This window comes from Phyllostomus hastatus, unplaced genomic scaffold, assembly GCF_019186645.2.
Source record: "Phyllostomus hastatus isolate PE091 unplaced genomic scaffold, TTU_PhHast_1.1 phas_scaffold_501, whole genome shotgun sequence".
Classification (NCBI taxonomy): domain Eukaryota; kingdom Metazoa; phylum Chordata; class Mammalia; order Chiroptera; family Phyllostomidae; genus Phyllostomus; species Phyllostomus hastatus.
The window spans coordinates 34578858-34707043 of NW_025334033.1; the positions used below are offsets into that span (position 1 = coordinate 34578858).

Sequence of the window (128186 nt, forward strand, 5' to 3'; positions counted from 1 at the left end):
GAATGGCCAGAATAACAGCACCCTGCTTTACCCAGCCCCACCAGCGGGGGGCAGTGTGGTGGGAGGCTTTCTTTTGCGCACGTCGACGCCCTACGTGAAAGAAGACGCAGTAGTGAGAGAGGTGGAGTAGAGAGGCGGAGCCAACCGGAAAGGGCGGGATCATCTTCAAACCCGCCTTTTCCAAGGAGGCCCTTCTCCCTTTCCCCGCCCCTTCCCCCGCCCGGGCGGCCATGGCCATTCCCGGCATCCCCTATGAGCGACGGCTTCTCATCATGGCGGACCCAAGAGATAAGGCGCTTCAGGACTACCGCAAGAAGCTGCTGGAGCACAAGGAGATCGACGGCCGCCTTAAGGAGTGTGAGTGCATCTTTCTTTCCACATAATCTCGTGCCCGAACACTCTTCTGTCTCTGACAAAGCGGAGGCCTTTGGCGGAGCCCGGCAACCTCGCTCTGGCGATGGGAAGGCCTCGGTCCAGGGACAAGGCGCTTTGTCATCGGGCCCTGAGATTGGGAAGCAGAGCCCCTTCGGCGTGAAGATGGCCCAGTCTGGGCCAGATGACAGAAAGAACATTCCGGAGATGGAATTGAAAGAGGACTAGAGGAGGCTTGGGGAAGAAGCGGGCCAGGGATGCTTCCCAGGTTGGGGTGCAAAGAGGGCAGTGCTGCTGGAGTCCCGGCACTGGAAGAAGGGAAGATACTTAGGTCAAGAAAGTTCAAGCAAGAGATGAGACTCGGGCAGTTGGTGTGTTAGTGGAGTGGAAAGCCGCCCACGGAGCTTGAGGAGTCCATCCGTCATAATAACACTCCTCGTCTCCTCTTGTGCTTTGAGTTGTACTGCATCAGGCACACAGGTTTCCTTTAACTGCTCAGCTAAAGGGGCACTTATATTTTTTGATAGTGCACCTTTTTTGAAAAGCCTGAGTGGTTGAATTAAAAGAAGACCATAATCATGTAACTCTGCGGAGCACTCCACCTGTTGCCCTCATTAGGATAGAAAGTCAGAGAGTAGTAATCCGTGTGGGTAGGTGAAGTGGCGAGAAAGAGGCAGATTTATCACTGACTAGTGTGGCTCAGTGGATTGAATGCCAGATTGGGAACCAAAGGATACCAGGTTCTATTCCCAGTCAGGGTACATGACGGTTGCAAGCCAGGTCACCAGTAGGGGGCCCTGGAGAGGCAACCACCCATTGATGTTTCTGTCTTTCCCCCTCTCTCCCCTTTCTAAAAGTAAATAAATAAAATCCTGGAAAGAAAAGGTCAGACTTTTATCATTTGAATTTGTAGTCACAAATCCGGAAGTGTCAGTGTCTTATCTGTTAAGAATGTAATCTAAAATGTACTCAAACAATAAGTATTGTCAATTAAAAAAATAAAAATATGATGCTTTCTCTTACAGCATTTCGTTTTTATCTGGTACCTACAAACCTCATAATTTCTTTTGTGTTTTGATAGTAGCTATAAAAATTATGTAAAGTGAAATAGACAAACTTAAGTGAGACTTAGTAACAAACTCACTAAGATTATTGTTTAATTAAAAATGTTCACATTATATTATTTCAGTAAGGGAACAATTAAAAGAACTTACCAAGCAGTATGAAAAGTCTGAAAATGATCTGAAGGCCCTACAAAGTGTTGGGCAGGTAGGTAATGGAGTTTGTGGGATATAAGGGGTGATGGTAATTGCTTTTTAGCTCTTGGCAAAAGGTGATCCTTTTTTTCTTCTTCTTAGATTGTGGGTGAAGTACTTAAGCAGCTAACTGAAGAAAAATGTAAGTGTATTAATTGTTAATTAGTAAAGAAAAAAGAGTGGACTCTCTCCCTCCCACCACCACTTTTGAAATGCTTATTATTCTAATGACAATAGTGAAGGTAGATGCTATTCTTGCATAGACTTAATTTTCTTTCAATTACGTATTTTCTTGGAGGACAGAAATAAAACTCAGCCTGCCATCAATGTGGGTATATTTAATTTTTACTTGCTATTTTAAGTTTTTCTTTTTCTTTCTCTAGTCATTGTCAAAGCTACAAATGGACCAAGATATGTTGTGGGTTGTCGTCGACAGGTAACACTTAACATTTGTAATAATTGCTTTATAATTGGCAAAAGTACTTTCATATAAGTTATTTAATTCTTGAGGTAATCAGGCCAGGTATTATGCTCATAACTCACAAAGGTGATTTGCTAAGATATAACTAATTATTAGCAAAGTCTGAACTCAACCCATGGGGTTTGCCTCAGTATTCTCTACTTTCTAGTGTACTGAGTTGTCTCAGTCGGTTCTACAAAACTAGAAATCAAAGACTTTTAGAACTAGAAAATGTCTCAGATCATTTTATTTTAATGTCTTTTTTTGGAAGGGGATTTAAAAGGATTAGACCCTATCAATTACCTATGTTTTAAATTTAAATATTCAGAAATGTTACTTACATACAGTACTATAGCTTAAATTGATTTTGTATGAATTCATTTAAATTAAAAAAACAATTAGAATAGGCAAATTGAAATAACTACACATTTTATTTTTCAGTCATCAAAAATGCCACCGAATGGTTTTAAATTATTAGTAGCCTCTGAATCCAATTTATGTATTACCCTATTTATTCTCTAGGAAGTATCCTTAGGGCATACTTATAAGTTCATTGGGAAGAGCTTTCTCTGAGTATTTGTTATATCACGTTTAGGTTTTAAAACATTGATATAACATGAGTGTAGAATGGAACTTAACCCAGGGGCTAATTCTAAGTTTAGGATTTTGCCTAGCATATAAGTAGGATGACATTTTCTAAACCAAAGTATTAGATGCCTAGTCTGACACAGGATTTTTATGTCCTTTATAGGGCCCTCTGGATGCCAAAAGTTGGCTTTTCCAAGATATTTCATGGTTGTGTGAAGGCAAGGGAGTATCTGAAACCTGGAAAATTTGGCCCTGGCCATGTAGTCCAGTTGATTAGAGAATCATCCCAATATGCCACAGGTTTGATTCATCTGTCAGGGCACATATAAGAATCAACCAGTGAATGCATAAATAAGTGGAATAACAAATTGATGTTTCTCTCTCTCTCTCTCCCCTTGCTCTCTCTTATCCATCCCCCATGCCTCTCTGCCTCACTTCCTGTCTCTCTCAAATCAATAAATAAAAACAAAATAAACAAAAAACTGGGAAATACTGAAAAATCCAGAGTATAGCCTTGGCTGGTGTGGCTCAGTAAATTGAGTGCCAGCCTATGAACCAAAGGGTTGCTGGTTCTACTTCCAGTCAGAGTACATGCCTGGGTTATGGGCCAGGTCCCCAGTTGGGGGCATGTGACGGGCAACCAATGAATGTATCACACACCTTGATGTTTCTCTCCCTCTCTTTCTCCTTCCCTTCCCCTGTCTCTAAAATTAAATAAATTAAATCTACAATAAAAAAGAAAAAAGCCAGAGTATGTATTTCCTGTAGATGTAAATGACCTCCCTCAGGGATCCTGACCAGTACCAAGCCCACAGCCCAGGCATGTGCCCTGACTGGGAATGGAACCAGTTACCTTTCATTCTGCACAACAATGCCCTGGCAACTGAGCCACACTGGTCACGACTTTTTATTTTTCATGTTTTTTTTAATTTATTGATTTTAGAGAAAAAAGAAGAGAGATGGAGGGAAAAATACAACTCGTTGTTATGATTTTTAATGCATTCATTGGTTGATTTTTTTTTTTTTTAAGATTTTATTTACTTATTTTTAGAGAGGGAAGGGAGGTAGATAGAGAGAGAGAGAGAGAAACATCAATGTGCGGTTGCTGGGGTCATGGCCTGCAACCCAGGCACGTACTCTGACTGGGAATCAAACCTGCGACACTGGTTTGCAGCCTGCGCTTCATTGGTTGATTCTTATATGTTCTCTGACCTGATTGAACTTGGAACCTTTGATTATTGGGACGATGCTCTAACCAACTGAGATACCTGGCCAGAGCTCACCTAAAAGATTTCTGTATAACTGCTTTGGCACCAGTTGCCAAAGTTGCTGTATTACAGTGCCTGAATCGAAATAATGAGCAGAACCATATTAAATATGAAGGTAAAATACTAAAGGCCATTGCTTCCTCAAAAACAAGGTCATTGCCACCTCAAACTTTGTGTATTAGTGATTTCATATTTCATGCTGCAGTTGTGCAAAACGGGCAGATGGAAATAACATTGAATTACAACATTTATACCCTCTGTTGTCATGGTGTTTATAACCTAATATTAGTGTTCTCTCTGAAGGGTAAAAATGATTACTTGTCTTCTAAATGTTTGGCTCTTGTTAGAGTGTTAGTCCCCTTTTTAAGTGTTTATGTAACTTCTTTTGTTGTACAAAATTAGCTTGACAAAAGTAAGCTGAAGCCAGGAACAAGAGTTGCTTTGGATATGACTACACTAACCATTATGAGGTAAGTTTTTTATTCTGTATAGTTCATTTTTTGAGAGGGAAGATATGTTTTTTCAGATCATTTGATATTTTGTCATTCTTTTTCTTTTACTAATTCCTAATTAATTTAAACATGTATTTTTATAAAAATCACCAACAGGTGTTTGCTCAAGAGGTCATTTATACTCTATCTGTAGACTGAGCAAAAATACATTTTTAAAAGACAAATACTTGTCATCACAGATATTTGCCAAGAGAGGTGGATCCACTGGTTTACAACATGTCTCATGAAGACCCTGGAAATGTTTCCTATTCTGAGATTGGAGGGCTGTCAGAACAGATTCGGGAATTAAGAGAGGTTGGTGATGTATGCTTTGTTTTCTGAACTTAACAATAAGTAGTATTTCTTTTAAGACTCCTGAAGGGGCCCTGGCTAGTGTAGCTCAGTGGATTGAGTGCAGGCATATAAACCAATGGGTCACTCACTGGTTGATTCCCAGTCAGGGCACATGCCTGGGTTGCAGGCCAGGTCCCCAGTAGGGGGCATGCCAGAGGCAACCACACATTGATGTTTCTTCCCCTCTCTCTCCCCCTCCCTTCCCCTCTCTCTAAAAATAAAATAAATAAATAAAATCTTTTTTAAAAGACTGCTGAAGGGAGAAAGATGATGAGAAATTACTTTGTCCCAATAGTGGTTACTGAATAGTACACATTTAATATTCTTGCTGAGAAAAGAATAGCACTAAATATCTAGCTGTGAAAATTAATAGGTGTTTGTTAATGTGGAGATAATTTGGTGTGAGAAAAATCCTGCTCTTTTTGACAAAGAAGAAAATAGCTAAGAATAATTGATATAATACAATGCCCATGACATTTGTGTTTTTGATTATCGCAATAGGTTACTTGGGTCAGAGCACGCTTGGATAACATGTGTGATGTAGTTTTTCCTATAACCTTATTAGTGTTAGCTTCCCACTCATAGTAAAGTAAGTTACCTGTGTCCTAAGTATATTTTATTTCAGTAGAGCTGTTTACCGCCGTTTAAGAAAATGACTGGCTTTAGGGTGGCTTAAACCTTTTAAGCTCTTAGGTGAAGAATTTAATCAGGGTTGCCTTGCTTGATAGCACAGGTGTCTTCTTAACAATTCTCCTTAAAGCACATTTATTGTCCTATTGACTTCACCCTAATTTAGGATGAAAATACTTAGGAATAAATGAAGACTGTTGGAATGGTTTACATCATCTGATTTAAGTCCTAAGCTAGTAGTTTTCAGACCTCAGTATATTAAATTTTCTGGAACTCTTACTAAAGATATGGATTGCTAGGCCCTCTGCATGGTTTTAATGTAGTAGACTGGGGGTGGGACAAAGGAATTAACATTTAAACAAGCATTCCAGGAATTTATGTAACCAAATTATTTTTTGACCAAGATTGAGGAAGCACTGGCCTAAGTATAAATTAAAGCCTATTCTCACTCTGTAGTTAATGAAGGGTCAACAGGGGAAGAAAAGTGCTTCGTGGAACAGTAAAACCTTGTCTTTTACAGTGATTTGCCACATCAGGCACAGGAGCAGAAAGAATCCCTCCCTCTTCCTCTCACACGCTGACCACATGTGCACATGGTACCCTTTTCCATCTGCATACACTTCAGAACATTGATCTCTCACACTTTTAGCTTGTCTTAATCACACCTCCTGCACTCAACTATGCAATAGAAGTTGATCTCCAAGTTTTTGGCATTATAAAGAGTTTAAATTGGGCAGTTAAACCCTCACTTTTTCTATTCTCATTTTTTTTCCTTGAATCAGTCTTAGGACCTTGAAAGCAGAATATGTGGTTCTTGTAAGGCTGCTGTGATAAACTGCCAATGTGTGAAAATTTTATATACTTTCTTTTCATAGTGGCAGTTATAACACCATATTTCCCCATTTTATAATTTGTGTTGTGTTCCCAAATGCAAAAGAGTATATATCTTTTGATTTTTATTTTTTGAATAAGTGATTTTTTTGTAGTGTAATTTTTTCATTGAGGCACAATTTATATTCATTAAAATGCATAGTTTTAAGTGTACAATTCAAATGTGTTTTGACAGATTATATGCCTGTGTAACCATCACTCTAGTCAAGTGTATAGTTTGTTAAAATAACCACACAGTTTTTAATTAATTAATCTAAAAACATATAACTATTTTTAGATGTAAGAAATATCTGAAGAAAACCCTCTAATATGGTTTTACATAACATAGAATTTTAGACTATTACAAATTATGATGTATATAACTAACTATACTAATACTTAAAATATTTGAAAGTACATCAGAATCTTTACCATCTGTTTAAGAAGCGTACAACTTCTTTTCTAGGTGATAGAATTGCCTCTTACAAATCCAGAATTATTCCAGCGTGTAGGGATAATACCTCCAAAAGGCTGTTTGCTATATGGACCACCAGGTTGGTATTGAATTATGTCCACCTCATTAATGAATGAATTAAGGAATAAAAAAATATAAGTTAGAAATTTAACTTGGGCATTTCCTACCTCCACATTGTTCGGAGTAAGAAAAGATAAGAGGTGTGTGTCTGCTGTTCTCTCAGCATGCCTAGTCCTCTAGTGCCTTATGGGATATATAGTTGATCCTTGAGCAACATGGGATGGGGTTGGGGGCATTGGCCACCCCCCACACAGTCAAAAATCTACATGTGACTTATGACTCCCCCAGAACTTAACTATCCTTAGTATTGTCAGGGATTGGTTCTAGGACCCACAGGGATATCAAAATCTGTGGATGCTCAAGTCCCCTACATAAAATGGCATAGACCAATGCATACAGTTGGCCCTCTGCCTGCACAAACCCCCAACTGTGGACTGAAAACAGTACAGATATTTATTGGAAAAAATCCACATATTAGTGGGTTCGCACATTTCAAACCCATGTTGTTCAAGGGACAACTATATATTTTAACATGCTAAATGTTAAACGTGATTCTAATGTAATGGTCCTACATGGTCCACAGACCTTTGGGTGTCCCTGACACACTTTCAGGGAATCTGCAATGTCAAAACTTATTTTCATAATGCTAGGATGTTAGGTGCTTTTTCACTGTGTTGGTGTCTGTGCCGATCTTGCAAACCCAATGTGGTAGGACTGCTCATGCCATAGCATGAATCAGTTAAGCCAGTGGCACGAAGTGGTGCTCGTAGTCCATGTGTTTTTGACCACTTACTTGGAGTATTTTTTTTAAAGCCAGTTTCACTTAAAATGCCTTTGGTAAAGTAGTAAAAATTATCTTTTAAATTATTTTTTTAAATGTTATTTACATATTTATAGAGAGATAGGAAGGGAAGGAGAGAGAGAAGGAGAGAAACATCAGTGTGTGATTGCCTCTCACACGTTCTCTACTGGGGACCTGGCCTGCAACCCAGGCATGTGCCCTGACTGGGAATAGAATCGGCGACCCTTTGGTTCGCAGGCTGGCACTCAGTCCACTGAGACACACCAGCCAGGGCAAAATTATTAGTGTTATTAAATCTTGATACTTGAATACCATCTTTATTCTGTGTGATGGAATGGAAGATACATATAAAGTACTTTTGTTGCCTATTGAATAGGATAATTAATCTCTTGTGCAACTATTTTCGTTGCTAGCCAATTTAGCTGAAAGAATAATTTATAGATAATCTGTGGTTATCAGACTGGTTATTGGTTATTCATACTGATTATTGGTTACCTGGCACAGTTTTTCACAAATGAATAAAGTTAGCCTGTCATGATAAAGAAAACAACTGACATCATTTGTAGCCAGTGATAAAATTGGACCTTTCAAGGAGAAATTAGAGTTTTTGAAAATTTAATCCAGCACTGTGAGCTTGATAGCTTTCTACTATGTTAACATTTAAAAAGATGAGATTGGTGGTAATACTAACAAGTGTGATTTTTAAATACTGTATAATGAAAAATAACCAACATTTCGAAGATTTCCATAACTTACTAAGTTAATAGTTTCCAAATAATCAATACTTGATATACAGTGTCATGCATGGGTAAAAGATCCATTTAGTGTACAGGACAGATTAATGTATTTTAATGTAACAAGTTTCTATTGTAGTCTATTTATACATAGTGTTTGATATATTTCCAAAGTTATATTCAGTATGCTTAAAATAAGATTACAAGGACCATTTTGAATAAAATTTAAAATTGAATGTAGAAGTACAGTGGAATTTTCACTGGAAATTCTGTTTAGGATTTAGCTTCCATTTTGCAGAATTTACTAGTCAAAGGATTATATTTTCAAAAGGCTTTCGAAAGTTTTACTTTCTGTCTAATTAGAACTTCTTTTGTTATTCCTAGGTACAGGAAAAACACTCTTGGCACGAGCTGTTGCTAGCCAGCTAGACTGCAATTTCTTAAAGGTAAAGGGAAGACTCTTTTTGTAGATGTTGAGATTAAATTTTATTTGAATTATCTTATGTTTACTTTAATGTTTTTTCTTTAATCAGGTTGTATCTAGTTCTATTGTAGACAAGTACATTGGTGAAAGTGCTCGGTTGATCAGAGAAATGTTTAATTATGCTAGGGATCATCAGCCATGCATCATTTTTATGGATGAAATAGATGCTATCGGTAAGAATAACATCTTAAACTTTTGTCTTAAACTTTTCTTGGTAGTGTTAGGAAACTTTTTTAAATCTAAAGGAACTTTTTTCCTTTTTTTCTAATTGCTACTTTTATGAAGTAGCAAAATAAATTGGGTGTTATTTTTTAAAAATTCTTAAAATTTAACCAGTTTTAATGTATAACCTTTGACATTGACAAAATAAGAAATGTTATACCAAAATCATTAATTTTGTCAGTATAATTCTTAATACCTAATTTTTATCTTAATGTTTTTAACCCTAGACACTATCATATCCTATCTTTTAAATGATAGTTATTGAGGAAAAGAATAATGCATATGAGCTTCCATGTAATTATTTTTAGGTGGTCGTCGGTTTTCTGAGGGCACTTCAGCTGATAGAGAGATTCAGAGAACTTTAATGGAGGTAATATGTGGTAAAGGGGGCTTATGGAGAAATCAATGTTTATTGAATAAAGAAGTAAACTCAGATATTTGAAGGTTAAATATGTATCGTAGTTCAAATGAAGAATATACTTGACTGTGAAATTTGAAAATACTGACAGGAATGAACACATTTCTCCACCACACTCTCTAGTAAGAAAATGACTATTAGAAAATAATAGGGGCATCTACAAAATTCCCATTTTGCAGTCAATCAGATATTTAAATTGTATATGGTACTACTTATAGTGTGGGTATGATCTCATGATAGTTTTATTAGACATTTTATGAGTAATGGACATAGTAAAACTAGTGGCAATAAACGAGTTATGTATGAGGCTGCTCTAAAAATCACTAACACTTTCCTTTCTTACTATATTGCTGAGAATGAGAGGAAACTGAATAGTGTTGATAATTGAAGAAGATGGATGCTGGGATAAATGTACATAACACCTTTCCCCATCCCAAAATCTGTGAAAGTAATGGCAAGAGCCCAAATATGTTTTCAACTTCTACAAATAGAAGCTAGGTAGCATAGGTAATGCAATGTCAAATTCTGCCTGGGTATGGGTATTTGAAACTTACTTTTCATAAGTTATACTATTTGCTCAGAAGATATGCAGTATTTTTTTGTTTTGTTTTGTTTTGTTTTTGTTTGTTTTTTTTAATTCATCATAATTCTTTACTTCTTTAAGATTTTTTATTTATTTAATTTAATTAATTAATTTATTTATTTAGAGAGGGAAGGGAGGGAGGGAGGGAGGGAGAGAGACAGACAGACAGACAGACATCAATGTGCGGTTGCTGGGGGTTATGGCCTGCAACCCAGGAATGTACCCTGGCTGGGAATCGAACCTGGGACATTTTAGTTCCCAGCCCGCGCAGATATGCAGTATTTTAAAATTAGTTATAGAGTCTCTTAGAGACCTTAAGTTGAGGTATTTTAAAACAACACTGATATTAGTTTTATTCATGTAACTGGTATGTTAGCTAATGCATTTGGGGAAAGAAATAGACATGTGAGGCCAGGTATATTTTAAAGAGTTTGTTGAATGTGGTTAGGTTTTTCAAAATTCAAGAAAACTTTAAGAAGCAAAGGAAATATGGTTAGTGTCTCACTATTTCTATGTATAGTAGAATTATTTGAAAAGATATTTAATGGAGTTATTATTAAATTTGTAGAAAAATCATTGTGTCTGGTTATCCTAATGTAAATTTTATGTCATGCATGCCATAAGCACTTTATGTGTTAGATTGTATTATTAGCTTTTATTTTTAAAAGTAATGAAAAGAACATTGGAAATCAGATCCACATAGTTTAGTTTTATAATATTTGACAAGATGGAAACCTTCAGACTTACTAAAACTACCTGATAGCTATAAAAAGTATGGATAGTACATTCCTTAACATAAGAGAAAAAACAGGATTCCACAAAATGATCATTTTGAATGTTACATAGCTGTCTGTAGGCAAACATTTCATGGTATTAGGCGTATAAAAGTTGTACCTATGTATTTTTTTAATGGCTAGGATGCTTTGTAAAATCTGTTTATGATTTTTATTTATAAATACTTAGTTACTGAATCAAATGGATGGATTTGATACTCTTCATAGAGTTAAAATGATCATGGCTACAAACCGACCAGATACACTGGATCCTGCTTTGCTCCGTCCAGGAAGATTAGATAGAAAAATACGTGAGTTAAGGCCTTCCACCTGCTGTACATTTCCTTTGTCCTTATTCAGTTCTCTTTCCATACCTTTTCCTTACCCCCTACTTTATTACACAATTAAAGCAAAAAAAATAACTACAAAAGAATTTTTTATAATTTCTTATTTTCAGATATTGATTTACCAAATGAACAAGCAAGATTAGATATATTGAAAATCCATGCAGGTCCCATTACAAAGCATGGTGAAATAGGTAAGGAAATACCCTATTTTTATGTGTATTTACATTTGGTAAATGAAGCCAAAGGCTATCTTACATCATAGTCTATTCAGTCTGGTTTTACTTTCATTTTTAATTGTTGTATTTTATTGATTATGCTGTTACAATTGTCCCACTTTTTTTTCCCTTTTCTCCACTCCACCTGGTACCCCCATTCCCTCCAGCAGTCCCCCCCTTAGTTCATGTCCATGGGTCATACATACGAGTTCTTTGGCTTCTCCATTTCCTGTAATATTCTTAACCTCTTCCTGTCTATTTTGTACCTACCAATTATGCTTCTTATTTCCGGTAGCTTTTCCCCCATCCTCCGCCTCCCCTCTCTGTGCTGATAAGCTTCCACATGATCTTCATTTCTATGACGCTATTCTTGTTCTGGTTGTTTGCCTAGTATTTGTTTTCATTGTTATTTTTTTAGGTTCCGTTGCTGATAGTTGTTTTATTTGTTGTCATTTTACTGTTCATAGTTTTGATCTTCTTATTCTTAGGTAAGTCCCTTTAACTTTTCATATAAAAAGGTGTTGATGATGAAGTTTTTCAGCTTAACCTTGTTTGGGAAGCATTTATCTGTCCTTCAATTCTAAATGATAGCTTTGCTGGATAGAGTAATCTTGGGTATAGGTCCTTCCTTTCCATGTCTTTGAATATTTCTTGCCAGTCCCCTCTTGCCTGTAAGGCTTCTTTTGAGAAATCAGCTGATAATTCTTATGGGAACTCCTTTGTAGATAACTCTCTCCTTTTCTCTTGCTGCTTTTAAGATTCTATCTTTAACTTTTGGCAGTTTAATTATGATGTGTCTTGGTGTGGCCCTCTTTGGGTCCAATTTGTTTGGAACTCTCTAAGCTTCCTAGACTTACATGTCTATTTCCTTCACCAAATTAGGGAAGTTTTCTTTCATTATTTTTCAAGTAAGTTTTCAATTCTTGCTCTTCCTCTTCTTTTGGCACTTCTATGATTCGGATATTCGTACATTTAAATTTGTTCCAGAAGTTCTAAGCCTCTCCTCGTTTTTTTGAATTCATGTTTCTTCTTTGTATTCCAGTGGAATGTTTATTCCTTTTGTTCCAAATCATTGATTTGAGTCCCGGCTTCCTTCCTTTCATTGTTGGTTCTGTGCATATTTTCTGTATTTTACTTTGTATAGCTTTCACTTCTTTATTTTGTGGCCATACTTGATCATTTCTCTAAGCATCCTGATCACCAGTGTTTTGAACGCTGCATCTGATAGGTTAGCTATCTCCATGTTGCTTAGTTTTTTTTCTGGGGTTTTGATCTCATCTTTCATTTGGGCCATATTTCTTTGTCTTCTCAATTTGGCAGCCTCCCTGTGTTTCTGTGTATTGGTAGAGCTGCTTTGACTCTCTGTGTCAGGCCTGTTACATTGTAAGGAGTGGAAACTTAGGTATTTGCCAGGGTAGTGTAACCTGCTTGGTGGCTTTGTGTCTCTGTATGTGGGGGAGGGATCAGAGAGGAAACAATGCTGCTTGGTGGGCTCTCACCCCATTTCCAGTCACATCCCCCACTTCCTGTAAGCAACTAGTGCTCTTTTAGCTGCTGCCCTGGTGCTAATTCCCAGAGTGGGTGGGTTTGCATGCATTCTAGGACCCTGTGGGCCCTTTAAATGGACTCTCCTGAGAGACTGGCAGTTTCTTCCGCCACCCTAACCCCCACCGGTTTTTAAAGCCAGAGGTTATGAGGCTTTATTTTCTGGTGCTGGAACTCTGGGCTACATGGTCTGGCCCGGGGCTGGGATCGCTCACTCCCTAGTTGTCCTTCTTGGGTTTTCCCTGCTGCATGTGAATGTGGGACTGCCCATTTTGCCAGCTAACGCTGCACCACACTGTGTCCTCTCCGCCCCTCCTACCCGTCTGGATGAATGTTTCTTCTTTAAATCCTTGGTTCGGACTTCCATACAGTTTAATTTTCTGGCAGTTCTGGTTGGTTTTTGTTTTTAGTTGGTTATTATCCTTCTTATGGTTGTGTGAGAAGGTGAAGCAAGTTTACCTATGTTCTATCTTGGCTGGAAGTTGTGCTTTATGCCTCAAATCTGATTTTCAATTTAGAAATATTTATTTACCCTCAACGGCATGTTAGGAATTTTTCTAAGTGCTGGGAATATAGCAGTGAAGGAAACTGACAAATTTCTGCCTTTATAGAATATATATTATCAGGGAAAGACAAATAAAGTGAGTAAAATATATAGTATAATGGATGGTAGTAAGTGCTATGGAGAAAAATAAATCAAGAAAAGGGGACTAGGTAATGCCAGGGACGGGTATGCATATGTGCATGTGTGCCTGTGTGTTTATATAAACGTAAATGGAGGTGCGAAGGGGGCGGCCTTACAAAGAGGGTAATGTTTAAGCAATGGCCTGCAAAGGTGAAGGAACTAAATATGGATATTTGAAGGGAAATTATGCAGAGGAAGCAGCAAGTAAGAAGGCATTGAAGAAAGTATTTGTCTGGAACATTCTAGAGCAGCAAAGAGGCCACGGTGTTAGTGGCAGAGTAAATGGGACAGTAGTAGCAGTAAGTGAAATCATAGAAGTAATGAGGACCAGATTGTGTAGAGCCTTACTGAGTCCACCATGTAGGAACTTTAATTTTAATTTTAGAGATATGGATGCCATTGGAGGATTGTGAGCAAAGGAATGATCTTTCTCTTATTTTGAACTTTTTATTGTAGAAAACTAGAAATAATAAAAGTAGAATTAAGCGTATAATGAACTTCTGACCCCAGGTACTCATTCATCACTTAGCCTCAGTAATTATTAACTCTACGGATGAAACTTCTCATCTATAATGTCACCTACCCCTTATCGTCTCTCTATTTTTAAAAAGCAAATCTCAGCGTTATATCTGTAAATGTTTCATTTTATCTGTAAATATTTTAAAATTCACTTAGGCTAAAAGATTATTATAGATACATGAAAAAGGAAAAGAAGCCAGAGGATTAGATAGGTTATTTCAGTGATCCAGGCAAAGCTGGTGACTTGGTCCACAGTGGTTTTAAAGTAATGAGATTTTTGGATATATTTTGAAAATAGAGGTGACAAAATTTGCTGATAAATTGGATGTGGCGTGGGAGCTAAAGAGAACCAGGGAAGACCTAGGTTTTTGACTTGCATAACTGAAATGATGAAGTTACTATCGATAAAAAATAAATAAGGGAAGACTGGAAAGATTTGGTTTTAAAGGGAGAATAAGGAATTTGATTCTGGATATATTAAATTTGAGGTGCCAATTAGATATCCACATGTAGATATTGATTAGTAATCCTTTATGCATCAATAGTTTGTTGGGATGGTCTATGCTTGATGTATAAACGTGGGTAATAGCATAAAAATGGTTTTAAAGTATTGAGATTATATGAGATTTCTGAGGAAGTGAATGTGGATAGAGAAAAGATTCAAAAATTGAGCTAATTCTGACATTAAGAAGTTGAGATGAAGAACCATAAAAGGAGATTAAGAGGGTATAGTCACAGAGTTAGGAGTAGAACCAGGAGCTGGTGGTATCCTAGAAGACAAATGAAGAAGTTGTTATAAGGAGGGATTAATTCCCTGTGAAATGCTGACAATGGGTCAGATAAGAGTTCTGAGAATGGGTTTTGGGATATACTGTATAGAGATCATCAGTGACTTACCAGAAACAATTTCTTTGGAGAGGTGGGAAAGCAAGCCTACTTCAAATGGGTTTCACAAAGATTGGAGAGACATTGAGTTTAGACATTTCTTTCAATGAATTTTTTAAAGTATATTTTATTGATTATGCTATTACAGTTTTCCCAGTTTTTCTCCCTTTATCCCCCCTCTGCCCTGTACCCCTCAACCCTCCAGCATTCACCCCGCCTTAATTCACATGCTTGAGTTGTACATATAAGTTCTTTGACTTCTCTGTTTTCTATACCATTCTTAACCTTTCCCTGTCTATTTTATGTCTACCAACTACGCTTCTTATTCCCTGTACCTTTACCCCCTACCTTTTCCCTCCCCTTCCCCTCTTCCCCACTGAAACCCCTCTATGTGATGCCCATTTCTCTGATTCTGTTCCTGTTCTAGTTGTTTGCTTAGTATTTGTTTTTGTTGTTATTGCTTTAGGTTCAGTTGTTGATAGTTATGATTTTGTTGTCATTTTACTATTCATAGTTTTTGATCTTCAATTTCTTAGATAAGTCCCTTTAACATTTCATATAATAAGGGCTTGATGATGATGAACTCTTTGAACTTGGCCTTATCTGAGAAGCACTTTCTCTTTCTAAATGAGAAGCTCTTCCATTCTAAATGAAAGCTTTGCTGGGTAGAGTTATCTTGGATGTAGGTCCTTGACTTTCATGACTTGGAATACTTCATTCCAGCCCCATCTTGCTTAGAAGATTTCTTTTGAGAAATCAGCTGATAGCCTTATGGGAACTCCTTTGTAGGTAACTCTCACCTTTCCTCTTGCTGCTTTTAGGATTCTTTGTCTTTAATCTTGGGTAACTTGATGATGTGACTTGGTGTGTTCCTGTTTGGGTCCAACTTCTTTGGGTCTCTCTGGCTTCCTGGACTTCCTGGAATTCTATTTCCTTGGCCAGATTGGGGAAGCTTTCCTTCATTATTTGTTCCAGTAAGTTTTCAACTTCTTGCTCTTGTTTTTCTCCTTCCGGTACCCCTATAAGTTGGATATTGGAATGTTTAAAGTTGTCCCAGAGGTTCCTAAGCTTCTCTTCATTTTTTTGAATTCTTGTTTCTTCATTCTGTTCTGGTAGGGTGTTTATTTCTTCCTTTTCTTCCAAATCATTGATTTGAGCCCCAGTTTCTTTCCCTTCAATGTTGGTTCCCTGTATATTTTCCTTTATTTCACTTTGTGTAGCCTTCCTTCGTTCTTTCATTTTGTGACAAAGCTCAATCAGTTCTGTGAGCATCTTGAATACCAGGGCTTTGCACTCTCCATCAGATAGGTTGGCTATTTCCTCATCGCTTAGCTCATTTTCTGGAGTTTTGCTCTGTTCTTTCATTTGGGCCCTATTTCTTTGTCTTGGCGCACCTGTTAAGTTGTAAGGGGGAGGGGCCTTAGGTATTCACCAGGGTAGGGCAACCCTCTTTGCCACACTGTGGTGCTATCTGTGGTAGAGGGGCCAGAGGAGGAACAATGCAGCTTGTTTGCTGGGTTCTAGCCCCACTTTCCAACAAACTCGTGTGAGACTGGGAGTTTCTGCCATGGTGGCAATCCCTACTGTAGTCCACAGTGAGCTCTGAGTCTTGGTTTCCCATTCAGCCAGCCCTGCCTGTGCTGTCTGCTGCCTCACTACAGGTCCTTTCAGCCAGCTCTACTGGAGAGGTCTGCCACCTTGCCCCTGGTTCTGTCGGCCAGCCCCTGCCTAGCTATGCGGTCTGGTCAGCTGCCTCACTGAGGGCCCTTTCAGCCATCCCTGCCCACACAGTCCACCACCTTGCCACAGGTTCTCTCTGTCTGCCCCATCTCCCTCCTACTGGTCTGGTTGGTCTGGTTGACTGTTTCTTTTCATTCCTTGGTTGTTGGATTTCCATGGAGTTTGATTTTCTGGCACTTCTAGTTGTTCGTTGTTTTTAGATTGGTTGTTATCCTCATTTTAGTTGTGCAAGGAAGCGAAGGGTTTCTACCTATGCCTCCATCTTGGCCTGAACTCTTCTTTAAAGGAGTTCTATAGCAAAGAGGAGAAGAAAAAGAGCTGTAGCAGAAATGGAGATAAGGATTTGGGGAAGTACTCATTAAGATAGAACTTAATTTTTATGCTGATGGTATAATCTAGGAGAGGGAGAAATTGAAAATGCACTTTTCTTGAAGAGGAGTTGGCCCTGTCTATGAGCATATCTTACCGAACAGACCCATGGAGAGGGGACGATATACTGTTACCAAGTGGACCCCCCCTTTTTCCCAGGTCCCCCTGTACTGCTTTTGGCTTGCCCACTGCCAGGGAATTATAGCTCTCAATGCCAGGGATTGGTGAAAAGGAATGGAATTATTTATTCAAAAAGTTATACAGACTTAGACTCTTAATTAAAATCTCAAAGTCCCTTAAAACACCCACAAACACACACAATCTTTCATTCCCCTCTTTGCCCAGTCTGGGGTACCATATCTCAGGAAAAGAAATAGAAGTCTGTAGCTCAGGTAGTCCCTGGCTCTTCCCAGTAATCCGTGATCAGCTCAGCTGGCAGGCCTCCCTCAGTTCCCAGCACCGTCAGCTGTGTTGCTGGGATCTCTAGTTCTTAATCTAAAACCATGTGACACCTTCTCCTGGTCCACCAGCAAGAAAGAGTCCTTTCACCTGATTCCTTCCTGCACAGTCTCTTCTGCATTCTTCCAAACTGCTGAGAGTGTGCTCCATGCTGCTACATCCTGTCTTCCGGCTTCCTAAGCTTCATGGCAAAGGGAGACCGAAAACTGTGCTGATCTCCCTTTCTATCCCTTTCTCCCCAAAAGCTGAGTGGTCTCCCTTTTTCATGACTGCTGCACCTGGGTTCCTCAGCAGCCCCATTTTGGACTCCTCCCACAATCAGCTACACCTGCCCGCATTCCTATATTTTTTCCAGCACTGGGGTGCCATAGTAAGTCTGGGCAGGCATGGCCCCATGGTGTGGAGCCAGTCAACTCTAAGCTCTCATGCAGGTGCTGTAACCAGGGAGAGTTGCCTCCCAGTTATGTCATGGGTTGGAGTCACTCCCATCTCCCTGGCTCAAAGCTTGGCCAAAGCTACTTAACATATCCATGAAACCAGTTAAAAGTTATAGATATGTTAAATGACTATGCTTGAGGTTAAGTTGGAAAACTGTTGGTATGCAAAACAACTCTCAATTGCCCTGCTTGCTCCATGTGTCCTATCCCCCAGTTCAGACTTGTGGGGATGAGGACATCTTATATCTTTTTAATGTTTCCTAGACCCCATTACAAATCCTTGTTTGGGGGCCCACCTGGCTGCACTCTGTTACACACAGACTTCATTTACAAGAAGAAGAGGGAAGGCAGAATATATAGATGCTGATGATGATAGGTTCTCAATAATGGCAGGAACTTCTAGAATTTTTCTTCTGAATACTTTTATTTTCTAATTGAAATAGGAAGCAAGCTCAGAGTCAAGATGGGAAAGGATTGTTAAAGATTTAAGGACAGAGGAGAGGTTATAAAATATTTATTTATAGGTTTGAGAGATTGGACTAGGGTAGAGGCCAACAAACCATGGGTTGGGGGCAAAATGCTATCTGCCTTCTGTTTTTGTAAATACAGCTCTGTTATAACACAACCCTTTATTTGTAGTTTGTCTATGACTGCTTTCACACTCTAACCGCAGAAATGAGTACTTTTGACAGAGACCTTATGCCTACAAAGCCTAAAAAATATTTACTATCTGGCTCATTACAGAAAGTTGGCTGACCCCTGGATTAAAAGAATCTAGTATAATTACTAAGCAACTCTTAAAAACCCTTTAGAAGTTAATGGTCCAAAACAATTATAATTAGTTTATTATTGCCCCTCACTAATTTTTTCATTACTCATGTGAAAGAGTTTTGAGCTGGAAGGCCTGGGCTGAACTAAAAATGTCAATTTATAGATTTCTTTCAATACTGAGCTCTTGCTAGGTGCCATATACTGTGTTAACCTTGGGAATCCCTAATCTCAGGAAGTTTACTATTAATTTAGATCTGAATGAAGACTAATTAATGAATATTTGTATGATTTCTAATAGAAATTGACACGCTCTGGATTGTCTGATAAAGGGTGTCTCAAAAGTTACTTACATTGTAGAGGTTTATTCTGTCTCTTATTTTTCTCCCCATTCTGTATCAAGTCCATAACTGCTATCCCACACCAGCAGTTCTTTAAGTCTGTCATGTGACTAGAAAGGTCACTTAATAATTATTGTTATCATTAGATCTGATACCACTCGGAGCCTACACAAAAACCAGGAAAGCTACCCAATGCTTGATCTAGCATGTGAAAATTCCATGATAAAATTATTTCTGATGACTATTTTGGTATATTTATATTTGTCTTATGTGATTAAATTCCACTGTTGTTACAGTTTGTTTTGGATGCCTTGGTTTATTCAAATTAAATATTTGTTTACAGTTTTAATGAGTTATACTTGACTGATAATCTGAAGTTCACATGGGCATAACTGTTTCACTGCATAGAAAATTAACATGTTTTCAGATATTGAGCATATTTCTTGGTTTTAAAGTTTCAGAAGTATGTTTATTTCTGAATAAATACTTGGTGCTGGTTTACTTAACAGAAGTATAGCTTGTGGTTTTTAATATTGTAGAACATTAACAGAGATGAGGCCTAGCTGATCAAATTCAAAGCAAGCTCTTCAGTTTAAATTTTTCACGTGAGCATAAATCAGAAAGAGGTCTCTTTTTAAAAACTAATTTCCACTATTTTTTTCCTAAACAGATTATGAAGCAATTGTGAAGCTTTCAGATGGCTTTAATGGAGCAGACCTAAGAAATGTTTGTACTGAAGCAGGTATGTTTTTAAAGTAGTTTTTGTTGTTGATTTTTATTTACATTGCTAAAAATGTGTTGAGTTTGTCTAAAAGTAGAGCCTGGGCTTTGTAAGGAATTGGGTACTTGTTTTGGGGGACAGATTTGAAGAAGCAGGAAAGAACAGGGCAAGTGAGATGGGAAAAGGGAAAGTTATAAGGGTATACCATGGCGGGGGGTTGATTTTTGAAGAGACCCTCAGAAAAACATACAGAATGCCATTTATGATTACCCTGTTACAAGACGTAAGACTGGCATTTATTTTCCAGCTCTCATCCCCCATTTGATGAGACTTACTCTTTGGAATGTTAACTCTTTTGCACTTCTGGATGCCTTAGAGTAGAATGTGGAAAGATAGACATGTGATAGGATACTGGTTCCCTGAAGTAAGTATGAGGCTGTACAGAATTGTTTGCCCACACCCATGGCTGAACTGAGACTGGGACAGCACCAGAGGAATCTGCTACAAAGTGGATGACATTCTTTTTGATGCTAGCCTATCAGTACTAAGCTTTGAAAATTGATTTATGAATTTTGTGTTCATTCAACTTGTAAAATATAATAGTTTTTAAGTATTATTTTCTCTATGGATTGTGTCTTATTTTTATTTTTGGTACTAAGTGGCTTTAAAACCCTACATAGAGTCAATTAGTCTTTGTCCTCCACACAGAATCTTAAAATGGAAAAAATGTCTATGATAAAGTGTTACAATATGTGGTTACCTCTTTTTCATATCACCTTACGCCTATTTTAGCATTTCTTGTAAATTCAACACAGCATTTAAAGAGGCTGGCTCCTCAGGCATAGCTTTTCCATAGGAGTATCTTTGTGGGTATATTGTGACTCAGTATCTGAATCAAAGATCTACAGGTCTAGAAACCCTCAGTATGAATCAGAGTAAATCATGCTCACAAAGACTTATTAATGAATAAAAATATATTAAGAGGTAAATTGTCATGTGACTTGAAGTACCTGAAATAGTTTATGACATTTTCTTTCCAAAATCTATATCAACCAACTTAATTATTAAAAAGCTTGCTTTAGTGAAAATGGAATCCAAACAAAAGCAGTGTCAAAATCTCAAAGGCTGATAACATAAAATTATGATGATCTCTTTTTTTCCACATATATAAAAAATTATTTTTAGGTATTTCCAAAAAGGAACTATAACTTCTGTGTAGATTAGCATTATAGCTTTTTAGTTGGGATATTCACATCTGGAGACATACTGAAAAATTTTTTTTTTTTTAATTAGACTTCAAACTTTTTTTGTTAATTCTGTAAGTTAAAACACTATATTCAGTTATGGTTGCATTTTCCTTTCAAATGTAGAGATTTTCATGCTTTCTTGTTGGGGAGTTCTGCCCACAGGACACCGGCCCCCGCCCCCCGGCCGCAATGGATGAGATTAGGTCTACCAAGACATGATCTGCTTGGGGAGGAAAGGTGGTTGATCTCTCCAAGGAGAAGGACCAGGAGCCTGTTCCTCAATGGGCTTTTATTGGGTTCATTTGCACAGGATAAAGCTCATTAATCATTGTCAGGTAGTAAGGATCAAACAATAGATAACAAAGAACTCTGAGGGCCTATTTTGAGTCAGGGTCACATAGCCAAAGAGCTGTAAAACTTTGAGGAACAAACTTACTTCTTCCTTGGACCCTTATCATTTAATTGAGCATTCTAAACAAAGCAGGTTTCATAGGATTTTACATATTCTTTCTTAGGCCTGATCGCCTGGGGAACCCGCCCTTTCCAACACAGAGCTGCACCACCTTCTGTCATTGTTTCAGACTTGGGTGGAGCAAGGGAAGTAAGGCAGCCAAGAGATTAGGAGACTTCTTGCAGACAGAATGAGGACTCAGGCTTTGTCAAAGCCAAGGGGTGAGGGTCCATCACCCGCTTTTGCTGTACCCCCCAAAGTCCTTCCTTGGGGGCCTCCCACATGATCGTGCCTGTCTTAGGTCATTCCCCCCTTGGGGAATCTTACCTGTCATTAGCTAACTGACCAAGCTTTGGGGGCCAGTTATGGATGAAGTAAAAGGAGCAGAAGCGCTGCTCCTGCCAGGGAGATAAGCTTTTGTCTCCTCAGTGGCTTATGGTCCAAGGTTGCTCCCTCAGCCTTAGCCTTGGCGGGGTTACAGCTTCTGAAACTAGGCAGGGTGATACCCAACACTTTCTGGATTAGTATGTATCTCAGCTTCATTCATTTACTAAATCTGGAAACACAGGTTTGGAAAAATAACTTTCCTAATTTAGTTGTAGCCTTCTAAACAAATTTTAAAACTACAGTATTAAAAAATCATTAAAAATTTTCTATTCATCTCTTTTCTCAGGACAACATAGAGTAGCTATTTTCAAGGCTCCTGGTAATTAGAAATCTTTAAAGGGAAGATAGGAAGTAACCCTCGAAATCTATTCAAACCCATTCATTTTATATAAGTGAAAATTCAATATAAGCAGATCCTCAATGAAAATATTAGTAGGATGCATTTAATTAGTAGATAGTGATACCTTATTGGCTGTAGGTTGTCATCAAATTGGGAGTCTCTGAAGACCTGGGATCTATATCTGTGATACAACTACATAAAGTTAAAAAGGAAAAACACAAACAAAAACTTTTATCCCTTTGTCAATCAGCATTTGAAAAGTCACATCAGAAACTTAAAGGAAAAAAATTGAATTGTGATACTTGAATAGGAAAGTCATTAAAATGTCAATTTGCATATAAATAGCATAATTGTAATATGTGAATAATGGCACTGGGTTTTGTTAAAGCCCACTTTTGGCTTTTTTAAATGTCTTATTCTCTGTACTTTGATTATTAACAAGTAAGGGCTGTCAGAATTACTGAAGGTGTTTTGTGTTTTCCCAAACCATATATGCACTGCTTCCTTTCAAGGAACTGCTGCTTGTAGAGTTAGGAAACCACTGCTTAGCCCTGGCTGGTGTGGCTCAGTGGATTGAGCACTTGCGGCCTGCAAGGTGCTGTTTCAATTCTGGGTCAGGGCACATGCATGGGTTGCAGGTCAGGCCCCCAGTTGAGGCCTGCAATCAAAGTTCCTCTCCCTTTTTCTCCTTCCCCTTTCTCTAAAAATAAATAAAATCTTTATTTAAAACAAAGATACGGTTGCTTAAAGTGTGTATATTTTGTTTATAGTTGGATTTTGTTTTCAAGTTGCCATTGAATACAGAGATTGTGTGATTCGGATTTTAAATATTCAGATAATTGTCTCATTGTTTTCTAGCTTTTGGTTTAGAAAATAATGCTCATGATTGCTATGGAAATTTACTGAACAATGAAAGTAATTTTTAACAAATCAGAACTACTGATTCAGAAGTAGTAAATGTAGGCTTCTTCATTTATTCCAAAGAATTACATTATTTAGTTTTCTTATAATACATAACTCACATATTATATAAAGCAGTTATGTTGTTTTATTCTCCACAGGTATGTTTGCAATTCGTGCTGATCATGATTTTGTAGTACAGGAAGACTTCATGAAAGCAGTCAGAAAAGTGGCTGATTCTAAGAAGCTAGAGTCAAAATTAGACTACAAACCTGTGTAATATACTGTAAGGATTTTGATGGATGTGCATAAACAGACATTGGCTTAATGTAAAAATGAAGTTAAGGAAAATAATGTACGTATTGGCAATGATCTCATTAAAAGTGTATGAATAAAGAGATGAATAACAAAACTTAGTAATTCAGTAATTTTACATTGAAGATTGGTACAGAAGAAATATGTATATTTGTTAATGCTGCATTTATTGCAGCAGAAGTTATAAAAGAGTATGTTGTGGCTTTTCGTATTTGCTGTGTGGGCATTTTGTAAAACACTGAAAATGATTTGAGATAGTAGTACAAAGAGCATTTCTTATGACATATGTCATTTGTTTTCCTCATCCTAAAAAGTTGAATAAAATCTGTTTGACTCAGCTCTACACATACTGTCTTTTATAAAACTACATTTACTATATAGTCCTTTAGGGTTTTTAGTAAGTAAACTATTTAATAACCAAGGTAAAGTTGCATTTAGATTGTTGGCATTTGAACTTTAATTTAAAACAGTACCCACCCTGTTTTCATAACAGTATCTTGTTATGTGTTTTTATGTCTACGTCTATGTCTGTTCCTCCTTCCATAAAGTCTTTATTCAATTTCCACCTACTATGATTTAGGCTGTGTAATAGTTCATTGAAATAGTACAGGCACATCCATAACTTTTAAGATTATGATTGAAAGTAATATTCTGTAATAAATGTGACTTAGTTTTCTTAAGTTATATGAGATGAAAGTTCCCTTTTTAGAATGTTAAGGTATGGACCTTCTTCCCAGAAAAATTCACACATAACTATATGCAATTTTGCAAATACTAAAAGTTAAGGAGATTTATTATTTTACAAGCTCACCCATGAACTCTGTAGGTGTCTATGGATACCAGACTAAGAGTGTCTGATGTAGGTAGATGTTGATGTCAGAAATGTTCACAAAAAAAGTCCTGTTAGCTGTACACAGTTCTTGTTTATATCATGTGGCAATTAAAGCTTTAACAAATTACAATAGGAAATCACCATTGGGTATCAAGTAAAATTACCTTATTAAAGGTGTTAAAAAAACTAGACTTCAGATTCATAAACACTAAAAAAAAAAAACAACTATAAATGACCTGGGTAATTACAATCATTCAAATTAAAATAATTAAATCAAATTAAAATCTTACTATCAGAGTATTGTATACCTTTTCATAACCTTAAAAGATACAGAACAGATTACATAGTGGTAGAGAAAATGGACCACTCAAGCCAACCACCTATTACTCAAATTATTGAACAGTTCCATTTCTATAATATGTTGACAGTGCATTTCATAAATACAACAATATAAAAAGTAATAGGATATTTGTGGGGGAAGGTCTAGGTCAAATATCCATGTAATTCTTTTTACTTTATCCACTGTAATTTGCAATTTAATTAATAAATGACTTTTGCTTTGTTTTTTTACTTTGGTGCTGGTTTTTTTTCAAGAATCAGTTTGGTGTACAAACCTTAAATGTTTATGTGTGGGTTCCAAGTTTGATTTTCCTCACCCGTTTAAACAAAAAGGGTAATAGTATCTCCCTAGGCCCAGAGAAAAACATCACATACCTGATCTTTATTAACAATATAGTATTAACTCTTGAGCCCCTTCTAAAAGATACTGAAAGCCCTGTGGTTTATCACAATGTTGAAATATTAATAAACTTCGTTAAAGGGAGAATTCTTTCTTAAATATTATGTACAATTTACTGAGTGAGCTATCAATTCCATTTCTGTTTCTTAGGATTTTTTCCTATTAGCCATTTCTTGAGATTTTCTAGTTGTCATATACTCCACCATTTAAGTTTGCATAAAAGTGATGGGTGTTTCATTTTCTGTGTAGCCTAACAATTTTAAGATGAACGCTTCACTCATTACTCTTTTGGTTAGAACCTCACTTCAGATTGCCCAGCATTCTGAAAAGGGAGAAACTATAGGTTTCCTTGCAGATGCCAGCTACTGGTGACTAGGGTGTTTTGACCGTTCTTAGTACCAAAGAGACCCGGATCTGCCTGGAAACAGTGGAGCTGCATTGCCCCACTGCCTTTCCCAAGACCTTCAAACATTCTCTCCCTCTTCCTGCAGCCCCGCCTCCCCTACGTCGCGCGCGGGCTCGAGCTAGGGAGCCTCAGGCCCCACCCCGCGCGTCTGCGCTCTCGCGAAGGGGCGGGGCGTCGACGCGCTGACACCTGGCGGCGGCGGGGCGGGCCGAAGACACGCGTGGGCTGGGATTGGCTAGCGCGGTGCAGGGAGGGCGGGGGGCAAGGAGGGGAGACGGTTGTAAGGCTCGAGCTGGTGCCCGAACCTGGGTGGCCTGAGGGGTGCGGAGACTAGGGGTTAGGGATACCGCAGCATAATGGCGGCCCGGTATGAGCCGCCTAACCCTCCTCTTCCCCTCTGTGGTCGCCGCCGCCGCCGGAGTCGCCGGGACCCTTTGGTCTGCCTGTGTTAGTAGTAAGGCCGCTGCCCGTCCGTCAGCCCTCCGGTTTACCGGCGCTCCCTCTTACTGCCAGCCCGAGGGTCGGGCTGGCGAATAACTCCTACTCCCATCTCACCCACCAATCAGCCGGCCGGGATCATGGAGGACTTGAAGCTGGAGTTCCCCTCTCTCCCACAGTGCAAAGAAGACGCCGAGGTGAGTCGGCCACGCAGAGGCCGAGAGGCAACCGCAGGCCCCAACCGTCGAAGTGCCCAGTGGTACAGGAGCCTTGAGTGCGTCCCGGGATCTCGGGGTGGAGCCTCCGGCTCAGGGGAGGTCGGCTCTTTCCCTGATTCATTTATTTCATTACTGAGACGCAGCCGGTGCGCTTGGGTGTGGGTCTGGTATAGTTTAATGAAATGAGCAAAAGTAGTCCCTTTACCGCCTTAGGTCAGCATCGAGGACTTACTTGGAGTAAAGTTCCCCTTTTATTGCCAAAGCAACACGAAAGTAGTGTTGCTTTTAATCTCATTTTGAGGGATATCTTTGGTGTCACAGAGTTCACTTGTAGGACACATGCCCCCGCTCCCCACCCACATGTGGAATAGACCTGGGGCCTGACTTTCAAATGGGCCTTCTAAAAGTTTGCCAAAGTTGTTGTTTCCATTTTTTTTTTAGGCAAAGTTACAAAGTTGGCTCATTTGAGTCTGAAAACTTATCAGAAATCTTGCCCTTCGAAGGAAAGTTAATAATGAGAATAAAATTTTTCATAACTTGGTCTTCTGAAGATTTCTAATTTGGGGTTTTCTGTATAACCCACTTTACTTCTTCCCTGTGTAATGTTTGTATTGAGTTGAGTTTCTTTTCCCCCTCATCGTTAGAATATTCTGAAATCTAAATTAGTAACAGGACAAGGTATGCTTTAACATAATCAAGAAAAAAATCTACAATTTTCTAGGTTTTTTTTTAAAGATTTTATTTATTTATTTTTACAGAGGGAAGGGAGGAGATAGAGAGAGAGAAACATCAATGTGCGGTTGTTGGGGGTTATAACCTGCAACCCAGGCATGTACCCTGGCTGGGAATCGAACCTGGGACACTTTGGTTCTCGGCCCGCGCTCAATCCACTGAGCTACGCCAGCCAGGGCTTTTTTTTTTTTTTTTTAAGATTTTATTCAATTTTCTAGTTTTAGAGATCTTAAAAGTAATTGGAAGAAGAAAGCTCTAATTCTAAGAGACCATTTAATTTACACCAAATATTCATTCTATTGAATATCTTCATTTGGGATTCACATTTTTTGTTTGGCAGGATCTTTTGCTTGTGATAATGATCCTTGAGAATTGTATGTTTTTAGAGTAGACTCACATAGGTGGGAAAAGTTGAATTTATATTTAAAAATGAATTTAACTCTTTTCTTCATTTAATATGAATATGAATAATGTGAATGGGAAATATGTTTCTATATCTTGGAAATTATTCAATCATTTCAGCACTGGAAGCAATCTTAGGAATAAAGTAGACAGTTGAAGAAATTGTAGCTTACTGAGAATAAGTGATTTGCCATGGTAACATAGTAGCACAAAGACAGTGAAAACTTTGATCTCATGAATCTTATTAATTCATTGTTCTTTTTAGTACATCTCAATTCTTCCCTGCTTTCACCTTAAAATGTCTAGTTTAAAATGTTTAAAGACTTGCCCTTACTAGTGTGGCTTGGTTGGTTGTCCCCCAAAGCAAAAGGTCAGGTCCCTGGTTTGATTCCTGGTCAGGGCACATGCTTGGGTTGCCAGCTGGCCCCAGTTGGGGCGTGTGTGAGGGGCAATGGATTGTCTCTCCCTTCCCTTTTCTCTAAAAATAATTAAGTAAAATCTTTTAAAAAGTTTAAAGACTTTACATTTAATCTTTTTAAAAAAATTCTACTTATTTATTTTTAAACAGAGGGGAAGGGAGGGAGAAAGAGAGGGAGAAAAGCATTATTGTGTGGTTGCCTTTCATGCATCCCCCACCAGGGACCTGGCCCCCAACCCAGGCATGTGTCCTGAGGTAATGGAACCTGCGGCCCTCTGCTTCGCAGTCTGGGACTCAATCCACTGAGCCACATCAGCTAGGACTACATTTAATCTTTTATTGTGTATATTATATGCAAAAATTAGAAAATCTTACTGGGAATATACCTTCTTTTTTGTGTGGGACAGAAGTAAATGTTTAAAGCCTAATAGATAATGATGCAAATATTACCTACTGAAAGCCATTTCTTTATCTTATAGCATTAGACGTTTCTTCTCTATTTGTTGCAAAACTGAGACTGGCTTAAGGAAAAGGAAGTAACTAAATCCAGAAAGCTAGAGGTATAGCTAATGTCAGAGTCTTGACTAGACATTATAATACATCAGGACTGCTGCCACCTCTCATCACGCTTGTCTCTACTTTCTCTCTGGGTCTGTGCTTTTCCTTGGGTTTTTTCACAGAGAGTTTGGCCAACATCTGCTCCAGGCTCATACCGTGATGGAGCCTACATATTGAGGAATAAAAGCACTTTTCTCCAAGCCTTAGTGTTTAAAATCTAGAGGACTGCCCCAGCTTAGGTCATGTGCCTATCCTTTGGATCAGTCACTATAGCCAGGAAGTGGTAAATATAATGAAAGGCCCAGGCTAGGTCATATACCTACTTCCTTGGTTAGGGTAGTGAAGTTTGTCATTGGTAGACATTTCCACAGAAGATGGAGAGTGCTTTGGGGGCAGACAGAATGATAAATAACCATTAAATAGGGCATGTAATTATTCGTGATGAACTAATAAAACAAGGTTAATTTTCTACTTTCCAATGAGATATGTGAAGTGTCAAATTGTCTTAAACCTAATTAGCATGACCAGCCAGCACTGTGTCTTCTACATGGGAAGCACTACATGGAAAGCTAAATTACAACCCAAATTTTGCTTAATAAAAATGGAATTCAAATAATGAATGCTCTTAATGATTGATGTGATCAACCTGTGATCTTATCATCTCTGTAAGAATGTTACTTCCAAGTTTCTTGAAATACTGGTCAGGGCATTCTTTATAGGACAGTGCTAGTGTTACCAGTACAAAGTGCCCAAAGTTTTGAAAGGCCTAAACCCAATACATAAGAGTTTGGCATAGGAAAAGTTTACTTACTGAAAGGCACCAGCCAAAAAGGTGAGGAGCCTTAGTAGTTAGTTAGTCAAATCCATCTTAAGAAATGGGAGGAGGTGTTTTTGTAATACTCAACCCCACACAGAATTCCTGAAATGATTAGTTCATCTATGCAAGACTAAGCAGGAGCTATTAACCCAAAGGCCATGGAACAATGCAGGCTTGAACAAGATAAAGTCAAACCAAGCATTTCATTCTTACACTAGCAAAAATTTAGTTGTTTCCAGATCACTTTGCAAAAAGATTGACACTCCTTTGTTTAAAACTATACTGTGATTTCCTGTCTTGAGGATGAAGTTCAAACCTGCAACATCATCTGGGAGGTCTTGTGATCTTGCATCTATCTACCTCTAACCTTATTATGAGCTACCGTTCCTGTTGCTCTCTTCTCTGCATACTCTAGTTATATTCACCTTCTCTCAGTTTCTGGAATGCTTTCATTTTTCCCCCTACTTCATGAACTTTGCTGTTTTCCTCTGACATGGCTACCACCACTCCACTTACCCTCAACTAATTAACTACAAGCATGTATAGCACCACATTTCCATCAATGAAGCATCATGTATACAAACAGTGGTCCCATGGATGGAGCTGAAAACATTTCTATTGCATAGTGACATTGTAATTGTCTAATGCAACAAATTACATAAATAAATACCAAATATATCTCTTTGGCATAGAATTATTTTAGGCTGGTAAATTTTAAGAAATGGTAGAATTGGCAGCTTTGGAAACCAAGTACACATAGAAGTTACCCTTTGTAAAACACATTTACCTTTGTAAGGAAAATCTTCATTTGTAACAATGCCTTCCCACCCCAACCAAGAGGGTGGTGACCTTATCTCTAGAAACTCTTATCAGCTTGTAGAAGACGACTATAACTTAAATGTTCATGGCAGCCTTACTCTTGTTATTGTGCTTTTCCTGATAACCTCCCATAACTGATTCCCCTACTCCCAATTTCTTTTGTTGTCAGCTGAAGGTGTTACTAAGATGGTGGCCTCAGCCATTTTGGTAAGTTACTCAGTTTTGGGTCTCTCCTTCTTAAATAGAAAACCACAGGCCCAAAATGGTGTCACTTGAGCTGAAAGCCCATGATGAACCTAAATACCTGATCCAATTGCAGTTCAGCCTCTACCAGAAACATAATCAGCTTGGGATTTTCTGATCAATACTCGTGAGGTAATCTGCCTGATAAGACCCCTAACCTACCTCTAAGGGAAAGTGTCCTTGCCTGAAGTAATCCATTGTTTTAGTTTCTTAGTCTTACCTTGTTTCTGCCTACAAAAGCTTTCCATTTTGTACAGCTCATTAGAGTACCTTTCTAGTTGCTAGACAGATGCTGCCCAATCATGAATTGCTTGACTAAGCCCATTAGATCTTCAAATTTACTAGGTTGAATTTTTTTTAACACTCCCATGTATACAGGAGTTATAAATCTTATTAAACTTTTGTTTTTCTTTTGTTAATCTGCCTTTTATTACCAGGATGTCTTGGCCAAGAACCCAGAAAAATAAAGGCAAAATAATTTTTCCTCTCTATTTTTCATGATAGGCTAAAAGTTTCATAAGGAAGCTTAGTCACTATTAGGTTTCTATCTTATTTGCCATTGTTTCTTTCATTTAACACAGTGTCTGGTATATATCATAAGCTTAACTAATGTTTGTTGAATTAATTAAAGAATCTTGATTGGTTTTGTTAAAAAACAAAATTCGAAAAACAAAAATTGATGATCTAATTGGCTTTAATTGACTCATGAATAGGAGCAACATCCCATCTAGCAACTGGAAACAAAATTTATGTAGAGTATAATGTACTGATATTAAATGTGCAATTCAGTGTTTGATAAATATACGTGTTAGGGTAGCTGTTGACACAGGCTGTGAAAGAATTCACAAAAAGAGGAAAATGCAGAACGCAAATTTTTACTCACTTTCCAAGGGAGGAAAGAGGCTAGGCGTGGAGAAATGCACCAGCACTGAAAGATTGGGACTGTGAGCTTTTATTGGATTACAAAGGGTGGCAGGTGCTGTTGTGTGCCTGCTGGGGTGTTGCAGCACAGGACATTTCTGTTTGTGTAAGCTGCAGTTTTCTCTAATGTTATTTTTTGCTTGGGGCTGTGGGGAACAGTTAGTCACATTCTGTTCTAGCTTTTCCAGTAATTTTGCGGTAGTGGGGACATAAGCTCAAAAGAGTAAAAATGGCAGTCCTATTTAACAAGGTCATAGGACTGCTCAGCAAATGGTGCCACAATAGCAGGTGGTACCACTTCTGTCCTTTCAATACAGGGTGGGCAAAAGTAGGTTTATAGTTGTTCCTATGGAAAATAATACAATAATTAATAATAATAGAAGAAGAAACTGTGTTTTGTGTACTCACAACTGTAACCTACTGTTGCCCACCCTTGTGCACATCAGTGGAACTATTCCTATCAAGATATAGACTATTTCTACTAACATGGAAAGTTACATCCATTTCCATGGAATCCCTACCTCATCCCATAATGGGCAACAAACATGATTTCTTAATCATAGTTTAGTTTTATCTGTTGTTGAACTTCAATGAAATCATATAAGTGAAATCATACAGAAGGGACTCTTTGTGGCTTCTTTCACTGAGTATAATTATGAAATTCATCTATATTGTTGTGTTTATGAGTAGTTGATTCTTTTCTGTTGCTGAGTACTATAGTACTGTGTGAGTACCATGAATAGACATTTGAGTTATTTGGGGTTATGTGAATAAAGTTGTTTTAAATATTCTTATTGTACAAATCTTTTTGTGGACATATGTTTTCACTTCTCTTTGGTAAAATCTGAGGCGTGAAATCACTAAAGAACAAGATGGGTATATTTTTAACATTTTATTTAACACTCCCATTAGCAACTTTTGAGAGTCCCAGTTGCTCCACAATATTACTAGCATTTGGTGGTGTTCATCTTTTTAACTTTAGCGTTAGTGGGTATGGAGTGGTATCTTTTGCTTTTAGTTTGAATTTCCCTAATGACTAATGATGTTGAGCACCTTTTCTTGTGCTGTTAGTCATTTTTATATTTTCAGTGGTGAGATATCTTTGCCCATTTTAAAAATTGGGTTGCCACTTTATTGGTGTATATTTAGATATTTTGAATACAAGTCTTTTATTGGATATATGTATTAAAATTTTTTTTCCAGTTTTTGACTTGCTCTTTTATTTTCTTAGCAGTTCATTTCATTGAGCTAAAGTTTTTAATTTCATGAAATCTAATTTACCATTTTTTTCTTTATGCTTAATACCTTTTGCATTCTCTTAAGACAGCTTTCCTTTTTCCAAGGTTGCAAACATATTCTCCTGTTTTCTTCTAGAAGTTTTACCATTTTTGCATTTATGTTTATACACAGTCTTTTATTTGTTCAGTGAGTACTTATTGAGTGCCTACTATGTGCCAAGCACTGTTATCAAGCATTGGAAATAGATACAGCAGTGAAGCTAGACAGATGTTTCTGTGCATGTGTATCTGAGGGCAGGATCAAGATTCATTTAATTTTCTAGATAGTTAACCAGTTTTTCCAACACCATTTGCTTAAAAGACTTTTCATTCTTCATTGCACTGTCTTGGTATGTGTCAGGAAAATTGACTGCAGATGTGTATGTCTTTTGGAATATATTCATTTCCATTTTTCTATTTGCATTTAATCTGGAAAAAAATAATTATCTTTTTTTGGTGTGCTGTTGGTAACCATTTCATTGTTTACCTGTGCATTTCATTCCCTTATCTTGCTTGGGGTTTATTGGGCTGCCAATTTCTGAGGCATGGTATCTTTGACCAGTTTTCATTAATTAATATCTTTTAAAATTTTATTTAATTTTGGGGGTGACTATTAATAAATTTGTATAGCTTTGAAGTGTGTAATTAATAATACATCATCTATTACATTGTGTGTTTACCACCAAAAGTCATATCTCCTTTTGTCACCATATATTTGACTCCCTTCAAAACCCTTTTCTATTAGTATTTCTACCCATTCCCCTTTCCCTCTATTGTTTGTGTCTGAGTTTTGTCCTGTTTGTTTGTTTGTTTTCAGTTTTATATCCCACATGTGAGCGAAATCATACGGTTCTTGACTTTTTCTGTCTAACTTATTTTGCTTCTTCTTAAGATAGGCCTGTAATGATATAAACTTCCCTCTCATTACTGCTTTTTCTGTATCCCAAAAGTTTTGATATGTCGTATTCATTTGTCTTTATGTATCTTTTGATCTCTCCTTTTATTTCTTCTTTGATCCAATTTTTCTTAGTAGCATGTTTTTTAATCTCCACATATTTGTGGGTTTTTTCCTGCTTTTTACAGTCAACTTCCAATTTCAAAGCGTTGTGGTCAGACAATATGCTTGGTATGATCTAGCCTTGAGAATATTCCATGTGCACTAGAGAAGAATGTATCATTTGATGTTCTGGGGTGAAAGGCTCTCTGTACATGTTGTTTTTGTCCATCCGATCTAACCTGTCACTTAAGATGGATATTTATTTATTGATTGTTCTGTTTGTACAATCTATCCATAGCTGTCAGCAGGGTATTTAGGTCCCTTATTCTGATCATTTTTGTCAGTTTCTCTCTTTAGTTCTGTTAGTAGTTACTTTATATATTTTGGTGCTCTGTGATTGTGTACATATATACCGATAAGTGTTTTGTCTTCTTAGAGTATTATCCCCTTTATCATCATAAATGTCCATGTTTGCCTTGGCTGGTGTAGCTCAGTGGACTGAGTGCTGCCGGCAAACCAAAAGTTCGCTGGTTCACAGGCCAGGTCCCCAGCTGGGGGCATGTGAGAGGCCTCCTAATCGATGTCTCTCTCACACACTTATGTTTCGCTCCCTCTCTTTTACCCTCCCTTCCCCCTCTCTAAAAATAAGTAATAAATAAAACCTAAAAATAAATAAGTAAATAAATGTCCATCTTTGTCTCTTGTTACTTTTTTTAGTCTTGAAGTATTTAGTCTTTAGTCTATTTTGTCGGATATAAGCATATCTACTTTTCTCAGTATGCCATTGCTTAGAGTATCATCTTCTGCCTTTTCACTTTGAGTCTCTATTTGTCCTTGCAACTGAGATGTGTCTCCTGAAGGCAGCATATGGCTGGGTTTTGTTTTTTGTTCCAGCTTGAGACTCTGTGCCTTTTTATTGCTGAGTTGAGTCCACTTACATTTAGGGTGATTGTTGATATCTGAGGATTTCCTATAGCCGTTATGTCTTGTTTTCTGGCAACTCTGTGTTTCCTTTGTTTGTTTGATTTTTTTCCTTGTGTTTCTCTTACTTTAGTTTGGTGGTATTCTATGATTTTGTTTTACTCAGTTTCCTCTTTTTTTTATGTTATGTGTCTCGGTTTCCAAATTTTTGTTTGTGGTTACAATTAGATTTTGGAAAATAAATTTTCATATATACAGCAGTCCTTTTTCTTTTGAACGCATCTTCTTCCCTTTGCAAAAACAGACCCTTACCACCTCCCCTTTTGTTTTTGTTGTCACACATTTTCTCTCTCTATGCTGTGTTTTCATTTCTAAATTGCAGTAGATATTGTCTTCTCTTTTTCTAATGGTTTTTTATCCTTGAATCTTTGTTATATTTAAGTACATAATACTCTGTTCTGAATAAGGGTTGCAGTTTCCTGCTTCTGTCTGTCTGTTAGTCATCTTACTCATAGTTATGTATCCTTTAGTCTTTTTGTTTTAGATAGAATACCCCTTCAGTATTTCCTGTAAGAAAAGTCTTGTGGTGATAAATTCCCTCAGCTTCTGTATTTCTGGAAAAGTATTTCTCCTTCACATCTGAAGGATAACTTTGCTGGATATATTATTCTTGACTGGTAATTTATCTCTTTCAATAATTGGAATATTAGATTTTACTTTCTCCTGGCTTGTGGAGTTTCTGCTGAAAAATCCAATAATTGAATGGGGTTTCCTTTATAGGTTACTGTCTTTGTTTCCCTGGCTGCCTTAAGAATTCTTTTTTTTTTTTTTTGTCATTAATTTTTGACACTTAATATAATGTGCCTTGGAGAAGGCCTTTTGGGGTTAATATTATTAGGTGTTCTGTTTGTTTCTAGGATTTATAGGATCCAGATTTTTCCACTGATTTGTGTAGTCCCCTTGATTATTTCTTTGAATTGGCTCTCTGTTCCCTTTCCCTCTCTTCTCTTCCTCCCATACCCATTATTCTTTTCTTAAAAAAAAAAAAGACTTTATTTACTTATTTTTAGAGAGGGAAAGGGAGGGAGAAAGAAAGGGAAAGAAACGTTGATGTTTGAGAGAAACATTGATCAGCTAGCTGCCTATCACACATGCCCTGACGAGGGGACTGAACCTGCAACCCAGGCGTGTGCCCCAACCTGGAAGCAAACTGGTGACCATTCGTTTTGTGGTATGACGCCCAACCAACTGAGCCACCCAAGGTCAGAGCTGGTATACCCATTATTCTTACATTATTCTTTCTGCTCTTTCTCATGGAGTCAGATAGTTCTCATAGAGCCCTCCTTCCCTCCCTCCCTCCCTTCCTTCCTGCCTCTCATTTGTCTTTTCTTTCACCTACATCATTTCTAGATTTCTATCTTCAATAGCACTCATTCTTTCCTCCATTTGCTCAGTGCTGTTTCAAAGCTGACTAGTTTATTCTTTATCTGTTACTGAGTTCCTCAGCTCCAGATTTTCTATTTGGTTATTTTATTTTATTTTTTTTTTTCCAAATATAAGAGAAAGGGTTCAGGGCCTTAACCTTTCACTCCACCTCCGGTAGGTCCCAAGAAAGGAGATTGGAAGCATACGGAGGCGTCTCGAGCCTACCCGGAGGGCGATAAGGTGATCCGAGTCATGGCACCGTATGTTGCAGGCAATGTTGGCAGCAAAATGGCACAAGTTTTTACTACAAAGTTGGACCTCAGTTTTGGATTTAGGCAAAGAAAAAATTTAGAGCCAAGAATTCAAATTTTAAGAGGAAGCTTATTTAGAAAATTTAACAGGCTACTAATTTTTTACTAAAGTGAGTGATAGAAGAAATGGTTTAAGGAAACAAGTTAGAGAGGTAAAAGAGGGGCCTTTGGAATTTAGGAAAGTACACTTGAAGAGAAGATTAAAGCAGGCATACCCTAGGGTGGGGGAAAGAGTGCCTGTTTGGTTATTTTATTTTATTTATTTTTAGAGGGGAGGGGAAGGGAAGGAGAGAGGGAGAGAAACATCAACGTGTGGTTGTCTGTCATGTGCCCCCTGCTGGGGATCTGGACTGCAGCCCAGACATGTGGCCTGACTGGGAATTGAACCATGACCCCTTGGTTTGCAGGCCTGGGCTCAATCCACTGAGCTATACCCGCCAGGACTGTTTGGTTCTTTTTTTAAAGTTTAAACCTCTTTGGTGAAGTGTTCATGTTGTTGATTTTATTTCTGAGTTCATTAAACTGCCTGAGTTTTCTTGTATTTCATTGAGTTTTTCAAAACTGCAGTCTTGAATTCTCTGTCATTTATTTATTTTTCAAATTTTTTAAATTTCAATTTTTTTTGCTTTTTTCCACCACCATTTACCCCCCTCTGTCATTGAAATTACATATTTCCATGTCTTTAAGTTTATTTTCTGGATATTTTTCATTTTTTTCCCAAAATGCTTTGTTACCTTGGTTAGTCATGGTATTGATGGATTTTTTTCTCTGCTTATGCATTTATGGGAATGAAATCTGATTTAAGAGTAATATTTCTCTATTTAGTAAGTTGTATTCAAGTGCAAGTTTTTGTTACTCTTACACTGCTTCATATTCTTGGATCTCTGGAATGGTTAAAAATGCCCTGTACTCTCTGGGAAAGTAGGTGTCTTCTCTGTGACTGGGTCCTCTCAGTCTCAGAGCACCATCCCCATGGAGAAAAGTGGTGGGCAATGGGGTTCGAAACTTGTGAAATCCCAGAGCTGCCCCTGCAACCAGCTGTTGCACTGCCGTAGATGTCCCAGGTGTTCCCATTGGGTTCAGCTGCAGTAGGTGGGAGCAGGTGAACTGGGAGAAGCTGGCTTCTGTGTTTGTGGCTTTGTTCTCCCCCCAGCAGCTGCAGCTGTCACAACCCCATCAATGGAACCAGCTCCAGCTTGTGCCCATCACTCAGGAAGGAATGCCTCTGCTTCTCCAGTTCTCAAGACTGCAGACAGATAGTGTGCTCTGCAACTTCATACTCACTGTCACAGCTTCTTCTGGGGCCTGCTGCTAGCTCTAGGAGGGTGAGAGGAGTCCAGCTCTGAGCTCTGGGAGATTGAAGGAGGGTGAATAAGAGTAAGGGAGGGTGAGGGGGAGTGGTCAGGCTCCAGTGGCTTTGTTTTCTGCCTGGTAATGGTGGCTGCCAGACCACTGCTGCCATAACTCTGTGCCATAAATCTCTAACCCCATTACTAGATTTGCCTACAATATGTCCTGACCGCTCAGGCAAGGATGTTTCTACCTCTCTCTTCTAAGTGCTGCAGAGAGTGTACGCCGCAATCCGATTCCTCCCCTCTCCTGAGACCCACAGTGAGTTCCATCCAGGCTGTATTAGTGTCACCCTCTCCATACTTCCTCTTTCTTACCTGTTTGCCTCCCAGTTCACCCACTTTCAGATGTTTCAATGTGTGCATCTCTCAGATGTGTTTAATGTATTGAATAGGGAGTCCTTTGTTGAATTATAGCTGTTCAACCTGTAACTTTAAGGAGAGAGACCAGGGGAACCTCTCATGCCACCATGCTTCTGACATCAAGAACAGTATCTTGTGTAATATTACCTTTACTTTATTTTTTTCTCCTTTCTGGAACTTAGATTCTATGGTCTTAGAATCTATGGGTGACTTTTCCAATTCTGAATTTAGGTCATTGGAAAGGTCACTTCTGTTTTCCAGTTCACAGATTCTCTCATTATCTGTGTCCTTTCTTCTGTTTAGCCTATCCACTGTTTCTTATTTTCAATTTCAGTTGCAGTTTCTCATTTCTACATTTTCATTTGCTTCCTTTAAAAATCAGTTTTGTTAGTCATATTTTATATTATTATTATATATCATTAAATATGTTAAGTGTTTTGTATTTTTCATCATTGTCATATCTGCAGTCTGTAGGTGTCATTCAGTTATATCTGCTTTTCATGGTAGCTCATTTCCAACCCCTACCCCCTTTTTTTAAGTCAGTTTTTTATTGTGAGCTCATTGAACTTACTGTGTGAATTATTTCTGAATAGGTTTAGGGTATGTACCTTGGAGAGAAAATGCATTTTGCTTCTCCCAGGAACCCTTGGACACTATTTACCCAGGTCCCCTTGACATTAAATTTTCACTTGGCCTCACAAAGATCATTGAATTCTAATGCCACACTTGAGTGAAGGCCAGATTCTGTGGTTAGGAAAACCCCACCCCACCATTCCCACCACATTCTACTAAGATCCAAAGCTAAGAAATAAGAAAGGCAAGAATACTCATTTCTATGAGAATGGGGTGAGGTTTCTTTTTCCCCCTTCCTAGTTTATCTTTCACTGAGGGTGTTGCCTTTTGGGGTGCTAGCTTTTTGTTCTTGATCTGACTTCTCACTTTGAGCAGGTCCTAGGCTTTGTCTTATGTCTCTCATATATCGTGCAGTTTAAAATATGGCCATGATGAGGATGTGGAACAACTAGAACCTCCATACCTTGCTGGTGGGAGTGTAAATTGGTTTTGGAAAACTTTTAATCAATTTCTAGTAATGCCAAATATAGGCTTACCTTGTGATGTAGCAATTCCATTGCTATTTACATGTCCAGGAGAAACGAATGCATATATCCATCAAAGGACACATGAGATTTTCATAGCACCTTTATTCATACTTGCCAAAACCTGGAAGCTACTTAAATCTCCACAGAAAACCGGGTAAGTTGTAGAATATTCATGTAGTAGAATACTGCACAGCAATAACAAAGGAACAAACTACTGACATATTCAACAACATGGATGAATCCCGTAGGCATTACATGGAATGAGAGAAGCCAGATATAAAATAATACTGCTGTATGGTTCCACTTATATGAGGTTCAAAAATAGACAAAACTAATCTGTAGTGATAGAACTTGCTTGTTAGTTTAGCTATGCATTTAAAGAATTTTTAAAAGTATATTTTAACTCATTACTTAGACTGTTTCTCAGGATTTATAGTCTACTACTACATTACTGAGACCAGTTTTCAAGATTAAAAATAAAATGCATTTTCTGTTTCTTTTCTCTTTTTAAAATGCTCTTTTTAAAAAATATTTTATTTTTAGGAAGAGAGGAAAACGGAGAGAGGGAGAGAAACATCTGTGTGCAAGAGAAGCATTGATCCGTTGCCTCTCGTACACCCTCAGCTGGGGACCTGGCCCATAACTCAGGCATGTGCCCTGACTGGGAGTCTAACAAGCGACCTTTTGGTCTTCAGGCTACTGAGCCATACCAGCCAGGGCTGTTTTTTGTTTGTTTGTTTGTTTGTTTGTTTGTTTTGTTTTGTTTTTTGTTTTTGTTTTTAAAGCCTGCTGTCATTGTAAGAGTATCCTTCCTTTCTATTATGTGTGTACAACGGTTCTACATTATATATAAAAGTACTTCTCTGATGCCCTGACTGCTTGGTTCAGTTGGTTAGAGCATCTACTAAAAGGTTGTGGGTTTGATTCCTGATCAGGGTATGTACCTATGTTGTGGGTTTGATCCCTGGTTGGGGTCTGTATGGGAGGCAGTTGATCTGTGTTTCTCTCTCTCTGCCTCACCTCCTGAAAAAAAAATCAATGAACACATCCTCTGGTGAGGATTAAAGAAAAAAGCTTTTCTGATTTGGGAAATCTGGATAAAGGGAATTTCTTATATGTTCTTTTGCAACTTTTCTGTAATCCTAAAATTATTTCAAAATAAAAGTATTTAAAAAAACTTCCAGTTTTAACTTTAGAAACCTAATTACTATTTATAACTCTGAATTTTATACAGCCAAGTTAGAAATTTGGAGTGCAGTCTATTTACAAATTAGGCCTATTTATATTTTTAAAAGATTTTTATTTGTTTATTTACTTTCAGAGAAAAGGGAAGGGAAGGAGAAAGAGCAAGAGAAATACCAATGTATGGTTGTCTCTCACAGGCCCCCACTGGGGACCTGGCCCACAACCCAGGCATGTGCTCTGACTGGAAATCAAACCAGCAATCCTTGGTTTCATAGGCCGGCACTAAATCCACTGGGACTCATGAGCAAGGGCAAGGACTATTTGTATTATATTTGATTTTTCCATGTCAATTTGCTGTAACTTTTTTTTCTTTTTCTAACTTTTAAAATGTTTTACCTTTTGCCATTGGCATTTAGTATTATTTTTAATCTTCTTTATCTTGGTCTACATCCAAAGACAGAATGAAATCTATGCTTTGTTGAAATGTGTCTTTCGAGGGAATTAACTAGACAGAATCTTAAGCCAAAGTAAGATATGGAAAAGGCTGTTTGATATGCATCTGGCAGTTAATATCAGGGATGACGAATACCTGTCACATACCATTCTTCTTCCATCCATTGCAGATACTGCTTATTGATCACAGCATTCTTTTCTTCCATACTGTTTCTCCACACATTGTTTCAGCTGTCTGGTGCCAGTTGATTTGAATTGGTATGAATGACAAGTCTCTTTAACATCTCTGATTTAGAGGATTATCTGGGGGAGAAACTTCTAGAATATCTTTTCTTATAATTAATGAACTATCCTACCCCTTGTATGAAGTAACATAATCATAATTTTGGAAGCCCAATTATTTAAAGAATATCTTAATCATTTTTTGGCACTTAAATTTCAGGTGTTTGTGAAGCCAATTGAATCTGCTATTTTTATAGAATATTCTTAAAGTATAACCTGTTCATAAAAATATCCACACACTTGAATGTCACATCTTTAATTTTTAATTGGGTGGCATTTTTTATAATGTTATTTACTTTTGTAATTTTTTTTTTTCTTTTTAAGGAGTGGACCTACCCTATGAGACGAGAGATGCAGGTATGACAACCTTTTTGTTTATTAAGGCAACCCAACCTCACAAAGGTTTTGACTCCTTTGTGGCTCATCTGTTGAATCATTATCTGTCGGTTCATCACTAATTCTTTTAAATAATATATTTAAAGTTAATTGTGGATCTTAAAAGATGGGAAATGAATTGTTGCCTTTTTTATTATTATTAACCATGGACATAGTAATATGTGTACATGTTTAGTGAGTCACTTTGTTTTTCTGCATCTGCAAAATTGGATCCAATATTTATATTCCTTTTGAAAGCAGTTTGCTCTGTGTTTGTCTAGTTTAGATAAATTCAGGAGAGTTGATTCTATATACAAAGCTGTTAATTGGGCTGCATCATACCTTAAATACTGTATAATGTATTATATTCCTGAGTTCCAATCAACTTTCATAAGTAACTCCTCCAGAAGACTGAGTTGAATTACTCCCAGTGTGGAATGAATTAAGTTATAGCTAATTCTCATAACAGTTCATTCTTCTTTTGCATTTCTCAACATTTGTAGTCAACTCTGCTGGACCTAGGGTCAAGCAGTGTCTTCTGCTCCTGGGGATCCTTTGACTTCTAAAAATCTGTTTCTTTTATTTCTTAGTGAAAATTCATTTTTAAAAACTATGTGATTACCTATGAGGCATTTTACTTGGTGCTGTGGGGAATGCGAAGATGAGTAAAATGTTATTTCTGCCCATAAGAAGCTGGTAGGAGAAACCAGACCTATACACAAATATGATATTCTATACTCTATCCTATGATAGCACCTTGGGTATGATAGAGCCCAGCTGAAAGCTTACTGTGTTGAATTCACATGGAATAAATTTCAGTTTAACATGAAGAAGGTACTTATTTAAATTGTTGAAACTGTCAATAAGCAAACATTCGATATTGGTCTTTATTTTTAACTTGCTATACTTATCTTGTATTATTAACTATTGATAACAGTTTAATCTTGTTGTATCTTGTGCTGCTTTTGACTTGGCTGAATTAGGTTTTGTGTCATTCCAAAAGGAAGATTTTCTTTATGCCTATATCTAGATTATAGCAGAGAATAGAAGTAAAATTAGAGATGTTTTATTAATGTAAAAGATAACAATACAATGTACTAATTCTACCCAAACTGCTTATAAAAGCATTGTTGTCAGTAAAACTGGAAGGGAAAAGCCCTATAGAAGTTCAAATATCTGGAATATATTATTTAGAACCACAACTGAACTTTGAATGTCTCATTTGATATATATAAAGCATATCTGCATTTCTCTTCCCAATCTCAAGGTAGTTAGGAAATGCTCCCTAAACAACAAGCTTTTTTAGAAAATTACTATAACAACTATGTAAATACCCCCACAAACCCACTTTTATGGTACATATTTTATATATATTTAAACTGCTGATGGTAAATATCTCAATTTTTTTTTCTAGGAAATTTTACCTGGATTGTTTTTAGGTCCATATTCTTCTGCTATGAAAAGCAAGGTATGAACTTTAGGTTAGGTTTATCAAGAGACTTGTTTACCAACTTTTTTGGAGTAATTAATTTTTTTAATAAGAATTTTATTTGAGGGAGGGTTCACAAATAATTTCATGTTAACAGTAATTTTCACTCTGGAGTACCTATCTCTTTCTAAATTTTACTGGACCAGTGATTCTCAAGTGTTTCACCACAAATCACAGCTGAGTATTTATATTTTATTTTTCTCATGAAATCCATGTATTCGAAAGATTTACCAAAGAATGGACCTTCTATCGTTTATTTTTTCTTCTAAAAATATAAAGCCCCAAATAAGGATTTTTAATTAAGGAAACTTTCCTTATCAAGGGTGAGTGTGTATGTTGCTGTGTTTATTGCACATAGACACACTCATTTGGATCGAAGTGAGATCCAATCTTATTTTTGTTTTTCTGGAATTTAGATAGAGGTCTGGATACTCCAAGTTATAAAGTATTGCACCATCTCAAAATATCTTATATAGTCAAACTGGAATTGATTTCTTCAGTTACACAGTTAAGAGGACAAATCTCATATTAATATATGTAGCAGTGTTGTTGCTACTACCTAGAGGATTCAGCCCTATGAATTATAATAATCCTACTAATTCTCTTTGAATTAGAAGGTGAAACATTGTGTCACAAATATCATCCCCCAATCTCTGTCTATTTAGAAGTCAGTATTATGTATATCTACCTACAGTACATTTTGTTAAAATGGTAGGATTTTAAACTTTCCTGATACTGTGTGATGTATTTGTGAGTTTGGCGTGACTTGGAGCTTTTTAGAGTCATTCATTTTGACAGGAGAGGCATCCTAGTCATTTTGATGGCTTGGAAAGGATAGGGTAGGTACCCATAGGACTTACATGTGACTGACTTTGTAAAAGACAAACATAAAGTTATTGCCCAAATAATGCAGTATTCATAAAATACTGGCCTTCAAGATGGTTTTAGATTATATTATTTGCTTTTTGTATTCCCATTATACCATCTGTCATATTAAATAATATGTATTTATTTACAGATCTTCTCAAAACCTTTTCCTCTAATGTTACCAGAATTTTATTATACAAAGGAAAAGCTTATGTGACAAAATTTGAGTATTTCCTACCCTGAGTCATCCATATTTCTTTTCATGCCATCATTCCAAAAATATGTGACAACAACAAAACAAAAATTTATAATGGATCCTGGCTGGGTGGCTCAGCTGGTTGGAGCATCATCCTGTACAACAAAAGGTTGCGAGTTTGATCCCTGGTCAGGGCACATACCTAGGTTGAGGGTTTAGTATCTGGTGGGATTTAATTCCCAGTATGGGATGCAACCAATTGATGCCTGTCTCTGTGTCTGTCTGTCTCTCTCTCTCTCTCTCTCCCTTCCTCTCTCTCTCAAATCACAAAACATACCCTCGGATGAGGATTAAAAAATAAAACTATAATGGAGACGAAGAAATGTTAGGGAATAAACTCCTTTTCTAAGACTCACTTAAGCCTACCCTTTATTACATTTGAATACAGTGTCAATAAAAAGGACAAATTAAGACTCTTTGTGATAACTAGTAAAATCTTTTGTAAAACTTTTCTATTGCTTTAGGTATGGTAAGGTCATAATTTGTTCTATATAATCAAATCTCTTGAATAGTAAAAAATATTCTTTGCTATATTGCATGTGGGTTCTACTTTGAAAAGGTTTGCTTTTACTTATTAATAAGGGGCTTTCAAATTGTTGTCCATAATTATGTATGTCGTCTTATAGTTCCTCATATTAATTGATATTAAAATTTCTTCATATATCATAGATCAAATATAAATAAAGGAATGAACGTTGAATTCATTTTGGAGTTGGATAAATGTGAATATGGAACATTAATTATTAATCCTATCAAATGCTTACCTCCCTTTCCCTACTCAGGATATACTTAGGAAATACAAAGGTAATTTAACCCTGATCTCTGCTAGACTCAGAAGTTTGCTGCAAAAATTAATATTTAAAACTTTTTAATTAGTTCAGGCTGCTATAACAAAATAATAGATACCTATAATAAAAGACTGGATTGCTTAAACAATAGACATTTATTTCTCACAATCCTGGAGGCTGGGAAGCCTGAGATCAGGGTGCCAACAAGATTAGGTCTCGGGGAGTTCCCTCTTCCTGACTTGCCAAAGGCTGCCTTCTTGCTGTGTATCTTCACATGACAGAGAGGAAACTCGGTCTCTTCCTCTTATAAGATCACGAATTCCAACATGGGGACTTCACCCTCATGACCTCATTTAAGCCGACTACCTTGAGAGGTGTCTAAGTACCTTCCAAAAGATCCACACTTCCTAAAATCATCACCATGGAAGGTAGGGTTTCAACGTATGAATTTTAGGGGAAACAAACATTCAGTCCATAACAAATATAAATTATCCTTTGACTTTTCTGATGAATTACTAGTATTACTGTTCAGGACTATTTAATGTAGAAAGGGGGAATTAAATATATAGGATTATAAAATGGAAGTATAGAAAACTCAAAATTATTAATTCTGATTCATTATGCAAGCGTAAATTGTTCAGTCATTTATTGAACAACTATTAAATTCCAGGCACTGTTACACATACTTAATATGAATCAGTGAACAAAGTCCTTGTTCTAATGGAGTTTACATTTTGATCTTAAAATAACGTCATCTATAGATTCACTGAAACCTATAATAATTTGCAAATAAAGATTTGATATTTTGTAGAGTTGTCATGTTAAATTGCTCTATAATTCAAGCCAAAAAAGCACCACAGTATATAATAAGATATCATTTGGAGTTGCCTTTTTTAACTACAGTAGAATTTTGAAACCCTGAGAGGTTAAGTTAGGTTCTATGAATTGTATAAATTAATTCTGTCTTATACTAGAAAAAGTGTAACCTAGAGATTTGGGCTCTGGTATGGCTATTATTAACTAGGTCAGTAGTGTTGAACCACTGTTTGTCTTAGTCCCCTCTAAAGAAAAGAAGATGGTAGTCAATATATGTAATTACTAAACACTTGACAGGTGCTAAAGGAACTATACCAAACACTTTATATATTATCATATATAATTCTTAACCACTCAGTGAATACGTAGTGTTTTCCCCACTTCACATGAGGAAACTGAGCCACAGAGCTCAGGTCATTAGCAGAGCTGGGATATAAAGCTTGGGCTCTCCTAACTCCATGCTTTTATCTCCTATATAGTATTGTTTTTCCAAATAAATTATCTTTAAACTCCCATCAGTCTCTAAAATTATAGCTGCAACCTCTTGAGGACACTTAATATATTAATCTTGAATCATTGAAATTTCTTGTTGATTACTTCAGGTATATTATTTTAAAATTAGCTTTAATCTTCTTTATTTAAAGCTCAGATATGGCTGTATTCTAATGCTGAATCATGCATTTTCAAATATCTGTGTTACAGTAAGAAGATGTTTTGTATTTTAAACTGTTTCTCTCCCCTGCCTCTTTTTTTTATAGCTACCTATACTACAGAAACATGGAATAACCCATATAATATGCATAAGACAAAATATTGAAGCAAACTTTATTAAACCAAACTTTCAACAATTATTTAGGTAAGAATTATTGCTATGACTTATTAAAATATTATGTGCAGCAAAAATAAATTTTCTTTAAAATATTTAAAATAAGTAATTCATGCACATAATGAAGAATTCTAAAGGTTCAAAAGAATGTATACCGAAAAGTAGGTTTCCCTATTCCTATCCCATAGATACTCAAGTCTCCTCCTAAAGGCATCCGATTGTTGCTTATTTTTGAGTATCCATCCATAGTAATGTTACATATATAAGCATATTCCCTACAGATAAACATTTGCTTTTTACACTTGTTTTTATTTTTTTGGAGGTAGCTTTATGTTGTTACTGAAAGATGCATTATTCTTTTTTTAAGTTGCACAGTAATCCATTGTATGACTACAATAAAATTTATTCAACCCTTCCCCTATCACTGGATATGTAGATTGTTTCCAGACTGGCAAATATTGCATATAGTGAGCATCCCTGTACATGTCATTTAATTCATATGTGAAAATATCAATAGAATAAATTTGTAGAAGTGGAATTGCTGGATATGAATATTTAAAATTTTAATAGACGTTGTAAATTGCCCTCCAGTGAGTTGGATTAATCTACATTTCTACTACGAAGTGTATGAGAATGACTCTTTTTTTGGTATCTCTCCAAGGCAGAATTATAAAACATTAAAGATTTTTCCAAATCTCCTAGACTAAAAAAGGCATTTAATGTAATTTTAATTTGCCTTTCTCATTTATCTTGCAATGAATGCTGTTGAACATGTAATGATTTTTAATGTTCTCTATTTTAACTTTACATTTAAAATTAAGAGTATGGTACAAAAAGCTACATAATGAAAATAAGTCTCTTTACTCCTGTAAACCTGGACACTCAGTTTCTCTCCTGAGAAGTGGCTGCTATTAAAATTCTTCCTTGAATATCATGCTAGAGATATTTTTTCTGTATAAAAGCATGTATGTTAAAAATAGTTTAATGTTCTGCTTTGTTTGTAAAAATGAAAGCAGCTTGAATGTCCATCAGTTCAAGACACTGTAAAATACAGGGTACGGCAGAAATAATGCCTGCTTGATTGTGGTTGGTAGGGTAATAATATGGTTATAATAATTTATTATAGTTTTAATTTGAATATTTCACCTAAAATATCATATGGTATGCTTGAATATGATATTGTTATGTTACAGAATTACATGCTTAGGATTTTGCAATAGATTTCGAATCAAAAAAGGGTATTATTTGTGCTGGACCCTGTATATTGTGTGAACATACAATAGAACACTATAACCATGAAAAAGAATGAAATATTTCTGTCTATATTGATATGGAATAACTTTTAAGATTTTTTTATTTTATTTTTTAATATATTTTCTTGATTATGCTATTACAGTTGTCCCATTAACCCCCCTTCATTCCCCTCTACCTGTACACCCTCTCCCACCCACATTCCCCTCCTTTAGTTCATGTCCATGTGTTGTAAGTTCTTTAGCTTCTACATTTCCCATACTATTCTTGCCCTCCCCCTGTCTTCTACCTACCATTTTTGCTACTTATTCTCTGTACCTTTTTCCCCCTCTCTCCTCCTCCCACTCCCCTGTTGCTAACCCTCCATGTAATCTCCATTTCTGTGGTTCTGTTCCTATTCTAGCTGTTTGCTTAGCTTTTTGTTTTTGTTTTAGGTGTGGTTGTTAATAATTGTGAGTTTGCTGTCATTTTACTAGACATGTTTTTTATCTTTTTCTTAGATAAGTCTCTTTAACGTTTCATATAATAAGGGCTTGGTGATGATGAACTCCTTTAACTTGACCTTATCTGAGAAGCACTTTCTTTATCTGCCCTTCCATTCTAAATGAAAGCTTTGCTGGATAGAGCAGTCTTGGATGTAGGTCCTTGCCTTTCATGACTTGGAATACTTCTTTCCAGCCCCTTCTTGCCTGTAAGTTCTCTTTTGAGAAATCAGCTGACAGTCTGATGGGAACTCTTTTGTAGGTAACTGTCCCCTTATCTCTTGCTGCTTCTAGGATTCTCTCCTTCATGTTTACCTTGGCTAATGTAATTATGATGTGCCTTGGTGTGTTCCTTCTTGGGTCCAACTTCTTTGGGACTCTCTGAGCTTCCTGGACTTCCTGGAAGTCTATTTCCTTTGCCAGAATGGGGAAGTTCTCCTTTATTATTTGTTCAAATAAGTTTTCCAATTGTTGCTCTTCCTCTTTCTCCTTCTGGTCCCCTATAATTTAGATGTTGGAACGTTTAAAGATGTCCTGGAGGTTCCTAAGCCTCTCCTCATTTTTTTGAATTCTTATTCATTTTTTTCTGATTGTATGTTTTTTTCTTCCTTCTGGTCCATTCCATTGATGTGAGACCCAGCTTTGTTTCTATTACTATTGGTTCCTTGTGCATTTTTCTTCATTTCACTTATTGTAGCCTTCATTTTTTTTTTTCATCTAATTTGCAACCAAAATCAACCAATTCTGTGAGCATCCTGATCACCAGTGCTTTGAACTGTGCATCTGATAGGTTGGCTATCTCTCGGTCACTTAAAAGGATTGGTTCTGCGGCTTTCATTTGTTCCTCTGTTTGAACCATCTCTTTCTCTCTTTGTTTTGGGGGGGTCTGGTCATGCCTGTTGTATATGAGGGGCAGAGCCTTAGGTGTTCACCAGGGCGGGGCAACCCAGTAGCTGGGTTGTGATGCTGTATGTGGGGACAGGGTCTGAGAGAGAACAATGGCACTTGCTCCACTCTGTCGGATTTCAGTCCCTTCCACTGCTTCCCCCAAGGAAACTGGACCTTTCTGGTGCTGATTCCCATGTGGGTGGGCTTGTGCACCCCATGGGTCTTTCTAATGACCTCTCCTGTGAGGCTGGGAGTGTCTCCCTGTGCCTGAACTCCCACAGGTGTTTTCAATCAGTGCCCCAAGGCTCTATTTCCCAGCACTGGGATCCTGGGTTGGACGCAGTGCCTTGCTTCACAATCACCACCTCGCTGGGTCTGCTGGTTGCCACCCCTCAGCCGGGGGTCTGCCAGCCACCTCTTGCGAGCCCTGGGTCCGCCCTCTATGGTCTTACGTGCCAGGTCCCAATGCTCTTTGTGCCTTGATCCCTTTGCCTAGCTGCCCAACTCCACCCCTCCTTCCGGTCTGGATGAACATGTCTATTTTAACTCATTGGTTGTCCAACTTCCATACAGTTCAATTTTCTGTCAGTTCTGGTGGTTATTCTGTTTCTAAATTGTTGTTGTCCTTATCTTGGTTGTGCGAGGAGGCACAGTGTGTCTACATATGCCTCAGTCTTGGCCAGAAGTCCAGAAGTCCCAACTTCTTTCTAACATTTATTAAAAGAAAAATCAGTCTTAGCTGGGTGACTCAGTGATGGGAGTATTGTCCTGTGTACCAAAAGGTTGCACGTTTGATTTCCAGTCAGGTTTGATACCTAGGTTGCTGGTTCGATCCTTGCTCGGGGCGTGATCAATGTTTTCACATTGATGTTTCTCTGTCACTCACCCTCTCTCAAATCAATAAGCATATCCTTGGGTGAGTATTGAAAGAAAGAAAAATCAAGGTGCAGAACCATGTATATTCTCACTGTATTTAAAAATATATACAAAGCATTAGGCATATATATTCTTGTATATGTATAGAAAATTTCTGGATTAACAGACTAGAAATTTGACATTCACTGCTTCTGAGAAGGAAAATTCAGGGTCTAGGATAGTATAGGGACCTATTTTTCATTGCAGATATTTTTTATAGTTTAGGACTTTTGGCTACATGTACATATTTCTCAGTTAATAAAAACTAGTTTTAAAAGATAAATGTCTATATTTTAAAATAAAATAAATTGCTTCTTTTCTAATTGTAAAAGAAATGCTTGTCCTTTATACATACTTTGGAAAGACTGGAATGATACAAAGAAAAATATTTAAGAAGTCATTCATAATTCCACAACCCAGAAGATATTCTTTAGCTAACATTTTGGTATATGTCCTTCTAATTATTTCTCTATTGTATATGCGCATTAGGTATACATGCATGTAGACCGACGTATATTACATTTTAAAATGGCATACTAGACATTCGTTTTTAGGACCCTGAGTAGATTCTTTATCCTAATGGAGAACCCTTTCTCCTTAGATTTAGAGTACTTAGACTTAAAGCTTGATAGGTCTACCAGTAGTTTCTGACATTCAAAATGACAATGCAGTAAAATATTTTAGTTTGACTCTGAATTAACTTTTCCCCCCACAAAGCAATGTTTTATATAACCAGTCTACCCAATCACATACTATCATTGTTAGAATCTTTATGGTTTTTACATTGGACTATCCTTGGATCCTGAGCTTCAGCTTCTCTCTGTTAAGGCCAGAATGATCATTAAAGAATTGTAATTTTTTAAACAATATTGACTTTAAAAATTAATTTCATAGCTTATTTATAGTTGTGTTAATAAATAGGTTGTCATGAATGAGCTAGAATATGGAACTTTTTCACAAAAAAGCCTAGCATATTAATAATGTCTTATGTCTAATGTTTTCCAAAGTGTAAAATTCTAGGACAGGTGGTCTCGACTTTTTTACCCTGCTGTAGGTTGTTAGTTCAATCAGTGAATGTTTGACTTACAACTCCATCAGACTACTTTCTATTTTTATTAGCTCCTTTTCTTTCAGACTTCAGGCTTCTTCCAAATTGTTCTCTATAGGGTTATAAGGAGGGTGGATCACCGGACCATCAGAGAAGCGTCTTCTATTGTAGTCCTAGAGAAGTGGTAGAAATAGAAGAATAACAATAATGAACACAGACACTTTTTGTCTTTATTTTCTAGGTCCACTCTGATTTGGATGAAGGTCTCTTCCTACTTGTGATTTTTCTATTTTAACCAGATAGATTTGTTGTACAAAATATGAGAGAATGTTAGTGTTATTTAAGGCTTTAAATCCTATGTTTTGAGCAATACAAAATCTGTGGTTCAGTTCTTGGGAATATAATACTTTGAAAGTTGTTTTGCATTTTTATTATGGTTCTCTTAAGTTTTTAAAGTTTTTTAATGCACAAAGAATTTTACCTGAAAGTGTGCTTATCACAAAATTTTCTATTTTCAGATACTTAGTTTTGGATATTGCAGATAATCCAGTTGAAAATATAATACGTTTTTTCCCCATGGTAAGTATCAGTATTTTAATGTCATTTAAAATTTATTTATGGCTTGACTGCTTAATTGTGGTCCTAAAACTTTTACTTTGTTATGACTGAAAATTGTGGGATTATGTAGTTTTAAAAAATTTATTATTTTTAAGCCCTGGCTGGCGTAGCTCAATGGATTGAGCGCGGGCTGTGAACCAAAGTATCGCAGGTGTGATTCCCAGTCAGGGTACATGCCTGGGTTGCAGGCCACGGCCCCCAGCAACCGCACATTGATGTCTCTCTCTCTCTCTCTCTCTCCCCCCCTCCCTCTCTAAAAATAAATTAATTAATTTTAAAAAAAGCACTAAAAAAGTATTATTTTTAAAACCTTTTTATCTCCAAAAATTTGAGAAATCACACTTTGAATGTATTCAATTCAAATTAAATTTTAGTTCCTATATAATGTTTAGAACCTGAAATAGTTGTATTTGTAGCATTTTGAAAATTCTTGAATGTAATTTTTATTCATGTATATTAACAGGAAATTATTTTCAGTATACTTTGTTTCATTCTCTATATGTATTTTATGTTTATTACTCCATATGTTTTATTATAATGCATTGTCTCTGCCTTCAGACTAAAGAATTTATTGATGGGAGCTTACAAGCTGGAGGTAAATAATATTACTTAGCTCATGTTTACTTTTAGGAGATTATTTGTTTATTTAATTTATTACTTAATACTCATTTTAAATTCAGAATATGGAAGTTGTAATTATATATATAATAGACTATTCCCAAGTTTGTGTTTTCTTATTGTTTAGTTTGATTATCCTTTCTTTTTTTATGTTCTTTTTTTAAAAATATATTTTATTGATTATGCTATCACAGTTGTCCCATTTTCCCCCTTCACTCCCCTCCACCCTGTACACCCTGTCCCACCCACTTCCCCCCTTTAGTTCATGTCCATGTGTCATACTTATAAGTTCTTTAGCTTCTACATTTCTCATACTTACCCTCCCCCGTCTATTTTCTACCTACAATCTATGCTACTTATTCTCTGTACCTTTTCCCCCTCTCTCCTCCTCCCACTTCCCTGTTGCTAACCCTCCATGTGATCTCCCTTTCTGTGGTTCTGTTCCTGTTCTAGTTGTTTGCTTAGTTTCTTTTGGTTTTGCTTTAGGTGTGGTTGTTAATAATTGTGAGTTTGCTGTCATTTTACTGTCCATGTTTTTTTTTTTTTTAATCTTTTTTTCTTAGATAGGTCTCTTTAACATTTCATAAAATAAGGGCTTGGTGATGATGAACTCCTTTAACTTGACCTTATCTGAGAAGCACTGTATCTGCCCTTCCATTCTAAATGAAAGCTTTGCTGGATAGAGTGATCTGGGATATAGGTCCTTGTCTTTCATGACTTGGAATACTTCTTTCCAGCCTCTTCTTGCCTGTAAAGGTCTCTTTTGAGAAGCCAGCTGACAGTCTGATGGGAACTCCTTTGTAGGTTACTGTCCCCTTATGTCTTGCTGCTTCTAGGATTCTCTCCTCATTTTTACCTTGGCTAATGTAATGATGATGTGCCTTGGTGCATTTCTTCTTGGGTCCAACTTCTTTGGGGCTCTCTGAGCTTCCTGGACTTCTTGGAAGTCTATTTCCTTTGCCAGAATGGGGAAATTCTCCTTTATTATTTCTTCAAATACGTTTTCAGTCTGTTACTCTTCCTCTTCCCCTTCTGGTACCCCTGTAATTCAGATGTTGGAACGTTTAAAGATGTCCTGGAGGTTCCTAAGCTTCTCTTTGCTTTTTTGAATTCTTTTTCTCCATTCTTTCCTGTTTGGTTGTTTCTTTCTTCCTTCTGGTCCACTCTGTTGTTTTGAGCCCCAGTTTCCTTCCCATCACTGTTGGTTCCCTGTGCATTTTCCTTCATTTCTTTTATGGTAACCTGCATTTTTTCATCTAATTGGTGCCCAAAATCAACCAATTCTGTGAGCTTCCTGATCACTGGTGTTTTGAACTGTGCATCTTATAGGTTAGCTATTTCTTGGTCGCTCAAAAGGATGAGTTCTGGGGCACTGATTTGTTTTTCTGTTTGAGCCATCTCTCTCTCTCTCTCTCTCTCTCTCTCTCTCTCTCTCTCTTCTCTCTCTCTCTCTCTTAGTCTGGTTGCTTCTGTTATGGTGAGGGACAGAGCCTTAGGTGTTCACCAGGGCTGGGCACCCCAGTTGCTAGATTATGACGTTGTATGTGAGGGCGGGGTCGAGGGGAACAATGGCGGTAGCTCCGTTCTCTGTGGGACATCAGTCCCTTCCCTGGGATCCTGGGTTGCGCGCTCTGCCCTGCTCCACAATCGTCACCTCACTTAGTCTGCCAGCTGCTGCTTGCGTACTCAGGGTCCACCTGCTGCGATCTTGCGCGCCCCAGATGCCTTACGCTCTCCAGGTTGCCTTATGTGCCCAATTCTCCCTGTTCTCCACGCCGCGACCCGTGCCCGCCATGCACAGCTGCTCGTCTCCGTCCCTCCTACCAGTCTGGGTGAACAGGTCTATTTCAACTTCTTGGCTGTCCGACTTCCATTCAGATAAATTCTCTCAGTTCTGGGTGTTATTCTGCCTCTAAATTGTTGTTGTTCCAATCTTGGTTATGCATGGACGTGCAGTGTGTCCACCTATGTGCCTCCATCTTGGCTGGAAATTCCTGATTATCCTTTCTTAAATATCCCTATGGAACGATTTTCAAATTCTGGCTCAACTTTAAATCCCTTTAGCCTAAAAGCCTTTTGTATTCTTTACACAGTTAGTGTAAATAAATTGTAATGATTTGAATATTAATAAATATCCAAGTGTTATATATAAAATGTTCAAGAAAAGATTTATTTTAATGTAGTATGGTACATGGTTTGAATATATTTTAGCTGTTGAATCAGGTCTTTTTCTATCAGAAAAACTATTTCTTATTTTTCAGGAAAAGTTCTAGTCCATGGAAATGCAGGGATCTCCAGGAGGTATGAAGTTTAAGATAATCTTTTTTTTTCTAGCATTTAATTAATAAGTTGTGTTTTCTGTTTTTTTTTTGTTTTTTTTCTAAAATTATTTTCCCCCTTTTCAGCGCTGCCTTTGTTATTGCATATATTATGGAAACATTTGGAATGAAGTACAGGTAAGAAGGTACTCTGAAACCTAGTTACAATTTAAATTCTTACTAAAATGGAGCTTAATGGAGATGTTGGGAGCTTGAAGTTAATATTCTTTTGCTTTTGTTATCTAGTTATGTTTGAATAGGTAGGCCATTATACCCCATGCTTAGTCTCTTAACCTTTGTAGCATATGTACCTTATCTCCCTAGGCTCAATTTTTGATTTTATGGAGCTGGTGCTGTTATTATTATAAGAAGCCAAGGTAGTTATAGTTAAATAATCTATGGAAAACTGCTTACTGCTAGGGAATTGGTTAATCTGAGTTTAAAAACTCCTAGACACAGATGTTATTATTTTCCTTGTTTAAGAGACTAATACATTATATTTTCCTTTAATAGTAGTTGGATGAAAAATTACTTAGGAACTGTTTTAGCTTCTATTCATAATTTAGTATAGTCTTTCTTATCCAAAATTATCTTTTCTAAGTATATACAAAGATAAAAAAGAGAGGGGAGGGGTCATGAGCTTCTCACCCCAAAACCAAACCAAACCCTGGCCTTGGAGCATTTTTTTTTCTTAGTGTGTCTTGTTGTATAAGTTAGAACTCTTGTAATCATTGACACCTCCCTTTTTTACTCCCCATCTCCCAAACTGATCTATTACCCAAATCCTCTCCGTTTTATGTCCAAAAATATATTGGATTGGCAAAAAAAGTTCATTTGTTTTTTTCCATAAGATGGCTTTGTTAGTGTCTATTTGTCTTTATCCTCATTCGAAACAGTTTTGTTAGATTGCATTGTGACAACTGTCAGGTCAGCATGAATTTTTTAAAGAACTTATCAAAATTGGTGAATTTTTGTGTTGCCATTTTAATACTAAAGATGAAAAATACACGATATTTTCAGCATATTATGCTTTATTTTTTGAAGAAAGGTAAAAACACACACAAAGATCTGTGCAGTGTATGGAGAAGGTGCTGCGACTGATCAAACATGTCAAAGTGGTTTGTGAAGTTTCTTGGTACTTTTGACATTTTGGCTAAATATTGACATTTTGGCTAAATAATTCTTTGCTATGGGCCTATCTTACACATTGAAAGATGTTTAGCAGCACCCTTGATCTCTATCCACTAGAAGCCAATAGTGGGAGATAGCTGACATGCTGAAAACATCCAAATCAGTAAAGTTATTGGTGAAAATAAAAAATGTGTCTTTTATTTTACAAAAAAAGCCATATGGACTTTCTGGCCAACCCAATACCTGGAGTATCAGTACTATATCTTCTTCATTATTTAATCATCATTAATCCCCCTAATCCAAGCTCCAGTGTGTCTCCCTTAGATTCTTCCATCAGGAACCTTCTTAGTGGTCTCCTGTATTCTTTGCTCCAGTCTGTTCTGTTCTCCACACTGCAGTGGGAATGGTCTTCTCAAGATAAATCTGGTCTGATTGTATAATCACCTTACCCAAAAAAGCTCTCAAAGGTTTCTGATCCTTAATAATTCTTAACATGGCCAATGAAACTTAAATGGCATGCACTTATCAACCTCTCCGCCTTATACCAAGTTCTCCATTACTCTTCATTTGAGCTATGTTCAGCATTGGATCCACATGTCCACCACATAGTAAACATTCAAATGTGTTTTTTTTTGTATCCTTTGTGTTTAAATTATAACAGAAAAGTTTGCTTAAAATTGTTAGTTCTTAAAGGAATATTATTTGAATACAAATGCTTTGTTTACTTGATTGAAAAAGATTAACAAGCATTGGGAGACTTTGTTTTATATATTCTCTTTCTTACTTGGTATCTTGTCAGTATAATATTAATAATGAAAGTAACTCCCATTTATTGGTTCTCAGCTATGTTCCAGGTATTATTATAGACATTTTTATCTCATTTAAACTTCATAACAACACAAAGAAGTAGATACATTTCTCATTTGACCAATGGTAATATTTTGAACATGTATAATACTAGGTGACAGATGCTATACAAAGTGTTTTACACTTACCATCTCCCATCTTCACAGTAGCCCTCCAAGATAGGAATTATAATTCCATTTTATTGTAATTTGTCTGGTCATACCATCAGGTTTTCCACTACAACTCACTACCACTCTGGAGTATAAGCTGTATGAGTATGATTTCCTACTTTAGGTAAATTTTTAGATAGGTTTCTATTTTAGATGAATTCTGGAAAAATTGATTCATGAGCAAATAACAATTTTTTTTTTCTGTTTTCAGAGATGCATTTGCTTATGTTCAAGAAAGAAGATTTTGTATTAATCCTAATGCTGGATTTGTCCATCAACTTCAGGTAACTTTTCTTCCTCTGTAAGGCAGAAAGTAGGATAATTAAAATCTTATGTTTGTGTAATTTAGGTACAGAATTTAATTCATAAATACTTAAAAATTGCTGTAATCTGCTTTTATTCTTTTTTCAAGTTCACATTTCTATTTAAAAGAATTTTCTTTTTTTAAAATTAAATTTATTGAGGTGATATTTAGGACCGACCATACAGGTTTCGAGTGTACATTTCTGTGGTACATGATCTGCATATTGCATTGCGTGCCCACTACCCACACATTCAGACCATGCTCTGTCACCACATACGTGGCCCTCTTTATCCCCCCACCTCTGGTGACCCCCATACTGATATTGTTGTCTGTGTCTATGAGTTTCAGTTTTATATCCCACATGTGAAATGATATGGCTTTTGTTTTTTTCTGATTTTTTTTTCATTTAGCATAATATTCTCAAGGTTCATCCATGTTGATACAAATAGCAATATTTCATCTTCTTTTAGAGCTAGGTAGTATTCCATTGTATACATGTACCACATCTTCTTTATCCAGTCTTCTATGAAGCACCCTTTGGTTGTTTTCATGTCTTGGCCACCGTGAATAATGCTGCAGTGAACATAGGGATGCGTATTCTTTGCAAATAAATATTTTCAGGTTTTTTGGGTAAGTACCCAGGATAGGGTTGCTGTGTTACATCGTAACTCTATACTTAATTTTTTGAGGAACTGCCAGAGTGTTCCAGCAGCTGTACCAGTCTACATTCCCAGTAGCAGTCAGTGGGGGTTCCCATTTCTCCACAACCACCCCAACACTTGCCATTACTTCTCTTGTTGATAATAGCCATTTTAACAAGTGTTAGGTGGTATCTCATTTTGATTTACATTTCCCTCATAGCTAATGAAGTTGAACATCTTTTTATATATCTCTTGGCCATTTTATATTTCCTTGGGAGAAGTGTCTGTTCAGGTCCTCTGCTCATTTTTTAATTGGATTACTTGCTCATTTTTTAATTGGATTACTTGTTTGGTGTTGTATTGTTTGCAAATATCTCCCATTCAATTGGTTGCCTTTTTGTTTTCTTGTTGGCTTTTTTTGCTATACAGAAGCTTTTTAGTTTGATACAGTCCCATTCATTTATTTTTGCCTTTACTTCCCTTGCCTTTGGGGTCAAATTCATAAAATGTTCTCTGCAACCAGGGTCCATAAGTTTATTACCTATGGTTTCTTCTGTGTAATTTATTATTTCAGATGTTATATTTAGGTCTTTGATACATTTTGAATTCATTTTTGTACATGGGGACAAACTGTAATCTAGTTTCATTCTTTTGCATGTGGTTTTCCAATTTTCCCAGCACCATTTATTAAAGAGGCTTTCTTTTCTCCATTGTGTGTTTTTTGGCTTCTTCATGAAAAACTTGCCCATATACATGCGGTTTTATTTCTGGATTCTCAATTCTGTTCCTTTGGTCTGTGTGTCTGTTTTTCTGCCAATACCATCCTGTTTTGATTATGTTAGCTATGTAGTATAATTTGAAGTCTGATAGTGTAATACTTCCAGCTTTGTTCTCTTTTCTCAGGATCACTTTGACTATTAGGGGTCTTCTGTGGTGTCATACAAACCTGATGGTGTTTTTTCTTTTAGAAAAAATGACATTCAGATTTTGATGCGGATTGCATTAAATCTCTATATTGCTTTGGATATTATGGCCAAAAGGATTTTCTGAAAATCTGCCATTACCAGAAAAAAGAATTAAAGACAAATTATTAAATAAAAGATAAAATAATTCATGTTAGAAATTTCTTCCATTTTTTTTTTCTCCAGTTTGGTCACAGAGTTTTGATTTTATACTACATAGAACTATTTTTTAAATTTTATATGCTTTATCTTTCCCATGATTTTTCAGATTTTGTTGGTGCTTGGACGATGCACTAAAAAAGATAATTATCTAATTAGACAAGTTTAAGTTTTTTCTAAGAAGGAAAATCATAAGTTGAGAAATATGCTCAGGCTGATTCCATCCAGTTATGTAGGAATACATCTCAAATTTAGACATCAAATGCGTTACAATATGTGTTGTCTCAGTTACCATACTTTAAATTTTACCTCATTTTTGCTTTCAATTTACTTTAAAATTTTACTTCATTTAAAAGAGAAATGGTGGTATCTCTATCTTTACCTTGTTTGTGTAAAATGTTTTTTATTCCATCTTTATATTATAGAACACAAAGCTAACTGTAATTTATAAGTTTCATTGCCTTTTAATCCTATTGGGAAAAAACATCTTTTTTAAGACTGATTTCTATACTTGTAAAAGTAATATATACTCATTAAAAAATTTAAAATTCAACAATGCCTATGGAGAATACAATGAAAAATCTTAATAGAGTATCTTAAAGATCATTCTAAAACAACATATACAACATTACTGTACCTGTAAAATACTTATTAAGTATATTTTATTGATTATACTATTACAGTTGTCCCATTTTTCTTTTCCTTTATCCCCCTCCACACTGCACCCAGCCTCCCTCTAGCATTCCCCTCATTTAGTTCATGTACAAGGGTCTTACATATAAGTTTATGTTTAGCTTCTCCATTTCCTATACTATCCTTAACCTCCCCTGTCTATTTCGTACCTACCAATTATGCTTCTTATTCCCCGTACCTTTTCTCCCATTTGCCCCCTTCTCTCTCCCCACTCATAACCCTCCATGTGATCTCCACTTCTGTGATTCTGTTCCGTTTCTAGTTGTTTGCTTAGTTTGTTTTTGTTCCTTTAGGTTCAGTTGTAGATAATTGTGAGTTTGTTCTCTTTTTACTGTTCATAGTTTTTGATCTTCTGTTTCTTAGATAAGTCCCTTTAACATTTCATATAATAAAGGCTTGGTGATGATGAACTCCTTAAACTTGACCTTATCTGGGAAGCACTGTATCTGCCCTTCCATTCTAAATGAAAGCTTTGCTGAATAGAGCAATCTTTGGTGTAGGTCTTGCCTTTCATGACTTGGAATACTTCTTTCCAGCCCCTTCTTGCCTGTAGGTTCTCTTTTGAGAAATCAGCTGACAGTCTGATGGGAACTCCTTTGTAGGTAACTGTCTCCTTATCTCTTGCTGCTTCTAGGATTCTCTCCTTCATGTTTACCTTGGCTAATGTAATTATGATGTGCCTTGGTGTGTGCCTCCTTGGGTCCAACTTCTTTGGGACTCTCTGAGCTTCCTGGACTTCCTGGAAGTCTATTTCCTTTGCCAGATTGGGGAAGTTCTCCATTATTACTTGTTCAAATAAGTTTTTCACTTGTTGCTCTTCTTCTTTCTCCTTCTGGTACCCCTATAATTTAGATGTTGGAACGTTTAAAGATGTCCTGGAGGTTCCTAAGCCTCTCCTCATTTTTTTGAATTTTTGTTTCTTCCTTCTTTTCTGTTTGGTTGTTTCTTTCTTTCTTCTGGTCCACTCCATTGATTTGAGTCCCAGTTTCCTTCCCATCACTATTGGTTCCCTATATATTTTCCTTTATTTCACTTAGAGTAGCCTTCATTTTTTTTCATCCTATTTGAGACCAAATTCAACTAGTTTTGTGAGCATCCTGATCATGAGTGCTTTGAACTGTGTATCTAATAGGTTGGCTGTCTCTTTGTCACTTAGTTGTATTATTTCTGGAGCTTTGATCTGTTCTTTCATTTGGGCCATTTTTTTTTGTCTTGACGTACCTGTTACATAGTAAGGGGCAGAGCCTTAGGTTTTCCTCAGAGCGTGACAACCCACATCACTGGGTCATGACATTGTATGTCGGGGAGGGGTCCAAGAGGGAACAGTGGTGCTTGCTCTGTTCTCTGCCGGATTTTAGTCACTTCCACTGCTTATTCCAAGCAAACCAGGCCCTTCTGGTGCTGATTCCCGGGTAGGTGGGCTTGTGTACGTTCTAGGACCCTGTGGGTCTCTCCAACAAACTCTCCTGTGAGGCTGGGAGTCTCTCCTGGCACCTCAACCCCCACCGGTATTTTCAATTAGTGGTTTGAGGCTTTATTTCCCCTTGCTGGGACCCTGGGTTGTGAGGTCTGTCTCACTCCCCAGTTTTGGCTGGTTTATCTGCATGAGAATGTGGCACCACCCGGTCCGCCAGGCACCTTGTAAAACAAGCCCCTCCACAATCCACCACCTTGCTGGGTCCGCCCACTGCCACCTTGCGCATCCGGGGTCTGCCAGCCCCGCTTTGCCTGAGTCCTCTCCACACAGTCTCCGGACTCCACTCCTCCTACCAGTCTGGATGAATGTTTCTTCTTTAACTCTTTGGTTGTCAGACTCACATACAGTTCAATTTTCTGTCAGTACTGGTTGTTTTTTTTTTTTGTTTGTTTGTTTCTAAATTTTTGTTGTCCTTATTTTGGTTGTGGGAGGGGGCACAGTGTGTCTACCTATGCCTCCACCTTGGCTGGTCTGTGAGCATTTTGATTACCTTTGTTTTGAACTCTGCATTTGGTAAGTTGGCTGTCTCCTCGTCGTTTGGTTCTTTTTCTGTAGTTTTGATCTGTTCTTTCATTTGGGCTGTATTTCTTTGTCTTGGTGTACTTGTTATGTTTTAAGCGGGGGAACCTTAGGCATTTGCCAGGGCCAGGCAACCTGCTTTACCACATTGTTGTGCTGTATGTGAGAGAGGGGTCAGAGAGGGAACATTGCTGCTTGCTCATCTCTCAGCTGTCTTTTAGTCACTTCCCCCGCTACCCACAAGTGAATTGGGCCCTTCTGTTGCTGATTCCCCAGGTGGTGAGTTTGTGTACATTCTAGGATCCTATGAGCCAATGCACTCTTCTGTGAGACTGGGAGTTTCTCCCACCACCACCTCTTCCAGAAGTTTTGAGGCTTTTGTTTCCCATGCTGGAACCCTGGGTTGTTCAGCTTGTCTTGCTCCCCAGTTGTTTTTCCCAGCTTACCTGCACACAAATGTGGGACCACCCCGTCTAGCAGCCTCCACCTTGCTGCATGTCTTCTCCACCCCAGCTTCCCAACTCCACTCCTCCTACTAGTCTGGATGAAATGTTTCTTCTTTAACTCCTTGGTTGTCAGACATTCATACAATTTGATTTTCTGGCAGTTCTGTTTCGGTTTTTTTTTTTAATTGGTTGTTTTCCTCCTTTTGGTTGTGCAAGGAAGTGAATCGTATCCTCCTATTCCTCCCTCTTGGGGAGAAGCCTTGCAAAATATTTTTATGTGTATATTACATATGTAAAAATTTTATATGACCAGACCCTTATACATGGGCCTTTAGATTGTTTCTAGCCTATGATGATTATAAATAATATTGGAAAGAATAGTAGGTACATCTTTACATGTTGGAGTATACCTGTAAGATTGTTACAGAACCTCGCCAGTGCTGTTAGGGAACAGCTGTGGGGTTCAGTTGCCCACTGCCAAGAAGCATGACTCCTAATGCAAGACTAGTGAAAAGGAAAGGGTTATTTATTTAAAGGTTGTATGGATTTAGAATAATAGCAGATTTGTGTTGTTAAGACCCACTCCTTTTAAATCTGCCCCAAAACACATAGTCCTTTCTCCCTTTGCCAAGCCAGGCCATTTCCAGAATACACCAGTCAGAGGTACTGTCTTTCAGAAAAGCAGAAGTCTGAAGATCAGCATTCCTGGTCACATTTCAGATCTAAGCATCCCTTACAAATTTAGGTGGCTAGGCAAGTCTCTGCAACTCCCTCAGTTCTGCCGTCATCTTCTCCAGGCAGGCCATCCTGGCTGTCTCCCTGACTCCCAGTGGGCCTCCTCTCCTATCCTCAACTGTATGACTTCTCTTTCAGCCCACCCTCATTTAAATGCTTTGCCCAGCACTTCCTGTGTGACCTCATATCCGGCCCCTCCTATGATGTGTTAGTGTCCACCATTTTTGCCAGTTGCCCCATGTCTTTCACCTTTTGGCGTCCATCTTTAGTCAAGGCAAGAGTTCACAGTGACCCACATAGACATCCAGGGTGGGCATCTGTCCCCTGCTTCTCATGCAGGCAGTGTGTGAGCTCCACCTGGCTATGTCATGAGTCCATGAGCGTTTTCACAGTTAGGTAAACAATTTGCCCTGGGTGGCAGCCCTCTTTCCTTCAGGAAGGCATATCTGTTATCTAGCAATTGTTATGCACTATATCCTAAACCTGGTATCATTCACTCCTCCCTTCCCCTAATCGAGGATTGTGGGGGATATGCTCTGCACCCTGTTACAAGATAACTGATCCAAGTGGAATTGCTGGGTTAGAGGGCCTTTGAAATTTGATGCTGTCAGATTGACTCTAAAAAGACTGACATAATGTAATCTTAATACCACCAAGAAACAAAGAGGACCTGTTTAGCCATACCATAATCAGTACCGCTAGTCAAAGTATTTTAACAAACTTTTTGGTTATTTTCATAATGGGCGTAAAAGTAGCAACTCCTTATGGTTTGCCTATTTTCCATACAGGTTGTAGGTCTTTTGCTCATTGGTTTATAAGAGGTATCTTCGCATGTTAACGAAATCTATCTTTAGCCAACTAATTTGAAATGTCTTTTTTTTATTTATAGCAAATTCTGATCTGTACTTGGGTGTATTTCTGGACTTTGTGTTCTGTTCCCTTGATCCTGCTTATTTTCTGTACCTGTATCAATTTTAAACACTATAATATATAAACAGTGTATGGCTTGGCTCAAGATTCTCACATTGTTCTTTCTAGAATTTTCTTGGCAGGTTCTTACATTTATATCTTAGTATTACCTGTACTGGAAGAAGTCCTATAGTTGTTTTTAATAATACTCTCTCTACATTAACAGTTCAGAAAGAAATGGCCTCTTTCAATTTTCTTCCACTTTAAGAATATGTTTGAGTTATTCAAATCACCTTCCATATTCACTAGTGTTTTACAGTTTTCTCTGTACAAAGTATTTGCATTTCTTATGAAATTTATTCCTAGGTATTTTTTTGTTCCCATTAGAAATGAAACTTTATTTTTCCAATACATTTTCTAATTGGGTATTTGTAAGTAGGAAAGCTGCTGGTTTTTATTAAGTTTTTCGTTGGCAACTTTATTAAACTCTTACTGATTCTAAAAAATTTTCTAGTTGATTGTCTTAGCTTTTCATCTCATCTTCAAATTATGATTGCTTTGCCACTTTCCTAATTGCTTTCTTACTGCTTTCTCACTGAATTTTCATTCTAGCAGAACAATGATAAGTAATAATAGTGAAATGTCGTACTTACCTTATCATAATGCCCCCACACATACTGACTAGTAGAGTTCACTGTGTGATGCCCTAGTGTAAGCTTTTGGCCTGCCTTATAGTCTGAATAGTAAGTGTGAAATTATGAGGTAAGAATTTTAAGCCTGTATTTCTCTTACAACAAAATGGTACCAGGTTTTTCAGTATAAACTAAGAATACCAATAATGTACACATCAACCACTGTTTTGGGTATCTAGGATTTTAAATGTATATTGAAATTAAGATTATTTTTTTAGGAATATGAAGCCATCTACCTAGCAAAATTAACAATACAGATGATGTCACCACTCCAGATAGAAAGGTCGTTATCTGTTCATTCTGGTACCACAGGTAAGGATTTTTTCATTTTTGAGAAGGTTGTGGGGGGAAAGATGATAGTATGAAAGGCAGGAAAGAAGCCTGTTTGGCTTGTTACAAGTTATACTGAACAATTTAAATTGTTTAGAAAACTTTGGACCATTGAATTAAAACAAGATAATTTCAAATTTTAATTTTATAATGAATCAGTGTGTATTATCTGCTGTGCGCACACCACTACCAAGTTAATTGGTATTGCTGGTTGGAAGATCAGATTTGTACTTGGTTTAGTTTTAAGTCTCTAAGTAGTATAACTGTTGCTACTTAGACTGAAATAGCAAGAGGAGTCTGGAAAACAGGTGATCTTCTTAAGAATAAATGGTGATTAATAAATGAAAGTATATTTGAAGTTAGTGAGACTAATGTCAGCTGACCTCAGTTTTTCTCTCGCCATAGATATTTTTTAATATATTTTCTTGATTATGCTATTACAGTTGTCCCATTTTCCCCCTTCACTCCCCTCCATCCTGTACACCCTCTCCCACCCACATTCACCCCCTTTAGTTCATGTCCATGTGTCATAAGTTCTTTAGCTTCTACATTTCCCATACTATTCTTGCCCTCCTCCTGTCTATTTTCTACCTACCACCTATGCTACTTATTCTCTGTACCTTTTCCTATTCTCTCCTCCTCCCACTCCCCTGTTGCCAACCCGATATGTGATCTCCATTTCTGTGGTTCTGTTCCTGTTCTAGTTGTTTGCTTATAGTTTCTTTTGGTTTTGTTTTAGGTGTGGTTGTTAATAATTGTGACTTTGCTGTCATTTTACTATACTTTTTTTTTTATCATCTTCTTAGATAAGTCCCTTTAACATTTCATATAATAAAGGCTTGGCAATGAGGAACTCCTTTAACTTGACCTTATCTGAGAAGTACTGTATCTGCCCTTCCATTCTAAATGAAAGCTTTGTTGGATAGAACAATCTTGGATGTAGGTCCTTGCCTTTCATGACTTGGAATACTTCTTTCTAGCCCCTTCTTGCCTGTGAGGTCTCTTTTGAGAAATCAGCTAACAGTCTGATGGGAACTCCTTTGTAGGTTACTGTCCCCTTATCTCTTGCTTTTTCTAGGATTCTCTCCTTCATTTTTACCTTGGCTAATGTAATTATGATGTGCTTTGGTGTTTTCCTGCTTGGGTCCAACTTCTTTGGGACTCTCTGAGCTTCCTGGACTTCCTGGAAGTCTATTTCCTTTGCCAGATTGGGGAAGTTCTCCTTTGTTACTTGTTCAAATAAGTTTTCAATTTCTTGCCCTTCCTCTTCTCCTTCTGGCACCCCTATGATTCGGATGTTGGAACGTTTAAAGATGTCCTGGAGGTTTCTAAGCTTCTCATTTTTTTGAATTCTTATTTCTCCATTCTTTCCTGTTTGGTTGTTTCTTTCTTCCCTCTGGTCCACTCCATTGTTTTGAGCCCCAGTTTCCTTCCCATCACTATTGGTTCCCTGTGCATTTTTCTTAATATCTCTTATCGTAGCCTGCATTTGTTCATCTAATTTGCAATCAAAATCAACCAATTTTGTGAGCATCCTGATCACCAGTGTTTTGAACTGTGCATCTGATAGGTTGGCTATCTCTCAGTCGCTTAAAATGATGGGTTCTGGGGCCTTGATTTGTTCTTCTGTTTAAGCCATCTCCCTCTTTTGTTTTTTTGGTTTTTGGTTTTTTTTTTTGTTTGTTTGTTTGTTTTTTGGTCTGGTCGCACCTCCTATAGTAAGGAGCAGAGCCTTAGGTGTTCACCAGGACAGGGCACCCCAGTTGTTGGATTGTGACGTTGTATGTGGGGGGCGGGGTCAAGAGGGAACAATAGCGGTTGCTCCATTCTCTGTGGGACCTCAGTTCCCTCTGCTGCTTCCCCCAAGCGAATTGGGCCCCTCTGGTGCCAATTCCCGTGTGGGTGGGCTTGTGCTCGCTGTGGGACCCTCCAAGAACCTCCCCTGTGAGGCTGGGTGTCTCTCTGTGCACCTCAACTGCCACAGGTGACCTCAATCAGTGTCCCGAGGCTCTGTTTCCCAGCGCTGTGATCCTGGGTTGCACACCCTGCCTTGCTTTACTATCGTGGCCTCACTGGGTCTGCTGGTTGCTGGTTGCCACCCCTGGGCCAGGGTCTGCCAGCTGCCCCTGTGCACTCAGGGTCCACCCGCTGCAGTCTTGCGCGCCTCGGACACCTTATGCATCCCCGGATATCTTACGTGTCAGGTCCCACTGCTCTCTGCTCTCCACGCCACGAACTGCACCTGGCTGCTCGTCTCCGCCCCTCCTACCAGTCTAGATGCACAGGTCTAATTTAACTTCTTGGTTGTCCGACTTCTATTCAGATCAATTTTCTGTCATTTCTGGATGTTATTCTGTTTCTAAATTGTTGTTGTCCCTATTTTGGTTGTGTGTGAAGGTATGGTGCGTCCACCTATGCCTCCATCTTGGCCTGCCATAGATATTTCCATATTTCTCCCTCCTCTGTTTCGGAGCCTCCTCCCCCATTTTCAAAATTAGTGATTCAAGCACACTCACAAAACCTTTTAACTTTTACCTTCCTTCTCCAAGATCTTGTTACCCTTGTTTGCCATGTTCGTTTTACTCTGCTAGAGCACTCACAGAATTCACTTGTAGTTTTTCTCTCCCAAAGTTCATTTAATTCTTACTGGAACCAACCACCTTATACAATAGGAAGGACAGTTTACATACCTACATTGTGTTGGGCTTGGAAATTGAGTGCTGGTGACCTGAACAAGTCCAGCACTCTCTTCACTGTATTTCACAGCCTGTGGTGATAATGTTGTATATTCACCCCTCAGGTGCAACTTCCTAGTTGTCATTAACTTTTTTTTTTATTGTATTGATTTTTTTTTTAGACAGAGAAAAACATTGATTTGTTCCACTTATTTATGCATTCATTGGTTGATTTTTGTATGTGTCCTGACCCGGGATCAAACCCACAGTCTTGACATAAACGGGGCCAGTGCTCTAACCAACTGAGCTATCTGGCTGGCCAAGGCTGTTAACTCTTCTTTCTCTTGCCACCTCCATCTGATTCTTTCCAAATCTGCCACGTTCTGTTTCCTCGGTGCCTTTAAAGCTCATTCCCTCTTTTATAATAGTACCCTTAGTCTCAGTTTAGTTCAGTCCCATTTTGGCCTCCTGTCCAAACTCTTTTTATTTGGTCTGTTCTGAACATTGTGGCCAGAATTATTTTCACTAAAGATAGTTCTGATTGTGATGTTTTTCCTGTACAAAAGCCTTCATTGGGTTAATTCCTGCAGAGGAAAAAACATAGGTAGTGTCATAGGTACTAATCAAAGGCTCTTCTCATCTTTTCTGATGTCCCTCACTGTTCCTCTTTATATATACACTCCATGATGGTTCCCTTTGTGCCTTTTTATTTCCAAGAAAGCACCACATTCCGTCTGTTTTAACTTAGTTCAGGTGTCATCTCCTTCAGAAGACACAATAAAAAACTTACTCTTCCTCCAATGGAACAAAGGAGTTCTGTCATGCAGATCTCCTTTATCTGTACCCCTCACTTTCTGTCTTGCATTAGTTATTTCTATCTTACCTCCCTTAGTAGAAGGCAAGTGCAGCACCTCAGCTGAAACTCTGTATAGCAGCGGTATTTAGCCTTTCATGGCTAGCATATTTTTGTCTTTATCTCATTGTCTTAATTTATGTTTCCATCCTTGTTTGATTATAGGGAGACATTAGTTTCATGTTGGAATCTGCCCTCTGAATTAACATTATTACTATGATTTAGCACAACCATTAGAGTGTATGTTTAAGGCCATGCCATTGCTACGCATGTAATATAGCATCCTGCTTTACCAGTTATTGTTTCCAACAGTTTTCCTCTGTTGAGATTCAGATTTTTTGGTTATACTTTTTGTGAATATAGGGACAATTTTGATTGTATGTGGGAAATTTGTGTGCTAGCAGACTCTGATGTGAAGAGTACCTTAAAGAAAATCTCTTCTTTATCTGTTGCATGCCAAAGTTATAGGTCATGACTTTGGCATGCAATCATAAGTCATGATTATGGTACCTAAAAAATATAAATTTGATAACCACTTATTTATGTACCATTATCTCTAAAACTTCTGTTTTCAAACTATTTTAAAAAATTATGTTTATCATTTATAATACCTAAGACCATCTTAATTCTCAAGAGGGAAATATATTGTTAGGAAGATACAAAAGTCCTTGGGTGATTCATAACAAGAGAATTTACCAAAGTTTGCTAAAAGTTCAGTCATGGAATTTTCATAGAACCTATACATGGCAACACTTCATTAAAAATGCAACTTTTATTAGGTATAACATTCTAATAAATGAACTCATTTAAGCTCCCATTATATGTTATGTTCATGCCAAAATTTTAGGCAGTTTGAAGAGAACACATGAAGAAGAAGATGATTTTGGAAGCATGCAAGTTGCGACTGCACAGAATGGCTGAATCAAGAGCAACGTTATAGAAGATGTGAATTTCTTTTTGGGAAGGAAAAAACACTAGAGACAATAATAATGTAAAATGGTAAAAACACAAGTAGTTTCTTTTCCATTGTATGTTGCTTCCAGATGTGTTTCTTTACAATCTGTTAAGCAACATTTTAAGATGTTGGATTTCTGCATTAGATGGCACTGATGGTTTCACTCCTTTTCTCTCTCTCTCTTTTTTTTTTAACACTTTACAATTTTATTATAAACAAAGAATTTTGGACTTGCAAAGAGGTATTATTGCAATAATGCACTTTTCATACTTGAAATTTATTTGTATGATATAGTTATTACTTTAAACAAAATGCAAGTTAGGGGGATTTGTTTATAAAATCTGGGTAATTTATAACAAAAGAATTTCCTAAAGTTTGCTAAAAATTCATTGTGTTCTATATATTACATTTAAAAATAATTTTACAGTTCAATTTTATGATGGAACCTCTTACAGAAACATTAACAAATGCAGGAATCTTGCACATTTCTTTCTTAGTATAATTAACTCAATCTCTTTTTTAAAAAAAACTTCTTGATTATTACTAATCTTTAAATCATGACATTAGCCAACTACTTAAAGATGATCCAAGTATTGCTTCCTTTCCTATTATCTTCCTAATTTGTTTAGTCTATAGAAAAAGTTTAATGAACAAAAGATGCTTTTTGCATTTCTCAAAAGCCAAATGTGTTTGTTCTTTTTAGAGTTGCTTAGCTTGTTTTTCTTTGTCCAAAATGGTTCTAAATAGAATATAAACCAATGTAGCAGTATTTTTTTCCTAAATGAAGCCCAAAAAAGAAAAGTGCCTTGCATCATTAAAAAAAAAAACCTAAAAATAAATCCTCATGACCTCTAAATTAGTATGTAGAACAATGAAAAATCTTAACAATCTGAGGCTTGAAGAAACCTCAGTAAATAATTTGGAAATATTTACTCCTTATTTTATATTGTCTTAATGACTCTTTGAGGTTGTTCTGGCTCAGATAGAAGCTTTTCTTTGAAGATTCATTTACTGGGGAAATTGATTTGTGGGAGACTTTAGTATATTTTAAATTAGTGCTTTAATCAGTTCTTTACCTTGAGTTAATCTAAAGTCATTTTATAGATCCTGTTTTTCCCTATTTTTATTTATATATTGTTCTAAGAAAAACATTTTTGCTATTTTAAGTGTGTTGTAAGGGAGGAGGGGAGTGTTTTAACTTTTTATAGTTGATAATTTAGGTTAGCACAAACAAAACGCCTTTCTATCTCACTTTTATCAGTCCTCTCTTGAGGTGCTTTATTTCCATCCGTTCCCTTGGTACCTGCCAATAGGTACTATGCAAGGTAACATTACACCAAGTTACTTGCTTGGCTTTCCTCCCTAAAATGTAATAATACAGTAAAAGCTTCTTTTATCCAGCATAGCAGGAGAGTAGAAATGAATTAAAATTGCTTTGTTAATTAAGAGTTAATTCCTGATGACCCAGGTGTTATTCCTCTTCTCATCTCCCTTCCCTTTCTCTATTTTACCACCCTGAAAACAACATACTGTTAATTCCACTGTGGTCTTGTATTCTGTTGTGTGATTAGGTCATTTGGTGTGGTAGAGTCAAGATTTGCATTAAGTGTTCAGAAATTCCTGTTGGTAAAGTGCCAGGTAACACAGCTTTCCTGTAAATAGAGCAGTATTGGATAAGTCAGCAAAGATCTCTCTTGTAATCTATAATATATGATGCTTCATTTAGCAGAAACTCTGCTCAAAAGAATCTTCATAGTAGTACATTTAGGTTTTAAAATTAGGTAAAGACTTTTAAAATTAGTTTCTTAAGTACACATGACTCTCTAGTAGTTGGGCCAAAAAATATACATTTGGTTATGTTTTACTTTATAGTTGGTAATTTTCCACTTTTCCTAACCACTGTAATTTTTATGTTGTCACTAAAGTGCCTGCCCAGCACTGTACATTGAAGACCATCTCTCACAAACACTAGGAAAAGGGACTGTCATGTGGACAAAACATGTTTATTCTTCCTTTCATCTAAGAACATTGCAAATATGTTTTGTCTTGGATCCGTTCTTCCACGTAATGTTCAACTAGTTCTTCCCATTTTTCCAGTTGGTTCCATTTCTGTAATTCCTTTATTTCCACTGATGTGTTGTGATAGTTAATTATATTTAGCCAATCATGATTTATTTTCTAAATATTTGAATAATGTATAAGTGATATAGTACCAAATTTTAAACATTAAATATGTAATCTGGGCACAGAATTTAAAGTGACCCTAATTGCATTAAGACATGGGACAACTGTTTTATTGTCCATTTTGAAAGTGTGAAGCTTAAATATTGAAAATATTCAAACTGGAATGGCAGTCTTACCTTCTAGTTTCAGTTAACTGGTTCGTATTTTTTTATCTAGTAGATGTTTAAATAGCAGTTACTTTTGCTTATTTTTATCTACTTCATGGTGGAAATGTTAAATTTGTTATAGTTCTTGCTATGAACTCTCAACTACTTAACTTTTAGAGCAGAATATATGTTTTGGGGGGATTTTGTGCTTCACCTGAATTTAGAAGTAATGTTCAGAAAATGTTAAGCATGTCCTTTTTAGAAAATACAGGGTTTCTAATTGTCTTATTACCATGGTAATTCAAGTAAATTAGAAGTATTTAACTGCATTCTTGAATTATAAAGTTGGGGTGTGTATATATGCATATATACATATGTCAGGATCTTAACTTGATGTAAAGTAAATGAGCAGTTACCTGGTAGACTTTTTTTTTTTAAAATAACTGGCTTAGCCCACACTTCCACAACAAAGCTTCACTTTAGTATTTACTTTATTGTTGTCCATTCAACAATGCTCCAAAAAAGGAAATGTTAAGAAATAGCTGAGAATTACTAAAAGATTTTATTTTTTGGTTAAAAAATAAGTTTCTAGGTCTTTGAATGCTGGATTTCTTTTTTTCTTCTTTTTTGTCTTACCCATCCATGGCAGCTAAAAAAAAATCACTCAAAATATTCAGGTTTACATGTTAGCTCTCTTTTTAGGGAGTTGCCATACCTCACAGTTCAAAGTGTATTCTATAGATCAGTAACATCATACTGACATGTAATTGCAATTTACTATGCAGCAAAAATTCAAGAAAAAAAATAATCTACAGTGTCTACTTACCTTTGTATAGGCAGTTGATTACGTTACTCTGCTTTCAACATTTGTACTTAGATAAAATGCTTATGTATGTATAGGAATGTCACAGTGCGAGATGCTGCTAGCCCGGACACAAAGTATTAAAATTATTTTGTGAAGATTGGTGGTTGTATTAAAGCTGTTGTGCCATTATACCTCAAAACGATTGAAAAGCTTGTTTATACTGCTTATGCCTCAGAACTTCATTACTTAGATTGTTGGCTTCTAGGTAGAAATAATTGAGTTTTATTCCCACAAATTAAGAAGGATAAATGAACATTGGAAATTAATAAGCACTTAAGAGTATCTTCCAAACATTATGGTCTCTCTCTCTCTCTCTCTCTCTCTCTCTCTCTCTCACACACACACACACACACACACACACACACAATATGGTCAGTAGTCCACACAAGGCCCAAATATTAGCTCAAGTATAATTTTAGGGATTAGTTGATTGAGTTTAGAGTTGGAAGTAAAGAATTTCATGCCTGAAGGAAATGGGAGGTAACCTATAGAACAATTTCTAGCCTATTAAAAAAATGCACGTGTATTTTTTTAATAGGCTAGAAACTGTTTTGTTAGCCCCCCTACATACTATTCTTCATCAAATCAAAGATGCCACTACTACACCATTATTTTAGATACCACTGAAAGGCAAAATATTACTGAATAAACTATGACAAATCTTTGATCATAAAATGCACCCAGAGTTCCTAAATGTTACAGTGTAAAAAAAAAAAAAGGTCATCTTAGAATTAATGAAACAAATATACACAATAGATGGAGCACAGTAAAAATCACAATTGCCATTTCATTATATAGTACCTTTTCAAAAGCAGTGCTCAAACTTGTGAATATATTTAAATGACATGTTTTTATAGGTTTTTTTGTGCTCGTTTACTCACAATATGGCTTAGAAAATCATAAACTAAATGAAAATGAAAATGAAAAGAAAATCTGGGTAACTAAAGCTAAATACAGAATATCATTTTCCTCATGACACAATTTTTATATACTATACCTTGCTTGTAACTATTTCCTTTAGGGGGGATTTAAGGTAACACGTTAAGAGCACCATTTAAAGAAATTTTTTGAAATACCAACCTTGTAGACGGTTTTACATCAAACTGTTCGGTGGTAAGAAAAGTAAAACATTTAATTTTGTCTTTTATTAGGCTTATTTTTAACGTTGGTGTACTTGATAAAGCCTACTGTATTGCAAGGTTGTGGGACTTTAGTAAAGGCAAAACTAGCTTTGTTGCTTTCCTTAGTCCAGTTCAGGTAGGTGTGAGTGAAAGGGATGAGAAACAGGTGGTCTTCACTTTCCAAGTTCGTTTTATAAGAGTACACAAAACTAATTTTATGAACCATGACTTGACCTATTAGTTCAAGAGAAGACTCAAGAAAAGCACAGACGTTAGGATTCTAACAAAAGACTAGTCATCATATGAACAGGTTTAATGTAACATGGAATGCAAAAGATTAGAACCATTAACATTTTCATACCTGCTCCAACTTAAAAAAAATAAAATCAAAACAGGATAGTGACTGGAATATTCAATAGTACTCTATATAATCACATTAAATAGAAAAGGTTCCATCAACATTTTAAGAATGTAACAAATATACATGTTTTAAATATTCTATTCAAATTTATAATCTATTTTTCATAAAAATGTTCCTCAGAAGAGGCCTCAGACACCCATTAAAAGATGAGAATTCAGGTTAAAATTCTCACTCGTAATATGCCATGATTTGCTAACTCACTGTTAAAAAGTACCTTATATTTATTTCCTCTTAGGTACCTTGAATAAGTATTATATTTCACATATAAGACAGGTGGTACTTTATCTACATTAGAAATACACAAACCATTAGAAGTACATTTAAACTGTTTTACTTTGAATCTTGTCACATGTTTAAGTTAATTTTCATTTCTATTTTAAAAAGCTGACCAGATTATTTACCAATACAGTATTAGGATCAACAAATGTTGGAATGTACTACACTTAGCTATATATCTAACATACCCAATTTCAAGTAATATATGGGAAATGACACACCCTTAATTTGTATTTAGACATTTCTTTGAACCGAAAATATTAATTTTATGGCAATAAGAAAGTCTTATTCATTGTATGCTTTTTTAAAAATGAGCACTACTGATAGCAAATACAGAACTCCTATACTGTGACTACCAAGAAATGAGGCCAAACTTTAGAAAAATACAAGAAAAGATTCAAGTTAAAAATATATTTCCTTTGGTTAAAAATCATCCTCTTTATAATATTCATTTGTAATTTAATCAACTCACAGGTGAACCACAAACCCAAAGTAATCTTCTAAATGTCATTATATTTGTTGTATTACAATGTTTTTTCAACCCAGTTCTTGTGGAGGTCGCTGGGTTATAACAAACTGTTTTAACTCTAGGAAGGCTATATAACGCTACTGCGTTAGCTCCTTTAACAACTGTCTTTCTTTAAAATTTTTACTTTAGAAATCTCCGACACATGTAGTTTTCCTCAGATACTGTATATCCAAACTTTTTATAGAAACCAACATTTTGTGGTAGACATTCAAGAGTAATCTTATAACAGTTCAGTTTCTTGCTTAGCAAAGTAAGGGTTGATAACAACCTGAAATTAAAAAAAAATGGGAGGGGGAAAATCACAGATCATTTGTTAATAAAAATGGATTTTAGTAACATATGAATATTACATAAAATTTCAAGTTTATATTAGAAATAGGTTTAGGTCATGGCCTTTCCCACTATATTCATTTAAATATTCATATTATAAGTGGATAACCATTTAAATCACCCAAAGCATTTTAGTTTGTTTCAAATATACATTATCTGATAATCATCAGCCTGCTGATAAATAGGACAAATGTTGAACTCACCCTCACCCTCTTTAAAAATAAGTTTTAAAGACTCAATCTTTTTTAAAAATATGGCCTATATTATTTTCTAAAAATGTCTTTTTTTCTAAATCTGTTCAAACTACTTAAGAGCAGTCAACATTCCCACATAAAATGGGTAAATAATAGCTTTGTTCTGTATCATTTTTAAAGCTAATATTTGTGAAAGTAGATACCAGACTAACTCTGGATTGGAATAATTAATATGAAGTAGAAATAAAGGAAAATGGTATACATCTTTACAAATCCTCAAAAAATTAAAACCCAGTATAAGGATGGGATTCTGACTGCCTTAGAGGTAAAAATAGGTAAGTAAAGAAATCTACAAAAATTTACTTGAAGTGTTTTTTTTCATGTTTGCATAAACTGAAAAATCATGTCAATTTGAAAACAGAACATCTTGATTGAAGCTATAAAATTATAAAGGGAATGACAAAGTGAAGACTACTATACTAGGAACTGGCCTGTTTTTAAAAGATCTGGGTAGATGTGTAAAAGATTATATAGTAAAGGCTGTTTCAGTATGTTTCTAAAACTTAGGAGACTGAGAACATTTCCCTTATTTTAAAATATAACAGAGGAATGCGGAAATCACCTGACTTAGCCAAAACTTTATTTCCTACTTGTATGAGAATATGACTATTAAAAATTGACCATGTATAGATATTACTGACTGTTAAACAGTATACTTCCAATTCTCAACCATTATGGTAAAATTAATATAAAAATACTTTTTCTTCATTAAATTCAGTCTAAACTGCAGAGAGATGGGTTCATAATTAATTATGTCTAAAAAGAACTTCAAATAGGAAAACATGTTTAACAAGCATCTTGGCAAGAATCTAAACTGAAACACAAAAAGCATCTTAATTTATCCAGGGTTACCTTATTTCTGCCTACTTACAATTTGCCAAGCTGCTTTCCTCTGCATTCATCACTAACAACAACATCTTCTACTCTTCCTCTCTGAAAGAGCCAAGCATGTAGTTTGTTTTTAGGTGAAACAACAAGTGATGGATGGTAAAAATTCACTGATAAAAATTAATGTTTTGTAAACTTGAACTTAATATAAACTAAAATGCAACATTTTTCATTTACTTGTAGACGAAATAATGAATCCATCAATCTGTGGCTTAGTCTTATTTTGTCTATCCTAAATCTCCCCACCCCATTGTTCCTATCTTTCTGCAAGCCATGAGAAGTAAAGGAGCTCTGTAGGTATTAGAAATGTCACAATTAGAAAATATTATACTGTTCTGAGCTCTTTACCACTTGGAAATTGATGGGAATTCGTGTTAGTGTAGTATATTCAAAGTACGGTTTTTAAAAAAAGCACTATGCATTCTAAAGATTGCTGCCAAATTTCATGGCACTTTCTTGCTTTCTCCATGGCCAGATCAAATATAATACCTTAAAGAACAATTTTTAGCAAATAAAATTCATATTGTTAATACATGTTTTTCCTCATAACTAGAACAAAATGGGAAATTGCCTCTAAGGGACTTCTAAGAAGCAGAACTTTTGAGGGGGGCAATATATACCCCTCATTTTACAGTGAAAATCAGTAAGAAAACAGATTTGGCTAATGGAAAATCAACATAGATTTTGCTAGAAAACATCTGTCTGTTTTAGCTCAGAAGCATTATTGGGAACACGTACCTTAGCACAGGAATGGATAAATTTATGTTCTACTATCAGAGTTGCCGTAGCAACAATCTGTCCTAAAGTCACATCTTCCACAACGGTAACATAATAATCTCCAGATTTCTTCATGTGCTCAAAAGATTCTGTGGAAATTGAAAACAGTGTTATGCAGACATTAAACTTCATTAGGTGCCAGAAAAATACTAGGATAAGCTGACTTCGTTATTGAACATTCAAAGCTATTTCACCAGAATAATTTATGCTGTTTCTAAGAAAATACTTAAAATGACCAAGTAGTTGAAATATCAGCAATCAATCAATTAGAATATAGTCCATACATGTAAAGAATATGCTAGCAAAGTCAGAGTAATACAGCCATTTTAGACGAACAGCACTCACACAAGTAAATTGTAGATGTGCCACTTCTGTGACTAATGAATCATTACTTAATTACTTTAAATCAATGTTCTCACCTATTACACACAACATATATTTTAATAGAACAAAACTCTGCAAATTTTAACAAAATGTTTTTACATGGCTCCATCCTGTAATTTTTAGTCTTTGGTTTCCAAATATTTTGATGAAAGTAGCTCTCAGTCCTTTCCTTATGATCTCAAGTGTTTCATGAATATATGACTTGCTTTTTTAGAAATTAGAATCATCATTTAGTTTTGTTTCCTTTGAAAACACCTGTGAAGTCAGTGAAAAATGTCTTCCACTTCCCAAATCACAGCATATAGGAGCAAAGACAGAATAAGTACATTATGCTCAAATTTGACTTTTAGTACTTATATTGCTGAAATAACAGTTTCTCATCTAATCTGATATGTATGCAAAGAGGAATTCAGGAATAAAAATTAACCTAACAGTTTCACATATTTCCATAGTCTTTCTAGATAGGGATCCGGGATAGGAAGAAGAAATTTGATGAAGGAAAATAATGAAAATCAAAATGAAGGTCTTCATCTCTGGAGGGGGAGGGGGAGTACAAAACAAAACAAAATTACCTATTGAAGGATATGAGGAAATACAGAAAATAGCAAAAACACTATCGGACCACCGGATGGAGTCAGGAAGGTTCTAGTCTTCCCTTACCAATAACTACTTGTGACCTTGGGTGAGTCACAACCTCTTGACTTCCATTCTCTCATATGTATTTCAGGGGATGGTAGAAAGCTCAATTATAACTCTAAATTACATGTTAACCTTGAAAGTCAACAGAAAATCAAAAAAATAGAGAACATATTCTTTTACATTTTTGATTTGGTGGTTAAATTTATGTGAATTAACCTCATGAAAGAAAATAGCTAAAAAAAAGAATCTCTAGAGTTGCCACCTAGGTTCTCTGCAACAGTAATTATCTAAAAGTAGTTAGGTATTTTGTAAAACATGGTAATTACTAGATTTGTGTTTTAGAACAGTTTAGCCATATAAAACATTTAAATAGGAAAATAGCTAATTTGGACTTCTGATTAAGATGGTAGAGTAAATAAATGCTATGCTCACCTCCTTTCACAACCACATCAAAATTACAACTAAATTGTAGACCTTCCCTTGGGAATCACCTAAAGACTAGCTGAACAGAAGTCCATTAACTAAGGATATAAAGCAGCAGCCACATCAAGACTAGTAGAAGGGGTGGAGATGCAAAATGGGCTGGTCTCACATCCATGTGTGGTGGTTAAGAATTGGGAGGGTTATCTCAGCCCCATACCAGGGTCCCCAGCCCAAAGCACCAGTGCTGGGAAGAGGAATTCCCACAATAAATGGCTGTGAAAATCAGTAGGGATTCAATTCGATCTGGTGAGATGAAGGGCTACTGGATACACAGGCATTCTTTTAAAAGGTCTGAGCATAGACTCATTCACTCACACTCACTCACTCCAAGCTCCAGAAAAAGGACAGGAGCTCAAAAAGTGCCAGGAACACACAGGGAGGAACTAAACTGTCTGGCTTCAAGGCAAGGGTGGATGCGAAGCTCTCTGGGATTAAAGTGCCAGCAGGCACCAGTTTTCCCTCACCCAGCAGGTGCAGATGGGTGCCAGATCTTAGCATCCATCTACCTGGTTAACACCACTCTCCCCACCCTGGTGATTCTCTGAGACCCTGCCCCACCCAATTCACCTAGTCGGCCCAATCTCTCTCAGAGGCTAATCCACACAGGTGGCCATGCTGTGACTGTGCTGTGGATATTCTTAAAAGTCTCTCAAAGGTCTTCAGACAAATAATGGCTGGCCTCAGCACACCCTGTATTTTGTTCAGCAGTCCCAAGCTGGGTAACAGTCACCAGCCTCAGTTCACAGCGTAACGACTTCCAGGTGCCTTAAAGCCTAGCACAGGCAGCTACCAACCACAGGTCACTTTATAGCTCTCACTAGGTGGCCCCAGGTTAGACACAGGTAGCAAACTGACCTTGGCCTGTGTGCACCAAGAGGCCCCAGCACCAATACACCTGGTGGCCAGCCTCAGACCACACCAGAGCACCACCCAATTAATGCCACAAACGCCACACCCAAAGGGTGGGCTCAGGAGGAACCAGAGCCCCACTAAAGTGAATACTGGTCCATGGGGTCAGTCCCCACACAACTTGTCTGTGGTCCTCACAGCCAGTCAGCATGAGGGTCAATCTCAGCACTGACACGCCAACAGCAATAAAGGCTCAACTACAATAGAAGGGCACACAAAGTCCACACAAGGGACATCTAATGAGCACCTGGCTCAGGTGACCTGGGAAGACTGTGCCACTGGGCCCCATAGGACACATTACATAAGGCCACTCTGCCAAGGCTGGAAGACACAGCAGATCTACCTGATATACAGAAACAAACACAGGGAGGCTGCCAAAATGAAACAAACATGACCCAGATGAAAAACAGGGCAAAATTATAGAAAAGGAACTACACAAAAATAGAGGCAAGCAATCTACCAGATGCAGAATTCAAAACACTAGTTAGAAGGATTGCCAATGAACTTAGGGGAAGACTAGAAGATCTGAGTGAGAACTTCAAAGAGAAACAAATAAAAAAAGGGATAAGAAACAAAGAATCAGTCATAAATGAAGACTACAATACACAAAGGAAATACATTAGATAAAGTCAGTAGCAGGTCAAATAAATCAGAGGATCAAATCGGTGATTTGGAAGACAAGGTAGCAGAAAACACGTAATCAGAACAGCCAAAGGAAAAAAGAATTTTTACAATTGAGGACTGAGGGAGAAATGAGGAATAGTTGAAAGGGCCTGTGGAATAACATCAAGTGTGACAATATTTGTATCATAGGGATACCATAAGAAGAGTGGGAGCAAGGGATTGAAAACTTAAATAAAGAAGTAATGACTGGCCCTGGCTGGCATAGCTCAGTGGATTGAGTGTGGGCTGTGAACCAAAGTGTTGCCAGTTCGATTCCCAGTCAGGGCACATGCCTGGGTTGTGGACCAGGTCCCCAGTGGGGGCCACGTGAGAGGCAACCACACATTCATACTTCTCTCCCCCTCTATCTCCCTCCCTTGCCCTCTCTAAAAATAAATAAAATAAAATAAAATGACTGAAAACTTCCCTAATCTGGTGAAGGGAAATAGACATTACAAATCCAGGAAACGCAGAGTCCCAAACAAGATGAACCCACAGAGGCCCACATGAAGACACATCATAATCAAAATGCCAAAGGTTAAAGACAGAAAGAATCCTAAAAGCAGCAAGAGAGAAGCAGTTACCCGCAAGGGAGCTCAAGTAAGACTGTCAGCTGATTCCACAGAAACTGCAGGCCAGAAGGGATTAGCAAAAAATATTCAAAATGACGAGAAGCAAGGCCCTAGAACCAAGATTACTCTACTCACCAAAGCCATCATTTAGAATGGAAGGACAGATGAAGAGCTTCCCAGACAAGAAAAAGATAAAGGAGTTCTTCACCACCAAACCAGTATTATAAAAAATGCTAATGGTTCTTACTGAAGAAGAAAAATAATAATAAAAATATGAATAAGAAAATAATGCAAAGAAAAAGTTCTCACTGACATCAAAGACAAAAACAGTGGATCACCAACACTAAAGCTAGTACAAAGGATAAAAGGCAAAAGTAGGAAAATCATGTATAACTACAACAGTAAATTAAGGGATACACATAAACACAGTAGTGAATAAATACAAAAACAAATGTGAAACGGGTAAGTAAATAAAAATGGTAGTGATTATAGAACGTGTTCAAAATTAAACCATCAACTTAAAATAGACCACTAAACCTAGCTTTGGTACATGTAAAGCACATGGTAACCACAATAAAAAATCTACAAGAGATATACAAGAAATACAGAGAAAGGAATCCAAACACAACACTATAGAAAGTCATCAACATACACCCTGGCTGGTGTGGCTCAGTGGATTGAGCACTGGCCTGTGAACCAAAGGGTTGCCAGTCCGATTCCCAGTCAGGGCACATGCGTGGGTTGCAGTCTGGGTCCCCTGTTAGAGGCATACAAGTGGCAACCACACATCAATGTTACTCTCCCTTTCTCCCCCCTTCCCCTCTCTCTAAAAATAAAATCTTTTGAAAAAAAGTCATCAACATACAAAAGAAGATATTAAGAACTATAAAGACAATCAGAAACAAAAAAATGGCAATAACTACATACTCATCAATAACTACTTTAAATGTAAATGAATTAAATGCTCCAATAAAAAGTTGAATGGATAAGGAAGGTAAGGATATTATAAGGATAATTATAAGGATATAATGGGATTATAAGGATATAAGGATATTATAAGGATATAATGGGATATTACTCAGCCATAAAAATGAAGTCTTACCATTTATGACAATATAGATGGGCCTAGATGGTATTGTGCTAAGTTAAATAGGTTGGCAGAAAAAGATAAATACCATATGATTTCACTTACACAGGGTGGGGCAAAAGTAGGTTTACAGTTTATATGGAAAAATACAATATGTAATAATACAAGAATAAACTCTGTTTTGTGTACTCAGAACTGTAAACTACTTTAGCCCCACACTGCATGTGGAATCTAAAAAACAAACAGAGATAAAACTCATACATAACAGAGAACAAGCTGATGGTTGCCACATGGGAGCAGGATTAGGGGCTGGGTGAAAAAGGGATTGAGAAGTACAGATTGTTAGTTACAAAATAGTCACAGGGATGTAAAGTACAGCAAAGGGAATATAGTCAATAATACTGGAATAACTATGGTGCTAGGTGAGTACTTGAAATTAGAGAGGGAATACTTTCTAAAGGATATGACTGTCTAATCGCTATGCACCTGAAACTAATACAAAATAGTATTGAATGTCAATTGTAACTGGAAAGAAATTTCTTAAAAAAGATAAAATTAGCCAATTAGTTACCTGAATTATTTCTATTTGAACAAAAACACATGTAGTATAGATGGAACAGAGCTCTAACAAAAATAAAATCTTGTTTCCCTTTATTTCTTTTCATTCATAAAATAGAGGCTATAGTACTTACTCATAAATTGTTCAGGGCTAACAACTCCAGTCTCTGTCAGCTGACCAAGTACCTTTAAAAAACCTAGTTTTGAAAAAACATATTTCAAGTCATAAAAGCAAATGTAAGAGATATCAAATGAAGCAATGTGCTAAATACGCAGGTAGGATTATGGGCAATTATTTTTTCAAAACTTCAATAAATCTTAGAATTTTAAAAGTATTTCAAAAGATTAAATTGAAACCCTTTATTCTTTCTATAATCACTACATAAAACAAAGAATAAGTTTTACCAATGTTTTTGCCTAGATTTTTGGAATAGTATTAACCTTAATATTCAATATTTATAGAACCAGCGTGTATGTTTCTGAATGTAATTTGCATTAAATACAATGCAAAGGATGCCTAAAAGTGCAAGATTGTCAATGACCAAATATACTATAAATAATATAAATAATATAATTGTTGAAAATATTTTTAAATATTCCTGATTAATTTCATTAATGTTAGCTCAAATTTATGTGAATAGTGCACTTTAGAACTTTGAGAATCTTAACTTATACACACTGAATGACTTATTTAACCAAAATTAGTTTCTTCATATTTCTTAACCAAAAGGAAAACTGTAAAAAGTTGACTTTCGATTACTAAAAATTAAGAAAATCATTTTCAAAAATTTAGATGTTAAACAAAATAACATGTAGACAAAACCTTTCACAATTTATCCAAGGCAGTATCTCTACCCTCATTCCCCATCCAGCATCTTAGAGAAGACTCTTACATGTCATTATAAGTGATAATTTCACCTTTAGGAGGAGTCTTTTGGCTTCTTATAGCAAGGAACAGTGTTGTAATTAAGTCATTTGAAACATTACACAGTAATATCTGGTCTTTGCCGTGACACATACACATTGAAATTGAGGGTCTCAGTCACTTTAAAAATTAAATACAAAACATAATCCAAAGTCAAGTATTATTTTTTAAAATTATGACCATCAATATGTTTGTGGAGAAAACAGTATGCTATCTACAAATAACCAGGATTTGTAAACTGAGTTCATACCTCTATTTAAATCAGCAGTACAAAGAGGCCTCAAAACCAAACCTTCTCCAGGATATGCTGGGGAAATGGCTGGAGAAAATGTAGCTGTATTCTGGCTCCAGTCCACTTCTTGGAGCAGAGTTGGGTCAAACATAGGAGTTTCATCAAGTTTCATCTTTGCAGTAAGGTCTAAAATACAATTTTAAATGTTATTTTATTTAATAGAAGGAAAGTCACTATGCTGAGAAAGTTAATTTCTTAATAAACATTAACGAATAAGAAAAATAACAGATATGCAAGATATTTTATTTTAGCTCTCCTCAATCTAACATTGAGTACACAACTACAGATACACAGAAAATGCATGAATACTATCAAAGAGTAAACAAGTGAGTACATTTAAGTATTGAACTATAAAAAGCCACTTTAGGCAGTGTCTTTTCAAGCATTTTTTCTTATGGGAATTCTGTGAATATATGACTTTTCATGGGTTCTTACCTTTTTTTACATTATTGGATTTCACTGCTGGGCTAAGAAACCATTTGTTGGTCTTACTTGCCACTAAGGTAGAGTTACTGGGCATGTAGCTTGGTTTTTTACATGAACTGTGAACTGAAGGTAACTGATAAACTGGTTTAAATTACATAATTATTCTTTGTTCATTATATGTAATATTTGATCTTAACTACGATAAATTCCCACTAAGAGTATCTGCTAGATTTGTTTTCAAAGCATATTTTCTAAAAATCCTAAGTTTCTCAGCTGCATTTAAGTGACTTAAAAACAGCTACTGTTTTTCATGCTTTTGAAAATTGATCAAGTATGTTATTTTCCTCTTTTTCTGAACACTTAGAAATTGGCAGGTTCTAATAAAACTGAGACTAAATAGATATAAAAACAGAAGGGATGAAAAACATATAAAACATAAAAGCGGGAGGGCACTTCAGTGGCACAGAGTTGCTGGAAGAAACAGGGTCTTCCTAACAATTATTAGGCGAATATAAAGTATTTCATTTCTACCCCTATACCCAATTAAACTACTCTACTTGACACCTACCTTTGGCTCTTTGAAACAAAGAATTTAAAGATCTCTGTCAATAATATACTATTGTAAAACACAGAGGCAACACAGGAAAAAATAAGTTCCATTTAATGACAGAACAATTTCCCAAATAACCAACTCCCTGATGTTCCCCATAGGGCAACTCTTACTAACTTGACCTTACAGGTTGGTTAAATTTCTGCCTGTGAGACCCAATGTAACTATATAGGTAATGCTGCAGAAGAATAAAGGCTTGGGACAGTAGGGTGGTGTAATAACAGAAGTTAACATTGTTCAGCACTCATTATGTGCCAGACATTGCTCAAAGAACTTTACACACTACTAATTCATTTACTCCAACAGTCCTACAGGGTAAAGATGATTATTATCTCCACTTTCACAGATGAGGACATGCAGGCAGACATGTTAAGCAATTTGCCCAAGGTCACAAAATTAGTGGAGCCAGGATTTAATCCTAGGCATGGAAAGAGCAGGAGCTCTGGAATCAGACCTGGGGTTGGAATGTCATCTGTGTGACTGTGGCTAAGGCAGTTAAACTCTTGAGAATCTGCTTTTTCATCTATTGCACAGTGGAGAGGAAATGACTTCCAGGATGAAATGAATTACTGTGTACAAGCACCTGACAGTGCCTGCCACGTTGCAAGGGTCCAACAATATATCCTTTAGTTAGCAATTAATGTAAAATTCATGTTTATAAATTCTTGCTGGTTTTCTCACCTTTAATAAGTCAGGCACTGTGCTGAGTACAGGGACTACAAAAAGAACCACAGGTTGTCTATTATGTTTTGGTAAACTAAAAGTTAGCATTCTTGGATAGGAAAGAAGAAATATTTTAAAGTCATAGTTATTATATAAAATACTGAGAGGTCTTTTTCTTTTATTTTCCCCCTCCAAAAGGACACAGACCATGTTATCTTCTAAACAACACTATACCTGGCTCTGAGAATAGTAAGGGAAAGAAATCATTTTTGATGATTAAAACAATCATTCCTATCAAATTTAAAAAGCTTATAATCCGCTTGAAACATTTTTATTTAGAAGGAGGGGGAGAAAGGGGTTGCAGGGTTGTTTTTTTTATTTTTAAAGATTTTCTTTTCAGAGAGAGGAGAAGGGAGAGAGAAAGAGAGGGAGAGCAACATGGATGTGTGAGAGAAACATCAATTGGCTGCCTCTTGCTCGCTCCCAACTGGGGACCTGGCCCCCAACCCAGGCATGTGCCCTGACAGGGAATCAAACCAGGGACCTTTCGGTGCACAGGCCAGTGCTCAATCCACTGAGCCACACCAGCCAGGGTGAAACAAATATTTTTATAGATTAATTTTAGTGCATGCATTTTACTGTTGGTCCCTGATAATTGGGCACCTGAGGCTTTTGTATAGACTCTGATCTGAATGATGGATAACAATATTGTTGTTTCTTTCAGTTATGCAGATAAACTGGCTAAATATTTTACTTTATCAATAAAATAAAATGTGTACATTAAATGCAGAAGCCAGAAGTACTAAGAATCTTAGTTCCTCAAAGAAACACACTAAAACATTTTTTTGATGTTCACGCTATTTAACATAGTTGTAACCATGAAGTTTAAAGAAAGTTCAGAAGAGAATTTAGATGAACGATAAGACAATTTCAAGGTAAACAAGAGTCCTTTTTCCTGTAAAGTTGCCTGAGTTTACAATAAAATGTAGCCTGGAAAACATACAGAATAGGGTTAATAATTTCCAAGAGAGAGAGAGGAGAGATACACAGAAGAATTAGAATTGCGAAGCCTGTACTAGTGGATTTTAAACAGTAAATTCTAATATTTTCCTGTGTATTTTTTCCACCAGATGGTCCTATTCCAAGAATGATCATAAAAATCAATGATGTTAGTAACATTTATTGAGCACTTTCTGTTAACTTTTAAAAATACAATGAAAGATGTATCACTGTTCCCATTTTGCAGACCAGGAAGGAGGCACAACTGGCTCAAGATAACAGAGCCAAAAAGCAAGACCTAGGATTTAAAATCAACCAACAGGGACAGCATCATGGGGACTGGACCTGTGTGGTTGCACAGGTCCACGCTTGGATTAACTCTCTGTGGCCACTGTCTTGAAATCTTACTTTTTTTTAACAAAGAGCCCTGCATTTTCATTTTGCATGGGTTACCACAGATTATGTACACAATCCTGAATAACTCCAGACGGTACTCTTAGTACTGAAGATGCACTAGTGAAAATGAATTTCCTGCTTTTACAGAATTTACTGCACAAGAGTTAAAGATATAGTCAAAAGCAGCTCTTGTAACCTATATTTGGAAAATAAAAATTTCAAGCTAGTCAAAAGACATTAAACAAAGCATTCTGGATATAAATAAAAGTCCCATAACTAGGCAGTCAGAAATTAGTATCAAAATGTTTTATTAGCATTTTTACAAAAATAGAGCCATACTTAAGGTTGGTTACCTTCCTGTAACTTAGTCTGCCCCATATAGGAAAATTCTGCTGGCATCCAGTTAATATGCAGGACAAGCTAAAGTAAGATATGGTTTGATAAACATTTGAAAAGACGTTAGAAAAAAATAAGATAGGTTATTTGGCTTAAAGAAGTATTTTAGCATCTTCAGGTGCTCCCTAGTACTGCAAAAGTAGGAAACTTCTGCAAACGCATAGTTGCCTGAAGCTCTCAATCTCATCGTTACCATTGGGATCTTATTTTAAATATTTTAGATTAATTTAAAAAGCCGGCCCTGGCTGGCATAGCTCAGTGGATTGAGCGCGGGCTGCGAACCAAAGTGTCGCAGGTTCGATTCCCAGTCAGGGTAGATGCCTGGGTTGCAGGCCACAACCCCCAGCAACCACACATTGATGTTTCTCTCTCTCCCTCCATTCCCTTTCTAAAAATAAATAAATACACTCTTTTAAAAAATAAAAAATAAATAAAAATAAATAAAAAGCCCTAACCCTCCTTACACATTTCTCAAAAACCTCTCCTGTTTAACTTTTAAATTAGCATGCATTTTCAAGGCCCATATATACCTAACCCTAGCCCAATAAATGCCTGGTGAATGAATAATGAGCGGTGTAAAATTTATCTGGAGGTCACATTTCAGAAAATCCAAAAGGAAAAAAGATTTGCAAACTGCCACAAATGATATAATAAAAAATATACACCAAGTTCATTCTTACTAGGATCACCTGAGGTTTTCATTCAGTTGACTTATTCTTTGGACAGAATTCCAACAACTTGAGGAGCTGTTGTTAGAAGCTAGCAATGAAAGCAACAAGTAATAGACCCTAGGAATGAAGACTTTAAAAGTTGATGTAAAAATTTTCAAAGCAATCTAAGGCCAAATCTAAACTGTCTTATGTATTTCAAGAGCTCCTGGGGCATCATTACACCACTTCAGTATGGTGAATGGGGAGCAGGGTGGGCTGGGCAGGGGAGACCCATGCTGTTTGGGACTAGGGTTCATCTACACACATTTTATAACAATTTCAATAATAATTTGGACTTTTAAAAAATGTTTTAAATCCTCACCCAAGGTTGTAGTCACTGATTTTTAGAGAGAGAGGAAGGGGGAAGTGGAGAGAAACATCAGTGGGTTGCCTCCGTATGCACCCCAACCAGGGATCGAACCTTAGTCTAGGTGTGTGACCTCAACAGGAATGAACCTGAAACCTTTTGGTGTACTGGAGGACACTCCAACCTACTGAGACACCCGACCAAGGTAATAGGACTGAATTTTTAATCTAAACAACACTCCATTCGCTGATGACTTCAATAGGCCTGGCTTTATAACTAAATTGTGCAATTACACTTCACTTGAGAATTTTAAAAAGTATTTTCTGGTAGTTCATTTGATCCTTATAATTTAGGTTATTCCCAGTCTATGGACCAGGAAACTGAAGCATGTGAAGCTCCCAGGAACTGATCCCAAGGTAGCACACAAGTGAGTGAAATGGACTAGAATCCTAGCTTGTTTTCCCATCTTGAGTCCTGCACTACCATATTAAATTGATATTATCATACCAGAGAGGTAAGTAGCTCTGTCTCCCCTATGCTAAAAACTCAGTGAATCCTGCCGGAAAAGAACTGATTAAAATGATTTCTTGGACATCTTAATAAAACTAATCCCATAATCGCCTGTGCAATCTTGTACGAAGTTGAATTCGGTTTACATAAACATAAGCTCCTATAACAGAAATCACAGTACTCAGTATTTCTAGGGGTAGAAGTCCCGGGAAAAGACACAAAGGATGGCCCTCTTTCCCGCAGTGAAAGCCCCGATTTGGTGAGTGCAGGTGATCTTCGGAGCAGGAGCATGCCCTCAAGTGGCTCACAACCACTGTGGGGTACGCCTTGGAAAGGAATGGGGTGGAGGGTTGGATAAGGGGGTCCGGCATGTTGAAGCCCATTCAAAACCGATGGCGGCAGAGACTGAGCAGCTGTCTCGATTCGCATGCCAAAGGCCGGTGAGCGAAGTTAGGATCCCGGTCTCTGCTCAGGCCCTGCCAGGGACACACTTGTATGGCAGGGCCACTGGCCATCACCCCTAACCTCTCTTCCATGCGCGTAGCCGCTCAACCTGCTTCGAACCGCGCTCCACGACCGACCGAGTGTCCACGCACCCCGCTGGTGAGCAAAAATGCCAGGCACCCCAAATGGAACTGCGTGCTCCCCCACCCAGGGCCTACCTTGCCTTGCCCAGGGGCAGGACTCACACCTGTTTGATAAATCTGCAGGCAGGCCCCCCACAGCACCCAGGGTCCCCGCCCGGGCCCCGCTCTCGCTCCCGGGCCCCCACCCCTCCTCACCTGTAGTGGCCCCACAGTCGGCACTCCTCTCCGGGACCGGTGGACTCTCCCCCACTAGGATACACAGCGCTGGAACCGGATCCTGCTCCAGCGCCAGCCCCACCTCCTCCACGTCCCGCGCCGCTGTAGCGGTCGCCGCTGTAGTCACCCGGACGTGGCAGCGCCAACGCCTCCACCGCGCCCCCGCCCGCTTACGCAAGGCCTCGCGTAGTCGGACGGAGTCGCTGGAGAGAGGAGGCGGGGAGCAGCCCCGGAGCGCGGTGCGGGCGGGCGGGGACAAGGGCGGGGACAAGGGCGGGGCCTGCGGCTACAAGTTCCTCGGGCGTTATACCCAGGGACTCCGCCCCGCAGCGGCGGGTGGACCAAGTTCTGACAACCTTCCCTACGTACGGCCTTGCCCACGGCGTCGGTATGTTGATTTGGTAAAACTAATTCTACTTAGGAGTCCGCTAAGCGCTGTAAATGGTCACCAGTGTAGGCCTCGGATTCCCAGAGACCAAAGACTGGCCTCTTGCCCTCTTCGTCTGCCCCTTGCTGCCCTTTCCTTAATAGTCCATCCGTTAATTGGGACTTCGGCTGTTTACTGACAGCTGAAGCTCATTATCCCGTTTTCTGAGTCACAAATCCAGCCTCCCTGAGGCTGCATTCTGTACCTTCGAGGCTGTTGTTTTATTTCTCCCTCAAATGTATTTTGTATGAACATGGGGTTATGACACTGGTTCTCACTTGCTGCGATTTTGCCTCTTAGAAGACAATTGGCAATGTCTGGGATAGAGCTGTTACTGGCATTTCTCCAGAGGATAGAGGATATAGGTAGGTAGAGACCAGGTATGCTGCTAAACGTTTTACGGTGCACAGGACAGCAAGCACCCCACAACAAATAATTGCCTGGCCTGAAATGTCAGTACTGCTGATATCGAGAAACACCCTGGGTTAGAAGAAGAAAAATGACTTTTCTGTGAGCTCCAATTTCCAAAGCGTTTTTACATAAGTAGCACGTGTACCCATTTTACTGATTAGTAAACAGGTTCAGAGATGTTAGGTAATTTACCAAAATTGCATAACTAGTAACTCCCCTTTCTTGCCTTGTAGAACAAATTTGCAAAGTATTTTATTCTTAAACAATGGTGTTCAAAGAATTAACATTATATATAGTCTGCCAAAATTGTGGGGGGTTTTATTGTGAGATTTAAATGTCAGTTAACTCTTTTACAGATTCATGCATTTTCACAACTTAAAACATCAGTGAGGCTGATGGCATTCACATTTCTGTATCCATCCTTGTTTTACCCATACATACAAAAGAATATGAGACAAAAATAAACACCACTAATCTTAAGAAATATTTAGCCTCTTCTTATCAGAGTCTGGCTCTGTTTTTAATGAGTTTCTCCTGAGCACCAGAACCCTATAAATTTTATAATTGAGCAAAGTGAAACAATTTTAAAGTTTCACAGAACTCAGGAATTCTAAGAAGTACCCCAAAAGATCTGCATTCCAGACATTCTCTTTGTCCACTTTGTGCCGTAGGAACCCAATTCCTTTCAATAGTCAAATTCAGTCACTCCAGCCAGTAAAGTGGCCCCTTTCTTTGCCTGTTGGTTTACTTGCATTGGGGAGCCCAACATAGACTGGAGACAAATATCAACTTGTGTTTCAATGGAATGGTTGGTGTGTTCTCTAATTTTTTAAATTTATTTTATGATTTTTTAAATTGAGATATTTTATATATATATATTTCATATCTTCTTTATCCATTCCTCTGTTGATTGAGAGGTTGTTTTGCACATCTTCACTATTGTAAATAATGCTGCAATGAACATGAGGGTGCATATATCTTTTCTAGATAGTGATTTTGTTTCCTTGAGATAAATACCCACAGGTGGGATTGCTGGGTCATATAGCAGTCCTGCTTTTAGTTTTTTGAGGCACCTCCATATTTTTCAGAGTAGCTGCACCAGTTTACATTCCCACCAACAGTGTATAAGGGTTCCCTTTTCTCCATACCCTTAAGAGCAATTATTATTTTTTGTCTCTAATAATAGCCATTCTAACAGGTATGAGGTGATATTCTCATTGTGGTTTTGATTTGCATTTCCCTGATAAATGGCGATGTTTAGCACATTTTCATGTACCTATTGGCCATCCATTTATAAAAATGTCTATTCAGGTCCTCTGCCCATTTTTAAATCAGATTTTCTGTTGTTATTGTTATTGAGTTGTATGAGTTCTTTATATATTTTGGATATTGGGGATTTTTTGATTACTGACTCATTCAGTTTTACTAATTCAGTCTGTTCAGATTTTCTGTTTCTTCATGGCTCAGTCTTAGTAGGTTGTATGTTTCTAGGAATTCCTCCATTTCTTCTAGGTTGTCCAATTTGTTGGCATGTAATTTTCATAGTAGTCACTTCGTATTTCTCTTCTATCAGTTGTAATATTTCCTCTTTCATTTTTGATTTGGAGTCCTCTCTGTTTTTTTCTTGGTGAGTCTTACCTAAAGGTTTGTCAATTTTGTTATCTCTTTAAAAAACCCACCCTGGCTGGCATGGCCCAGTGGATTGAGTGCCAGCCTGTAAACCAAAGGGCTGCTGGTTCAATTTCCCATGAGGGAACATGCCTGGGTTGCAGGCCAGGTCCCCAGTGGCGGGGGGGCGCGGGGTGCGGGGGGGTGTGAGAGGCAACCATACATTGATCTGTCTCTCCTCTTTCTTCCTCCCTTCTCTTCTCTCTAAAAATAAATAAATAAAATCTTTAAAAAATAAATAACCATCTCTTAGTTTTATTGATCTTTTCTATTGCCTTTTTGGTCTTTATTTCATTTATTTCCACTTTGATCTTTTATTTTCTTCCCTCTACTAACTTTGGGTTTAGTCTGTTCTCCTGTTCTAGTTGTTTGTGTTGTTTATTTGAGATCTTTCTCAATGTTGGCATTTATTGCTATGGACTTCCCTCTTAGAACTGCTTTGCCACATACATCCTACAAGTTTTGGTATATTTTATTTTCATTTTCATTTGTCTTAAGGTAGTTTCTGACTTCTTTTTTGATTTCTTCTTCGACTCCATTGGCTGTTCAATAGCATGTGGTTTAATTTCCATATGTTTGTGAAATTTTTAGTTTTCTTTTTGAGATGAATTCTTAATTTCATACCATTGTGGTCTGAAAAAAATACTTTCTTGATTTTGATCTTAAATTTATTAAGATTCACTTCGTGCCCCAATATATGATCTATCTTAGAGGATATTCTATGTGTGCTTGAGAAGAATGTGTATTCTGCTGTTTTGGGGTGGATTGTTATGTCAGTTGGCTCAATTTATTGTTTAAGCCCAGTGTTTCTTTATTGATTTTCTTACTGGATTATCTACCCATTGATGAAAGTGGGGTATTAAATTCCCCTACCATTATTGTATTACTGTCTGTTTCCCCTTTACACCTGTTAATATTTGCTTTATATGTTTAGGTGCTCCTGTGTTGTATGCATAAATATTTACACATGTTATACTCTCTTGTTGGATTGACCCCTTTATTATTATACATTGACCTTCTTTGTCTCTTATTACAGTTTCATCTTACAGTCTATTTTGTCTGATATATATATCAGACAAACACCCACACACCCCAGCTTTCTTTAGGTTTTCATTAGCATGGAATATCTTTTTCCTTCCCATCGTTTTCAGTGTGTACGGGTATGGGTCCTTATATCTGAAGTAAGTATCTTATAGGCAGCATATTAATGGGTCTTGTTTTATTATTTATTCAGCCACTCTGTGTCTTTTTGTTAGAGAATGTAGTCCATTTACATTTAAAGTAATTATTAATAAGTATGTACTTTTGGACATTTTGTTCATTGTTGTCTGGCTGGTTTGTAATCCTTTGTTCCTTTCTCCTTCTTTAGATCTCTTTGTGACTGGATGATTTTATGTAGTGGTGTGCTTGCTTAGATTTCTTTCTTTTTTTGCGCATCTATGATGGGTTTTTGCTATATGGTTAACATGAAGCTTACCTAAAACATATTTATAACAATCTATTTAAAGTTGCCAATAAGTTAAGTTCAAAAGCATTCTAAAACTACAGTTTTACTTTCCCCTCAAACATCTTGTTTTTGATGTCACAAATTATATATTTTTATCTGTGCATCCACTAACATATTCATGTAGTTATTTTTAGTGCTTTTGGTTTTTAATCTTCATAAGTAGATTTATATATGATTAACCACCACCATTATATTAGAATATTATGAATTTAAGTTATGTTTTTCTTTACTGGTAAGATCTATGTTTCATTTGTTTTTCTGTAGCTAGTTAGCACCCTTTCATTTCAGCTTAAAGAAGTCCCCTCGACATTTTTCATAAGACCAGTCTAGTGATGCTCAATTCCTTCAGCTTTTGCTTGACCGGAAAAATCTTTCCGTTCTGAGGGACACCTGTGTTGGGTAGAGTATTCTTAGTGGGCAGTTCTTTTCTTTTAGCATTCTGAATATATCATGCCACTCCCTCTGGCCTGCAAAGTTTCTGCTGAAAAATCTGCAGATGGTCTTATGGGAGTTCCCTTGTATATAAGAAGTGTTTTTTCTCCTGCTTCTTTTAAGATTCTCCCCTTGTCTTTAACATCTGACAATTTAGTTATAATGTGTCTTGGTGTCTGTCTCTTTGGATTCTTACTAAGAAGTTTCTGGAATTCCTGGATCTGGATGTCTCTTTCCTTCTTAGGTGAGGAAATTTTTCAGCCAAAAATTTATTTGTTTAAATAAATTTTCTGCCCTCCTTCCCCTATTTTCTTCTTATGGGACTCCTGTTATGTGAATGTGGGTCCACTTGGTAATGTCTCATAAGTCCCTTAAACTGTCATTCCTCTGTCTTTCGTTCTTATTTATTTGTTTATTTATTTGGCTTCTCTGATGGATGAATTTCACTGCCCTGGCTTCAGGTTTGTTGATCCTGTTTTTTTCTGCTTTATTTAGTCTGATGCTGATCCCTTCTTTAGAATTTTTCAGTTCAGTTGTTGAATTCTTTAGTTTTGTGATTTCTGTTTGGTACTTTCTTATATTTTCTGTCTCTTTGTTGAAATTCTCACTTTGTTCATATGTTGTTCTGATCTCAGTGAACATTTTTATGACTAGTATTTTAAACTCAGGTAAATCACTTACTTCTGTCTTATTAGGGATTTTTTTTTTGAGGTTTTGTCTTGTTATTTTAGAGGGAATGTATTTCTTTGTTTCTTCATTTTTTGTAACTCTCTGTGTTGGTATCTATGTGATAGATAAAACAGTGACCTCTCTTAGTCTTAAAGGAACAGTCTCATGTTGGAGATGAAACTTAGTGTTTCACCTTCCCCAAGCTCTCAGTTGTCTCTCAAACCTTTGTGACTGTCCAAGCAGCCTTCTTTGTTCTTAGTGGCTCCCAGTAGTTGGGGGTATACCAAGGCCTATTGGTGTCCCAAAGAATAAGATTTCGGGCAGCACCTAGATACAGGCCGATTGGAAGCCAAATCCTCAAGCAGCATCTTTTAAAGTATGTAAACACACCTTTTTCAGGAGGGAAGACATGATGGGCATTTCTGCCTGCTCCTTCTGTACTGAGTCCTGGTTCAGGGGTGGGGGTTAGCTAGTTAAGAACTGTTTCTTCTTTTGCTGTTGTCCACAAGCTCCTCTCTTGGAGACACCAGTGACCTGGAGCTGGGCATAGCAGAAAGATGATGTCTGCCTACCGACCCAGTCTCTGGAGAGGGTTGTAGTAGGTCCGTATAGGTGTGTTAAATTAGATGCTTACCCCTCAGGCTGCAGCTGTTAAGGTAAACTCATCGATCCACTCTTTCACAGAAAGACTGGGTATTTCCGTCTGCTGCCTCTGTGCCATGACCTGGAGGAGCAGATGGTGAAAAACTATTTCTCTCCCATTTGTTACAGATCTATGGGATCTGCAAACATGACATTTGTTGGCCACCAGAGCCAGGCAATCAAGGGGTATCCTCTGAGTGGCAGATACAAAAACCATCGTGCCAGACCTGTGGACAAACTCCATTTGCTCTTCAAGCCAAAGCTTTTAAGGTAAGCAGATAGCTTCTTTCATGGAGAGACTGGGAGCTTTTCATTCTGCTGCCTCTACATTGGACTCTGGGTGGTTAGCCATGGTGAACTTCTGTGAGCCATTTAAGAACTGTTTTTTAGTTCACCATAGCCTTGTGGGTCTTGTAGGTGTGAGACCTGTTGGCTTCCAAAGCTGGATCTTTTGGGTGCTTATATCTCAGGAGGAAGCCTTAAAAATTGTGGTGCAAGCTGTGAGGTCCATACGTATCCTTTGCTCCTCAGGGAGATGCTGGGAATTGTGAGCTCCCCCCAGTAGTGTGTTGGTATGCCCAGCGTGGGGTTTATGGTGAGATTGTGTCTTAGCCTCTCCTACTCATTTTAGTGTGGATATTTTCTTATTTGCTGCTCTGTAGGAGTCACTCAGCTAGTTTCTGAATTTCACTGAGAGAGAATTATTCTTTATGTAGCTGAGTTCAGAAGCCTCTTACATTGACATCTTACATCAGAAAACATTTTATGGATTCTTATAAGAAATGCTGTATTACCAACATTTTTGAAGGCACAGATAATGATATTATGTGGAAATACGTGGGTATCAATGATTGAGTCAAGAAATGATTCAGGAATGTTGGACTCAATGGGAAGTTTTAAGAGTACCTTAACCAATTTATTTCATTCATATTTATCTCAATGTTTGCACAAGAATTAGATGTAATGATCCAGATCTAAATGAAGGGCTCTTTTACTAAGTATTAAGTAAAAGTTCCAAGTGATAAGGAAGCATGTGTTATAGTTTTTCACTGGCCACATTGTATCTTTCTTAGTGGTAGAACAGAACTAATCGGTCTCTTACAACAATGTTTCATAAGATTTGTGGTGCAAGCTGTAAGGTCCAGTGTTTCATAAGATTTGAATGCAGAACATACCTAAAATAATTATTTTCTAATCATGTCCACAAATTATTTCCTTTGATCTTTATATGAATACTGCAAAATAAGGTAGGCATTGTTATTTCCATAAGGCAAATAGAACTCAGGCAATTTTAATTTTCTTGTAGGTGAGGTTATATTTTGTTTTATAGACTTTTTAACTTAAGCTAATAACATAGTTCAGTAATTTGTCTTCTGTAACATTAAGCCACAAATTTAAAGTGTTTCTACTGTCGAATAGATCATGTTACATAATGATATCATTTTGAAAGTGTTTCATATTATAAATGAAAGATGGGAGCTAAGCATAGGGAGACATGTGTGAAGTTAGAGAATACTCGGGTATGACAGAAATTCCTGGAAGGAAGCAAAAGATCAAACTTGGGAGAAATGTGTGTGGTATGGAAAAAAGTCTTAAATCTAGGCAAGGTGCTTTTCTGGTATTAATTGTCATATTATAAATTTTGGATCTTGTTGTTTAGTCCTTTAGCAGTGACTGATTTTCTCCTAGATACTATGCCTTCAAATCATATAGCTGCCAGTAGTTACTGCTTGGTATTCAGGTTCTTGCTTCCCAAGCAAAAGAAACCAACTCGGGAAGAATTGTTAGTTACAGAGTCCGTGGGGAGCTGGAGAACCAGACTCAGGAAATGATAGAGGCCAAGAGTGTCTAGGTGGCCAAGAACACAGCCACGGTCATGCTATGAGAGTAGCGTCATAGAATTGCCGTCATAGCACAATGCTCAAGTGACATGCGTGCTGCCTGGCTGCCCACGGTCTGGGACAACCAACACTTTGGCCTTTCAGCTGCGTCCTGTTAAGAGTCATACATTGTTGAATTCCCAAAATGGGGATTCAGATTCTGGGTAGCCAGAAGAACTACAGGTACACTTGGTTATTATATATTATGCCACATGTACGTTGTTTAAATAGGACTGAACAGAATATTTTAAATATATGTTTAATAAAGCCATTTTTACCTATAAGGAGTTGTTTTATTAATATTGCTTTTCTTTTAAGAAGTGCTGTTTAGTACTGGAAAACCTGGAAAGCATTCCCAGAACTACAGCCTTCATCCTGTCATGGGCAGGGCCATTTTATTAACACCAAAAGTTAAAATATACAGGAGCGCTTTCCCCCAGGAAACAAACCCAATTTTATTGTGAAAGATAATGTGATTCACGTTATTTGCTAGAATTCACCCATAAAACCAGTTATACATACAGATTGGTAAAGAGTGATTTTTAGACATTCCTTGTTATACCAATCCTCTTTGTAGTCGCTGAGTATCTAACATATAGTTTATCTGTTTATTATGGTAATGAGTTATTATTTAAAAATGTGTGACACTACAGAAATACAGAACAAAGAGTGATCAATCCCCATAATCCTGCCCTTGGGGATAACTACTGTTAATAGCTTGGTTGATGTTACTCCAGACTACCTGGGTTCCATTTCCAGCTTTTCCATTTAGCTGGCAGCCTTGAACAAGTTATTTGTCCTTATACTGCCTCAGTTTCCTCATCTCATTGTAATAGTCCTGGCTTTCAGGGTTTTGTGAGGGTTTAATAAGTATACGCAAAGTGTTTAGCATGGTTTTTGGCACATAGTAAATGCTTAATCAATGCTAGTGTTTGTACATTTCTTAGGATAGGCTAGATTATGTTGCGGTAACAAATTTGACAAAATCTCAGTGACTTAACACAACAAAAGTTATTTCTTGCTAATGCTGCCTGCCTTACCCAGATTGGCAGAGTGGCTTCTGCCTGCAGTCGCTCAGGGACTCAGGGTACTGGAGATCCCACCGCGTTGTAGCCGTAACCTGCAGTACATGGCCCCGTTATTGACCTCCACAGGGAAGGAGACTGTGAAATCACATACACACGGGGTTTTTGCTGCCCTAGCCCATAATAGACATACTCCACTTCCAATTACAATTTATTGGCCATAACTAGTAACCACAGCCCTGCCCAACTGCAAGTAAGCTGGGAAATGTAGTGTGGAGTACAAAATATTTAGTGAGTGCTTCTACTTCAGTCACAGTCTGCTTTTTTCTACCCAGCGTGGTATGATACTATTCAAGCTTTCCTGTTTTCTCAAGTGTAGTATATCATGAATGTCTTTCCATATCAATATGTATTCATTCATTGACTATTTATTAAGTGCTTCTATGTATCAGGCATCAAGCTAGATAGTGGAATATATCAGTGAAGAAAGCATTTGATAGTCCTTCCCTTCATATAATTTATTGGATTGCAAACAGATAATGAAATAATTTTAAAAAGTATAATGTGATAGAAGGTAAGAGATGTTATGGTGAGAAATAAAAAAGAGAAAAGGTAAAAAGCGTTTTCAGGGTACAGTTTTAAATAGAATATGCATGGAAGGCCTCTGGGGGTGATTTGAGTTAAATTCTGAGAAAGTGAGCCTTGTGAATACCACTAGAGAAAGAACATTCCAAGGAAATAAAACTGTTAGTGTGGCTTGGTGATTTGTACATGAAAATGCATTCTCCTGTTTTTGTATATGTTTAAAATTTCCCATGAAAAAATTTAAAACAAAATGTAGCCTTGGTTATAGAACTTGTATCTAGATTTTATTTATGCATTTTGGGGTGGGGGGAAATCAGGATAGAAAATTTAATAGACAGTCTCAATTTCCTAAAAAAATGAATAAATGAATTTGATTCTACTGATTTGCTTCCTCAGAAACAGTGGTTTAGCATCCCCATTAACTCTGGCTACCATATAATCTAGCCTTAATTACAGAGTGCTGTTTATTATGAATAATTGTGTTGTGTGTGTTAGTCTTATCTTTCCAATTATTTGTTAAACTCTAAATCATGTCTAACTTTTAAAATACCCCCTCTATCATTCCCTTTAAAGTGATTAGACATATAATAAATTCTCTATACAAATTAGATTGAGAAGTAAAACTTAATGATGACTTTATTTAATATAACCTCAGTTCTTATAGCATTTTACTGTGAGAATGGGGGGAAAAAAAAGTAAGCTGCACAAACTATTATATCCACAAGCAATTTAAAAGTTTTGAGCATTAGAAAGTTCATTCAAAAATAGGTTTTTTTTTCCCCAAGTAATTGGCCAGATGTGAGGTACAGTTTGAATAAAGGCCCTTCTTGGTCCAGAGACACACGAAAAGATGCTCAGTATCGCTAGCTGTCAGAGAGATGCAAATTAAAACCACAATGAGATACCACTTCACACCAGTCAGAATGGCCATCATAAACAAAGCAACAAACAACAAGTGTTGGAGAGGTTGTGGAGAAAAGGGAACCCTAGTGCACTATTGGTGGGATTGCAGACTGGTACAACTACTATGGAAAACAGTATAGAATTTTCTTAGAAAACTAAAAATGGATCTGCCTTTTGACCCAGCAATTCCACTGCTAGGATTATATCCTTAGAACCGTGAAACACCAATCCAAAAGAACCTATGCACCCCAGTGTTCATAGCAGCACAATTTACAATAGCCAAGTGTTAGAAGCAACCTAGATGCCCATCAGTAAATGAGTGGATCAAAAAACTATGGTACATTTACACAATGAAATTCTATGCAGCAGAAAGAAAGAAGGGGCTCCTACCCTTTGCAACAGCATGGATGGAACTGGAAAGCATTATGCTAAGCGAAATAAGCCAGGTGGTAAAAGACAAATACCATATGATCTCACTTTTAACAGGAACCTAATCAACAAAATAAAGAAACAAGCAAAATATAACCAAAGACACTGAAATAGAGAACAGGATGATGGTGACCAGAGGAGAAAGAGGAGGGAATTTCAGGGGAAAGGGGGAAGGGTTTACAGGAACAAATATAAAGGACACATGGACAAAAACAAGGGGGGTGGTGGAAATGGGAGGGAGGTGGGCAGGGCTGGGGGTGTGGGCTGGGATGGGGGTAAAAGGCAGAAAACTGTACTTGAACAATAATTAAAATAAAATAAAAAATTAAAAAAGACCCTTCTTATCACATACTTATCATGATTTTTCCGCTAAAAAATTTGTTCTTCCAGTGGCTTATTTTCTGTTACCATAGAACTAGGCTACATTGCACAAACATTTTGAGTAAATTCTGTCAGTTTTTCCTTAATATGGCCAAGAGTCTTAACAGTTAGGTAATTGTGATTGAAGAAAAAAAATTGAAATCATCCTTGTCCAGCCCAGAATATTTACTGGACTCTTTAAAAGTTATTTGGCTAGATTGTGAAGTCACACCCATACACCAAGGAGGAATGCCTCTAAAAGATCATTCACTTAGAACCACCCTGCATTTAGCGGAAGTGGTGACAGACTGGTCAAGGCTGAGGAAGATTCTTGTCATAGAAAAATTTGTCAGTGTTAGTCACACAACTAGAACAGAATGTTTAAAGGAAAATGCCTGATGGTGCTGGGAAGCTACGTTGGAAGAGTGGCTGCCAAAGAAAAGAGAATTACAAATATGGAAGACTGCGCTTCCATGACACAGATAACTTGGAAGTCTGGTGAATAAAAAGTTTTGTTTCCATAATTTAGTTCACCTTAGTTATGATCTATTTGATATGAGACAAAAATCTCTTTTTTGAGAACAATGTCATTACCTCAGGAAGGAAGGATTACAGCATTAAGCTGACATTCAGTTGGCAACATTTTTAGGATGTGGAATGATTCATTATCAGTATCAGACTGTTTAATCATATGCCTTATCAAATCATAAAAACACTTTCAGAACAGTGGCCATACCTCGATGTCAGACACAGAAGACATATGATTCATTATAACTCAGAAGTCACCAAACTGTTTTGAGACCACAAACAGTAATTTTGATCTCTGAACTTGAATTTCCTCATCTGAAAAATGGACACACAGATAATCTTTCATCTGCATTTACTGGTCTGTTTTGAGTATACCAAAACTCTGAGCCTCGTTCTTCCAGGCAGAAACCCGAACAAATGAAAAAATAAATAATAAAAGAACCACACATGATGCCTCAGAAAGAATGTTCTCCTTGTTAATTGCTAATCATCCTCCCCAGGGAGAATTTCCTTAGATTTCTACCTGGAGGTTCGAGCTTTGCTTAGCAGTCCTCTGTCATATCACAAATTCTCTATTCAATCATTCTTCATTTATTCACTCTTTTAGTGAGTTGGTCATGCGCCAAATATTAAGATCCTACCATATGCTGAGCACTGTGGTAGGAACCAGAGACACAAAGAGGAATAAAGTAAAGACAGTTTCAGCCCTCGTGGGACTTCTTAGAAGAGAGCAGGGGAGACCAGCAATGCATGGAGCTTATGCAGAAGTAGGATAGGATGTTATGGGAGCTTTCAACAGGGGATTACTTAACCTTTTTGTGTTTTAGAGATATCAAAACTAAAACAAGATAAAATGAAGAGGAGTTGACTAAGCAGAGAGTAGCGGGCAGAGAGGTTTGGGCAGAGCACAGCACTGAATTCATTTTGAAGTGCTGGAAGGAAAGCTAACATGGCCATAGTGTAGAGAAACAGCATCCAGATCACAGAGGCCTCCTTACGGGTTTGTTCTTTATTCTGAGAGTAATGGGAAGCCATTGAAGTTTTAGGTTTTTGCTTTATATGTTTATGCAGGAAAGTAACACAATCACTTGCATTTATAAAAGCTCATTCTAGGAACCATGTGCAGCATGGAGGAAAGGATAGCACACACGTAATATATGTGAGGAAACCAGTTAGGAGGTAATTGGAGGAAATGAATTAGGGGCTTGGCAGAGAAGAGGAGGAAATAGTGGACTGAATCAAGAGATATTTGAGACAGAATCACATGGTGCCCTTTATGTTTGCCTTGACTTTCTGAATGGGAGCATCTTCTGATGTGAGGTGCAGGGTGGTGGGTGCTACTGCAGATTATACAGGCCAATGTGAAGGAATAACAAAAGCAGCAAACTTCTAGTAAGGTTGATCAAAGGAAAAAAACAGGGTGCACAAATAAACAATAATAGGAATGAAAAGGGGTATATAGCCAGAAATGCTTTCAACATTGAAAAGATAATAAGATATTATAAACATGTTTATGCTAAAAGAACTTGAAAAGTAGATCAAAATTGATAGAAAGCTATCTCAAGAACAAATTAAATCTCTGAATAGTAGTTCTTTAGCCATGAAATAAGTTATCAGTAAATTAAAATCTTCCTGCAAAGCATACTTCAGACACAGAGTTCTGTCAGCCAAGGGACATACAATTCCAATGTTGTTCCAGCTATATCAGAAAATAATAGAAAAAGAGGATTAATTCCCCAGCTCTTTTTATAAAACCAGGATAATCTTGGTACCAATATATCACTATGTCAGTATAACCAGACTAAGATAATAGAGAATCTGTTATGACCATAGTGAAATTGTAACAGTGAAAATTCTAAATAAGCTCAGTTACAAAATGGAATCAAATGGTGTATAAAAGAGATTATACATCATATATATCTCACAAGCCCAGTATTAGATTAATATTAGAAAAAAAGTGATAAAATTCAACACGTGATTTTTTAAAAAATGCTTCTTAGGCAAGCAATAAAAAAGGTCCTTTCTAACCAAAATAGAGCTTATCTACCAAATCCAGCAGCTAACATTATTCTTAATTTGATATGTTGGAAGCATTCTCTTTAAGCTCAGGAAGAAGACAGGAGGTCTAAAGGAGAGAAGACCTAAATGGACTTCAGGGCATGAAAGGCACCCCTGAAAGTCCATGATACTGTGGCTCAGTCTAAGTAAATGAAGAGCTGTGTCATGGTTATCAATAAGATTCAATATATTTTTAAAAAGTTATTTCTTTTCAAATTGATCTATAGAGTCAGTGTAATTCTAATCAAAATCCAGTTGTGTGTGTGTGTATAACTTGTCAAACTATACCTATAATTTATATATAAGCACCCAAATTATACTCTTGTAGAGAACAACATGCAGAGATTTGCCTTACAGTTACAGGTTACCTTTTTAAAAAGTTACAGTAATTAAGGCAGTGTGATACTAGTTCAGGGATGGAAAAAAATGACCAATGGAATAGAATAGAAAAGTCAATAGAATCCAACTATGTGGAAACTTGGTTTGTAGCAGCCTTGCTTTGTGAATCAGTGGAAGAAAGAACTCAAAGTGTTAGTACAATTTAAATGCATAGCATTACACCCCTACCTCCCACCATGCACTGAAACAAATTCCAAATAGATCAAAGATCTGAATGAGAAGGGCAAACAAGAAAAGTTTTAGGAAACCACATAGAAAAATATTTTATGGCTTTGGAGTCCAAAATCATTTCTTTTAAAAGATCCAAAAAGTATACATTAAAAAGCAAAAGACGGAAGCCAAAACAATCTTGAAAAAGAAAACCGATGTTGGAACACTCACACTTCCCAGTATCGCACCTTACTACAGACCTGCAGTAATTAAGACAGTGTGCTACTGGTATAAGGATAGACATATAGGTTAATGGAGAATCCAGTAATAAACCCTTACATTTACAGTCAGTTGATTTTCCACAAGGATGTTAAGGCTATCTAATAGAGAAAAATAACCTTTTCAACAAATGGTGCTTGGTATATTCATGTGTAATAGAATGAAATTAGACCTCTACCTCAACCATACATAAAAAATGGTTCAGAGGCCTAATTGTAAAAAAAAAAAGTGTAAAACTACTAGAAGAAAACATAGGAATAAATCTTAGAGAGCTTGGGCTAGGCAATGATTTCTTAGATACAACACTAAAGGGACAAGTGATAAAGAAGACTAAATTGGACTTTATCAAAATTAGAAACTTTTGTGCTGCATACTATACCATCAAGAAAATTAAAAGACAACCCACAGAATGGGAGGAAATATTGATTTTGGGTGGCAAAGAAAGCCCACTAGCAGAGCAAGAGGTACAAATGCCGGCAGTCCAGAAAGCAAGCCCTATATGTATTAAGGCCTGAAGGCATATGCGTAGGGCACCAGTAGTATCTGCTACACAGTCCCAGCTCTTCAGCAGGATTAGACAGGCCTTAGTCTTAGCTTGGGTTTCCCAGAAAGTATACAGAGCCCAAGGCAAAAGGTTTACATGCTGTTACTTTATTAGGGTGAGCACTTCCAAGAAACATGGGTAGGAAAAGGGGGTGGGTGAAGCAAAGGACAGAGAACCAGTACAAAATTGCATTATGGAGGTGGCCATTATTAAATGCCATTAATTGCTTGATCTCTTGGGATAGTCTTTAAGAAGCCTTAAAAAGCCTTTGGACTTTTGTACCCAAAGACCCAAAAAGCACCTGAATACAATTTTTCTTAAAATGTTTAGTTTTTCCTCCACAAGTAGTTGATATCTGTAAATTAAGACTCTTAGACCTTACTCATACCTCAGGTTTCCTTTAATCAACGTCCAACTCATAATTGGTGGTAAGGGATAGCAGAGATAATTGAACCACAGAATAATAGCTACCATTTAGTGAGCACCAGGCAGTTTTATATAATGTCTCATCCTCACAAAGTAGCTTTTGTTATATCGATTTTATTAATGCTCAAAATGAGACTCTGCTAACTTAAGGAGCTTGGCGAGGGTTACAAAACTAGTATGCAGCAGACAGGGTTTTGGAACCAGGTCTGTTTTTTAAAAAAAAAAAACTTTAAAAACAATGCTTTCTTTTAGAAGAAGGATTGAGATTCCTAAATCTCTTCTTAGCCAATACTTTTTAAAATGCTATTTATTTTTTTAATAGATCATACAGACACATGGTTTAAAAGTTCAAGAAACATTAAAGAGTATCCAGTGAAAACTCTCCATTTTTACCTGGCCCACCAGTCACCCGATTCCTCTTTTCAGGGGCAGTGTGACCAGTTTCTTGTGTATTTCTCCCGAAACAGTTATGCATAAATATAAATATTATTTTTCACCTTTTTAACAGAAATTACATATATATACACTATACTCACTGTAGGTTTTGTTTTTTTTCACTGAATAATACATCCTTATCTCTTCACATCCATATGTCTTCATGAAGCTTAGCAAACACATTGAAATGTTCTCATCATTAATATTTCATTATTAAAGAGTACAATGTAAGTTATACTAAAATTTATTTACCATTTCTCTCATCCTATTTATCCACTACTAAAAGAATAATCAAGAAGCAAAATGTCAAAGAATCAGGACCAGGGAAGGAGTGGGGAAACATGAAACACAAGTTCAACAGTAGCTTTTTATCCAAAGACCTTTCTTGTTTTCTCTCTTAGGTTACCTCGGCCCTAACTCATCTGTAATTTTCAGGTGCGTTTCACAATGTAACTGCTATTACTCTTTCCTTCTTGTTTTTTGTTTATATGCATGAGTGAAAGGTGAGTACATATCGGTCCTGTTGCCAACTTAGACCATCTGGCCCCAATATTCCAAGATGAGAAGATAACATGAAAATGAGTGGGAACTCTAGATCTTGTCCTCCCAATTTCATAATCCTGAAGCCTCTATCACATTATACAGCACTTGATTGCATTTAATCTAAAACTTTTCACTGGTTGTTTCTTTTACGTGGAAAATCCCTTCCCTTGGGATAGAGACCCTAACTTGCACCATGATGGGTTCATGATAGGAAGTACTGGAGGACAGAAGGTAAATGTGGGGGTCCTGGTACTTCCTCCTGCATTGACGGGAGGCCAAAGTAACGTGCTGTTGCCTTAGGGTGGCTGGTGGGCAGGTGCGGAGAGGTGAGGCTGGAAGGAGATTAGAATCACAAAGAAGACCTCTCAGATACACATGCTAGTTCACTGTCACATCAACATTCCAGTTGGAGGAGGGGCGAGCAACATACAGGGTGGGCAAAAGTAGGTTTACAGTTGTAAGTGCACAAAATGCAGAGTTTATTCTTGCTGAGTTAACAAAGCCATTGTAAACTACAATCTGCCTGACAAATGTAAAACTACTTTTGCTCACCCTGTATATTTTGACAAAGTGTCTTGGGTGACTCTTAAATTCCTCCATTCTCATACCCCTAATTCATAATTATCACTAGTACAAAGGAGAGGTACAAAGACCAGAGCAAATATCAAATATTCACTCAAGCAGAAAATTATTAAACAACTAATTTCAAATCAAAGAAGATAGGACTTCCTTTTTTCTCATACTTTCTTTATGCCTCTTGGTATATTAGCCACATACAGGAAGGGCAGACTGTCATATCCAAAGCTGCCCGTGCACATGGTCTGAGAGGCTCAGATGGTCTCTTTCTGTGTGTTTCGGGTGTTCTAATGTGTTTGGTTAGAGTTGTTCTATCTTCTTTTTTTTATCTTCCTGAAAAATTCTTTCTTAGAGATCCTGGATCCATGATGTTAATGTCCACCAATACTAATGTTTCCTAATTTTCTAATCCGGTGGTTCTTAACCTTGAATGAGCATCAGAATCACCTGGAGGGTTTGTTGAGCCATTGCTGGAGCCCACCCCCAGGTTTTCTGATTCAGTAGGTTTAAGGTGCAGCCCTAGACTCTTCGTTTCTAACAAATTCCCCTTGGATGCTGCTGCTGCTGCTGCTGCTGCTGGTCTGGGGAACCACACATTGAGAACCACTGTTCTGATTATTATTCTTAATTTCATGCTTCCCACCATAGGATAGGAGAGAATCCTAGGAATTAGGAAAGGTGATTAGGAATGGCAGTGCCAATAAACGTTAATAGAGGAAGACTCTAACAGGAGAAGAAATGCTCTTTTAGTGTCGTCGTCGGGTCTGGAAGTTTCACTAGCATTTGCATGAGTCCTACTGAGAGCTTTGGACCTAAAGTTCATCCTCCCTATGTGAAAGTTCTGATTTTTAAAAGGGGTCGAGGGCAAGAGGAGAAGGTTACAACTTTGCCCAATCCAACATGAAAGGTATTTTGGATCCACCCACTTTCTTCCATCTGAATTACTGTGACTGTCCTGAATCGCTGTCATCTCTCACCTGGATACTGTACAGTCTCCCAGCAGCTTGCTACTCAGAGTGTGATCCATAGCCCAACAGCATCAGTGGCACCTGGGAACTTAACAGAAGAGCAGCATCTCAGCCTCCACATGAGGAACTACAGGTACATGTTAACAAGATCTCCAGGTTACTTGTTTGCACGCGAATGTTGAAAAGTAATGTACCTAGCTGTTCTGTTAGGCTTCATTTCTGTCTCCTTCCGACCCATTCTCTGCAGCTGCAAGGGTGGTCCTCTCCAGTTAGATCTTGTCATTCTCCTGCAAAACAAAGCAAAATGAAACAAAAAGAACAACAAAACACCCTACTCTCTTGGTATCTCCTGGCTCTGAAAAGTCAAACTCCTTGTCTCGGCCCCTTAGGCCTGGCGTGAGCTGGCCCCATCCTCTCCAGTACATCCTCACCTCGCTTCGTGCCCCTCTCTCACTCCGCTCCAGCCAAACCCTGCTTTTCGGCTTCTCCCACAGGTCAGGATCTTTCTTGCCTTTAAACATGTTGTTCCTTCCGTCAGGAACATCTACCGATATCCATTGCATACCCAGCTCCTTCAGCCCTCTGCCTAAACGTCTCCTCCTTAGAGAAACCTATATACTTTGGCCATCCTAGCTAAATTAGTACCCCTCTTCCCACTTTTATTAATTTCCTTCAAGGTATTTACCATAATTTATAATAATTTAATATGTCCATTTACTTTTCTGGTCAAGGACCACCCTGACAAAGGAACTAAGACTCTTTTGGTCACACTGTCTGGCACCCAGTGTGCCTTCAGTAAATATCTCCTTCAGCAATGACCCCTTGGTTCTTTACCGAGCAAGGGAAAATTGGAATGGAGGTGGAAAATAGCCTTGGATTTTAAAGACCCCAAAGGAAATAGGGCCTGTAAATTTGGGGAAAAGAAAGGAAGTACGATTTCAAGAAAAAAATTTTAACAAGAAAAAAAAGGTGGAGGGATGAAAAGGAATTTGTTGGTTGAGGCATTATCCACGTGGGGCTACCCTGAAGGCATAGCCAGACCCAGCTGTCATGTGTGGCGGGTGGGGAAAGGTTAGTGAGGTTAGTTCAGTGCCACATCTGACCTGTGCTTCGCCCAACAGTGGCTTCCAGCCTCTTGTTAGCTGAATGGTTTGGATTCTGACATTGGCTCCAAGGGTTAGAGAGGAGGGAAATGTGTTCCCACTTCAGCAGTGGTCACCGAAGATGCCCTCGGTGCAGATAACAGAGATACCTGGGCCCCATCTGTGTGGAACTCACACTCAAATGGTTAAACTTTTATTTATAGACAATGCTTTTCTCTCTCTCCAAGGAGTTCTCCCATCTTTCCCTATTATTGTGGTTGTTAGGGTTAGTTTAGATTAGAATGCTAATAATCAGATTACTTTCTTAAATATCTCTGCTTCATTCTGTGCCTAAGCTTGAACTTCTGAAATAGGAAGTATTAATCTATAGGGTGTCAATTGTGTTAGGTCAACTTCTGAAACACCCGAAAGGTGGTTGTGAGTCGTATACCATAACTAGTGTAGCGATGATGAGATTAATAGTGTGGGTTTTCTTCTGTTTTGGTCACTTAGGATTTCATGGAGAAAAACTGACATGGTTATAAAGATCTCAGCCGGCCGTTCAGACCGGTGTTTTTCAACCTTGAGAAATGATCAGGCCTCCTGCAAACACCTCTTACAGATCTTTAAGAATGTGTCAACAGAGAAACGTTGACTTAGTAAGTTAAAAGGTCTTTGTGTATAAAAATACCTTTTGCCCTGGCCAGTGTGGCTCAGTTTGTGGCAGCCTCGTCCCATAACCAAAATGTTATGGGTTTGATTCCCTGTCTGGGTGTGTACGAGCCCAGTCTGGGTGTGGATGGGAGGCAACCAGTTGGTGTTTCTGTCACATCGATGTTTCTCTCCCTTCCTCTCTTTCTAAAAGCAATAAAAAAATGTCCTTCAGTGAGGATAAACAAATAAAATGCCTTTTAATTGTGAGTTATGATGACAAATGAGTTGTTTTAAAACCACTGTTTTCAAAACAAATGGGGATTTGAGGACCCCAGTTTAAGAAATCTCAAACCACACACCAGTTGAAAGCCTGGAGCTGGCACACTTTCTTGTCACCACTGATGCAAAAACAGTGCCTTCAGTTTGTCTGTCTCCCTTGACTGTACTAAATAATCATTAGAACAATGTGGAAAGTTCACTAAGACAGGTGAGAACAAGGAGACAATTAACTGTGATTGAAGATGACAGAAATCTCCCTGGAGGATGTGACATTTGAACTGAGCTTGGAGTCTCTGCAGGACTTTAAAAAGCAGACGGGAGAAGGAAAAAATCCACCCCAGGCAGAAAACACATTAAGTGTGACAAGGGAGGCAAAGATCATGACGCAGTCCCTGCGAGTTGTGCGGGGGATTTGAGTAAAAGGCACACGTGGGCGGGTAATGATGCTATGAAGGTTGTCGGAAGTCAGATCGCAGAGGGTACTGTTATCTCATACAGAGGGACTTAGACTTGATGCTGTCAGGGATGGGGACTCACCGGAGGAGTTTAAGCAGGGGAGGGCCATGATTAGACTTGCAAGTGTCCACTGCCAGCAATGTGGGGAATGAATGAATTGGAGGGAGTCAAAACAAGAAACTTGGAGACAAGAAGTTGTTATTATTATAGCCCTACATGAAGATGAGGTGTGTCCAAACTAAATAATTCAAATAGAAATGAAAAAAGAGGGGTAATTTTTGCAATATTTCAATGGAATAAAATTAATAGGACTTACTACAAATTGGATATAAATATGAAGGAGAGGGAAAAGTCTAAGGTGAATCCCAAGAGTCTGTCTTAGATAACGGAGTGGTTTACAGTGCCATAAACAGTATAGGAAAAGAGCCCTGGCCAGGTATCTCAGTTGATTGGAGTGTCGTCCCAATGCACAAGGGTTGCAGGTTCAATCCCTGGTAGGGGCACGCACAGGAAACAACCAGTGAATTTGTGAATAGGTGGAGCAACTGATTGATGTTTCTCTTTCTCTCTCTAAAAAAATTATTAAAAAACAAAGTAAATGCCTATTAAAAAACAATATAAGGAAATCATGAGGAACAGATTTTGGGAAAAGATAACAGTTTAGTGTTGGGCATGTCATCTTGTTTGCTGGAACACGTCCATTGATGGAAATGTGGAACCAAAGTTTTAGATGTGAGGCCAGGGTCACAGAAAAAAGATTTGGAAAATTCTTGGCCATCCCTACCAGTGTAAGGTCCATGCTCTTAATTAACCCTCATCACTGGGTCTATTATTGAGATAGTTCAAGATCAGGTCATGGGTAAAGGTGAAGTTGTACAGTGAAAATTATAGAAGGAGATAAGAAAAGAGCCAAAAATGAGGCCATAGGAAATACTGATGTTTAAGAGATGGATGAAGAAAAAGAACTTACTGAGGAGACCAAGAAGTCTAGAGGAAGAACAGGTGCCTTTGGGATGGAAAGAATGTGGCACTGAAAAAAGAAATACAGAGGAGTGAGTCGGGAATGTTTCAAGGGTCAGAAATTAATAGGAATTGATGGGTCCCTTGGGGATTTATGTGGCCCTTCCAGGGCGAGTTAGCTGCATCTTGTCACAGGAGTGTAGACCTGATGTTGCCGGATCTTTCGATTTTTCAAAAGATGCTGGGAATTTAGATTTATATGCCAAATCTTCTCTTACACAAATGACTCAAATTAAAAAACAAACAAAAACTATGTATGACCGTGCTTGGCAGGACATTTGAGGTAAGAAAACAAGAGTACAGCACTATCATTGAATATACATTATTAGAGAATAATAAATGTCTATACAAAAATCCTCAGATAAACCAAAAGTGAAGGGATTATATTTGATGATGGTACCCTCTGGATTACCTACTTAATTACACTGTTGTTAGGTGTCTGAGACTGTAGGGAAAAAGTAAATGGCTGTAAGATTTTAGACTTTAAGTGTATAAAAATGCATAAAAATAACTTTTCCAAGATGGAAGTTTCTGATCAATTCTGTTCAGACTTTCACTTATTTTTATTTGGCTTTCTGACTACTACCTCTCGTCAATATAGCTTTTGTTTGTTATTTCTTTCCCTTTAAAAAGCCAGGTAGTAAATATTTTAGGCTTTAAACTTTATTTACAAAAAGAGGTGGTGGGGCCAGCAGCCCGCAGTTGGCTGACTCTCCAGGGGACGCTTCTGACACCTGCACACACACAGTTGCGCTCCAGCACATCCGCAGGCCAGGCCGAAGCGAAGCCCTGATTGGTCCTGTGTGTGGGTTTCTGTAGAGCAAACACTTCGATGAAACGGCTGGTTTCAAGCTACCAGTAGTTCAGCGACTGGATTGTGAAATTCTTGAGTATTTAACCATTGGCTCTGGTAAGCTGGTAAGAGCCAGTCCCAGCACACACTGGACACGTAACCCCGGGATGTGGGACAATGCACTGGGAATAGGTGGGGGAGAGGGGAATGTTTAGCTTTCTTTCTTTCTTTTACTCTTAAAGGTTTGATATACATGAATAAGCAAAATTACTAGAACTGCTTTTGCCACACTCAAGTTATGTTGCTTTTGTTTGATTTTGCATTATCCGGAAATCTGCTGGCATTAGCACTGAAATTAAGTCAAAGTGAAAAGAATTGGATCAAAAATAAATGTATGTGAATATGAAATATATGCATGTGTTATGTATATATGAACACTTTATAGTATTTTATATATATTTTACATATTTTAAGGCCATTTTCTGTTTCACAAATTGTTGCTTTTTTCTGTGCCTAATGATTTTTTAATTTGGTATCAGGTATAATAAATGTTCCATTGTCAAATGTTTTCGGTTTGTTGTCTTTTTTCAAGGAGTACTGAAGTTTCTTCTGGCACCCAGGTTAGTGGTTAGGTTGGTTGTGGATCAACTTGATATTTTCAAGGATTATTTTAAGTTTCATTAGAGTGTTCCTAGAATGGCCTTTGTTCTAGGGCTAGTTTAGCTTTAATACTAAACTTTGACCCCTCTGTGGTTTCTGCTGATTGCTCAATGGCTTAGGGAGTTGGGTAGAGTTTGAACATCTCCTAGCCCTCTGGGTACGCTGAGAATTGCTCAGCTTACAGCTCTGGTGGGAGTTCTTTGCCCAGCTTTGTAGAGTTTCATTCTATGCATGTGTAGATTGGTGTTCAGCCAAAGAGTCAAGAAGACCCTGTACAGATTTTACAAGTTCTTTTGCTGTATAACTCCCTCCTTTCCAGTACTGTGCTTTACAAATTCCAGCTCCCTCCCCTCTTAAAGATCTAGTCTCTATCTTCTCAGTTTAGTGAGACCACTGTGCTTTGAGTTTTCCTTCCCTTTGCTGTAACCTCAAAATTGCCACCAGATAGGAAGCGCTTTTCTTTCTCTCAGACATCAGAGTCTCTTCCTGTCTGTTGCCACAATGTCTGAAAACAGTTGTCTCGTACTGTTTATCCAGGTTTTCAGTTGTTTATGGTAGGAGAGTAAATTCTGCACCAGTCACTGCTTTGCGATCAGGATTGGAGCCCAGTATTTATCAATACAATGTTGAATCTTCCAATCCCTGTATTTTTATTTAGGTCTTCTTTGATATTTTCAATTAGTGATAATCGCGCCTTGGATAAACCTCATTGGCTATGATACTGCCACTGTGCAAAGCTCTTCTTCGATATTTTAAATAAACTTTAGAAATTCTCTTTATGGCCTCTAACATTTAGTGTTAGATTTATCCCAAACTTTTATACTGTTATGCATTGCAAATGGTATCCTTTAAAAATTTTTTATTTTCTACCTACCAGTTGCTAGTGTAAAGGAAAAAATGAATTTTACTAATTTTTCTATCTAGTAACTTTGTATTTAGATTTTTCTACCCAGTAATGAAAGTGTTAATTATTTTGAATTATTTATCATTTTCAAATAATGAATAATTATAGTTTTGTTTCTTTAATTTCATGTGTATTTTTTTCTTGCCCTACCTCACTGTTTAAGAGCTCCAATGCAATGTTAAATAGATGTTTCTTTCTGTTTCTAGTTATCTAACACTTTTTAGTTATAAATAGATGTTAAGTTTTATCAAATGCTTTTTTTGCATCTATTGAGATGTGTACACTTACTCACTTTAAACTATTAATGTAGTAAATTACATGGTTTGAGTTTTTTTCTCTTAGGTGAAAACCAACTTTGTACTTTTAAAACAAGAGCAACTTGATCATGTTATATTTTCCTTTTTATACACCGCTTGATTTTATTTGCTATTGTTTTGCTAAGTATTTTTGTGTCTATATTTGTGAATAAGATTGTCCTGTAATTATTCTTTCTCTTTCTCTTACTGTAAGGTTCTCACCTATATGTTACCATAGTAGACCTGAGACATTTTGGAACTGTTTACTTCTTGAATATTTTATAGGACTTTTCTAGTAAGCTATTGAGGACTGGGCTTGAGCCTCTTTATAGTAGTGCTTTTGCCTTAAAGTTTATTTTGCCTCATATTAATATGCCATACTAGCTATCTTTTGGTTAGCATTTGCAAGATAATATGTAATTTACAATCCTTTTTTAAATTTATCTTTTAATGGAGCAATTAAAGTGAGTTTATTCTTCTTTCTCATATCAAAAGTTTCTACAATAAAGTTACAATATCTTGATAACAACAATTGTGTTACAACAGTAGGACAGTTTAATTTCCAGCGTTGTGTGTGCTCTTATATTGGCGAGTTCACCTTTTACTGCCTCAGGTTCTTCATCTTCAGAGCAAGGCTGTTCAGAGTGGTGCTGTATAAGGGCCTTTCTTGGAATACCCCATTATTCTAGTAGATGAAAATTTCACGAGCAAAAGGTTGCCACCCATTCAAAAAAGCTTTCACCTTTACAGCCAGACAGTTTTCCATGGGAAAATTAATCACATATTCTTACCATCCATTTCATTTAAAGTTTTCTGTCTGCCTTGTGTTTTGGATATCTTTCTTTTAAAGAGATTATCATTGGATTTTTAGTTTTATCTAGTCCAGTATTGTTATCTTTCACCTGGAGCCTTTACTTTAATTCATTATCATTTAACATCATTTCTCAGGTATTTAGGTTTAAACCTGTCCTTTTATTTTGTGACTTCTGTGTGTGCAATTTTTTCTCTCTATTAAAATGTTTTGATTGATTCAGGGTTTTCAAATAGTCCTTCCATATTTTCCCATTGTTTGGTAGTTGTCATTCCCTGCTTCTGTTCTTTGGTGGTTACTAGAAATTTCAACATGCATATTAACTTATCAAAGTCCTGATACTCTAAGCAATACCTTTACCTGTAGTATAATGTAAGGACTTAAGTCCATTTATCTTCCTCCTGATATATGTTACTGTTCCTTTGTATTTTAATTTCACCTTTTCAAATTTTACTCCATAAGTCATTATCTTTGTTCTATACCTATATATACCAATAAATTTGCCACACCTTTTTTTTTTTGTTTTTTTTTGCATCTCAGACCATACAGACTATTCCTTAGGTTAATAATTTTTGTGAGTCCTTTTCTGCTGTGTTTCTGCTGGTTTTTACTCATGGTGCTTTGTTTCATGTGTGCTTGGTTATTTCTTTACTGCAAGCTGCTCATTTCCCAAAAAATTGTTTGTGGCAATCCTGTGAGGCCTTAGACAAAGGGGAATTCCTTCAAAGAGTATTGCATGTACTTCTACCTGGTGCTTAGAGTTCTCCCAATCTAGGACCACTCTAAAACTGCATCTTGGGGGTGTTGGGAATCACCAGGTGGTGTTTTAAAGAATATTTTAAGTGTTTATTACACATTTTCAATTATTAATGGGAGGTGCTATCTGCATAACTGTATCATATTACCAAAGTGGAATATATTGTCTATATATGTATTTTTTTTAATATTTTATTTATTTACTTTTAGACAGAAGGGAAGGGAAGGAGAAAGAGAGAGAAATATCAATGTGTGATTGCCTCTCATGTGCCCCCTACTGGGGGCCTGGCCTGCAACCCAGGCATGTGGTCTATCCGGGAAATGAACCAGCCACCCTTTGGTTAGCAGGCCCGCACTCAATCTACTGAGCCACACCAGCCAGGGCTATATTTTTCTTAGATTTTTTTTCACTGTAGTAAAATACACATAATATAACATTTACCATTGTCACCATTTAAGAGCACAGTCTAGTGACCTTAAATACATTCACATTGCTGTGCAACTGTCAGCACTGTCCATTTCCAAAACTTTTCCATCTTGCAAAATTGAAATGCTACTCATTAAAGACCAATTCTCCATTCCCTCTTTCCCACCCCTGACAGTTACCATTTTGTTCCTCCTGCCTCTGTGAATTTGACCCCCCTCTCCTCCTCACATGAGTGGAATGGCACACTGCCAGTCCTTGGGGATCGGCTTATTATGCTTAGTATAGGACCTCAAAATGTAAACCCTGTTGTGGCATGTGTCCTTCTAAGAGTTAAAGTGTGTTTTTTTTCCATAGTTAGGTCCTAACTTTGCATGAGGTGTGAGGTGCAGGTTGAACTGTATTCCAGTATGGACATCCTGTTGTCCCAATACCATTTGTTGGTTATTCCATCCTTTTTACGTTGATTTATAATGTTACTGCTGTCATATATCAAAAATCCACATGTAACTTGTTTCTAAGCTGTCAGTTGGCCTATTTATCAATATTATACCAGAAAACTGTATTAGTTATTAAGACTTGAAGATAGTTCTTAATATCTGGCCAGGCGCAGATCTCTTCACCTAGTTGGTTTCCCCAGCCTTAGCCTGGTCCCAGGGCACTCACTCCCCCAGTCCAGGGGATGGAGGTCGAGGGGCAGCAGTGGTGTGGCAGACTACACAGGCTGAGAAGGAAAGCTGCCTGCTTTTTCCCTTTGCTTGTGCCTTCAGGTCCTGTTGGGTTTAGTTCAAATGTGTGGTTTCTGCCTGGTTTCTGGAGCTGCCTCAGGCTACAGCGTGTGGAGCAGAAGCACCCAATTTGTGGCACTGCTTGGACTGAGGGTCTGCTGGTGGGCCTTGTCTTCCCAGAGCCGAACAGGTGCCTCAGGAGTTGACACAAACATGCAGTGTATCCATTTAGTAAACATGTACTGAATGCCTCCTCTAAGCTAGCATTGTGATGCAGTAATGAGCCAAACAGACAAAATTTCTCCTCGTAACATTTTTATTCTGGTTTACTAAAAGGAAAGAGTTATATATTTTTTTGGTTGCATATAGTTCTTTCCTAAAAAAAACTAAGGGCTTTCTACATGATTATTAATTAAAATCATTCTTTTGGTTTTTGTGCTATATATTTCTAATGTTTCTGAAGACATTTTAATTTGAAAATGCTTGCTGGCTGGTGATGCAATATTCCACAAAGGTCAGTGTTTTTATGAGCACAGCATTCACTGGGAAACAATTTGCCCATATCTGCATAATCGAGGCCAAATTTCGGACGAGGGAAAAACCTGCAGGAGTGGACCAGGCTGCCCCCAAAACCTGGACACACTCTGAATACACTCTCACCCTACCTGCCAGTCTGCACCCTTCCTGAAGGTACCATACCCCAGAGAAAGTGCCTCTTTACTTTCTCAGTCTGTGAAGTGGGATGGTTAAAAAAAAAAGTAAATTTTGAAAACAGTCATATTAATACTAGCCTTTTTATACAAACTCACCACACAAAGAAGTGACTGAAAATTGTTCTTTTTGAAAGATGTATGTTGGCTCAGGGGAAGGTATTGGCAGGAATTTCTTTGAATTCAGGTTTAAATAATTCCCCTTAGAACCAAAGAGGTATCACAGCAAACTGTCAAAATCTAAACAAGATGAATGACTCCATTGTCCACCTTAAACGCTGGTGGGTGACTTACCAAATTGGCTGATTTAGCAGATTCCACCAAGAGCTGGAAGGCAGAACTAGACATTTCTGTACCAGATTGCTGTAATTAATATTTATCATGGAAACTGAGTTATTTCAGATTCTTCACATACATGTCATAGAAATTATAGTCTTCATGGTAAAAATCATCAGTCATCTCCTTTTCTAAAACAGTTCCTTGACAAATGCTTCTCCTAGATTCTAAAAGAGACTCACAGAGCATCAGAGGATCTTAGTCTGATAAATGACATAAATGACTTAGCTTCCCGCCAGATAATACTTATCAAAATGTTTACCAAAATTAGGCTGGAATCACTACACTCTAATTACCTCTTTAGCAAGATTCTGTGTATATTTTGTCAGGGATTAGCCTGCCATAACTCACGAACATTAAAATATTAATGCTATTAATATTGTATCTTTATGTGAATCTGAGGCTTCAAAATACTGGAACCACAAAAAGAGAAAAGAAATTGCCTGGATGCTAAACTTGATATTTGCTCTGGGCTCCCTTTCATTTATTTGTGTTCAAATTGGGTGTGCCCTGTAGCCTGGTAAAGCAAATGAATACTCTTTTCCTCCTTGATGTTAAATTTAAAACCATTTTTAATATTAAGACAAAAAATGAATATACTGAGTAGATGCAAAATTGGCATGAGCCGTCATTGTAATCCTGCAGCAGGTTGCTTGAGGCAGCCAGCGAGGGACCGTGCGAAGGATCCCACCGAAGGGCTCAGGAAAGCGGGGAGTGTGCGTGAGAGGCTGCCTCTGTCTCCACGTCCTAACACTGCAACTTGGGTGGGTTATCGTGACGTTTTTATTGCAGCGTTTCCATCAGAATGGACAAGCACACCAGGTTTTATTTATTCCACAGCTACAAATTAGGACCTAGTATGTTCAAGGCTCTTTGCTAGATTCTGTGAACATAATGGTGAAAAACTAAGATACATCACAGTGTTCAGATGTTAAGGTATTACCATTTTACATAACAACAACTATCTCAGATTTTCTTGTGAAAATTAACTACAAAATCCTGTATAACCTGGCAGATGATACGTGCTCAATAAATGAGCACTTCAAAGATGAAATAAACTATATGCAATTTGTGAATCTTGATTAGATCTTGATTATTTTTAATTAATTTATTTTTAGGGAGAGGACAAGGGAAGGAGAAAGAGAGGGAGAGAAACATCAATGTGTGGTTGCCCCTCACGTGCCCCCAAATGGGGACCTGGCCCGCAACCCAGGCTTGTGCCCCAACTGGGAATCGAACCAGCAGCCCTTTGGTTTCCAGGCCCTCACTGAATTCACTGAGCTACACCAGTGAGGCAATATCCTTGTTCTTAAATGAGGCTGGAGGACGTATTTCAGGGTGAAATGGTATCCACAATTTAGTTTCAATGTTTCAGAAATAAATGCAGTTGAAGAATGTTAACAGAGGTAGGTTTATTAGTGCACATAGTACTATTCTTTCAGCTTGTCTGGATGTTTGAAAACTTCCAAGATATACAATTGGGAAAGTCTTTTGTGTTTTTTTTTCCTCTTCCCTGATCAGGAGAATTAATAATTATGCAGTTCTCCAAAAGGAATCTGTTCCCCAAAATCTGAGTTAGAAATTGGATCCCATGCAGATTTAAGGCAGTTTCCAAAAGGATTTTGTTTTCTTTTTTCTAAATCTAACTTACACCAGTCAAGGGTCAACTCAGATCTTAGGCAACACTCTTCCTGAACTTTGTCACAGCATTTTTTTAACATTTTTTTGCCCGAACTGCATTTTACTTTGTGCACTCACCTTTATCAGAGGAACTGCCTCGCCCGTCACCAGGAAGGCAGTGTCACGTCGTCCACACAAACACAGTGCAGCACTCCAGGGTGGGGGAGCGAGTCCAAGACACTCAGAAGGTACAGTGTCACTTGGTGAGCTTGGAGTTTAATTAGAAGGTTAAACATGATGAAGCTGAAAAACACTCAGAATAATTTAGAAAGTACAAACTAAAATAGTGCAGTTCCAAAGTGGGTTATAAAGAGAATGTTGTTGCTGACATCAGCATTGAAACAAAGCTGTTGTAATAATCTGGGTGTTAACAGAATAGGACAGCCATAAACTTCAACCCTTTTCAATAGATTACCGTACATTTTTCTTCAAGTCCAAGTGGGTTCAGAACACCACTGGAATTTTTGGAAGCTACCCACATTTCCAACTTGGGCATTCTTTTCCCTGAAGTTGAAGCCAGGAAATGACATTGTGTATCTAATCATAGAGAAATTGTTTTTTGACCATGGTTTTCGTCAAGTCCACAAAGCCCCAAAGGGTAAACAGAACACATCTAGGGTACCCAATATATATTGTGTATTTGCAGTACATCACATTATTATGTAATCATGACATTTATGGTCCTTAGAGTCAGACTTAAGATAATGCTCTTGATTTCTCAAGCAAAGCCAAAGACAAAAAGTGATGGTGGGGGAAAAATGAGCTAGATTTATATAGGAGCTAAGAATTCTTGCAGGTGCTATGACATACTCACTAGAAAAGTTTTATTCTGTCTTACAGAGGCTAGTAAAATTCTTATACATTTACTCACATGCTAATATAAAATGTATCGATTTGATACTTTGCTAAAGACTAAAGATTTATTTTTAACTAAGGGAAAAATGTATACAATTATTTCTTTTTAACTCTAGGTGGTGCTGTGTAGTGTGTTTTGTAAGCATAAGACTGCCTAGTTCGGAAGTTGTACTCAAAAGATCCTCGTGTTATTTTACAGCTAAACCAACTTAGAGTCATTGAAATTTTGTCTTGCTTAAGATAAAATTTCTGGTTTGAGACAGAGCCAGGACTAATGCCTTTCTTTGTAAAATGTTTAACATGATTTATTTAAGAAAAAATTAGTCATTTCATAATTATTTCAGTGTTATACTATTGTGACAGATTTAAGAATTTATTTTACTTTATTGAGTTGATGACGTTTTCTTTAGAAAATTCTAAAAGAAAATAATTTGCCGAGGAAAGATAATGGGATATCATTTATATTTTGTATATCTAAAGTACTTTATCGGAGAGTCACTCCCAATGGTTAAAGAACACACAAGGGGGAATCACTGAAAAGGAAATGCAAACTGCTAATAATCATGTGAAAACATGTTAAAACTCACTAATAATCAAAACCAAACTAAAATAGCAGTGTGGTGCTCTTTTTTCCTCCCAGCTCAGGGGAAAGTCCGTAATGATCGCCCTCAGAGAGACTGAGGCAGAGGCAGGGGCAGGGCACCGCGCCTGGGACGGGCACACCGCACTGCGGGACCCGCACGACTGTTCTGCGAGTTAACTCACAGGTGGTATCGAGAACCTTAAATTGTTCAGACTCTTGCCTAGTAGCTCAACTTCTGGGCTCATCTCTGCAGGAATAATCAGAGATGTAGATGACGATTTATATACGAAGATATTGACCACAGGATTATTCTCAGTACTTACAAGTGAGAAAACCACTACGTACATTAAGGTCTGATTATGATATCAGGCAGCCACTTATGAACTTGCAAATAATTTTAAGTAACATAAGAAAATGTTCATAGTATTTTATTCAATTAAAGAGGAAGTTAAAATCTATAAACATGATATTATCTGAGTTTTATAAAAATATCGCTGTATTTGGAGAAAAAGTGAAAAACAGGCAAACATTAAGAGAGATTGTCTGGATGTACAAAGAATGAGTGCCTTCTGTCTATTTTCTCCTCCAGTATTTCAAGATTTCTACAAAAGTATGAGTGCATTTGTAATCGGAAAAAGTTATCTTTTTAAAGAAATAAATAGCATTTTAATGATTTTGGAACCTGTGACTCTGTCGATCTCTCAGGCCCGGGGCCTTCCTGCCTTCCCTGCTCCCTCTCGTGTCCGGTGGTCAGTGGTCGGAGTGAGGGGTCCCCGCAGCCCCACCAGTTCCCAGGGGCAGACTGCATATGTCTGGCTTGCTTTCCTTTTCAACCCTTTGCTTGAGACTGAGAACATTCCTAAACCCCGATGTCTAAGGTTCATTTTAGGTGGTAGTGAATAGTGGTGACATCTAAACAAACATGGCTCAATATACAAGGGGGGGGCAAAAGTAGGTTTACAGTTGTCATATGGGAAATAATGCCATAATTAATAAATAATAATACAAAAATAAACTATAAACCTATTTTGCCTCACCCCATATGTTGTCTATTTTTCCTCTTTAAGATTTTTCTTCCTCCTTCATTTTATTGTATGGTTCATATTGACTCAGGTTTTAAGGTCTATTTTTGTGCTTTATAATTCATATTAAGTTTTCTAACAAATGTAAAGTTCACATGGTTAGATGTTTTGCTAGCTGGTAGTTCGTTCTTGAACTGGTCACTAAAAGGTTCTCAGTGTCATTGAAATAGCCTCTTGCTAGCTCGTAGTCCCCAACCTTAAACCATTCATTCATTCATTCATTCAGTGTTGTAGGAGGAAATGTTGGCTCATCAGAAACTTCCTTTTTTAAATTCAGATTGTCTTGTGATGATACAACTCATAAAAAGCATAGTCAGTGTTATGTAGTGAAAAAAAAAGTCCAGAATCAAACTGCAAGAGGGCTTCACTTTTGTCCTGGATATTGGTTAGCAGGACAGTGAGGAATGAACAGTTTAGCATTTCCACCTGGCATTAATTACTGTGTGATCTTTGGCAAATTATTTATCCTCAGTTTCTTTGCCTGCGAAATTAAGGTGGTGGCCCAGAGGGTTCATGACTCATCTTACAGGAGCAGAATATCTGAAATTGTGCTTGCATTGGAAATTCTGGGCCACTGGGCTCCCAGACATTTAAGATCTCTTCCGATTTTGAAATGCTTTCCTGCTCACAGAATCCCTTCATTACAGTGTCTATAGCAGGAACCTTGTCTCTCAAGTTTGCTCCCAGATTTGATAGTTTGGAAGCCACTCTTTGCTTCTATATTCTGAGTTCCGCAGAGCAGGCAGGGCTTAAGTGTTGGAGCTGGGGGCATAAAAGCTGCTACTGAACTCCTAAAACATGTCAGCCAGAGCCATGAACACATCTGGAAGGGTACAACAGACGTATGTGTGAATGCCCTTTGTTGTGCATGAGGAAATGGTAGCAGGAACTATGTGTAACGATTCCCTAATCCTCCCCATGCAGGATTCTACTATGTGTTCAAGTAGATAGAACACATTGCTGGCTACCTACAGGGCATGATTGAGGAGACACCAGACGGGGTGCTTCATCCAAAAATACTGCTCAGCTGGCTATTAGTCCAACATTATTGAGCTTAACTTTGTCTCTTGAAAGCTATCACAATGGCTTTTCAAGAAGTGGAAAGAATGTACTTAGAGGAACAGGAACACTCATAGAATACAGTAAGCCAAGATCAAACGAAAGCTTTGGTGTGGCTGTGGTGAGACTTTAAGAAAGACTGTAGTGTATGCTTCCTCTCCTTGAGACACCAGGAACACTGCATTAGCATCTTCACATTTCACACTTCCCCGTATTCATTCCTGACTTATCAGGGTACTGTGCTTCAATGGCAAGTCACAAAGCCATCTCCCAGTTTGCCCATTTGTGTTTAAGTTGCTCTTGGATCATAGATTTCAGGTTAAGATTTATGCCTGTTTTTAAAATTATTTCTTTGACATGAGTCATATTCTACTTTTGGCCATCAGTGTGTTTATAGGCAAATCTCTTACATTTATCTGTGGGTGCTTTGTTTTAACAACTACTTCAGGCATTAATAATGAAATTATTAAACTTTTAAATAAGAGATTATGAAAATTTATTTAATATGGGAGAAATGTCTATGCCTTAGCATTGTAAACTATACACAGTGTACACTTTATTTTCTATCAAAGTTCTTAAAACTACTTGTAATTTATAAACATAATGATATGATAAGCTTATAACATAAATTTATAACATTAAGCTTATATTAATTAGTGATGAAGACAAAAGTAAATTCTGAGATAATAGAATTCTGAGCATCCTGGAGATAGTCTAGTGTGACTTTGGCCAGAGCCTTCCTAGAGAGATTTACGATGCACTTGACTCATTTGGTGATTTTTTTCTGAGATTCCTCTCCCACCTGTCATTAAAAGTATTCTCTGAGCCGGGTGGCTCTGTTGATTGGAACAGCATCCTGTACACCAGAAGGTTGCGGGTTTGATTCCGGATAGGGCACTTACCTAGGTTGTGGGTTCAATCCCTGATCAGGGTGCATGCAGGATGTGACTGATGTTTCTCTCTCCTCCCACTTCCCCCCACCCACTTCCTCTCTAAAATCCATAAAACCATATCTTTGGGTGAGGACTTAAAAAAGTATTCTCTGAAGTTTTAGGTACTTATCCATTTGTTAACAAATTAGCTGTTGGGTACCCACTGTGTTCTGGGCACTGCTCTTATTCCAGAAGCCACAGAGATGAATAAGACAAAGTCCCTCTCAGTGATGGTGGGAGACAGTCACAGCATAACAATACACACACAGAATATGCTTGAGGTTTCCAGAAATCTCATGGGAAGGAACTTCTTGGAATGTCAGGGAAGATCTGCCCAGGGAAGGAACACTTATCAGAGAAAGATACACCTGACCTCGATCTACAGAGGAAGAAAGAGACCTGTGTGATAAGTGCCTGGCTGAGAGAGCCCTGGGGTTCTTGCTGCAGGGCACCTCGCCCAGCCTGAGTGGTTCTGGGAAGGTGCTCAGAGAAGGACCCAATAAAGGCTAGAGGAAAATATGGAATAAGAGAGTCTTCCAGGAAGGCAGCCCAGAGGGCCAGGGCACAAAGGCATTCAAATAATTTATTCAGGGAACTGCAAGTAGTTCAGAAAGGCAGGGAGACTGGGTTTATGAGGGGCATTGATGAGGAAGGGAGTGGTGGGATATAGACCTGAATGATGGCAGTGGCTAGTGCTTACTGAGTTCTCACAGTGTGCCATGTGCCATTCTACCCGTAGCATGCTTCAGCTCATTTAATCCTCATATAACTCTATAAAGTAGTTACTATTACTTAATCTCCATTTTGCAGAAGAGGATATTGTGGTGACATTAAAATATATCCTCAGATTCTTTGATGTTCTTCCATTTAAGAAGTAGACCCTCTGTCCTGTCCTCTTGAATGTGGGCTGGCTAATGACTTGCTTCTACCTAATAATTATGGCAGACGTGATGATTTGTGACTTCTGAGACCAAGTCATAAAAGGCATTAGGGCCTCCTTGTTCCCTCTGATCATTCACTCTGGAGGAAGTCACCTGCCATATGGTGAAGACACTGAAGCAACCCGAAGGAGAGGCCCACTTGGCAGGAAATGGAGCCCTCCTGCCAAAAGCCATCAAGAACCTGAAGGCTCCTGCCATTGGCCAGGTGAGGGAGCCATTCTGGAAAGGTCGGGTAACCCCAATCAACCCTTCTGTGACTGCAGCCTTGGCCTTGACTGTAACCTCATGAGAAATCATCAGCCAAAGCTGCCTAGCTAAGCTGCTCCCAAATTCCTGACCCCCAAAACCTCTGGGATGATAAGTGGTAGTGTTTAACTCCAGGATCTGTGCACCTAAATTATATACTATTCTGCCTTGAACAGTAGATGGGGGCCTGTCTGTGGAGGTCCCGCACTCCTGTTACACTTACACACACCTTCTCTCCATGCCCCCCTCCCCACTTAATCCTGACAGTGATGGGAAAGTACTACAAGCAAATGCATTTTAGAAAGATTCTTTGGTATAGAGGCCTGAGTGTAAGGGCTACAGCTGGAATTAGGAAGAACAGTGTCAGATAGTGGAAGTAATCCAGTCAGTGAATGGTGAGGTCCTGAACTGAGGCATGAGATAGAAAGGACTGGACAGATTCAAGAATTATTTAGTGGGGGACTTGAAGGACTCCTAGGTGGCTGACTAGATGTTTGTCGTGCTGGGCAGGAGGAGTCAGCGGAGAGACTTTAAGGACTGAGTAGATCGTGTTGGCGTGAGGTGGGAGAGTAGAGGAGGGTTACTGTGAGTCCTGCCTTGGCTGTGGTGCAGTTGAGATTTCCTTGAGACACTTAAGAGATACCTGAGAGGTGGGGTGCTTGCAGGGGAGAGGTCTCAGCCCAAGTGAGGACTTGAGCACCATGCACCCACCTGTAGAGTCATCACCCATGCAGAAGTGATGGCATGGGTAACTGTATCCTGGGACAGTGTGTGGACTGAGAGGAGGAGAGGTCTCTCCAAGGAGGCCTGGTCTAACCTTGACACAGTGTGGGAAGAAACGAGGAAGTCAGAGAAAGGAGAACCAGGGGAAATGGCATCAGAAAAACTGAGGGGAGATTGTTTTGAGAAAGAGTATTATTAAGTTGCCAAATGCAGGATGAGTATCTGCCAGATGCCCTTCCTCAGTCAGTGGAGTGTGGTCACTGCGACTCCAGGCCTGGCACTGGCGAGAGCGCCCCATGCAGGTCCTCCCCCACCGAGCTCTGAGGCGTCTCAGAGGGTCCCGGTGAGGGTGCACGTCCACCTGGTCTCAGCAATCTGCTCACCAGCTCATTTCAGTTCTACAAACGTTTAGTAAAGTTTAGCACCTGATAGGCAGGTGATAAATGACTGTCGATGAATAAATACTTATTAATTAATACGTGCACGGCTTTCCCTTATTGGCACATGCAAAAATAATATAAGAAGACTTCTCAATGAGTCCCACTGACTCATATTAAGTAGCTGCAGCTTTCAGTGAGGGTTCGAAGTCTCCCACAGAGACACAAAATTTTATTTCTCCTGTGGAAGAGCTATGAGTATTAACAACAAAAGGAGTCAAAGGCCTGGAACTCCACAAGTTTTCCTGGTATTTTAAGGTTGAGTTTACAAATGCAATTTGGAAAGTTGACATGGATGAAGCTGAATTTTTAAAAGGGGATTCTTTCATTCCAGCTGTTCTCATGGCAACTTCCTGTCCATCTGGGAGTCATTATTTTTAAAAGTTGTATTTAAGTTAAATGCAATAATGTCAGTACTTAGACATTTTTGGTAATTAGATATAGTGATTAGATTCCCTTTTTAAACTATGTTTGGATTTTCAGTTAAGAAAACCATGGCAAAGTCATAAAGTAATAGGTCCATAATAAAGTTTCAAAAGTCCGAAAACTTTTACAGACTGAAAAATACTGAATTTAAAATATTGAATTCTGTGGCTTTCATAGTAAAAGCAAACATAAATCTGCCACATATTTAAGTAATTAAGACAATTAGAAAACTATAAACTAAGCTTTCGATTCTCTCGCTCTTTATAGTATGAAAGCTCCTTTGTAAACCCGCTGGATGAATTAACTGGGGACGCTCGTTCAGTGGGGCATAAAACCCTATAACATAATGGTACTTATGGGGCTTCTTTTGTTTCTTAGTTTGCTTTATAACACCCCACAAGTAAAAAGACTGGAAAGAGGAAAGAGTTCACTGAGCTCATTGGAAACAACCTTGGTCATGGCTCCCAAGGGAAACCTTACCCATAAGTCCCACCTGCTCCTTTGTCTCTGAGTCCAACCCCTTTCCAGGCCCCTCTCACCTGCTTCGAATCCCTGTGCGCTGTACCTTGGCAGGAGGCTTTCATTCTGTCGTCTTAAATTATTCTATAGTTATTTCATGGGTACTTAATGCAGATTTGTCTCTAGAGTTTACTTTTCTCGAGTACAGGGAACACTCCAAGTTTTACCTCCCTTTGCATACGATGGCTTAAACAGTGCTGATCACTGAACACCCTGTTTCCATGCTGTGATGTGTTCAGTTTGTAATGGGTTTATTCAGACATGACCCCATCATAAACTGAGGAACATCTGTCATTTCAAACCTACAGAAGTGTTTCAAGAATAAGAATAGTACAAAGAAAACCCATATACCCCCTACCCAGCTTCATTTAGTTCACCCATTTACTTTATCATTGTGCACACGCTGTCTCTCTCCCTAAACACACACACACACACACACACACACAATTTCTTTTTGTGAACCATTTGAGAGTAACTTGCAATAGCTCTTTACTTCTAAATGTTTCAGTGTGTATTTCCTAAGAATAGGGATATTGTCTTACTAATCCAGGCCAGTTAACAACTAAAGAAAATTTAATATTGCTATAACACATCTATTCCATAATCTGTATTCCAGTTGTATTCATCCGTCTAATATTGTACTTTAAAGCATTTTTTCCTTTAGTGTAGGGTCAGTTATCATGTCTCTCTTAATCTGGAACATTTCCACAGCCTAATGCTAGTTTTAATAAAACTTTGAGGCGGAGATAAATCAACATAAGACGTAATTTTCCTCCTAGGACTTCATTAGGATCACACAGATCCTGGACATGAAACATGGTGCCTGACTTCGCCGCCTGATGGTCCTGCCGTCCTCTAATAGGCCTCCCCCTCCGGCTCCCTCCTCGCCCTGGGCATGGTGATGCTCAGACAGACCTGCGTCTGAAGTTCTGTGGCCAAGGGCTCATTCTGAATTAGAGCTGGCTTGCGAATGAGAACCAGATCTGTTTTTCAGTTAATTAATTTATAACATAAGAAAAAACAATTAAGAGCTTGAGTTTTAAAAAAAATTAATGAGAAGACATTGAAGTCATTGGGAATAGGCTTTTCCAAATATGTTCCCTTCAGCTTTATTGAATATATTTTATAAAAAATGAATATAATTAAGCTGGATTTAGTGCATAACAAGCTCTGGCTTTTTTTTTTTTTTACAGAAGGGAACATTCGATTAAACTATTCATCTGAAAATATTATTTGATGGGGAAAAACCATTAGGTGCATAAAGACAGATAACATTAAATGGTTAATTGGGAACAAAGGCTCAATCATGTAATGCAGATAACTAAGAAAAAGAGTTCTTTGTTTTTAAATACATTTTTATGTATTTAAAATACATATAGTCTATTTAAAATTGTTGTCATGGTACCCATTTGGTCCAAAAATGGAAGTTATCTAGTATGTCATGTAACATCTTTACTTTGACTGATGCACTCTCTTGGCATGGTTTTTGCTTCAGATGAGAATAGAAATGGTTCATGTCATACTCTAGAAAAATGTCCTTGATAATAAAGCAGAAAGAACACAATTACGGAGATGTCTGATCTCCTTAGATTATTATTAGATTTTTAATTATTAGATTTTTTAAAAAATATGGAATTTATTTAAGGACATATTTTTATGACCAATGAAAGTGACTTAGTTTTTCTTTTTTTTTCCTTTTTTTATAGATTTTATTTATTTATTTTTAGAGAGGGGAAAGGAGGGAGAAAGAGAGGGAGAGAGAGACATCAATGTGTGGTTGCTTCTCATGTGGCCCCCACTGGGGACCTGGCCCACAACCCAGGCATGTACCCTGACTGGGAATCGAACCTCCGATGCTTTGGTTCACAGCCCACACTCAATCCACTGAGCTATGCCAGCCAGGTGGACTAGTTTTTCTTTTTTAACAGGAAAAATATTAAATTAGAATTTGATGCAGCAGGGTGGGGAGGGTCGTCCGAGTTAACATTTATGTGATTAATGATAGCTGATTACCAATCAGAAATCCCCAAGTGGTAGATATTGCTTTTGTGAAAAAGA

General features: G+C 37.5%; 3 protein-coding genes across 6 annotated transcripts; 2 read left to right on the forward strand and 1 right to left on the reverse strand.

Annotated features, from left to right (window-relative positions):
• The first annotated feature begins 210 nt into the window (after window positions 1-210).
• Window positions 211-23854, forward strand: PSMC6 (proteasome 26S subunit, ATPase 6). The gene is made up of 14 exons (XM_045823555.1): window positions 211-357; window positions 1562-1641; window positions 1731-1770; window positions 2012-2064; window positions 4347-4414; window positions 4636-4750; window positions 6756-6843; window positions 8745-8806; window positions 8894-9017; window positions 9375-9436; window positions 11031-11151; window positions 11298-11378; window positions 19821-19892; window positions 23358-23854. The coding sequence occupies exons 1-14, from the start codon at window positions 231-233 to the stop codon at window positions 23474-23476; spliced, it is 1212 nt and encodes a 403-aa protein (XP_045679511.1). The 5' UTR covers window positions 211-230; the 3' UTR covers window positions 23477-23854.
• Window positions 23855-25741: 1887 nt separating this feature from the next.
• On the forward strand, window positions 25742-72103 carry STYX (serine/threonine/tyrosine interacting protein). Of its 4 annotated transcripts, XM_045822414.1 has the most exons (12): window positions 25742-26123; window positions 30060-30097; window positions 41042-41074; window positions 42507-42560; window positions 46067-46164; window positions 51237-51297; window positions 51895-51931; window positions 54216-54255; window positions 54360-54410; window positions 56631-56703; window positions 64175-64268; window positions 68662-72103. In XM_045822414.1, the coding sequence occupies exons 2-12, from the start codon at window positions 30077-30079 to the stop codon at window positions 68733-68735; spliced, it is 636 nt and encodes a 211-aa protein (XP_045678370.1). In that variant the 5' UTR covers window positions 25742-26123; window positions 30060-30076; the 3' UTR covers window positions 68736-72103. The 4 variants fall into 4 exon arrangements, with proteins under 4 accessions (XP_045678370.1, XP_045678372.1, XP_045678369.1 ...); XM_045822416.1 differs by lacking the exon at window positions 42507-42560; XM_045822413.1 differs by lacking the exon at window positions 30060-30097.
• A 1280-nt stretch (window positions 72104-73383) lies between these two features.
• GNPNAT1 (glucosamine-phosphate N-acetyltransferase 1) lies at window positions 73384-89051 on the reverse strand. The gene is made up of 6 exons (XM_045822417.1): window positions 88872-89051; window positions 83031-83198; window positions 81990-82052; window positions 76522-76649; window positions 75767-75828; window positions 73384-74579 (listed from the first exon to the last, which is right to left on the reverse strand). Exons 2-6 carry the CDS (start codon window positions 83182-83184, stop codon window positions 74432-74434), a joined length of 555 nt encoding a protein of 184 aa, XP_045678373.1. The 5' UTR covers window positions 83185-83198; window positions 88872-89051; the 3' UTR covers window positions 73384-74431.
• Between the last annotated feature and the right edge of the window lie 39135 nt (window positions 89052-128186).

Bases quoted from the DNA above. Each gene is read 5' to 3' on its own strand.
- PSMC6 (XM_045823555.1), top strand. From the start codon at position 231: ATGGCCATTCCCGGCATCCCCTATGAGCGACGGCTTCTCATCATGGCG. The intron at 6,844-8,744 runs GTTGGTATTGAA...TGTTATTCCTAG, and splicing joins TTTGCTATATGGACCACCAG to GTACAGGAAAAACACTCTTG. The intron at 8,807-8,893 runs GTAAAGGGAAGA...TTCTTTAATCAG, and splicing joins TAGACTGCAATTTCTTAAAG to GTTGTATCTAGTTCTATTGT.
- STYX (XM_045822413.1), top strand. From the start codon at position 26,067: ATGGAGGACTTGAAGCTGGAGTTCCCCTCTCTCCCACAGTGCAAAGAA. The intron at 46,165-51,236 runs GTAAGAATTATT...TTCTATTTTCAG, and splicing joins AACTTTCAACAATTATTTAG to ATACTTAGTTTTGGATATTG. The intron at 54,256-54,359 runs GTATGAAGTTTA...CCCCCTTTTCAG, and splicing joins AATGCAGGGATCTCCAGGAG to CGCTGCCTTTGTTATTGCAT.
- GNPNAT1 (XM_045822417.1), bottom strand. From the start codon at position 83,184: ATGAAACTTGATGAAACTCCTATGTTTGACCCAACTCTGCTCCAAGAA. The intron at 82,053-83,030 runs GTATGAACTCAG...TTTCAAAACTAG, and splicing joins TACTGCTGATTTAAATAGAG to GTTTTTTAAAGGTACTTGGT. The intron at 74,580-75,766 runs GTAAGTAGGCAG...TTTTAATTTCAG, and splicing joins GGAAAGCAGCTTGGCAAATT to GTTGTTATCAACCCTTACTT.